Source organism: Primulina tabacum, chromosome 13 (genome assembly GCF_025594145.1).
Source record: "Primulina tabacum isolate GXHZ01 chromosome 13, ASM2559414v2, whole genome shotgun sequence".
In the NCBI taxonomy this organism is placed as follows: Eukaryota; Viridiplantae; Streptophyta; class Magnoliopsida; order Lamiales; family Gesneriaceae; genus Primulina; species Primulina tabacum.
The window spans coordinates 36578762-36718974 of record NC_134562.1 but is presented as its reverse complement, the minus strand read 5'-3'; the positions used below and the strand labels follow the sequence as shown (position 1 = coordinate 36718974).

At 35.7% G+C, this 140213-nt stretch overlaps 18 protein-coding genes, 1 long non-coding RNA gene and 2 pseudogenes across 25 annotated transcripts; 7 read left to right on the top strand and 14 right to left on the bottom strand.

The window, feature by feature from the left end:
* Nucleotides 1-9552: 9552 nt before the first annotated feature.
* LOC142522214 (putative late blight resistance protein homolog R1B-16) lies at nucleotides 9553-12377 on the bottom strand. The gene is made up of 2 exons (XM_075625401.1): nucleotides 10542-12377; nucleotides 9553-10094 (listed from the first exon to the last, which is right to left on the bottom strand). The coding sequence occupies exons 1-2, from the start codon at nucleotides 11759-11761 to the stop codon at nucleotides 9662-9664; spliced, it is 1653 nt and encodes a 550-aa protein (XP_075481516.1). The 5' UTR covers nucleotides 11762-12377; the 3' UTR covers nucleotides 9553-9661.
* A 4468-nt stretch (nucleotides 12378-16845) lies between these two features.
* On the bottom strand, nucleotides 16846-20281 carry LOC142523279 (auxin response factor 8-like). Its single transcript, XM_075627018.1, has 9 exons — nucleotides 19455-20281; nucleotides 19079-19191; nucleotides 18861-18959; nucleotides 18698-18754; nucleotides 18448-18603; nucleotides 18286-18370; nucleotides 17429-17519; nucleotides 17187-17351; nucleotides 16846-17082 (listed from the first exon to the last, which is right to left on the bottom strand). Exons 1-9 carry the CDS (start codon nucleotides 19495-19497, stop codon nucleotides 16905-16907), a joined length of 987 nt encoding a protein of 328 aa, XP_075483133.1. The 5' UTR covers nucleotides 19498-20281; the 3' UTR covers nucleotides 16846-16904.
* Nucleotides 20282-28751: 8470 nt separating this feature from the next.
* On the bottom strand, nucleotides 28752-31627 carry LOC142522095 (uncharacterized). Its single transcript, XM_075625254.1, has 4 exons — nucleotides 31484-31627; nucleotides 30965-31360; nucleotides 30119-30364; nucleotides 28752-29924 (listed from the first exon to the last, which is right to left on the bottom strand). The coding sequence occupies exons 1-4, from the start codon at nucleotides 31625-31627 to the stop codon at nucleotides 28752-28754; spliced, it is 1959 nt and encodes a 652-aa protein (XP_075481369.1).
* A 3790-nt stretch (nucleotides 31628-35417) lies between these two features.
* Nucleotides 35418-42061, bottom strand: LOC142522381 (UTP--glucose-1-phosphate uridylyltransferase-like). The gene is made up of 21 exons (XM_075625740.1): nucleotides 41834-42061; nucleotides 41674-41721; nucleotides 41189-41280; nucleotides 40939-41029; nucleotides 39984-40044; nucleotides 39828-39905; nucleotides 39698-39748; nucleotides 39547-39620; nucleotides 39135-39207; nucleotides 38973-39030; nucleotides 38710-38756; nucleotides 38561-38626; nucleotides 37987-38019; nucleotides 37230-37282; nucleotides 37061-37136; nucleotides 36929-36985; nucleotides 36734-36817; nucleotides 36546-36644; nucleotides 36357-36461; nucleotides 36174-36245; nucleotides 35418-35630 (listed from the first exon to the last, which is right to left on the bottom strand). Exons 1-21 carry the CDS (start codon nucleotides 41914-41916, stop codon nucleotides 35604-35606), a joined length of 1428 nt encoding a protein of 475 aa, XP_075481855.1. The 5' UTR covers nucleotides 41917-42061; the 3' UTR covers nucleotides 35418-35603.
* A 1829-nt stretch (nucleotides 42062-43890) lies between these two features.
* LOC142522762 (protein REVEILLE 1-like) lies at nucleotides 43891-47185 on the bottom strand. Of its 2 annotated transcripts, XM_075626291.1 has the most exons (7): nucleotides 46871-47185; nucleotides 46557-46792; nucleotides 46002-46130; nucleotides 45788-45899; nucleotides 45631-45692; nucleotides 45163-45474; nucleotides 43891-44829 (listed from the first exon to the last, which is right to left on the bottom strand). In XM_075626291.1, the coding sequence occupies exons 2-7, from the start codon at nucleotides 46581-46583 to the stop codon at nucleotides 44137-44139; spliced, it is 1335 nt and encodes a 444-aa protein (XP_075482406.1). In that variant the 5' UTR covers nucleotides 46584-46792; nucleotides 46871-47185; the 3' UTR covers nucleotides 43891-44136. The 2 variants fall into 2 exon arrangements, with proteins under 2 accessions (XP_075482406.1, XP_075482405.1); XM_075626290.1 differs by having other exon boundaries at nucleotides 46557-47185.
* Nucleotides 47186-52355: 5170 nt separating this feature from the next.
* On the top strand, nucleotides 52356-55335 carry LOC142523365 (uncharacterized). Its single transcript, XM_075627140.1, has 11 exons — nucleotides 52356-52810; nucleotides 52888-52990; nucleotides 53086-53099; nucleotides 53189-53407; nucleotides 53632-53703; nucleotides 53783-53872; nucleotides 53958-53996; nucleotides 54275-54379; nucleotides 54522-54690; nucleotides 54795-54908; nucleotides 55040-55335. Exons 1-11 carry the CDS (start codon nucleotides 52556-52558, stop codon nucleotides 55120-55122), a joined length of 1263 nt encoding a protein of 420 aa, XP_075483255.1. The 5' UTR covers nucleotides 52356-52555; the 3' UTR covers nucleotides 55123-55335.
* A 7038-nt stretch (nucleotides 55336-62373) lies between these two features.
* On the top strand, nucleotides 62374-66136 carry LOC142522235 (receptor protein kinase TMK1). The gene is made up of 2 exons (XM_075625455.1): nucleotides 62374-65033; nucleotides 65462-66136. The coding sequence occupies exons 1-2, from the start codon at nucleotides 62711-62713 to the stop codon at nucleotides 65989-65991; spliced, it is 2853 nt and encodes a 950-aa protein (XP_075481570.1). The 5' UTR covers nucleotides 62374-62710; the 3' UTR covers nucleotides 65992-66136.
* Nucleotides 66137-66970: 834 nt separating this feature from the next.
* Nucleotides 66971-67839, bottom strand: LOC142523373 (potassium channel GORK-like; annotated as a pseudogene).
* A 1996-nt stretch (nucleotides 67840-69835) lies between these two features.
* Nucleotides 69836-73149, top strand: LOC142523354 (uncharacterized). The gene is made up of 6 exons (XM_075627127.1): nucleotides 69836-70299; nucleotides 70452-70493; nucleotides 71135-71250; nucleotides 71555-71660; nucleotides 71847-71900; nucleotides 72863-73149. The coding sequence occupies exons 1-6, from the start codon at nucleotides 69973-69975 to the stop codon at nucleotides 73019-73021; spliced, it is 804 nt and encodes a 267-aa protein (XP_075483242.1). The 5' UTR covers nucleotides 69836-69972; the 3' UTR covers nucleotides 73022-73149.
* Nucleotides 73150-73243: 94 nt separating this feature from the next.
* Nucleotides 73244-74581, bottom strand: LOC142523355 (transcription factor bHLH30-like). Its single transcript, XM_075627128.1, has 2 exons — nucleotides 74002-74581; nucleotides 73244-73914 (listed from the first exon to the last, which is right to left on the bottom strand). Exons 1-2 carry the CDS (start codon nucleotides 74254-74256, stop codon nucleotides 73429-73431), a joined length of 741 nt encoding a protein of 246 aa, XP_075483243.1. The 5' UTR covers nucleotides 74257-74581; the 3' UTR covers nucleotides 73244-73428.
* Nucleotides 74582-77625: 3044 nt separating this feature from the next.
* On the top strand, nucleotides 77626-78621 carry LOC142522094 (putative transcription factor At5g28040). The gene has a single exon (XM_075625253.1). The coding sequence runs from the start codon at nucleotides 77626-77628 to the stop codon at nucleotides 78619-78621; it is 996 nt and encodes a 331-aa protein (XP_075481368.1).
* Nucleotides 78622-79204: 583 nt separating this feature from the next.
* On the bottom strand, nucleotides 79205-84977 carry LOC142522630 (uncharacterized). 3 transcript variants are annotated; one of them, XM_075626137.1, is made up of 4 exons: nucleotides 84569-84977; nucleotides 82725-83019; nucleotides 81665-81715; nucleotides 79205-80211 (listed from the first exon to the last, which is right to left on the bottom strand). In XM_075626137.1, the coding sequence occupies exons 1-4, from the start codon at nucleotides 84874-84876 to the stop codon at nucleotides 79810-79812; spliced, it is 1056 nt and encodes a 351-aa protein (XP_075482252.1). In that variant the 5' UTR covers nucleotides 84877-84977; the 3' UTR covers nucleotides 79205-79809. The 3 variants fall into 3 exon arrangements, with proteins under 3 accessions (XP_075482252.1, XP_075482253.1, XP_075482254.1); XM_075626138.1 differs by having other exon boundaries at nucleotides 82725-82983; XM_075626139.1 differs by having other exon boundaries at nucleotides 82725-82988; nucleotides 84574-84977.
* A 512-nt stretch (nucleotides 84978-85489) lies between these two features.
* Nucleotides 85490-88229, top strand: LOC142522632 (ras-related protein Rab11D-like). The gene is made up of 2 exons (XM_075626140.1): nucleotides 85490-85897; nucleotides 87535-88229. The coding sequence occupies exons 1-2, from the start codon at nucleotides 85668-85670 to the stop codon at nucleotides 87980-87982; spliced, it is 678 nt and encodes a 225-aa protein (XP_075482255.1). The 5' UTR covers nucleotides 85490-85667; the 3' UTR covers nucleotides 87983-88229.
* A 166-nt stretch (nucleotides 88230-88395) lies between these two features.
* LOC142522631 (14-3-3-like protein 16R) lies at nucleotides 88396-90240 on the top strand (annotated as a pseudogene).
* A 463-nt stretch (nucleotides 90241-90703) lies between these two features.
* On the bottom strand, nucleotides 90704-92459 carry LOC142523034 (histone H3.3). Its single transcript, XM_075626676.1, has 5 exons — nucleotides 92318-92459; nucleotides 91577-91648; nucleotides 91409-91485; nucleotides 91233-91323; nucleotides 90704-91127 (listed from the first exon to the last, which is right to left on the bottom strand). The coding sequence occupies exons 2-5, from the start codon at nucleotides 91646-91648 to the stop codon at nucleotides 90957-90959; spliced, it is 411 nt and encodes a 136-aa protein (XP_075482791.1). The 5' UTR covers nucleotides 92318-92459; the 3' UTR covers nucleotides 90704-90956.
* Nucleotides 92460-100085: 7626 nt separating this feature from the next.
* Nucleotides 100086-106956, bottom strand: LOC142522460 (uncharacterized). The gene is made up of 9 exons (XM_075625878.1): nucleotides 106220-106956; nucleotides 103788-103994; nucleotides 103221-103463; nucleotides 102957-103023; nucleotides 102684-102872; nucleotides 102444-102535; nucleotides 101165-101347; nucleotides 100954-101090; nucleotides 100086-100681 (listed from the first exon to the last, which is right to left on the bottom strand). The coding sequence occupies exons 1-9, from the start codon at nucleotides 106718-106720 to the stop codon at nucleotides 100501-100503; spliced, it is 1800 nt and encodes a 599-aa protein (XP_075481993.1). The 5' UTR covers nucleotides 106721-106956; the 3' UTR covers nucleotides 100086-100500.
* Nucleotides 106957-111135: 4179 nt separating this feature from the next.
* On the bottom strand, nucleotides 111136-113387 carry LOC142522286 (homeobox-leucine zipper protein ATHB-16-like). The gene is made up of 3 exons (XM_075625567.1): nucleotides 112762-113387; nucleotides 112104-112462; nucleotides 111136-111943 (listed from the first exon to the last, which is right to left on the bottom strand). The coding sequence occupies exons 1-3, from the start codon at nucleotides 112823-112825 to the stop codon at nucleotides 111497-111499; spliced, it is 870 nt and encodes a 289-aa protein (XP_075481682.1). The 5' UTR covers nucleotides 112826-113387; the 3' UTR covers nucleotides 111136-111496.
* A 1761-nt stretch (nucleotides 113388-115148) lies between these two features.
* Nucleotides 115149-118339, bottom strand: LOC142523359 (dicarboxylate transporter 2.1, chloroplastic-like). The gene is made up of 5 exons (XM_075627133.1): nucleotides 117692-118339; nucleotides 116746-117059; nucleotides 115642-116090; nucleotides 115395-115525; nucleotides 115149-115318 (listed from the first exon to the last, which is right to left on the bottom strand). The coding sequence occupies exons 1-4, from the start codon at nucleotides 118328-118330 to the stop codon at nucleotides 115410-115412; spliced, it is 1518 nt and encodes a 505-aa protein (XP_075483248.1). The 5' UTR covers nucleotides 118331-118339; the 3' UTR covers nucleotides 115149-115318; nucleotides 115395-115409.
* Nucleotides 118340-121140: 2801 nt separating this feature from the next.
* Nucleotides 121141-122147, bottom strand: LOC142523361 (uncharacterized). Its single transcript, XR_012814625.1, has 3 exons — nucleotides 121968-122147; nucleotides 121674-121883; nucleotides 121141-121369 (listed from the first exon to the last, which is right to left on the bottom strand). It is a non-coding gene; the product is annotated as an uncharacterized LOC142523361 (long non-coding RNA).
* A 1218-nt stretch (nucleotides 122148-123365) lies between these two features.
* LOC142523360 (uncharacterized) lies at nucleotides 123366-128712 on the top strand. 3 transcript variants are annotated; one of them, XM_075627137.1, is made up of 10 exons: nucleotides 123366-123558; nucleotides 123633-123737; nucleotides 124690-124751; nucleotides 124845-124928; nucleotides 125054-125085; nucleotides 125295-125376; nucleotides 125942-126170; nucleotides 126968-127195; nucleotides 127277-127569; nucleotides 128125-128712. In XM_075627137.1, exons 1-10 carry the CDS (start codon nucleotides 123535-123537, stop codon nucleotides 128423-128425), a joined length of 1440 nt encoding a protein of 479 aa, XP_075483252.1. In that variant the 5' UTR covers nucleotides 123366-123534; the 3' UTR covers nucleotides 128426-128712. The 3 variants fall into 3 exon arrangements, with proteins under 3 accessions (XP_075483252.1, XP_075483249.1, XP_075483251.1); XM_075627134.1 differs by having other exon boundaries at nucleotides 128122-128712; XM_075627136.1 differs by having other exon boundaries at nucleotides 126968-127200; nucleotides 127282-127569; nucleotides 128122-128712.
* An 822-nt stretch (nucleotides 128713-129534) lies between these two features.
* On the bottom strand, nucleotides 129535-137340 carry LOC142522453 (uncharacterized). Of its 2 annotated transcripts, none has more exons than XM_075625868.1 (12): nucleotides 137040-137340; nucleotides 135881-135929; nucleotides 135748-135796; nucleotides 134981-135084; nucleotides 133535-133593; nucleotides 133160-133264; nucleotides 132033-132090; nucleotides 131318-131454; nucleotides 131170-131226; nucleotides 130306-130403; nucleotides 129959-130170; nucleotides 129535-129794 (listed from the first exon to the last, which is right to left on the bottom strand). In XM_075625868.1, exons 4-12 carry the CDS (start codon nucleotides 135036-135038, stop codon nucleotides 129751-129753), a joined length of 828 nt encoding a protein of 275 aa, XP_075481983.1. In that variant the 5' UTR covers nucleotides 135039-135084; nucleotides 135748-135796; nucleotides 135881-135929; nucleotides 137040-137340; the 3' UTR covers nucleotides 129535-129750. The 2 variants fall into 2 exon arrangements, with proteins under 2 accessions (XP_075481983.1, XP_075481982.1); XM_075625867.1 differs by having other exon boundaries at nucleotides 134981-135051.
* Between the last annotated feature and the right edge of the window lie 2873 nt (nucleotides 137341-140213).

The following is a 140213-nucleotide window of genomic DNA, read 5'->3' as shown; positions in this document are numbered from 1 at the left end:
CAAGCCCCCTGGCCGAGCCCCTTCTCCCTGCACAAACTTCTGAAACCTGAGCAGGATGCTTACCAACACTCGGGTGGGAGTCCTTGTCAACAAGGACTCCTCCCAGCCCACTTAGCTCGAGTCCTAGCGTGGCTAGGACTCTTCCCTTGACTCCCTCGTGACCTTGGCTAGCCCTGGACAGAAACCATGACCAAGCCGAGCCATGGAACCCATAACCGAACCCCCTTGTTTCCCTTGACAGCAAGTTACTTACAGATTGTGTCCAGGTTCGTGTGTGGTGTTTAGGTGATGTTTTAGCAGTCTTAGTTCATGTAGAACAATGCTTAATCAATACTTACATCACGGCAGCCCTCAAACCATACCAAAAACATGAATTTGGGAATCAAAACCTTGCTCGAAAGTTCATGGTATATACAAAAACGAAAATACAAATAGATGACACTTGTTTTTCCATGTTTTCATGCATAAAAAAAATAATATGGTGTGATGATGTTTTGAAGGACGGAATAGGCGTGCCTTTGCGTTATCAACGCACGATTAATCGTTGACGAGGACGAAGAACGGACAAGACCTTGGCTTGAATTCTCCTTAGCTTCCTCCGAAAATTTCTTCCAAATAAGGTGCTGTGTGTGTCGTGTATATGGTGTGAAATTTCAGAATTGTGGGCGTGACATTTAATAGGGTTTGGGGGGATTTTTAACATATTACATAGTAAATAATTCACTAATTAAGGCTTAGGCCTATTAAGCATAGTTTAGGCCCATTAGTCTCAATTAGGATTTAATTAGAATATTAAAATAGTTTTGGTAAAAATAGTTTGTGAATTAAATAGCCGGGTTGCCAAAAAGTTCGTATTTTTGTTGAAAAAACCAACCCCGATAAAATATACGTCCCGGCGTATTAAATCACCTCAAAACCCCTCATTTTCAAAAATAAGAAAAACCCACAATCATATTTTAAATAATTAAATACAATTATTTTTGAAAATGAGGGTAAATACAATTATTTAATAAAAACATTTTTCGTTATTCAGTCATTGGTCTCCGTTCTTTGATCGCAACTTGATTAATCCTTAAAAATACAATTTTTATGCATAATGACAATAAAATCCTATTTAACATATAATCATGCATATCACATAATCAATTAAGCAGTTAAAATAATTTAATTAACCATTTTTCAGAATTCCTAGATTTGCATGCCGTTGGATTATGTCGTCTTAATTTTGGACCTTACAGGAGAGATGCTAGATACCTAAACGGACGTGTAGCAATCCCTTGTGACTCATTCTAAAGCCGTGAGGCCCTGGGCCAAAGCATAAAATTTCACAAATGAGATATGCTGTTACATTTGGTATTAGAACTACTCCAAGTGGGTTTGGGATGTTGGGACAAACCTCAGCGAAGATGTCGAGTCCTAAAAGGGGGGCTTAAAGACCCCTAGGTGAAATCTCACATCGTCAAACCACAAGAGAGATGCTGGGCATTTAAATGAACGTGTAGCAACCCATTGTGACGTTTTTTAAAACCGTGAGATCCTTCGACGAATCTGTTTTAAGAAAACTGTACTTGCTACAAGCCTCAGTTTGGTTTTTTTTCTTACATACACAATACTCATTATACTTATTCTGTTTACTGCCTTGTCTTTACTAATGTAATCCAAACTACGTACGACAAGAGAGGTTGGTAGTGGTTGACCAGACATGTAACATTGTAATTTTACACATCCAAACCGAGCACTAGTCAATTTTTTCTAAGCCTCTCATTTTCTTTTCAAGAAAATTTCAAAGTCAAATTTTCAGGCCAAAAGTCACATAAAGCTACTAAATTCGATCGATGAAGTCCGACAGTAATTTATCAACCTTGCGGCTGATGATATTGAAATCCCCAACAACCGGATTGTCCAAATGACAACATTAATTTTCTCTTCATATCATTTTTAATGTGTCTAGGTACATCGACATTAAACTAAAGATTTGACGATTCTCCTCTGAGTCTGTCGACTTAGTTGCAAAATTCGTGAATTTTGTTTCAGCTTAATAATGAGGGAGTTTATTTTACATTTTTCTCACCCTTACTTTCTCTTATCACCATAATCCTAGTAATCCAAAAACTAATCCTGCCAACTGCAGAAATATTCACTAGTAGGTCTATGGGCCAGAAATACTTATATTTCACATGTACTTTTCGACAAATAATTCTATTAGCATATCTGTATACCCATGATCCACGTCATTAAATTGCGTGATCCTTAAAACTATCATTGTCGCGAGATCAATTCCTAGAGATAAGAGACTAGCACGCCCTTTCAAACAGCGAATTAATCTCATGGCACCCACTGTCTTCGATACAAACAATATTATATCCAATACCATTAATGCTACCCTCGATGCAAATCCTTTCCACGAACCACTATATAAACGTCTGTAAAAATTTGTTCTTATATATGTAGGTAAAATAGTATCAAGTAGAGATATTATTGCACGAATTATCAGAAAAAATAATTATATCCATCGCAATAAAAAATTCTTAATTAGGTCGACATACTTGGTCAATGAGAATGTCATCAGCAGTGACATAATGACTTACAAAACAAATTGGACAAAATGAAATATATTATAATTTGGAATATCACATGGGTCAAAGGTTGGTTCATTTCCGTTTTCTGCATAAAAACATAAAATCATTACAAATATCAAGACAAACAAGAAAACGATAAACTAATTTATGAAAATTTTTATAATCCTATCTATATCGCGTTGTCGCACTCCATCACCAAGAACTACACTATCATTGACATTATCATTGTTGTTCTCATCATCATTGACATCGATTTCATCACAATTGACGTTGTTGCGAAGGCTCTTAGGAAAAATCTCACATCGCCAAACCACGGGAGAGATGCTTGACAACTAAACGGACGTGTAGCAACCCTTTGTGACGCGTTTTAAAGCCGTGAGGCCTGGGCTAAAGCATAAATTTTCACAAATGAGATATGCCGTTACATTTGGTATTAGAACTACTACAATTGGGTTTGGGATACTGGGACAAACAACAGCGAAGACGCCGAGTCCTAAAGGGTGGGGGGTTGAAGGCCCCTAGGCGAAATCTCACTTCATCAAACCACAGGAGAGATGCTGGGCATTTAAATGAGCACGTAGCAACCCATTTTGACGTGTTTTAAAGCTGTGAGACCCTTCGACGAATCTGTTTTAAGAAAATTGTACTTGCTACAAGCCTCGATTTTGTTTTTGTTCTTACATACACAATATCATAATGATATACTTATTCCATTTACTGCCTTGTCTTTACTAATGTAATCCAAACTACGTACGACAAGAGATGTTGGTAGTGGTTGACCAAACATGTAACATTGTAATTTTACACATCCAAATCTAGCACCAGACAATTTTTTCTTAGCCTCTCATTTTATTTTCAAGAAAATTTCAAAATCAAATTTTCAGGCCAAAAGTCACATAAAGCTACTAAATTCGATTGATGAAGTCTGACAGTAATTTATCAAACTTGCAGCTGATGATATTGAAATCCCCAACAACCGGATTGTCCATAATAACAACCTTAATTTTCTCTTAATATCATTTTTAATGTGTCTAGGTAAATCGACATTAAACTAAAGATTTGACGATTCTCCTCTGACTCTATCGACTTAGTTGCAAAATTCGTGAATTTTGTTTCAGCTTAATAATGAGGGAGTTTATTTTACATTTTTCTCACCCTTACTTTCTCTTATCACCATAATCCTAGTAATCCAAAAACTAATCCTGCCAACTGCAGAAATATTCACTAGTAGGTCTATGGGCCAGAAATACTTATATTTCACATGTACTTTTCGACAAATAATTCTATTAGCATATTTGTATACCCATGATCCACGTCATTAAATTGCGTGATCCTTAAAACTATCATTGTCGCGAGATCAATTCCTAGAGATAAGAGACTAGCACGCCCTTTCAAACAGCGAATTAATCTCATGGCACCCACTGTCTTCGATACAAACAATATTATATCCAATACCATTAATGCTACCCTCGATGCAAATCCTTTCCACGAACCACTATATAAACGTCTGTAAAAATTTGTTCTTATATATGTAGGTAAAATAGTATCAAGTAGAGATATTATTGCACGAATTATCAGAAAAAATAATTATATCCATCGCAATAAAAAATTCTTAATTAGGTCGACATACTTGGTCAATGAGAATGTCATCAGCAGTGACATAATGACTTACAAAACAAATTAGACAAAATGAAATATATTATAATTTGGAATATCACATGGGTCAAAGGTTGGTTCATTTCCGTTTTCTGCATAAAAACATAAAATCATTACAAATATCATGACAAACAAGAAAACGATAAACTAATTGATGAAAATTTTTAATCCTATCTATATCGCGTTGTCGCACTCCATCACTAAGAACTAAACTATCATTGACATTATCATTGTTGTTCTAATCATCATTGACATCGATTTCATCACAATTGACATTGTTGCGAAGGCTCTAAGGAAAAATCCTATATCGCCAAACCACGGGAGAGATGCTAGAAATCTAAATGGACGTGTAGCAACCCTTTCTGACGCGTTTTAAAGTCGTGAGGCCCTGAGCTAAAGCATAAAATTTCACAAATGAGATATGCCGTTACATTTGGTATTAGAACTACTCCAATTGGGTTTGGGATACTAGGACAAACATTGTAATTTTACACATCCAAACCTAGCACCAGTGAATTTTTCTTAGATTCTCATTTTTCAGTACAAGAAAAGTTCAAAATCAAATTTTCTGGCCAAAAGTCACATAAAGCTACGAAATTCGATCGATGAAGTCTTACAGTAATTTCTAAACTTGCGGCTGATGATATTGAAATCCCCAACAACTGAATTGTCCAAATAACGACCTTAATTTTCTTTTAATGTCATTTTTAATGTGTCTAGGTATATCGACATTAAACTAAAGATTTGACGATTCTCCTCTGACTCTGTCCACTTAGTTGCAAAATTCGTGAATTTTTGTTTCAGCTTAATAATGAGTGATTTTATTTTACATTTTTCTTACCCTTACTTTCTCTCGTCTCCATCATCCTAGTAATCCGAAAACTAATCCTGCCAACTGTAGAAATATTCACTAGTAGGTCTATGGGCCAGAAATATTATATTCCACATCTAATTTTGCGACGAATAATTCTATTAGCATATCCGTAAAACCATGATCCACATCATTAAGTTGCGTGATCCGTAAAACTATCATTGCCGCGAGATCAATTCCTAGAGATAAGAGACTAGCACGTCCTTTCAAACAGCGAATTAATATCACGCCACACACTGTCATCGGTACAAACAATACTATATCCAATACCATTAATGCTACACTCGATGCAAATCCTTTCCACTAACCACTATATAAACGTCTGTGAAAATTTGTTCTTATATATGTAGGTAAAATAGTATCGAGTAGAGATACTATTGCACCAATGATCAGCAAAAAGAAGTTATATCCATCGCAATAAAAAATTCTTAGGTCGACATACTTGGTCAATGAGAATGTCATCAGCAGTGACATAATGACTTACAAAACAAATTGGACAAAATGAAATATATTATAATTTGGAATATCACATGGGCCAAAGGTTGGTTCATTTCCGTTTTCTGCATAAAAACATAAAATCATTACAAATATCATGGCAAACAATAAAACTATAAACTAATTTATGTAATTTTTATAATTCTATCTATATCTCGTTGTCGCACTACATCACTAAGAACTACACTATCCCACATTTAAATGAGAAGGCCCTTAGGCAAAATCCTACATCGCTAAACAACGGGAGAGATCCTGGGCATTTAAATGAGCGTGTAGCAACCTGATGTGACGCGTTTTAAAGCCGTAAGACCTCGGGTCAAAGCGGACAATATCACAAGTGGGCTGGGTCGTGACACTTTGCGTGGGAGAAGGTGGTGCAGTTAAAACAGTACCAAGTAGAGATCTTATTGCATCTATGATCAGCAAAAAAAAGTTATATCCATCGTCATAAAAAATTTTAGGTCGACATACTTGGTCAATGAGAATGTCATTAGCACCGATACAATGAATTACATAACCAATTGGACAAAATGAAATATCTTATAAGTTGACATATCACTTGGCTCAAAGTTTGGTCTGTTGCCGTTTTTTGCATAAAAATATAAAATCATTACAAATATCATGACAAACAAGAAAATGTTAAACTAATTTATGAAATTTTTATAATCTTACCTATATCGTGTTGTCGGACTCCATACTGAGAAACGACTCTATCAAGGACGTTATCATTGTTGTTCTCATCATCATTGACATCGATTTCATCACCATTGACATTGTTGTTCTCATCATCATTGACAATGATTTCATCACCATTGATATTATCATCATTATTCTCATCATCATTGTAACGACTCAAGCCACTTGTGAAATTGTCCGCTTTGGCCCAGGATCTCACGGTTTTAAAACGCGTCACAAGGGTTTCTACATGCCTATTTAAATGTGCAGCATCTCTCCCGTGATTTGATGATGTGGGATTTTTTCTAAGGGCATTCACCCCCTTTTGAGACTCAGTGACCTCGATGAGGTTCGCCCCACTATCCTAAACCCACACGGAGTCGTTCTGATACCAAATTTAATGACCCAATCCATTTGTGAAATTGTCTGCTTTGACCCAGGGTCTCACGGTTTTAAAACACGTTACAAAGGGTTGCTACACGCCCATTTAAATGCCCAACATCTCTCCCGTGGTTTGGAAAAGTGGGATTTCGCTTAAGGGCCTTCGAAACAAAGCGGATAAAGCTGAGTTCGGTATCAGCGGATAAACAAGTGTGTTGGGCTGTTGCATTTGGTATCAGATCGACTTCATGTGAGTTTGGGATGGTAGGGCAAACCTTAACGAGGATGCTGAGTCCTGAAAGGGTCGGTGGAAGCCCTTAGATGTAATTCTACATTGCCAAACTACGAGAGAGATGTTTGGAATTTAAATGGGCGTGTAGCAATTCCTTTCGACGCGTTTTAAAGTTGTGAGGCTCTGGGCCAAAGCGGACAATTTCACATGTGTTGGGCCGTTACATTTGTTATCAGAGCGACTCCATGTGGGTTTAGGATGGTGGGGAAAACATCAGCCAGGACGCTGAGTCCCGAAAGGGGGGGTGTTAAGGCCCTTAGGCAAAATATCACATCGCCAAACCATGGGAAAGATGTTGGGCATTTAAATGGACGTGTAGAAATCCCTTGTAACGCGTTTTAAAGCCGCGAGGTCCTGAGCCAAAGCGGACAATTTTTTCAAGTGGGTTGGGCCATTACATTTGGTATCAGAACGACTCCGTGTGGGTTTGGTATGGTGAGGTAAACCTCAGCGAGGACGCTGAGTCCCGAAAGAGGGGTAAATGCCCTTAGGCGAATTCTCACATCGCCAAACCACGGGGGAGATGCTAGGCATTTAAATGGACGTGTAGCAACCCTTTGTGACGCGTCTTAAAGCCGTGAGGCCCTGGGCCAAAACGGACATTTCACAAGTGGTTTGGGCCATTACATTTGGTAACAAAACGGCTCCTTGTGGGTTTGGGATGGTAGGACAAATAAATGGGTGTGTAACAACCCTTTGTGACGCGTTTTAAAGCCGTGAGATCATAGACCATAGTAGGTTGGGCCGTTACTATCATTGACATCGATTTCATCATCATTGACATTGTTCTCGTTGTTTTCAATATCATTTATATTATCATCGTTGTTTTCAGGAACATTGACAATTTAATCATTGAAGTTCATCCACCGAATGTCAAGGAACACATAAATAACTAGGACAAATCGTACTTGCTCTTCGTCCTCGAGCCCTTGAGTTCTTCGTCCACGAAGCCCAATATCTATGAGATAAAAAAAAACAGAGCAGAATCAATCCAAGACTCGTTAAAAAATAAAAAAATCAATATCTACGACCATACATCTCGTCCCGAATAAAAGAATTAGGTCGCAGCATGAAAATTTAGAAAAAAACATTATTTCTAAAACAAAATGTAGCTACATGAAATGGTCTCTTACTTGCAGCGGTCGTGGTCAGCGGAGCGGTTGTCGTCATGGCTCATTTTCAAGCAACGTCACTTGCAATTGTTGGTAAGTGTGGGAAGGAGGTGGTGGTGCGGGTGATGATGGAAGAGGGCGACGTTCACGTGCCACGTTAGGGTGGTGACGTGTAGGAAGGAGAAGGGCTCGTCGACGTTGTCGTGTGACGTTTGGAGAATGGACGACTGAGGGTTTACGTCCTTGCAATGTATTTGTGAAATAGAATGTGAATTGTTGTTGATTTTGTCATTTTTTTTCGATGCTTTGTGAATATTATTATTTGATTCATCATGTTTTGCTATTTTTGTATTTGTATTATTCGTTAATGAAATTATTGTTATTTCTAAACTAATCATATAACTAATGGTGTGAATCTCCTTGTGTGGACGATTCTTTCTTAGGACAAGCAATGATAATAGAGTAAGTCTTTGTAACGATCTCACATATTTATATTTGTGAGACGGATCAACTTGTTCAATATTTGAAATGAAAAACAATGTTTTTGGCATAAAAAATAATACTTCCGATTGGTCGGTTCGAATTAGAAATTTGTCTCACAAATTGATTTGTGAGAAGATCTTGTAGAAGTTTTGTGACGATTAATATGAAAATTTCACTTTTTAATGGCACAAATATATTACTATTAATTAATAAATATGAATTAAAAATTCTTAGACCGTTGATATCAATATGTGAGTTGATTGCGTATTCATTTTGTTCGTTTGATACATGGCACGCGCCTCTTGATCACTATATTATATGGGTTAATTATACTAGGCCCTGTGAAAAGTTTAAATAACATAAAATTCCTTAAAAAAATATTAATAGGATAAATATTTAATAGCTGTGTAAAAATTCTCAAACAAAATTTTCACATTTACGAGGGGTTTTATTTATGTCTGATTTTTGAAAGCTTAAGCTTTGTAATAGAATTATTTTTACACATGTCGATTTTCAGTATATTCGTATTCTTCCTTGCAATGTGAGTTACTCCTTTATTAAGTGTAGATAATTATGTCTACCAAATGTATATGTTAGCTTATGTTATATCGGAAGTGTTTCTTTCCAAATTTAAATATCATTAGATCATGTGGGTTCTTATATTTTTATGGAAGCTAATATATATATTGATAATCCAAAAACTAACATTTTACAACATCATACATGAGAAATACTTTAGATATAACATAAAATAATCCCAAATACAGTCAAATGTATGGAAGAATTCATCCTCCATTTAGGCAGATGATTTTTCCGCTGATTAATACCGTTAGAGGTTTACTTTTACATTGATACCATTTTCTCACATTTTCTTTGTACACAAATAAAAGTCACAATTGACACTTTACATACACTACTGAACTTACATTTAAAAACTGAAGATTTCTATTATTATTTTCAGTGGATCTTAATTTAGATTCCAACAAAAGTGAAACCAACAAATCCATCGATTAAAATGAGTGCATATCTCATCCTCTACTTTCTTGGATTACAAGTGGAGCAAAAATCTTTATTCCAAACAAACTCAAATTTCTTACAATTTCTTATTTCAAGCGCTTCAATAAAAATGATTCATATGCTCTGGATTGAAGAGACTAACTTGAAAAGCATAATTCCCATTTTCATGTTGTCGCTCCTGGATTCGCATTGCTGAATTCACTAATGATTCACGACACAACAGTAACTCAACAAGTAGAAGTGAATCTATATCTCCTATACCATGCGGAATCTCATCGATCAACCTAACATTCTCGAGAATCAAGGTTTCAAGGCTTGGGAGGTGGTCTTTTTCAACTTCCCACTTCACCAAATAATCTAACGAAGAATAAAAGTGCTTGAGTCGAAGAAATTGGCCTTCCATTGTCGTCCACTCGGAATTTCTTTCGATACCATTTTCTACTATCTTGAGCACTTGAAGATCTGGGAGAGATCCAATTATGTTCATATTTTCCCAAGGAAAAGGGACTTCTCGTAGAGTTAACTTCTTGAGACTGATTGGAAAAGCGTAGTTCCATATCAAAGAGAGATTGTGTAGACGGATAGAGACTTCTAATTCTTCAAGGTTTTGTAGACGAAAAAGATCGTTGAGATTAAAATCATAGTGATTATAATCGTACCCCTTATAAACAACCGTCAATTTCTTTAGATTCACGAGTATTTTGATAACATCTTCAGTAAATATGAAATTGATCACTACGCCAAGTGTTTGCAGATCACTTTTGTTGATGATTCCTATGTTAGAGGGATCCGATAAATAAAAGGGGTGGGTCATTATCAGATGCTTTAACTTCGGCGTCCTCAAAATTTCATAAGGTACTTGCAATTCTTTGAAGTAAAACACATCAGCAATTACAGTCTCGAGATTGGGAAGTTTGGATAGCGAGGCAAGAAACTGGTCGAGGTGTGAGTCAGTGCAGTCTAAGAAAAGAGAAATGTACCTTAGATTGACGAATGCTGAGATTTCTCTTGATAAATCTAACCAAATCACACTGGGTGTATTCAAGACACTGAGGTGCCTAAATTTCGGAGAGGGCGTTGAAAAATTCCATCTCTCCATAATGTTTTCTGTCTGGTAGAAAATTGAACGCACGCTTGAGTCTTGTGTTTCCGATTCGTCTAAAATATGTGCGGAATGTGCACGGAGACGACTCTTTGGGTTTTCTATGTCATCATTCCAGACATTTCTTGTGGACGAGACATGATGAAAAAATCCATCTTCTTCAGCTTTTGTCATACAAATCTTCCTCAAGAGATCATGAATTCCAACGGCTACGAGTTCCCCATCTGGCCCTTTCTTGCTCACTAAGATCAGATTTCTATTCACAAGATCCTCCAAACATCCCTTCCCCACATCTTCCAAGCATTTAGACTGACTACTTGGTTTAAGAAATCCCTCTGCAACCCACAACATGATTAGCTCAGAAACAACAATTTCAGAATCTTCCGGAAAACCTGCGATGTAAAGGAAACATGGCTTTAATCGCAGAGGTAACCAATCATAACTCAAACATAGTATCTTTGAGCATTGCGCCGAGATTGTGGATTCTATTGAGCTTATATTTTCCAAAATGCTTTCCCAAGATTCCTCTTCCATCGTGTTTCCCGAAGAAAGTAGCAGTCCTGCAACGACCACGATCGTGAGCGGAAGTCCCTTGCAGTTTCTTGCAACCTCCTTCCCGAGTTCCACCAGGTGGAGAGGACAGGATTCTTTCCCGAAAATCTTTTCCTCAAGTAGTTTCCAACTTTGATCTTCATTCAAAAACTTCATTTGGTGGATCGGAGTACTGGATGATCCTGCATAAACTGCAACCTCTGATAGTCTCGTAGTTAACAAGATTCGACTTCCATTACCATCATCGGGAAATACCATCTTCAAATCATCCCAAGCCTCGGTAGTCCATATATCATCAATCACGATGAGATATCGCCTACCGATGAGATTTTGGTACACAAGTTTTGCCAATTGGGCTTCGCTCTCACCAGATCGTTCGTTACTATCGGTGGTGTATTTCTTGAAGGATTGAAGAAGCTGTAAAAGAGCATCTCTTCTTCGGTACTCTCCAGACACTGTAGTCCAAGCCAAGATGTCAAAATACTGAGAACGGAGTGAATCCTCGTAAGTTCTTCTTGCTAGAGTCGTCTTCCCGATTCCTCCCATCCCAACATTGGGATAATTTGGAGTTTAGACGAATCTTCATACACACATTCTTTGATAGCATTCAGGTCATCATCAAATTCCACAACCTTGTTCACAGGGAATTCGACCGTGGATGAGGGATCGACGGGAGCAGAAAAAGTTCTGGATCGGAGATCTTCTGCTGTATCTCTGTTCTTCATCTTCGTTGTCTCGTCCCAGATAAAATCAATCCTTTCAAAAGCCATGTTCAAATCTCTATCCAAGCTCACCTCGTGATCACGATGAGCCTCGGAAGAACTCCAATCATCATGAGTTGTTGATACTGAACCCAGATACGAATCCATGAAATCCTGCGCTTCATATGCAGCGTTTCTGATTTCATTTCCCACACGATCATGTCTTCCACGATGCTTCCCCGAATAATCTTCCAAGAAAGTGACAATGGAATCAACTTTTTCATGAAGGGAAATGATTTTTTCTTTGTGAATGGGATCGATATGTTGTTCAAGATCCAAAATCCGGTGGAGTGATCTAACAAGTGAGAGAAGCGCAGCATAAGCTGCCATGGCCGGGGAGACAAAGATGGACCGAAAAGAGAGATACACGTTGTATTGTATCTATAGTAGTCTTTGTTTATCTAATAAATCACGTGGGAAACAGCTATTTATATTTTAAAAAAATATTTTAAATTTCATTACATACGAGGGTCTGTACACCTACCATATTTTATTGATTTTGTTTCTCTGTTTTAATTCATTATTCGAATTTATAATTTAATCCGTCGTTAATTTTCATAATTATAGTATACTAAATATAATCAAATCATATTATAATATATAATAATTTCAAAATGAGTATAATTCATCGCTAATTTGTTATGATATCATTTCTGTATGAATATAAATTAAATTAATTAAAAAATTATATAAACATATAAGCGCGTAAAAAGATGATAATACTTATAATGAGTGTGTATAGATTTTGAGTGTGTTTAGATTTACCCCTACGACAAAAATTTGTGTGAGACGGTCTCACGGGTCGTATTTTGGGAAACAGATCTTTATTTGGATAATCAATGAAAAGATATTACTTTTATGCTAAGAATATTACTTTTTATTGTGAATATTGATAGGATTGATCCGTTTCACATGTTAGGATACGTGCGTGATAGTCACTCTACCCGTATATGAATAGAAGCTTCGTTCCCCACGATGGACAGTCAAATGTATTGACATAAAATAATGGAAACAAAATCAATAATTGTGTCAGCTGTTACCCATTTATATTTAAAAAAATTAAATAAAAATTGTTCAAATTAATATATACAACACATCTCTCATTTTGCGAAAAAATTTATATGAGAGTATCTCACGATACGGATTTTATTTTTTAATTAATATTCACAAAAAAGAAAAAAATTCTTTTAAAAAAAGTAGTCCAAGATATAGAGTTCAAAATGGATCGTGACGTAATATTGTAGAATCAATTGTGGAAGCTTATATTTTATTTTTTAATTAATATTCACCAAAGATAAAAGTTCTTTTAAAAAATTAGTCCAAGATATAGAGCTCAAAAAGGATCGTGACGTAAAAATGTAGTTTTTTTTATCTTTTTATTTTGTCTTCTCTTTTTATTTATCTGATATATGTTAAATCTTAGTTTCTTATCTGTTTTTTGTTCACCATATGTTCAAGTTGGCCAGGCAAGTAAATCTTACAAATTTGGATATCCAAGGATACTTTATTATTCTAGTATTCCCAAGTTTGTTATATTACTTACCAATATCAAATATTGTCATCAAAAGTCCATTTTCATATATGTTTTTCAATCATTTGTGATGTTCATTCAGGAACAGCAATTGCGATATTGACCTTCATAATCTTGATTGACATGTCAGTGATTACGTATCATCTTTCGCAGCTAAATGAGACTACATTTTGATTTTTCAGTTGTCAAACACTTCTTTGGAGAACAAGAGAATTTTGCTGGATGGAACCACAAAACAATGATTTCTTTGATCGAACTTTGATCGAGATAAACATATCTGATGTCACTTATAAGGATCAGCAACAATGTTTAGAGGTGAAAAAACATCTAAAAAAAATTTATCTGAAAACTATTTTATGCTCGACACTGTTGTTAGCAGCAATGAGCTAATTTTGATCTCCTAAATGCAGAAGAAAACTTTTGGAGTAAGTGCGGATCCTAATTTCCAAGATCGTATTCATCAGAATCATTTGCGCAACTTGAAAACCATAGTTTCCATTTTCATGTTGTTGATCCTGAATCCGCTTTGCTGAATTCACCAATGATTCCGGACAATGTTGTAACTCGATGAGTTGAAGTGAATCAATCTCTCCTATTCCACGAGGAATTTCGTCAATCTGTACGTGCCGGAGAATCAAGATTTCAAGGCTTGGGAAATGCTCTTTTTCCACTTCCCATTTCACCAGATAGTCTAACGAAGAACGAAAGTATTTGAGTCGAAGAAATTGGCCTTCCATCGGCGTCCAATCAGAAAATTTAGTGACTTTATCCTCATCATATGGAGCACTTGAAGATTTGGCAGTGACCCAATTATGGTCATATTTTCCCAAGGCAAAGGAACTCCATCCAAATCTAACTTCTTAAGACTTGTTGGAAAAGCATGGTTCCATATCATCGAGGATTTATGCCATTGGCGCACGGAAAACATGTAGTTCTTCAAGATTTTGTAGACGGCAAAGATTGTTGAGATTAAAAGAATAGCATGTACAAAACCACTTCTCAAACACAACTTTCAGTTCTTAGATTCACAAGTATTTCGATGCTCTTTTCGGTAAATATGAAATTGACCACTGTGTCAAGTGTTCGGAGATCACTTCCGCCAATGACTTCCCTATCAGAGGGAGATGATAAACAAAAGGTGGTATTCATGATTAGATGTCTTAACTTCCGCATATGCCAAATTTCATATGGTATTTGCAATGAACTGTTTTGGCTAACGCAAGGTACATGAGCAATTATAGTCTGGAGATTGCCTAGTTTGGATATTGAGGTTGGAAATCACCATTGGATGATGTATGGTTTAAGGTAAAAGCAATATACCTTAAATTGATAAATGTTGATATTACATCTGAGAAATTTGGCAGTGATACTCTAGGTGCATGCAAGATACGGAGGCGCCTACAACTTTTGATATAATCTCAATTCAAAATTTCTTTCGGAGAAAATGAAAACTGAACATGAGCTTGGATCTTGTATTGGCCATGTCCGAAAACTCTGCCCGCAATCAATAGCGAGGCGGCGATTTGGATTCTCTGTGTCGTCTTTTCTGCCACTCCTTTCGATGAGACGTGATGAAGAAACCCCTCTTCTTCAGCTTAGTCATACAAATCTCCCTCAGCATATCATGGATTCCAACAGTTTTGAGTTTCCATCCTGCCATTTCTTGCCCACTAAGATCAAACTTCTATTCACAAGATCCTCCAAATAACATTCTCCCACGTCTTCCAAGCATTTAGACTGATCACCTGGCTTAAGAAATCCCTCAGCAACCCACAACATGATTAACTTAGAAACGTCAATTTCAAAATCTTCTGGATAGCAGCAAAGTAAAGGAAACATGGCTTTAGTCGAAGAGGCAACAGATCATAACTCAAACATAGTATCTTTGAGCAGTGCAACACAATTGTGGGTTCTGTCGAACTTATATTTTCCAAAATATTTTCCCACGATTCTTCTTTTGGCATGCCACCGGTAGAAAGGAGCATCCCTCCAACTACCACAATGGTGAGTGGAAGTCCCCCACAATTCTGGCAATCTTCTTCCCTATTTCCACTAATTGGGAAAGGACAAGATTCTTGTGCAAAAACCCTGTACTGAAGTAGTTTCAACTTTGATCATCATTCAGAAAGTCAATTGGTGAAAAGTACGTTAAAGCCTAATAACCAAAACTTTAACTGATCACTTTAATTTTGAGCTTAACTTATAAACAACACACAACACATAATTATTCAAATATAACCCACATAAATACAAAAATCTCTAACATGAACTAGAAATAATGAGATTGACAATGAATTTTAATTATTATCATTATCATTATAGAGTCCAATCCTTGGGCCTAAATTTTCTCCATCATATACATGATAACTACAATTTCCAGAATTGAAGAGGACAATAATGAGTTCTAAACCATTCTCATGGTATCTATGTGCATACTTTTAAGAATTACCGTTTTTCTATGGGATTAATAAGGCATTCAAGGTACCCTAAATATGCATGCATATACGTAGCATCTGTGTGAAAAATCATTTTTTTTTGTTTTGACTGATAATTAACTGTAACTATCTACAAGTACTATAATTATTATTGTTATTGTTGTTGGTACCAGTTTGGAATTTTGCATTCCTAAAATGCTAATGGCATTCCACCATAATTTACTTTTTTATACAATAAGATATCCCTTTTATGTTTATTTTAGTTTTTAAAAGATAAATAAATTTAATATACCGAATCAAAACTAAAATAGTTTTCCAACATTTTTTTAAAAAATATTGTACCATTCAATCATTGTCACAAACTACTATTAAAATGTTTAAATAATCAATAAAATGAAATCTACATGATTATGAAAAAATAAATAACATATTATTGCTACGAGAGTCCAAAACCAATCATTCCACCTTGTTTATTCCAATGCTTCCTTTTGCAAACGTACAAAATCTACTATGACCGTCCCTACACAAGCATCTCCCTCTCCAATGCTTCCTTTTGTGAACTTACAAAATCTACTGTGATTGTCCCTACACAGGCATCTCCCTCTCTACAAACTTCTTAGATATACAATTTCCCAGCTTGATCTTGCTACACTTCAAATACATATAAACCAAGCTAGTGCGAATTATGTAACTTCCAACCAAACCTGATTGGTATTTTTATATTTACTATCTTAAATTAACACACAAATATTTGGGACTGTGCTGTTTTTTTCTAGATAATAGGAGTTTTCAGTATAATGTTATTTTGAGGTTCATCAATCTTTATTAAATAAACCTAGAATATAATGTAGGGTCTGTCATTCATAGTCATCCTATATGATTTTCTTTTTTTAGCTACTGCTAAATTTAATTTTGTATACCGTTTCTTTTTTACATTAAATTGAGTGCTTATCTAGTGTGTGTCAACATACAGCACATCTGCCATTTGCTAAAAGTAGAAAATGCACATAAAAATACCTTCGAACACTCGATTCTTCAGTTTCGAATAGCATCCGAAAACGCATTCCAACAGAAACACGAGTATGATAAACAGCTTTGACATACTTTGACAAAGGAACGACAAAGTCGGATGGACTAGCCCTGCCGTAACAAGCATTTGATATCAGATTAAATATATGTTTCTATTATTTCATGTATATCTTTATACAAACATAATTAATTACTATGGTTATCATGATTACCACCTTGGGTTATAGAATACTGTGAAGCAGCTATTAGTAGCAGCAGCATGAGCAGCGGCAGCAAGAAGTCCAATGTGCATACTGTCACTTGAAAGGACAGATGATGGCATCACAGTTTGTGGTCGAGTGGCACGACGAATTCCCAAAAGAAGCTGATTTTTTTCGTTCCTGCAAACAAACTAATGGAATAAGACTTTGCTAGAAGAAACTGAAATTGAGATTGAAATCAAGTGGGTACATGGTACCAGATAAAAAGAACAGAATCTCCAGCAACTAGTCTTTTGGCACTGACAAAGACACTCCACCCGGTCGTAAGCAAATGACGCTTGGGTTGACCTGCATGACGGAAAATTATAGAATGCTATAGCAAAATTCAGAAGGTCAAAGCAGACACATGATGCAAGTTATTTTTACACAAATCAAATCTAATATTAGATTTAAGCATGTAAAGTTATCCAGATCGTAAGTCATTATGCATATCAGCCAAGACTACTTAGGTTTCTTGTAGTTTGAGTTGTTTTATTCACAGAAAGAGTTATCTTCATCCCGTAATAATTTATTTCACTGTACAGTATAATCATTAGTCATTTAACATTATAAATAATATGATACATTTCCAATATAACCTCAAAAGGTTGATGATGTGTATTATATACATTTTGTATAAACGAAGCTTGAATCAAGTTGATTTGCATGCATAAAAATTAAAAAACTTTGAAAATTTTCTTATCTTAACTACTTGTCTTTATGTGTCCGAAGGCCGATGATGGACTCTTTGTAGATATTACTCATAAACCTGTAAGATAGCTTATCAAATTGATACGGTTAAAATCCTACACATTTTATATTTATCACTCCACCTGTAAGAAAGGACCAACAGTAAATAGCATGAGCTCAAGACAAGAGCGAAAGGTACTTATTATGCATTATATTATTGGTGTACTTTAACTTTGAATATTCCAAGTAGATGAAGCCTTTAAGTGGCAACAAAAGGAGAAGGTTATTTGAAAAAAAAAATTGACCAAAGTCATTTTGCTAACTAACCCGTATTGGAATATTTGGGAACCATATGAATTTAGGTTAAAAGAAATTGCAATCTTACCTCGAAAAATATGCCTAAACTTCCATTCAACATCATGAAGATCTCTGGCAATAAGTTCTTGTGCAGGTGGTGTCTGTGAGAAATCCTGAGGGAAAACAGATAATTGCAAACAGTTTCAACACCAGTTTTGCATCACAACGATCAGGTTATAAGTATCTTTACCAAAGGTGGGAAAACTTTTTCCGCAGCCCGACGTGGAACAGAGAATCCTCCATGTGTACTAGTATCACTTGCTGTCAGAGTCTTGCAAAAGTAATTAGTTGGTTGCCTGCTAGGAGTTCCCAGCTCCACCGGAAGATAAGTATCCTTTTGTTCTTGCTGTCGTTAAATAAAAATTTAATTCAAACACAAATTCTGATTATTAGAAGAAAGCTAGACAAAGTATCAAGCAATTCTGTGTATTTCAAAATACCGGAGTTGAGGGCTGCAATGTCATCTGAGCATATACTTCATCCGTTTCAACATCTGCCTGAAATTCAACACATGAAAGGAACTCTTTTACAGTCGACAAAGTAATTTCCCAATTGAGTTAACTTGCAAGGCTAAAACAAATATATATAATAAAGAAAACCTACATGCATTGTCACATTGTGAAGTTGGCAAATCAACTGTGGTGGCAAGCTCGGGTAGTTAGGTATGTGCGCATCTATGTCTTTATTAGTTGTGGCAGCAACCTGTCAAACGTTTACCAGTTATAATATAATATTTTAGATGCCACGCATGCAAAGTAATAATGTGAGGGTTTAAAAGGTGCATAAGGCTTTAAAACGTTCTAAAGATACCCCAAACTAACCTGCTCACTATGACCCTGAGGGAAGTAAACCACACGACTCCCCACCGTTGGTAGGGAAACCAGAGGACCAGCACAGGCATGCCATAGCTCAGAATTTAAACACTTCTTCTCCCCTTTCATAACCACAATCAACAAGAAATTACCCATCAGCCATGATATTGTCCAGCTAAATTACTAGTTGGAATTTCTGTTATGGCAAAAGATATTAAAGAATTCTACCAGGAGTGGGTAGGTGTGCAGTTCAGTAAGAAAAGAAATTGACCGGTAACATCAAAAATAGTAGAGAAGAATTAGATTTTAAAACGAAAACAAAAGAAAGAAAGGTCTAAACTAAAACACAGAGTGCATAGAAACAAAGAGAAGACACAATCGGCACCTTCATGAGACTGCTGACCCATCCCTGATGTTGAAGGTTTCATAGTTTTATCCACACTTCACTTAAATATAGAATATATTGTTCTTTATAAATCAGAGTAGCAACGATTCCTCGTATAACAGAATTATTTATTGTAACATCAGCTTCAGCTCATAGAAACCCCCATTGAAGAGATCCTTGATAGCTCGAACCCTAAACACTCAGTCAGTATAAGCTCCAACTGTCCCCTTCTGCCTACCATCTTAGCCTCCCAACTGAAATAGTACTCACCTGCATTTTTCTTCGCCGACAACTACGGCCAAATTCACACAAACCCACGAAAAGAAAGCTCGTACGGACTCCTTAGAGCACCGAATTTCAGCCGATAATTGATAATTGCAAGAAACCCACAAGAAAAAGAAAGCCAAAAAGAAACCAGTCCCTCTCCTTCAGTAAGACACCCATGAATAGTTGATTGGCAAGTTAAAGCCCCATCCTTTTTTCTTGTCTTGCTTCTTATGGGTTTTGTAGTTACAGTAGGCAGAAGCTGGAAACTAAAAACTTTACCAAAACCAATCCTATCACTCCACTCCTATCAGGGAAGAGAACAAGTGAGAGAAAATGAAAGAAAAGGGCCTTCTTTATCTTTTATAGTCCACCCGACCAAAGGTCGACCTGGTAGCAGTCATCCACAGTGGAGAGAGAGAGGAAAAAGTGTAAGTATGTGTGTATATGAGGAGGATGATAATAATAATGATGCAAATGCAAATTCTGTACTGCTGAGACTATGCAAATGGCTCAGCGAGTTTTCCTCTCTCTTTCTGTCTCTCACTCTCTTTCGTGGACTACTGGGCTATCATCAGAGAGAGGTTTTGGGAAAGAGTGGATTTGGACCGTTGATGAAGAGTACGGTGTCATTCTGACCGTGGAATGGAAAAATGATTTGACAGGAAGCATGTGCGACCATCCTTCAGTGGTCATTGTCAGAGTACGGACATCACAATGAAAGAGAGCCCTTCAGATCATCATCCTTTAAGAATTATACCCGCCTACACACAGCCCTTGGTGTATTAACACATAATTGTCACTCCTTCCAGGGAATGTAGATCTCAGTGATGACTTTCCATTGTTTTTTAAAAGATTTAAATTAAAAATGATATAAGTTACGAACAACAAACATCAAATATTACTAATAATCACATCAACATTTTGGAACATCCAAAACATTGTCCGGACTGGAAGTGGATCTCCAACAATTATTAAGAAATTAAAATATTAATTTGAAATAAGAAAAAAAAAGATATTCTAAAATATTATATTGTAGTGTAGATGAGTTGTAAATGATTTACGTAGTATAAATGTAGCGCAGAATGTAGTAAATAGAATGGAGACGACCTAATAGAATATGGTTTTATGTTTGAAACAAAATTTAGTGTTGTTTATCATCATTTTTTATTTTCATTTTTTCAATGAAATCATTTAATTTCATGTGGACATTCATCAATCATTATTTCTTATATAGACCTACTGCCTTATTCATGACTTGAATTATTAACATTTATTTGTCTTGTGCTTGTATTTGAACTTAAGATCAGATAGTTGATTGCTATTTGAATTTTCAAGACCAAGGAGTGGGCTAATGGTATCGTTGGATATTTAATGTGGGAGATCTTGTGATTGAAAAAGCCAAAATCATTGATTCTTGCACATCTTAGTCCTAAAATCTAACTATAATAATGACGGTTTAAGTCGTTAAAAGCTAAAATATGTGTATATAAACCCATGATTGGCTACATGTTTGAAAAAATTTTGTATTTCTGATTTAACTAAAGTGGAGGTGGAATAGAATATAAGATAATGTATGTATATATAGGTATGACTATATATATATATATCTATATGATGTGATCTCGTTAAAATGAGTGAGGCCGGGTAGGGGGCTTCAACGGACCAATCAATAATTTATAATGTTTGGAATTTGAGTGAAGATAATGGCTTGGATCAACACCTGTAACACAAGAAAGTACTCGTGAAATGGGCGTCGAGGAGTATGTCCGGCGTGGCACTCCGATGCTTATAGTCAGGCAGCTTTTTATGAACAGCAACAATATTTGAAGGGAAATATGTAAGTGCTTTTCGTTCAAAGATTTCGAATGTTTAAATGAACACTAAATACCTGCTATTTATAGTAGAAAATGGGGTAGGTACCTCGATTCTTGTGCACCTACTAAGTATGGCAAGTCGGCTGCCCATACTTGTAGCTTCTGATGACTTCTAGGACACTCCAAGCCCAAGGTGGTTCTGACGGATTAGGCTGCCTGATCGATCACACTCGAGTGTGGAGCAATTCTCGAGGGTGGCTGGGTAGTTGGTTTACCTGGTACCTGATGAGAAACCGGGTGGAGAAGAAGGTGTCCGGGCAGCTGTCTTCTGATCCGGGCATTCAACCGATAACCCGGGTCATCACTAACCCGGAAAATGGGTCACCATTATCCCGGACACTTACAGGGGTATCACCACACATCCTAAAAATAGTCGGGCTAGAGCTTGACTCGCTGTCCCGATCAGTCATGCAGGTTTACTCCAAAACATATCCTAGAGTGAATAAGAGCCTTGGGTCTCTAAATATCTGCAGAAGTGATGAGGTGTCAGGCTTCCATATCTCTCAGGTTTTGTACATTCATCATTTAGTATTCTCGGGAAATCCAATGAATGTCATTATGCTGCATGCGTTAACAATGACACCGTCGAAAATTGTTCGTATTCCGAGGTAATAATGAGCCTGTTCCCTCGATACCCGTACACGTCTTTTCATCTGCCTGCTCAATTTCCTAGATTCCCTCTGATCGTCCGATTGGGTTCGAATCGACGATGGAGACTGATTCCTTCCTATATATATATACAGTAACCTGCTTACCTATTCTCCAACATTCCATCAATTCAGTCCTCAAGAAGTGCAATGGCGGGTTCCAGTGGTTCGAAATCTCCCGACATGGCAGCAGAGTTTATGCAAGCGGATTTTGAGAAAGAAAATCTGAATTGGAAGATGAAGTCTTCCAAAGATCCTCCATTACTGGGAGGAGCTGCAAGGACTTCAGCTTCTTCACGAGTGGGAGGAGGCTATCACTCCTGAACTGGTGGCCAAGTTTGCAAAGTATCGGGAACGCTTGCAGATTTCTGATACGGAGGACCTCTTTGAGGACGACTTTATCCTCCAGCTATTGCTTCATAAAGAGAGGAGGACGCTGCAGAAGATTGCCGACTCTGCTAGCTTTATGAAGGCGTTCACTGGTAGCTCTGTAAAGAGTTTGTGATTAAGTGGATAGCCTCTGTAGAAGAGGAATTTTTAATGTAACGGGTAAAGAATTCCCGGAATAATAATAATAATAAAAAAAGTTTATCTAGTTACTCTTATTGTCCGTATTTCATTGACACCGCATGATATATGTACCATAAATGAATCAGAATACATATCCAGAACTGATAAGTGATCAACTGAAAAAAACGGGCCCTAAAATTCCCCAGGCTCAAAATGAAGTACCGGGGCCTTACTTTTCTCGGGATTAAGATAAGATGCCGGGGCCTCAGACCTCCCGGGCTTAAGATGAGATCTTGGGTAACCCACGGGATGCCATGATAACGCGTGCCCTTTCTATCAACGATCAGGAACGTTTCGTATTTCGATGAGCCGATAAGTCTGACATTTTAATTATTGCGTGTGTCCCCTCGTATGCCTGGTACAATTTTCTAGGCAAATCGTGGTCGTCCACGCATGCTTTTTAAATAAACGGCTGAGATCTTCCCCCACCGCCTATATATACTAACTAACAGGTTTTCCAAAAATTACTCTCAAATTCGAAATTGCAGCGAAGCTCTTGCAAATTCTCTTCTCGAGACTCTACTTGTGCGAAATCATTTCCGGCAACCTTCCACCGCATATATCGTCGTAAGTTTTCTTCTTTAAAATGTCTCACTCCACTTCTTCCACCTCAGGAGCGAATGCGCGAGGCTCTCCTAGCGCTGAGCCTTCCGCACTTCGTTCCGATTCTCTCTCCCTCTCCCCCACGTCGCTCCATTACCCAACCTTCTAAAAAACCAGTGGCACTTCCAACCAAACCTCTCTTTTCTAAACCTTTATCTTTTGGCCACTCCCGGGCCCGAGCTCTTGCGAAGAACAAGGGTAAGGGTAAAGCCAAGGTCTCGAGTCCTCGGGCGGTTGAGATCCCGGGAACTCCCTGGTTCTCCTCTATGCGAAGCGCCTTACGCTTGGGGCAGATGAGGAACTCCGAGCGCTGGGCAATATTCCTTTTCCATTTCTATCTTGATACATGGGCCCTCTGATAGGGCCGATAACCCTCCTCCTAGGTACACAACTTTCTTTCGGGACCAGGTTAGGAATGGTCTTCGGTTTCCCGTTCATCCCTTTTATATTGATGTTGCCAAATTTTTTGGTGTACCTGTCAATCAATTTCATCCCAATTCTTTCAGGATTATGGCCTCGGCCTATGTCCTTTTTAAAATGAATAATCTTCTCATCACTACCCCTCATCCTTCACTATTATTTTTCTTGCCATTTCGGGAATAATGCATTTCCCTTAAATCCCGGTTAAACGCCCGATTCCTCGATGACATCCCTTCCTCTCAAAATGGATGGAAAGGAAGATTTTTTTACATCCAACTCCCGGGTCCTTTACCCTGTCTAACCCCGGTTTCTCCTTCCCTTCCCCAACAACCTTCCCTTCCTCCATCCTACAAATTTGAGGAGCCTTTCCTCCTGAGTCAAACCCTCGTGGAGGGACACAAGTACTCCTCTTCCATTCTTATCTCAGAAGAGAACTTAGTGGCCTACGGATTGAGTGCCCGGGCTGAGGACCCCATAGACCGGGTAATTGATGAGGTGGCTGGCTCGGGTTCTCAACTCGGTACATACTTTATCTTCTGTTCTTTCTTATTCCTTATCCTGTTTATTTAATGTATCATAACCCTGTCACTCCTCTATGCAGATAACTATGAGATGCAAGCAGCTTTTGCTAAAAGGCGTGCAGCTGAGAAGGCAGCCCGAGAGAAGAAAATGGCGGCTCGCCGGGCAGCTGCGGAAGAAAAGAAAAAATGGGATGCAGAAGCGGCAGCCTTGAGAGCTGAGGTGTCCCGGGAAGAACCTCCCCAAGATGGCGCTTCCCGGGCGATGACTGAGAACTCGGAGGAATCTGAAGATCTCATTCTCCTCACCTCAGAGAAAACGAAAAGCTACTGAAGAACCCGAGCTGGTTATTCTCGAAGACCCTTCCTAGGGTGACCAAGGCGCCTTCCGAAGCGTTTCAAGAAGGTGGCTCAGCCCTGCTGAGATAGCTATCCTGAAAAGCACTCCTTCTAGTGTGAGGTTTTTGGAGGGGTCCAACCGTCTTCTGTCTGTAAGTTTTATTCTTTATTTCTTTTCCCTCTCTCTCCCTCCCTCCTTTTTCTTTTTTTAAGATTCCTTCTTATCCAGGCTGCCCAGATGCTAGTTTCGGCCTTTGAAGAGGTGGCAGCGGTGGCAACCAAGAAGGGTAAGCAAGCCCGGGCGGCTCAGGATATTCATGACCATCTCCAAGGAGAGATGGCCCGGGCCCAGAAGCTTCACGAGGAGACAACTGCCAGTCTCCAAGCTTCCTTGGAAGCAGCTAATCAAGAGCTGGCCGCGGCTCAACTTTCTCGTGATGAGAGCATAGCCCGGGAGGAGGCTTCTCAAAGGCAAATTGCGTTCCTGGCATCTCGGATTAGCTATCTCAAGGATGAAGCCAGTGCCCAGCAACATCGAGCCGAAGTTGCTGAAGATAAGCTCAGACTTCTTCAGCTGACCCATGAAGAATGGAGGACTACTTTCCTTCAATCGGCGGAATTCCAAGCATCTGTTGAAGATAGGGCCTACAAATACTTTTCGATTGGCTTTGAGAAATGCCAGGAGCAATTTGAGGAGATAGGCCTGATTCCGACAGATAAGGAGGGCTTTCCTGATATTGATAAGGCCATTGCTTCCCTTCCCAAAGATGATGCTGTCGAGAAAGAGGCTGAGAAGACTCCCGGGGAATCCGGAGAACCATCAGGGCAGCAGACTTTAGAATAGGCCTGTAATTTACTCTGTATTTTTTTCCTTTGTATTTCTTGCCTTTGAACTTTGTAAGGAAATGTTGATTTCTTTCCGTCGCTGTGCTTTTTTCAATATGATTTTGACAATTTTTTCGCAACCCGGTAATGCAATAACTTATGAGTATTTTTTAGTAGGAGAAAACGGTAATTTCAATCGAATACCCAGGGTCCCGGTCCATACGTTAAATAAGTAGCTTAATTAATACTCCAGATGTAGAGCCTTGGGCCGGGGATCATGTCCCGGGACTTGGGAATGGTCGAGGTGTGGTGCCCCGAGCCAGGGTGTAGTGCCCTGGGCTTTTTAAGAACCAAGGTACGGAGCCTTGGGCCGGGGATCATGTCCCGGGACTTGGGAATGGTCGAGGTGTGGTGCCCCGAGCCAGGGTGTAGTGCCCTGGGTTTTTTAAGAACCAAGGTACGGAGCCTTGGGCCAGGGATCATGTCCCGGGACTTGGGAATGGTCGAGGTGTGGTGCCCGAGCCAGGGTGTAGTGCCCTAGGCTTTTTAAGAACCAAGGTACGGAGCCTTGGGCCGGGGATCATGTCCCGGGACTTGGGAATGGTCGAGGTGTGGTGCCCCGAGCCAGGGTGTAGTGCCCTGGGCTTTTTAAGAACCAAGGTACGGAGCCTTGGGCCGGGGATCATGTCCCGGGACTTGGGAATGGTCGAGGTGTGGTGCCCGAGCCAGGGTGTAGTGCCCTGGGCTTTTTAAGAACCAAGGTACGGAGCCTTGGGCCGGGGATCATGTCCCGGGACTTGGGAATGGTCGAGGTGTGGTTGCCCCGAGCCAGGGTGTAGTGCCCTGGGCTTTTAAGAACCAAGGTACGGAGCCTTGGCCGAGGATCATGTCCCGGGTCTTGGGAATGGTCGAGGTGTGGTGTCCCGAGCCAGGGTGTAGTGCCCTGGGCTTTTTAAGAACCAAGGTACGGAGCCTTGGGCCGGGGGATCATGTCCCGGGACTTGGGAATGGTCGAGGTGTGGTGCCCCCGAGCCAGGGTGTAGTGCCCTGGGCTTTTTAAGAACCAAGGTACGGAGCCTTGGGCCGGGGATCATGTCCCCTGACTTGGGAATGGTCGAGGTGTGGTGCCCCGATCCAGGGTGTAGTGCCCTGGGCTTTTTAAGAACCAAGGTACGGAGCCTTGGGCCGGTGATCATGTCCCGGGTTCTTGGGAATGGTCGAGGTGTGGTGTCCCGAGCGAGGGTGTAGTGCCCTGGGATTTTTAAAGATTCAAGGTACGGAGCCTTGGGCCGGGGATCATGTCCCGGGACTTGGGAATGGTCGAGGTGTGGTGCCCCGAGCCAGGGTGTAGTGCCCTGGGCTTTTTAAGAACCAAGGTACGGAGCATTGGGCCGGGGATCATGTCCCGGGACTTGGGAATGGTCGAGGTGTGGTGCCCCGAGCCAGGGTGTAGTGCCCTGGCTTTTTAAGAACCAAGGTACGGAGCCTTGGGCCGGGGATCATGTCCCGGGACTTGGGAATGGTCGAGGTGTGGTGCCCCGAGCCAGGGTGTAGTGCCCTGGGCTTTTTAAGAAACCAAGGTACGGAGCCTTGGGCCGGGGATCATGTCCCGGGACTTGGGAATGGTCGAGGTGTGGTGCCCCGAGCCAGGGTGTAGTGCCCTAGGGCTTTTAAGAACCAAAGGTACGGAGCCTTGGGCCGGGGATCATGTCCCGGGACTTGGGAATGGTCGAGGTGTGGTGCCCCGAGCCAGGGTGTAGTGTCCTGGGCTTTTAAGAACCAAGGTACGGAGCCTTGGGCGGGATCATGTCCCGGGACTTGGGAATGGTCGAGGTGTGGTGCCCCGAGCCAGGGTGTAGTGCCCTGGGCTTTTAAGACCAAGGTACGGAGCCTTGGGCCGGGGATCATGTCCCGGGACTTGGGAATGGTCGAGGTGTGGTGCCCCGAGCCAGGGTGTAGTGCCCTGGGCTTTTTAAGAACCAAGGTACGGAGCCTTGGGCCGGGGATCATGTCCCGAGACTTGGAATGGTCGAGGTGTGGTGCCCCGAGCCAGGTGTAGTGCCCTGGGCTTTTTAAGAACCAAGGTACGGAGCCTTGGGCCGAGGATCATGTCCCGGGTCTTGGGAATGGTCGAGATGTGGTGCCCCGAGCCAGGGTTGTAGTGCCCTGGGCTTTTTAAGAACCGGGTCATAGCAGCTCCCAAGATATAATAACAAACGCAATACTCTGAGAAAATATATATTTTTTATTGATTTCTTCCGTCAAACAATTACATCTATTATGCATAGTACTTCTTTAAGTTAAACACATTCCAAGAGGGGACGTCCCTGCCGCATCTTCTAAATAAAAGGATCCCGAGTTGACTCTCCGAGTGATTTTGTAAGGTCCTTCCCATCGGGCTTCCAGCTTCCCAACTTCCCCAGCAGGGTTGATTTTTTTCATGACTAAATCCCCAACTTGGAAGTTTCGAATACGAACCTTCTTGTTATATGATTTCATCACCCGATTTCTGTATGCCTCCATTCGAATAAATGCCATGTTCCTTTTTTCTTCTATTAAGTCCAACTCCATGGCCCTGCTTTGGTCGTTGTCCTCCGGGTAAGATTCTACCCGGGAAGAGGTCTGTCCGATCTCTACTGGAAGAACTGCTTCAGAACCATATACCAAACTGAAGGGAGTTTCTTGAGTAGGTGCCCGGGGAGTAGTTCTGTAAGCCCATATGACACTAGGTAACTCCTCCACCCAATCCTTTTCTTTACCCTGAAGTCTTGCCTTTAATGCTTGCACAATGACTCTGTTGACAACTTCTGTTTGACTATTGGCTTGAGGATATGCAACAGAGGTAAAAGATTGAGTGATTTTCATTTCCTGGCACCATGACGTAATTCCTTTGCCTTGAAATTGTCTTCCATTGTCCGAGATTATTCTCCTGGGCACTCCGAACCGGCACACAATGTTCTTCCATAAAAATTTCAATACTTCCTGCTCGGTGATCTTTGCTAAAGGCTCAGCTTCAACCCACTTAGAAAAGTAGTCAACAGCTACTAGTAAGAATTTTTTCTGAGCCCGGGCAACCGGAAAAGGACTCACAATATTCATGCCCTATTGATCAAAAGGGCAGGATGCCCAAATAGGCTTCATGAGAGTGGCCGGGCTGTAGCTGAAATTCGAATGATGCTGACAGCCCTCACAAATCTGGACCAAATGAGCAGAATCTTGTTTTAAGGTGGGCCATCAGAATCCAGCAAGCATTGTTTTTCGAGTTAAAGACATTCCTCCGAGGTGCTCGGCACAACACCCCTCATGAATTTCTCGGAGAACATAATCCACCTCTTTTTCATTTAAACACTTCAAAAGCGGTCCTTGGAATGATCTTCTGTACAAAATTTTATTTAAGAGAACAAACCTGGGGGCTTGTCTTTTGATCTTCTGAGCTCGGGCTTTATCCTCAGGGAGCTCATGGTTCGTAATATACGCGATCAGTGGTGTCATCCATGAATCTTCAGGCATGGGTGATGCTTCTTCCTCCGTAGAGAGAACCAGCCGAGTAATATGCATCACCTCCCGGGTATTAACTTCTGATAAAGAAGCAGTCATTTTAGCCAAAGCGTCTGCCTCACTGTTTTCTTGTCGGGGTACTTGTTCAATACTCCAATCCATGAAGCTTTCTGCTTGGGCTCGAATGAGCCGTAAATATTTAAGCATCTTGTCATCCTTAGCCTCATAAATGCCCTTTATTTGTTGAGTGATGTACTGTGAATCAGAATATAGAATAATCCGAGAAGCTCCAACTTCCCGGACAGCTCGAATACCTGCAAGAACAGCCTCATAATCAGCTTCATTATTGGTTATCCGGGAATCAATTCTTAATGCTAATTTGACCTTTTCTCCCAAGAGAGACACTAATACCACCCCTACTCCGCACCCCATCAGGCTAGATGCCCCATCCACTGATACTTTCCATACCTCCTCCTCACTGGGCTGGATCATTTCAGATAAGAAATCTGACAAAGCCTGTGCTTTAATGGCCACTCGGGGCTTGTACTCGATGTCATATTCACCCAACTCTACTGTCCATTTTATCATTCGCCCGGATACTTCGGAATGAGTCATGATCCTACCCAGAGGACTATTGGTAAGAACAATAACCTGATGTGACAGAAAGTAAGGTCTTAGCTTCCGGGCGGTCATGACTAGGGCCAAAGCAATTTTCTCCACTTCGCTATACCGGAGCTCGGGCCCCCTCAGAGCATGGCTGACATAATAGACAGGTTTTTGATCAGTTCCTTCCTCTTTTATTAGAACAGAGCTGACAACATACTCTGTAGCGGACAGGTAGACATATAATTTTTCTCCAGGTTCTGGTTTCACCAACACCGGGAGCCCGGCAAGATGAATTTTCAAGTCCTGGAAGGCCTATTCACATTTCTCATCCCATCCGAATTGCTGGGCCTTCCTTAAGATTTGAAAAAAAAGGATAACTCTGGTGTGCTGATCGGGAAATAAATCTGGAAAGGGAAGCAATTCTCCCAGTTAGCTTTCTCTTTGACAGATCGGGGAGATGGCATGCTTAGCACAGATTCGACTTTCTCTTGATTCACCTCGATCCCTCGGTCTGTCACAATGAATCCCAAGAATTTGCCACTCTTCACGCCAAAAATACACTTGGCAGGATTAAGCTTGATTCCATAATGCATGAGAGTCGCAAAAGTTTCTTCTAGATCACTAATAAAGCTGGCACCCTCTCTGGATTTGGATAGAATATCATCCACATAGACTTCCACATTCCGTCCCAGCTGCTTCTCAAAGACTTTATCCATCAGACGCTGGTAAGTAGCCCCTGCATTCTTCAACCCGAAAGGCATTACAATATAACAAAATGTACCTCCCGAGGTGATGAAGCTGGCTTTGTCTTGATCCTTTTTAGCCAGAGGGATTTGATGGTACCCCTGGTATGCGTCCATGAAACTTAGCAATTCATAGCCCGAGGTGGAATCCACCAGCTGATCAATCCTGGGCAGAGGATAATGATCTGTGGGGCACGCCTTGTTGAGATCGCGGAAGTCTACACACATGCGCCACCTCCCGGTAGATTTGGGTACCAAGACCACATTCGAAAGCCATGTGGGGAATTGAATTTCCCTAATGTGGCCAGCTTTCAGAAGCTCTTTAATTTGCGCATCAATTACTTTGTCCTTTTCAGGGCCAAAGTGCCTCTTTTTTTGTTTTACTGGGTGAGATCCCGGGAGGATGTTCAATTGATGTTCTGCTATCAAAGGAGAAATCCATGTCAACTCTTGTTGGGACCAAGCAAACACATGAATATTAGTTTTTAAACAATGAATCAGACTGACCCGAGTGGATATACTGAGATCTCATGCCACCCGGATTTGCTGGTCTGGTCCGATTTCTACTACTTCTTGTTTTTCTTCTGCCACAAAATGCACCTCTCCTCTCCCCATCGTTCTTTCCCCGTCCACCCTTGCCTTCTTCCCTTCCTTCCTTGTTCTACTCTGATCCGCCCGAACTGCCTCCACATAGCATTTCCGAGAGGATGGTTGATCTCCTCGGACTTCTCCCACCCGAGCTCCTACTGGAAATTTTATCTTTTGGTGGTATGTGGATGCTACGGCTCTCAATTCGTTCACAGCCGGTCTCCCCAAAATGATATTATATGATGACGGAGAATCCACTACGGTGAATGAAGTCATCACCGTCCTCTTAAGATCCTGAGAACCCAAGGTTAATGGCAACATGATCTCCCCTTCCGGGTAAACCATATGGCCACCAAAACCAAAGAGGGCAGTCTCCACAGCCTCTAGGTGGTAGCCCTGCAAATCCATCTGTACAAAGGCATCTTTAAAAATTACATTTACAGAGCTGCCTGTGTCCACAAAGACCCGTAGAATATCATAATTCGCCACTCGGGCTTGGATCATCAGGGCGTCGTTGTGGGGCAGACTCACCACTCTCAAATCTTCCGGGCCAAAACTAATGATCGCCTCATTCCTTCTTGCTCCTTCTACCTCCAAACATTCCCTCCTGCTTCTCCCCTTCCTCGCCCGGTCAGAATCTCCATCAGTAGAGCCTCCTAATATCATTTTGATCATTCCTGTGGCAGGGGGCGAATTCTTTTTTCTCTCGGGCTCAGGCTCCCTTCTTCTACTGGGCTCAATCCTCGGGATATTCCTCACACTTCCTCCTCGGGCGCTGGATCCTGGTGGCCGAGATGTCCAAGGTGGCACTCTCGGCCTCTGGCTATTGTTACTAGGTCCCGGGATGGAGGATGAGGCATAATTCCCCTTTAGTGCCTTGCAGTTTTCAGTGTTATTGTGGCATACTTTGTGAAAAGAGCAAAATCCACTTTTTTCTGGCCGGGATAACTGATGATCCGGGGCCAAATCTCTGCTGCACTCCTGCACTTCCCTCTCCCGAGCAATTTTCAGAGGCACGTGGTGAGAAAAGTGCCCTGTATTGCCTCTTTTCTGTCCCCTCTCCTCGGCTTAGACATCCGGTCTCCTTTTTCTTTTCTCACATAGTCCCTCTTTTGTTTCTGGGCTTCCTCCATATTGATATATTTTTCTGCTCGCGACAATAGATCCTCGAAATCTCCCGGCACCTTCTTAGTAAGTGACTTGAAGAACTCACCCTTTCTCAAACCCTGAGTGAATGCAGTAGTCTTCGTTTCAGTGGCACAAGTAGGGACGTCTAGGGCCACTCTGTTGAATCTTCTGATATAGGCCCTTAAACTTTCTTCTGGGTTCTGCTTAACTTCAAAAAGGCTAAAAGCAGTCTTTTTGTACTTTTTACTGCTGCTAAAATGGTGTAAAAACACCTTCTGGAAGTCTTCAAAGGAACTGATACTTTGGGAAGTCAAGCCTTCGAACCACCTCTGAGCTGAATCCACCAGTGTTGTTAGGAACACCTTGCACTTGATTCTATCAGTGTAACAGTGCAACATGGCCATATTTTCAAACCTGGCCATGTGTTCCTCCGGGTCTGCATTGCCATCATAGTCTTTCACCTTCGCAGATTTGAAATTTCCAGGAAGAGGCTCCCGGACGATGATATCAGAAAACGGGCATCCTCTCGGGACTGCCCGGGCAACGCTCCGTCTTTCCAACTGTCCTTCCAAGACCTTCATCTTCTGCCTTAATTCCATCAATTCCTCTGCCACGGTAGGAGATTTGGACCCAGCCCTGGATCCCTCGTCTTCTCCTACCATCTCGTTATCCCTCCTTCCCTGCCCCTGCTCCTGCTCCTGCTCAAGTCCCTGATCACGTCCCTGTTTATCACCGGGTGGTGTGACAGGGTGAGAGACCTCCTTCCTGGCCATAGCCAGCACAACGGCATCGGCCATCATTTTCTTTAACTCTTCAGGGGTCAGGGTAATGAGGTTTGTTCCAATGTTACTAACATCAGGTTGTCTTGAAGTTTGCCCCCCATCACCCTGGGCGTGAGAATTACCCTGGTTGGTTCTTCTCGTACGAGCCATATCAACGTCTCGAACTCAGTGTTTTCCCACAGACGGCGCCAATGATGTGATCTCGTTAAAATAGGTGAGCCGGGTACGGGGCTTCAACGGACCAAATCAATAATTTATAATGTTTGGGAATTTGAGTGAAGATAATGGCTTGGATCAACACCTGTAAACAAGAAAGTAACTCGTGAATGGGCGTCGGAGGGATGTCCGGCGTGGCCACTCCGATGCTTAAGTCAGCAGGCTTTTTTATGAACACAAGCAATATTTGAAGGGAAATATGTAAGTGCTTTTAGTTCAAAGATTTCCGAATGTTTAAATGACACTAATACCTGCTATTTATAGTAGAAAATGGGGTAGGTACCTCGATTCTTGTGCCACCTACTAAGTATGGCAAGTCGGCTGCCCATACTTGTAGCTTCTGATGACTTCTAGGACACTCCAAGCCCAAGTGGTTCTGACGGATTAGGCTGCCTGTATCGATCACACTCGAGTGTGGTGCAATTCTCGAGGTGGCCTGGGTAGTTGGTTACCTGGGTACCTGTATGAGAAACCGGGTGGAGAAGAAGTGCCCGGGCAGCTGTCTTCTGATCCGGGCTATTCAACCGATAACCCGGGTCATCACTAACCCGGAAATGGGTCACCATTATCCCGGACCCTTACAGGGGTATCATATATATATATGTATGTATATAATTCGAATATAAAAAATTGGTACACCCTGTCTCAATTATATATATTTCGTATCATTTTCGATTGTTTGAAATATATAATATATAATCAAGTTTCTATATTTAATGACATGTTTTCATGTGTTTTACTAATATACTCCTATTAACTAAATCTTACAAAACGAGCAACTATTTTTTCAATAAATCAAATAAAGATAAAATAAGAATTTTAAATATAAATTTTATTTTTCAATGATTTTTTTAATATTTATTAAAAAAACAAATTTATACATTTGGACGATCTATACATCTATTATTTAATCTGGATCCGTAAGTACAAAACACTCCATCTTTTTATGCATGGACATCTCCAGTCTCTGAACTTTTTGACCATATCCACTATACATAAATGTATGTGCGTGCACTAATATTTTTACCTGAGATTTTTTTTTTTAAAAAAAAAAAAATCTCGATAGATTGGGAGGATATGTTAAAAGAATCTTTGTGGCCATACCAACAACCTTTTACTCGGGAAATAAATTAATCCGCCTACAAGTAGTAAATTAATGTGGAAATAGATTGTCATATTCAGGACCACTTGATATGTCATCAGTACATATATAATACAGACATCATGTACATATTCTGACCATTATCGTTTTCCATAATTATCCGATAATTATAAACGGAAGATACCAACAAATATGTGGGAGGGGGGTGTGATTTTTTCCAATCGAATCAATTTTATGCACAAGTCAAGTACTGAAATATTTTCCGTTTGCACCATACTTGAGGTATTTATATGGATTTGTTTTGTGGTCGGGGACGAAAAAATTATCGTATTTCAAGAGTATGATGTGATATATTATTATCTTCGTGAATGTTTTCCTTAATTATTAGGATTCTATGATTTGATTTTAATTATTAGGTGATAGTGGAGTAATGTGTGGCAATCAAGAGGGGACTCACTGATGGTAAGTATATACCCGATTGTGCATTTGTAGACATGGACTGCTTTCGAACATATATTTTTTGAGCATGAGATGACACAATTTGGTATTGGTTATAATTAACTTTTCTATGATTTAACTTCTTTCTAGGTTGCTGGTACATTTGGTTTTTGGTTGTATATATGTGCGCATGATTAATTTGTCCTGTCAACAAAGACTATATATAAATAAAATTTTAAGTTTTTCTCTATAAAAAAGTAAGTTTGTTTGTTTGTAATTCTGTGAGTCGAGTACTTGAAGTTTTTGGATTTATGTTGAGTCAATTAGCTTTTAATTATAGTCTTGGCTAAAAGTGCTTCATCGTGAGAACCGTCTGACTATTTAATAGACTTGGTATCATTTGGGCCACGACAAACTGCTTTATTTTAATATATCTTACAGCTTTCAAATTGACAGTCTTGGAATGTACAGAAGAACTGAAAACTTCTGTCGTCAGTTAATTTGAACGTGGCACTCTCATTTAGGCTTGAGCTTGAGAGTTGTGAGAAAGATTTAGACAAGATGTCAGAGTGTCTGACTTTCTGTTATGTTCGAATTTAAAATTCGGAAAACAGTCAACCAACACAATCATTGTTTGTGTTTAGTTAATTTTTAATGTTGACTTAGCGTTGTTGTTAATACTTGAAAATCTATTTTCTTCACTTACAATTTTTATGCGCTTGGGTACGTGTGGAGCTGCTCGTGTGCGTTTGTTTTCTGTTCCTGACTGAATAATAAATAACTCGAAGAAGCTCACAGATTTTGATGACTAATCAGTGCATCACAATTTTTTATTAAAAAAAAGCCCCATTCACTTTTGTCTGTTCAATGGATTTATTCATCTCATACTTCCCTTCTCGATGCTAGTCACAACCAAAAACAAAATTTAAAATAAAAGTCGCTTCTTGTAGAACATTGCTCGAAGTCCGAAGAGACAAGTCTTCTTCTATACATCTCCAGGACCATTAATTTCCTGGAAAAAAAGTTGGTCAAAGGTAAGCCGGTGATATCGATTTCGAAATTTATCATAAATATTGGGGTAAAAGTAAAACAAACTACTCCTCGCACTGCGGGGACATACACGTGTCCAAAACGAAATTTAATATAGAAGTTTTAAAAATACAAATGTATTATTTATTTTTTTTGACAACATATTTGATTCATCAAAATGGTTATTTGTTGGTCCACAGGTCTCGTGTTTAGTCTATATCAATATATCATAGCACGTATACACAGGATAATTGCACTAAAAATTCGTGATATACATATATCCTACACTTATATTTTTCTGTAGATTTGATATTTAGTTTACTTGTTAGAAACAAAGTTATTTCTAGCCAAATAAAGTTTTCATACCAGCATGTAGGTTTTGTTTTGCACACGCATGAATGGTGCATTTCGGTCTCAATTCTGACACTTATTTTGTTTAATTCTACAAAAAAATCTGACCAAATAGACTAGGTAATTTCTCTCATCCATCAAGTCTTATGATATCATGATAGATGTGGCATATTACCTTGTTTTCAATAACAGCTCCATCGGGTATTTCCAGCTTCAGACCAGGTTTCGCAGTAATTGTAACTTTACCCTGAGATAAAGTAACGCATCCACAAAGATGAATCAAAATATCATGAGATATGGGAAGCTTAAAAGCATTCATTCACATTTAAATCGCATGAACAACCGAATTTCACGTTACCTTCAGAATAACACCAGCTCCAAACCATACATCACCCGTTACCTTCAAGCTATCCAGTTCAATAATGCTGGGGATTGACTTAAATCGACTTAAGAAACTGGCAACCTATTATGGAAAGATCTCAGGTTACATGATTTAACAGAGATATTCGCCAATCATATAAAACTAATAGCTGAGATGAATCCGAACCTTCTTGAATTCAGGTCCCAAATCAATAGAAGGATTGGAAGGATTGGCTCTTGCTGGGTTCCGGCTCACAAAGCCATCGGACAAGGTGTATAGATCAGACTGATGATTGAGTCAGAAACCATTATAAACAGCCGGTGACTCACGTCAATAAGGTATTCAATACACAAAGTATTGCATGTGACACTTACTTGGACTAGAAGCAGATCTGAAGTTGCTTTTACCGGAAGGAAACGAGAACGGGGAACGTTGGCACCGATTGCATGATCAAAGAACTGCATTGTGATTACTTGAGAGGTTAATTTAACAAGGTAAAATAATCGGAACCAAATTAAAACTAAACTTGTCAAATTTGACTATTTCAAAGACATTTGAATGTAATGTACCCTTATCGCAGCCCCTGCAGCAGTCTCAAGTTGAAGAACTTTCACCCCATCCACTTCCTATTAAAAGTCATATTGGCTTGATTAGAGAGGTGCTGTTTCCCAGAAAGATTTCTTCTAGAGTAAATATTGTACCTTTGGATTGGGAATAATTTCCATCTTCAGAGCTTCTCCTTCCACAAGTCTTTTGATTGCGTGCAAGTTCACCCACCTGCAAGATATGGTTGTACAAGTTCTTTACATATTTCTCTAGAAGAATGCGGTTATTTAGCCAGAAGTAACCTAGGGTAATTTCCTGACTTACAAATTGTTGGTGTTGAAAATTTTGAACTTCTCTATGGACTTAAATTCACTAACCTGTATCAACAAGAAAACATCCATCAGTTCAACCCCAAGCAGTAGTGGCCCATTATATTTAGTAACAGCAGGAATACAACAAGACACATTATTTGAGGGAGCTTTTGGCTAAATTTGCTTAAAACATCTCATAACCACCTAGATATATTGTTTGTGCCTGAAAAATTTATAAGGTGATAGATCTCATTTGTAAAATAGGTTCCTAGTTTGTGCCGATAACATAACACAAGAAAGATTATAAAATGAATTTTTTGACGTTTTGAATTTTAGTGAAATAATATAACAGATCTTTGACATTTTAAAATGAGTTGGGATTCCCTGATTTCTTGCAAAAGGAACTTACATCTCTGACACCGTATGAAGCAAAACTATAAGAAATAAATGTTAATTGTTTTTTTTTGGTTTTGATCAGTGAACTCAACTTTCACCTTTATATGATTGATAATTATTATAATCATCCCAACATATATGGCTCCAAATTTGTTTTCAATGGTCATCCAATATTACATATAAAAGTTTTGATGCAGTTACAAGAACCTTGAAACGCATCAGAAAAATACATGTTTACTTCTATACCCTAAATGCAATAAACAATGGTACACAATTAGTTGTATGTGGATTAAAATAACCACGGTGACCAGATATATGTGGATTTAATAACAATGGGAAAACCAAAGAGAACAGATTAAAGAATTAGCACTCACGTATTCATCTGGAACTTGTGCTATTTCCAGAAGCTGCAGCACAGACAAGATCAACAATTACCCTAATTAATATCGAACATTAACAGCAGAGAGTTTAAAAAGAAATATTGATCAGCATAAATAGGCGCAAATTGAGTGATAGAGAAGACAGCTGTATTTTATTGCTAATTTGTTGGCAGGTACTGTAAAACAAATAATAGAAATTCATTTTGTCAGAACTGTAATATGCCAGTGTTGCTATCATTACAATCTGAAAGCAAAAGAACATATAGGCTAAATCTTAGAGTTGAGTTCACGTGCACAAAAATAAATTAATATTTCAAAGCTGAAGCATAAATCTCAACATAGGGTGAGAGCTTTTAACACCTCGCCACCTATTTCTCCAAAACGGTGACAACCTGTTTAAACCCTTCTGAGGAAGAATCTATAGCAGAGTACACAAAAACTGAGCCAGCATATTAAATTGTTTTATCACCATCTACTACTTTCTGGAGGTGCATTCATAAGAACCAAAGAATTGTTAAGACTTCAGGATTGAATGTTATATGAGGAGAAATGTACCCACTCAACATACCTGTACTTTCCCTTCATAAGAGATTAGAGTACCACCCTTTACGTCAGCTAGAGTTTTGGGGGTGACCTGCATAAACACGTACCATTGATATCTTGAAACAATTTGTCCTAAAGAGGAATAAAATTTAAGAATAGACCTTTTTCAAATACCTCCATGCAATATTCATTCTTGTTATTGATCAAATGGTTTAAAATCTCTGCAACGGTGAATTAAGGCAGGTGTTTTCAGATAACTTGAATTCACAGATTCTGCCTCAGACTCTCTCTCTCTCTCTCTCTCTCTCTCTCACACACACACACACAAACACACACACACACAAAAGCAAAATTTTAATGTACAACATGACGACAAAACACAAAATGTTAAGTGCTTGAACAATAAGTAAAGCTGAGTTTTCAGTCAACAAGGATACTCAAATCAACAACAGCACCCAAGTTATCAGAATTGGCAACAAAGACGTATTCTTTGCCCTGAGAGAAAAAGAAAGAAGAAAATAAGAATTAGATCTAACCAGGCATCCTTGAGTACTTTTATGCCATAATAAAAAGATTTTGGTGTTTTAACAGAGCTGCACCTGTGATAAAAATAGATCAAGTTTCCCAGTATTCATCAAAGATGGAAAGACATCCCCATGACCAGGGGGGTACCTGTATTTGCAACGTGCATTAATAAGAACTAAAGATGACATGAAAGATTAGATTCAGTTATGTGAATCAGCAAGCACTTGATCCTAACAGAGTAAAGAGGACGCATTGATTCTTTCCCTTCAAAAACAAAGAAAATAAAATATGCATAAAATGTGAAAAGAATGGTAAAATGAAAGATAAAGTTGAAGATTACAATATACATCATGTCCTTAAGAATAAAGTAAACATTTCCTAAGAAATTAACCACAAAACCAGAAGTAGCAGTTAATTAATAACTTGCCAAAATACAAACAAATCTACAGGAATCAGAAGAATAAGTGAATTGGTGACATGAAATACCATGCATCCTTGCCATCATTTCCTTTGCAGGGAAGGGGCGTGAAATCTTCAACAACCAAACGAGGGTACTGACTCTGAAGTTTAAAGGACATGAAGTTTAACCATGCAACTGCCATCACGAAATTATTGCAGAAAACATACATATACAGACCTGGTTAAATGTATGAATCTCGATATTTGTGTTCATATACTTTTCAACAATCTGACATATGAATAGAAAAAATAATTACGTTTAATTTCATTTGTGTATAGTCATCCACTGGATAGAATTGATATCTTACCTTTAGTGTATCATCATGAGTGTTGAATGAATTCATTAAAACCAGGGGCACATTGCATCCATACATAGCATTGAGAGTCTGTCGACAATTGAAAATATCAGTTACATGCACCATGAAAGAAAACAAAACTGGAGAGTATGTGATATAGGATAATACCTCGATTTGGATGACAATTAAGTCAAGAAATGTCAAACCATTTCGAACTTCAATGACAGACCTAAATCATGGAAACAAATACAACTTAAAGCTGATTAGGATAATCAAAGAGTGACACTGACCACAACTATGAAAAGTTTTCAATACGCTGCGTAAATGTGATTAGGTAAGAAAAGCTTTTGCTGTAAGACAATCTCAATTACATTGAGAAGAATGAATTTACTAGCAAGAAAATGGTTGCAATAACTATTCAATAACATTATTGGAATAACGAATCATAGAGAGTTTGCTAGTCGGTACATCCAAACTTCTAATTTGGAATATGGATAGATAAACTTTTTACCTGTAGTACTGGAAATAAATTTAACGAGCATAAATATTGTGCTAGAGTTAAGGAACCGGAACTTATGAACATGGTGAAAATCATGGCACTATGCTGACACATATTGCAGCCAAGGAGATCAACATCTAAACTTGGGCATTCAGGAAACAATATTTGGTCTGATGGAAGACTTCCTGGATCAGTCATAGACTTCCTGGATCAGTCATAGGTTTCCACTCCTATACGACACCTTGGAGAAGAAATAGAAAATGATTTTTACTGGTACACGATACACAGCCCCCATTAATACTTTTATTATTAGAAAATTTGTTGGATTAAAATCTGTAAAAAATAATAAAATGGTAAAGTAACAAAAAAAGTTTTATCTGTAAGAAAATAACAAAGGGGTAAAATAAAAATAATAAGTTTTACTTTTTAATATGACAGCGCATTCAAAGTAAGTTGCATTTTAGACCACCTTACACAAAAAATGGTGGTTTTCAATAACCTACAGAAACTATTGCTTGAGATGCCAATTCAAAATTATAGAAGCATTCCTTCGTTCAACACAGTCGTAAAGTTATCACAAACAGATAAGCTAGACCATAAAAGAGAAATATTGCCAAGGCATACTTGGGGCCAGTACATCCCATTGTTGTTCCCAAGCCTCCATTGAGCTTCAGCACCACAAGTTTGTCCAAAAGTTTCTTTGTCTTCGCAATATCTGCAGTAATATGAACAGGTAACCACACCGGATAAATATATTAACTACGATAGGCTAAAACATATTAATCAAACCCAAATTTTGATGGTTTAAGGAGAAAAGGAGAGATGTTTTCAAATTGACCAGCGAAAAGATAAAGGATTGGAAAAGGAACAACACCTTCAGGCACAGGGGCTAAGGAGTCGTATGGCACCACAACCTCATCGGTTGGGGTCCGAATCTTACTCCACTGTATATGCTGAGCTTCACCACTGTGATTCACAAGTTACAACCAAAAGGAAATCGGTTCAGCAGAAATCTTAAGTAATACAACCCACTACCACTGTATTCAATCAAATTAAATTATACACGAGCAAGAAGTAAGAAGACACTTAGTTTTTTAGATTTTGAGAATAAACTTTTATGAATATCAGAATTAGAGATTCAAAAACATTTATCTTGCGTCTAGTTTCCTCACAGCCCTTAGCATGGAGCTCAAAATACAAACAAAGGTAAATTAAATAAATCTACTCACTTCTGTATATAAATTCCGACAAATGAAAGACGTCAAGCTAATATATACGCAACAAAAAACGGAATTGAAACATTTCCCGACGTTCATAACACGAATAATCAATCAAGGGAGTAAAAAACTCGAACCTCACCTGAGATAGCGAGATACGAGGTTGACGAATCCAGATTTCTCATTTTCGCTGAAATAAAAAATCCAATAAAAATCATTAACTTTTTCAGATCCTCATTGGTTGCAACTTGAAACAAATATGAAAGACAGAAAGACGATCAAAAGGAAAAAGGAAACAAAACCTGATTTGATTGAGCGTGGACACAGCTATCTTGAGGTTGTGGACCTTCTCCTCATCAGCATGGCTCAATTTTCGAGTAGCCATTCCAGATTCAATGTCACTGTGAGCTCGATTACAGATCTAGAAACAGAGAGAAAAGGCAGAAACCGAAAAGACACGTAAATGATGAAGGAAAAAGAAGCTCCACACTGTTTCTAGATTCGTGTATATATATATATATTTAAATGGAGGGGTAGTCCGTGGAAATGAGGAAAGATGAGGGATGCAAAATATAAATAAGTGAAAATCGAGGGACACGTGCGCGTCTAAGGCCAAGGGAATTGTTTTTGGGCCCACCACGTCCCAAAGTAAAACGAGAATATACGGATTAGATCCACCAAATAGAGTTGGGCTTGCGCGGGTTTTTTACGCTACTATTTTATAAAAATTCCTAAATTATGTTGATGAATCACACTCCATCAAAGCACCAAGATTAGACGAAAACTGAGTTTCAGGTCTATAATAACCAAGCGCGGAGCCAACATATTTGTTTTACTCGAACTAATATTAAATTAATGATAAAAACTTATATGAGACGATCTCAGAGATCGTATTTTTTGATACGAGCCTCTTATTTGGGTCCATGAAAAAAATATTAATTTTTATGTTAAAAGTATTACTTTTTATTGTGAATATATCGGTAGGGTTAACTGTCTCACCGTGAGACTGTACTCCAAATTAATTTAAAATTATACAAAATTAACATATAAAATTTAAAAAAAATTATTGGGTCGCCCCCACTTATAGCAACAAATTCATTGTCCAGCTAAAAGAATTTCTTGTTATCATTTTATGTTACTCACTTCATCTCAATTATATACATCATATTTCTTAATATGTGTGAAAAAAAGATGTATATATAATTGGGACGATGGTAGTATTTAACTGTAAGTGCTAATTTTATTGATACTCAAAATATGAAAAATAAATTACTTTATGTTGTAGTTCAATTCAGATCCGAACATAGATTATTTCCTTTGAACTTAACTATCAACTCAACCGAGAAAAAAAAATCTTATAATCACTATACCACTTTCTTAAATTACTTCACAAATATCATATCCAAAAAAAATGGAAAAGAGTTAAGAAAAATAAAATACGGAATTTTTGTAAAGTGTCAATTTTTATTTCAGTCTCTGTTATTTTTATGGGATACCTGCCAACACCCTCTCCTTTTTTCTATTATCTTTCGTCAATATTCCAAAAACCTGAGACCGAGGGTTTGGCCCAATGATCTCACCGGATTTCCTCTTATATTGACTTAAGTTCGAGTTTTTCCCATCAACTAGACTAAGATATCAAATATATATATGTAAATATATTCCCAAAACCTAACTTCGAAAAAGATCGAATAACATTGCACCTATTTTATTCTTTTCGGTCACCCCTTTTTTTCTTGTCACATATAGGGTTGTGTATATATTAGTAAAATTTAGTATTATAATTTTTTAATTGAAAATAACACATAAAAATACATCACCTCTGTCTAGTGATAAACACGACTAATGTTTGTAATTACACGTTTCTTGGTTTTTATATATAATTTCCAAACATTTCGTTAAGTAAAATTTGGAGACACTTAAAATAAACTCTTGCAAATGTTATCATAGTATAAGTTTGATCGTATGATTTCAGTGATGATTTATTATTCAACAGATTTCATTCATGTTATTTATGTCACTAAATTTAACATTTGCTAGCTATAAAATGTATGATGTGATATTTTGTAATCCGGAAATTTCAATATTGATATTACAGATCTTGATGCTTGTGACATAGATTAGCTGTTTAACTTGTACAACTAAAGAATGTATAAATATTATGAAAATCAATGTAATTTTAGAAATCAAATTACAGTCGACTATAAATTTCGATATAACAGTAAATATTCGATATTACTGATATACATTTTCCCAATTGGTGGACAGTTACACCCAGTAGCATATCCAACTATCATTCTACAAGAGGAGCATATGCACTGGAGTAGAATATAAAGCAAATGCAAATAAACAACAAAACTTCGACAATGAACTTCCAAGCTCTTCTTGATGTTATATATATACTACAAATTGTACAAAGAAAGCTCGGAGATGTAAGGGATATGCACAAACACAATTCAACTCCTCGCACATTACAACATTAGAAATTCTAAAAACATAAAACACATCTCAAGATTCAAGAGGTAAACAAAAATTACACTAGAAATGCATTGCTAAATTTTTAATAGACATTGCACCTCGGAAAACGCATAACCTTCACCAGCTTCTATAAGCAGAGGCGAACCCTCTGTTTCTCCCGTTCTTCAGAAGCCTCATTCGAGGTCGAGGTAGATAGGTTTTCGCCAAGGCATCGTTTATAAGGCACAAAACCTTTTCCATGTTTAGTCAATTTAACTGACATGGTCTTGCTAAATTTGGAGGGCAGTGATTTTTGTCCCTTGGATTTCATCTCAAACGAGTGGCAATAGCTATCAGCTCCCCAGTTTTTCTCTCCCCCTGTTGTTGTGCAAACAGATTCTGTATTTGAACCAGTTGAGGACCCCTCCTTTTCTTCATCTTTGCCAGGCATATGACACGAGATTCGACCTTTGATTGGGGTTGGATTATGCACTTCCTGAGCTGTCGGTGATTTGGCGCTGCAGAGTGTCAACCATGGTAAAGAAACCGGACACCGAGTATCCACAGGGTGTGAGTGTTCACGTGCCACTTGCGTGTAATAAATATCGCTATTTGTTGCACCACAATAAAGTGACAAATGGGCAACGCTCCAAGGAAATAAACAAGTCCCCACGTCTTCACCAGAGGACTCGAGCTTGCTAGCCATTAATGCTGCTAGGTTAGCTGGTCCATGAGGATCAGAAATGAGTAGCATTTTACCAAACAGCTTCAAGCACTGAGCAGCTGATTCGTTTGAATCTTCTTTAACAATAAATTCATTTTGAGACAAAAGCTCCAATTCCTGTCCAGTTAAACTGTTGAATTAAAAAGTAGGGTAGAAATATAAAGAAGAGAGAATGAAATGTATTGCAGATTTATATTGTTCAACCATAAACACACATTCTTCTGTTACATAATCGTACTCCCATCATATATGCCAAAATAAACTTTAATAGATACGGTAAAAAAATTCTTTTGCATAACTTAATCACAAGAAATCACACAAAAACTATGCTTGAATCTTAATAATATCAAATCATCTTGTTCCAATATAACATAAACATTTCAAGTGGATCAAGAGTTTGCCATATCACATGCACTGTAGGAAGATGAGTAAAATAAGTAGAGTTAGTACCGGAGAAACTCGTTCATCCGGGCTTGAATATTCATCTTTTGAACCAGAAATTATAGACAAACAATTTGCTCTAGCACATGCATCTGAGCCAACTGCTGATAATACTGATGTAGGAGATTCGTTTTCCGGTTCCGAAATAGACAGAGTAGAAGACGAAGACCTTGTTGGTTTCTCGGGTATTATAAGTCCTGTTTTGACTGGACAAACCAACTTACGAGGATAAGGGTGCATTGGTTTTCTTTTAGGTCTCGGAGGAGGAATTTCAATTGGTTTTTCAGAGTCAGCATCAGCTCCATTTGGATCACGTGCGACCTAATCACCACACAGATATTTAATATCAACGCGATATGAATAGAATAAAGTTTATCAATAGCAAAGTTGGAGCCCAACATCGTAGTTCTCGCCCAAAAAGGCGGAAAACAGATGTAAGTGTAGATATTGCTACTGATATAAGTGCAGCAGTAAAACCTTGGAGAAAAATTTCTGTGCGTGGCTACGAATCTGCACCGCAGTTTTTGTACTCACGTGCTCTGTAAAGATGATGAAATAAAATTTCAAAATTCACCAATACAAGGGAAATACTGAAAGATACATTTACAAAACAGCATCTCAACCAAATAAACACCTTCAATTCTCCTCCAAGCTCGACCGTAAAGTTTCAGTGCCTCGATAAATTTTTTATGCTCTTCTTCCGTCCATCGTTCTCTTTGTTTCGTGATCGTATACGGTTTCCTCGCCTATTTGAACAGAATATTAAAAATAAATAAAATAAGCTGCCAAAATGCAAGATAAGTTGGATATTAGCTCCGAAACCGTTATAGACAAGAGAGGATAAACACCTTGGGAGAAAATTCTTCCCCATCAAGAAACTGCTCCTTCGACAGGGTACCAGCAGCTGTACCCAACTCTAAAAGAGGCTTATTGCTACCACGAGGAAAAGTGCCTGACCCCGTGCCTCCATCTTGTTCCTGTGGTAGGAGGAATATAGAAACAAACCCACTAAATGTCAAGAATGATACTCGAGAAACTGCAGCTATGGCGTGTTTAAATGATTCAAACTACAGCAAAACACCTGGCTGGAATACTACAGCATCAGTGTAACATTGACTTAATATTCGGAACAAACAGATTTGTTGGACAAAAAAATCAAGAACAAGCTACTTGGCTCATCGAATTAAACTACTGTACCTAATTGTCCAGTTTTTCCCGGGTGTTTTTACCCTCTCACCGGTGCAGTATTTTAAAGCATAATTTCATTTCACTGACAGTGGTTAAAAACAAGACATGATTCTTGCTGATACTACTGTAACACCAGAAACCTACAACAAGTCAAACTATGCAAACAAAAAACCTTAAAACCAAAAGAAACAATTTTTCGGTACGAAAATTGTAACCTGTATGGTGCCGGCTGCAGTGACCATCAGTTTTCCAATTTTTGCTTTTTCTTCTCTACAGAAATTTCAAAACCTTCTTAGCTGAACGAAATTAATTTCCTCGATCTCAGTTTTTTGCTGGAGGAAATTCTCATGCACCTCAAGAATTAAGATCTCAATAGATGAACTTTTTACAAATTACCAGGGCCACTTATGGAACCACGAAATAAATATCACTGAATAATCCAATATATCGTCTCAAACCATTAAAAGGGAAGTCAGAACCATGGAAATTTCTTGTTTTCAAAGACGAGTAACAAGAAATTTGAAATCACTCACTGAAATTCTTGATTATGAGGAAAAACTATAAACATGGCAGTTTTATTTTTTAAACAAAACTTTGGCAAAAAGATCAATTTTCTGAGATCTTTCATAATAGAAAAGCGATTGAAAATTGGGCAGAAACACCCCAAAAGACTCGATCTTTAACTGAGAAAATTACTGAAACAGCAGAGCATAAACACAAATAAGAGGAAAGAATCGAAAATTACAGAGAAAGAAGGCAAAGAAAGCGAAAGAAAACGGATATGTGAGAGTACACACTAACAAAAAATAAAATAATACGAAGGGAGAAATAGTTGTGGGATTGGTCCAGGTCCGGTTCGTTCGATCCTGGGTGTGGAGGCAAATGAAGATGAATGGTTGAGATTTCATTTTATGGAAAAAAATAAAAAAATTGGGCCAGAAAAAATTCCGACCCTTGGATGTACCCTGTAGGGATATGATGGAACAATCCGGTCCGGGGGAAGGATAAAGAAGATGTAGAGGTGCCACGTCAGATTGGTGATTTCAGGAAAATTAAGGATAAATGGGGTTGAATCGTGTGGCTCGAATTCGAAAGAGATTGTACGCCACGTGGCACACACCCTTTTTCTTTTTCTTTTTTCGGGACGTGATTCAAGTTTTTGACTTTTTTCTCTCTCAAACCCGACTATGGTTTAGGGGTAATTCAGTTTAAACATAGCCGAATTCTATCGTCTAACAATTTCTCTAGGAGTCATTTCCTGGTCAAGATCCACGGTGACCCGTTGATGCCACACAAATCTCTATCAGTTTAAACATCGTTGAATTCGACTCATTCTACTTCAGATCTAAACATCGAGAATAAAAATTTCTCTGTCGAACTATTTTTCTTTGAATTATTACTCGTCAAGCTCAAAATCAAGGTCAAGATTCACTCCTTGTATGACTCCGACGTTAACTCTCGTGGCGAGTTGAATCCACTTCATTCCCTCTCATTATTTTCATACACATTCAATAATATTTTAAAGTAATCAAAATCAAACGTAATTAGCTATTTTTTAAATTTTTTGTTTTCATGCTCGCTAAAGTCCAAACATGACATGAGAATATAGTGAATCAAGATTGAGGTAAAGTAGTTCATTTGTATTGATCCTCATAGCTTCATTTGTACATGAATGTAGTGAATTAAGATGGAGGTAAAGTAGGGACCATGAAGCATTTCATTAAATATATAGTAAAAAGCAATTTCACCATGCTCATGAAGTAATTGATTTTTGGGTAACAAATAAAATTCATTAATATGTATATATAGATCATTGAAAATGTGTTGAATCTTTGATGGGATTGTAGTTCATGCATATATATGTTTTTATGTGATTGTGTAATTTTGTTTGTTTATTCAGGAATCCATGGGGTTATTTATTGAATAGATTTAACTACTGATATTAAGATATTTTCTATTGTTTTAAGTTTGTTAATCGAAGTCGGCTCATGTAATTTCAAAAACTGTTCACAGAGATGTAATGTTATATGGCATCACTTTGCTTTAAAGGTTAATGCATGTGATACAAAGCTAACTTGTTTGCACTTTTTTATTAGAGTAGGTCTCTTGTGAGATCGTCTTACGAATTTTTATCCGTGAGACGAGTCAACCCTATTGATATTCACAATAAAAAGTAATATTCTTGGCATAAAAAGTAATATTTTTTAATGGATGACCCAAATAAAATATCTGTCTCGCAAAATACGACCAGCAAAATCGTCTCACAAAAGTTTTTTTACCATTTTACTAGTACATGGGATAAATTGTTTTTAATTATCCATTAATCTATCTCGCCAAGTTTATACTTCTGAACAGTAAAGTGACGTTACTTTTGATATACTTCTATTTAGTTAAATGGTGATTCGCTCAAAATTTTGTTATTATGCCAGCTGGAATCCATTTTATTTTTGTAGGCTGAAGTATGACTCGAATTGGATCGAATATTAAATTTAAAATTTAAACTCGATTTGTTTAAATATCGAGTTATTTGTACTCAGAATTGTTAGCATAATTTTAATATTTAAATTTTGTACTTATAAGGACAAAAATACTTTTATATATTTTTCTAAAAAATATATACATGTAGCTATTCAGGTAGAAATAACTAAAACTCGAACCCAACTCGAGTTAATATTCGAACACGATCAAAGTAAAAATCGAGTCGAGTTTTAACTCACCTTTTCTAACTAATATCAGTGCTATAATAAACAGATAAGATCTCAAATTCGAGATATGAGATTAAAAACACCTCACCTCAATCCGGCCGAACCCATATTTTATTTCTACCAAATCTTTAATATATTTTTTAATCAAATATTTGTTTTATCCAGAAAGTGTGCTACCAAATATCCCGAGAATTCGAAGTCGGGAAGTGTATTTTCAGTTGCCACAAATTGCCTGACACGCGTCGCGATCCTACCGGACGCTTTATTTTTCACGGATCGTGACGCACTTTTTGCGCACTTTTCCCACCGATAATGAGTGGGAACACAAATCGAATGGACAGTTGACTACAAAGTAGAGCCTTTGATTTAGTTAATTGTAACATTAAATATGTTATTTTATATAGATACATTCTCGATAACCCATGACGACAGGTTAAATTTTCTATGAAAAAAATTATAATAAACTATTTTATCAATTAATTTAACGAGACGAATCTATTATTTCGATCATCATTATTTTTTATGTCAAAAATATTACTTATTATTATAAATCAAGATAATATCGATATGTCTCACGATTAAAGATACGTGATACCGCCAAACAAAAGATTTACTAAATTATCTAATATGGAATTTCTCACTTGTTGACTATATCAAATTTACAGATTTAGGTGACGAATATCGATTTTATCCACTTTTAACTTGTTGAGAAAGTGTGTGGGGATATTTTTGTGGGCAGATGTAGGGAATTCATAGTAGTCCCGAAATGGTAATCATAAAGGTCCACCCATATTTATTAATTGGTTACCGTCTCTTGTCAAGGGGTATGTATCTCTCTCGCACCCCCCCCCCCCCCCCCCCCCCCCCACACACACACACACACACACACAAATACCTATATCATTTATAGCCATACGATTATCAGATTCCCATCTCAAAATGATAATAATAATATTACCTATATCATTTATAGCCATACGATTATCAAATTCCCATCTCAAAATGATGATAATAATATATATTGAAATTATTTTTATTAAAATATGTGAAATAAAGAATTTCCCATAATCTCAAATACAATACAAAATAAAATTAATAATTTCATGTGTGTTTATTTAGGGCAAAATATGGTGGCGTGTTAAAAAAGGGTAGAGTTGTGGATTGGAAAGAAAGTGGTAGTAGATGAGGATGAAGATGAGATGGCCTACATTTCAGCCACAGCTCACTTTTTTGCACTTTTCAGCCACATCACCACCACTTGCCGCCCCACTTCCATCGACCCACCACGTGTACACACTTGACAGCCCTCTTTCGAAATGTGGTGGTGCTATTTTAAATCTAAATTATGCATGTTTTATTTAAGGGTCGAAATTCGAAATGTGATTTTCTATTTTACAAAAGTCGTTTTTGTAAAATTTTAATACCAAAACCACTTATTTTTCGAATACTTGTCATTTTATATTTTCAGTTTTTCAATTTTATTTTCGTATTTTAGAATTTTTCTCGCTTATGCGTGATATATAAATTTTCTTGACCATAAATATGTGGACCTACTCTTTCTGCCTACAAGTTTATTTTAATTTTTTTAAAATGGGAGTTTGGAGAAGTCTGATGTGGGGATGTATAAATGTGTGTGTGTTAAAGTGCAAGGTGTCGAATGGGTGTGAACTTTCTAGCTCGTCTCTTTGGAAAAAAGCCAACTAAGAAAAGGATAAACAAATAGTAAAAGGACATATATTGTATTATTGTATGTGTTTGCAGCTGAAAATTGGACAAGATCTTTTTTCGGATACGAAAAAATTAAAGCCATGACTGACAAGCATTTCTCCTTTTATTAAAAAAACTATTTTTGAAGAGAGCGAGGTACTCGCTGAGGAGCGACACGACAAAAAAAAATTGGTTAGCTAAAATATTTTCTTTCGTTATTTAATATTTTTTTATAAAATAAAAATAGGTGAGCGACTTGATTTTTAATAATTTGTTATGTTTTTTTTTTATTATTATTAATTTAGCGTGTGATCGTAAAAAATAATTTGGTTAGCTAAAATATTTTCTTTCGTTATCTAATAATGCATGCTTCATTAAACTGATCAACAATGATCTATAAAAGCCTAATTTTAATATTTAAATTTGAATAGACCTCTCGTGAGACAATAATGTATGCTTCATTAAACTGATCAAAAATGATCTATAAAAGCCTAATTTTAATATTTAAATTTGAATAGACCTCTTGTGAGACAGTCTCACGATCGATTCTTTATCTGCGAGACGAGTCAACCCTACCGATATTCACAATAAAAAGTAATACTCTTAGCATAAAAAGTAATATTTTTTCATGGATAACCCAAATAAGATATCTGTCTTGGAAAATACGACCCGTGAGATCGTTTCACACAAGTTTTTGCCTTAATTTAAATATATAAAAGATCAAAGACGTCGAATTTAAGAATTTGGACCGCTGCATCATATTTCCATATTTTTGTTTGGGCCTATTATTTTGATTCATTTTGGGCTCTAACTAATGGTGGGAAACAATTCTCATCCCGCTTCTGTTTTTTTTTCATCCCATTTTTTAATTAATTTATCAGAAACGATCGATTATATTTATTTCTTTGTAATAAGTTTTATCCATTTAGGATGGAGTTAATGAAGTGAATATCTATTTACAACAATTTTTGGAAAACGGTTCAAATGCTGTCATTAATATTTTAAACAGGGAAAAAAAAAATATTTGTATACCTTCTTATTTGTTGTTAGTGTACATGAGAAATTTACAAGTAGTCAGTTTCTTTTTTATTGTATGGATGTGTGAGGTTTTTTCGATATCACTCGGGATCGAACTCAGGCATTTTCTCTATCGAATACATTTATTCAATCAATTTAAATTTAAAAAAAAAAAAAGAATTATTTACAAAAAGTATAAAATGGTCAGTAAAAGTCATGTCTGGTCCGACCCCTTTTCCAATAGGCGTGTCTGTATAAATGGAAAAAAATTATTGTAATAGAATAGAAATTATATATATGTTGTGCAAAAAAACAAAAAACTGGAAGCCGAAATATAAATAGATGGGAAGAAGATGACAACTTTGATTCACGGATCTTCAATCACCTTTGAATTCAAATTATTCACGAACCAAATTCAACTATCTTGCTACTTCTTGTGCCTGCATACATGGACCACAACACGTGACCCAACTATGTAAGTTCAAATTTATTTTCTTGGATATTTCCGAGCAATTGGATCTCACATCAATCCTTGACAAATTTTCCGATATCGAATTTATTTGAAATTCATTAATCACCAAATATAATCTCAAATTAAGTATCCGCAATATCCCATTCCTAAAGCTGCAACTTGCACGCAAAAGGGTTCACGTGGCCGGCCTTTGTAAATTGTAAATATAGAGATGATAAATTATTGTGAGAAACTTCATACTTCAATCAGCTAACAGAGAGAGTCTAAAGATGGGAATTTAGTTTCTTTTTCGATTTCTAACTACAAATAAAAAATGTCTGAAATATCACCAGCTAGTACTTCTTGGCAGCTTAATTTCAAATCTTTGATTCATGTTTTGATGTTCATATTGACATGGTATTGTGTGGTTGGAGGTGATGAAATAGTGAGCATCAATGCAGCTAATCCCAGAGTGCAAGTTGGGAACATTTCACAAGTGGAAGATGCTGCGTATCTGCGCATATACTATGGCCAAACTTTCAAAGTTATCAAGAACGGACTTGATGGCAGGAGTTACCTCCTCATCCAGGTACCATGATTCACGTTTTGATGGCGATATTCGATACTAAAACCGAACATTTTGATGTTATTTATGGTTTTGTGTAGAATAATTCGAGAATGGCTGGTAAAACAAAATTTTGCACGTCACGGATAAACTCATTCGTCATTCCATTAGCTAACTTTTCAGTTGATACGCTAAATTTTCCAGGTATGCCGATTTGATAATTAATTAATGGCATATATATCTTCCTTGATTACTAATTGTTTTTCTCTTCTTCTTTTTTTTCCCTGCTATACGAGCAGTTTCTTTTTTCGAGGTGAGATTTTGCTATGCTGTTAAAGTAATTTTATATTTTTTTTGGGAAATTATTTTAGTTAACTTGGTTTATATTTGACACTGATTCAGCTGCTAGGCTTACTTGGAATTTTGAAGGGAATCACATCAGAATCTGTGGCTTCTGAATGCGTGCTGAAACTATACAACAATGGTCAACTTCAAATGATCAACAAAACCCAACCTCTATCACTCACCAAGTTTGTGGCTCACTTCATCAGCAACACCGATCAATCGCAATCCTGCAACTTTGCAACTTTTCTTCCAATGGGTGAGGAAACCCCTTTGCAGGTATATGTGTGTGTGTGTGTATATATTATATTGGATGCTTGATAGAGCGATCGAACCATGGTGCTTGAGCTGTTATTTGGTTTAAAAGATTTGAGTTGCACCGTTACCACCAGCTATAACTTTTGGTAAAGCGACAAGCGCTCGGTCATACATATTATGACCTTTATTTACATACACCATTTGATCAAGAAACACAGAAAACTTTCACTTAATGAAATGTGCAGCAAGCTGAGTGGATCAAGTACTTGGGAGTCTTTGCGAATTTAGAAACCAGGGCGAACCAAGTCTATGATGCGGTAATATATAAGACTTGAATTTAATTTCCTGCAGGACTTGAAGAATATTTATCATCAAAATCTTTAATTAATTATCCAGATCAAAAGCAATTACATGTGCCTGAGCAAAGCAGCAATGAACAAAAAAGCCTCGTTCAAACCCATAGTCGCTTGGATGGACTACAACAACGTGAGCTCGTTCAATATATATGTTTTAATTATTTTTCTGTGAATTGGGTGTTATGTTTTATTTAATACTTGTTGGATTGGTGCAGGGCCTGTGGTCTTTTACAAAAGATAAATACAAGCTGAAGGTATATATATACATATACATATATTCATCAATTGCTTTGAGATCATAATCGAGTATCCTCTCGTTTGTAATTTTGATGATACATACGTGTCGTCAAATTTCAATTTTAACTTTTTCCTAACACAATACTTATATGTATGGTGACAGACATCAGACTGTATAAAAAAAGAAGACTAAAATTGGACAATAAAATTGATATCTATTGTATACTTTATGCATATTTTCATTTTATATACTTAAATTTTCAACTTCTTTTATTACTAATCTTGATGCATGCAGTATGTGGAGGATTCAGGAGGGGAGAATGTCGACGATTCGATCAATAAAGTTACATATAACGTCTCTGTACCTGACGACTTAGATGTATTCAATGCCATCCTATGTGTCAGTAACTACATCAATGTCCTTGATTCTCATTTATTTTACTCAAATTACATATACTGGGAAATTTAAAAAAAAAAAATGCATATTATTTTGGATTTTTTTTCAAATGAAAATTTAATTTTCTCTTAAAATAATTGATTAGACTATAGATGTGGTGATAGATGAAACCAGGACGTCTGAAGCAGTGTCCTACACTGCCTCCACCTTTCTGCAAAATTTGAATGTGGAGGATCAATCTTGCTTCGCTTTCATGGCTTCACAAAGCCTGTGGAGATATGACAAAAGATATTATCAAAATTCAGTCGCGCTCGGTATTACCTTCGACGACATTTTTTTTAGTATTTAAACGTCTCAATATATATGTAATAGTTGTTGATAGTGATACTTCAAATTTTCTACACGCACGATGACGAAGATTGGTACGACGGAGCTATCTCTCAACCTCATCTAGTCTTGGCCGATCTCGTTGAAGCTCTGTTTCCGACAGGAAATTACACTAGCACTTATTTCAGAAATATTGCCAAGGCAAGTGTTTCGGATGAGTCTTGGGTGAACATAGTAACCTTAACTAGGAGGGAAATTAATTTTTGTATTTTAGAGCGTGTAGTATTTGATGTACACCGAGGCTCATGAAAATGGAAACATTTTTTCTGCAGGGAGGAGGAGTTGTTGACGTTGGCCCTGAAATTTGCAACAGAGAGAGCGATGTTGCGATGGAACCTGTGATTATAGATTGCGAATAGAAAAATAACGTTGATTCAAACTCGTGGATTCATCCTTCTTCAAACGACGTCCTCCGACTTCTCCAAGTGTATCAGTTTCTTAAATATGTGATACATACATATTTGTAGAGTTTCCGACTATTTATTTTGTTCTTAAATGGTTTTTCAGTTTTCATAACCATGAATTATGATTCCTAAGAAAATATACTTATGATTAAAAGTACATATAATCAATATATTCTTCAACGATATCACTAATGAATAATGTCACAACTTCTTCAAACATCGTGATATTTGTGATATCATTTTTATATACTTTGTATCAATATTATCAACATATAGCTAGCTATAAGGTAAATAATTTTTTAGCAATTATTTTTCAATCACTACGGAGAAAAATACTTGAAAATCTCTTCAAATGAAAATATCTTAGAACTATGTCATCATTTAATTTGACGTCATTCATGAAATTCGTCTTTTTTGTCATTTTTTGAAGCTTTGGAACAATAATTGTGTGCATCATACTATAAGGATGATATTTTTTAATCTCATTTGTTGTGTCTCATGCATATATTACTATATTATTAATTGAAACAAAACATATTTTATTCTATCGAGTTTATATTTTGTTTTATAATATTTTAGATCTTGTGGAATGACATACAAAATTAAATATTATTAAATATTGAATTTTAAAAATCTCGAGAATAGACAATGAATAACATAATTAAGGTATGGATATGAGATATCATTCAAATATATATCAAAGTATTTGTCTTGTCCAATAGCTCGTCTAATAATACAAATGTTTAGATTTCACGAGCATTATATGATAGTCAAAAGTAATTTGATGAAATATTATATAATTTTATTTGAATTTCACTATTTGACTAAGTGAATTTATTTGGCGATTAGTTATCTAAGCTACCATAATATATATTATGAATTAGCTAGTTAGTCATTTTGACTATAAAAAAGGACAAAGCAACCTCTTAGCCACCTAGAAATGTAACAAAATAATATTAGAGAAAATAAAGTGCAACTGACTCATTGTATCAAATTATTAAAAAAATGCAAAAAATAGATTTATTGTGTTCACAAAAATTTAAAATCGTTATCGTGAAATTATAAATAAAATAAGAATTATGCACACATTGTTTTTTCATATATTTCATATAACTAGAAAAATGCACGTGCGTTGCACGTAAAAACCTAAACTGTTGAAAATATATGTACGAAATTTTGATAATATTTAAATGAATTAAAACATGGCTAGTAACATTTATCAACTGAAACAAACTAAGCCATAAAAAATAAAAAATCATGACCATAGACGGTATATGAATAAGAGAAATTATCTTATCCACTCGAAACACTTTCCAATATGCTTCTTGGTTGATTTTGAGAACTCAACAACTCTTTGTCGTAGTTTGTTATAATATGCATATAACTATTTTGGTATGCTCAGTAAGTATCTGATCGTCTTTAACATATATTATGTTATTTACAATCCTTATCCGGGATCTGACATGCTCATAGTTTGCTTCTTTATCACGACATTTTTTCGGTTTTCTACATTGTTTTTATCTGATAATCTTATTTTTCCGACTATCTTTTTTGTTGTTAAATGATTTTTCAGCTTTTGACAATCATCAACTATAAATCCTAAGAAAAAATGCTTTTACTCGCGATAAGTTTTCACTGTGACTAAAAGTATATATAACTTATATATTCTTCAACAACAAAATCAATGAATGGTGTTGCACCTTCTTCAAATATTGTGATATTTGTGATATCATTTTTATATATTTAGTATCAATATTATTAACATATAGCTATAAGGTTAATAAATTTTTAACAACTATTTCTCAATCATTGTGAGAAAAATACTTGAAATATCTTCAAATGGCTATATTTTAAAATTGTGTCCTCATTTAATTTGACGCAATTCAAGAAAGTCATATTGATCGTCATTTTTTGAAAGCTTTGAAATAATGATTGCGTGCATCTTGTCATAAAGATGATATAGTTTCAATCTCATTTGTTGCGTTTAGAACATAATATTGTATTATTTATTGAAACAAAACAAATTTTCTTCTATCGAGTTTATATTTTGTTTTATAATATTTTATATCTTGTGGAACGATATACAAAATTAATTATTGTATTTTAAAAATCTTGAGAAGAGATACGAATAATGTAATTAAGATATGCATATGAGATATCATTCAAATATATGTCAAAGTATTTGTCTTATTCTAATAATATAACCATTTAGATTTCATGAGCATTTTATGATAGTCAAAATTAATTTGATGAAATATTGTAGAATTTTATTTGAATTTCAATAGTTGGCTAAGTGAATTTATTTGACGAGGAGTTTTCTATGCTACCATCATATATGTTATGAATTAGCTGGTTAGACACTTTGACTAAAAAAAGAGACAAAAACAATCTCGTAGTCACATCGAAATATATCGAGATAATATTGGAGGAAATAAAGTGAAACTGACTTAATGTCTCAATAAAATACACAAAATTGATCTATTATATTGTGTCAACAAAGCTTTAGAATTGTTCTCATACCATTATAAATAGAATGAGAATTATGCACAATTTGTTTTTTATGTATTTCTTTTTCTGAATGAAGAATTTTTTCTTTTTGAAAACTATTTTATTGAGAAATATTGATATTTTATATGACATCCATATGTCGCACAACCATGAAGTAACAACATAATCAATATATAACACTTAACGTACACATACAATTCTTCAATTTCTTCTTCATTGTGCTTCGTTTAAATTTAAATCTGAATCATTCTTGATCTTAATATTTCGCTTTAAATATGATTTAATATATATGTATATGTTTCATGTTACTTAGTTAGATTTAATTTCAAATATCTATAAAAAAATGTGCTTGAATTATATCATACAGAAATTAGGACATAATATATAGGACCGCGCTTGCCGCTTTACCAAAATCTATAGATAGTAGTAATGGTGCAACTCAAATCTTTTAAACCGCACAGCAGCTCAAGCACCACGGTTCGGCCGCTCTACCAAGCAGGGACAATTATTGCACCCGACAATATCCCTCCCAATAATTGCACTCCTTGCAATCAATGAGAATCGAACCCGTGACCTTGACTCTGATACCAATTGTAGGGCCGAGCGCTTGCCTCTTTACCAAAGCTATAGCTAGTAGTAATGGTGCAACTCAAATCTTTTAAACCGCACAGCAGCTCAAGCACCACGGTTCGACGGCTCTACCAAGCAGGGACAATTATTCCACCCAACATAGTAATACACAACATTATTTTTTTTATTTAACATGTCTTTTTTTTTTATCCACTATGTTTGTCTTAACTTTTTTTTTTTCAAAATTTGACGCATTTCGTAGACTATATGTATGAAAAACCAAGAAATTATATAATTTACAGAAACCATTTATTATTCTCTTCGTAGAACAGAAGACCCAAAATACGTGGCTTTGATTGGTATACTTTCATACTTATTTTTATATAAACAACAAGGCACATCATATAATATCAGAAAAATCAATTACCGCCAACAATACTAACCAAAACGAATAAAAAAATCATAACACAAACAACCTCGATAAAAAAAAATGATAACTCAAAGTTTAAAAATAATTTATTTAGTACAATAACAAAGAAATTGAAGTATATACGAGCAATAAAAAGCATAAATCACTCTCAAATTAAATATTAACTCATATTATTCACAATTTGTATAAATTTTCCAATATTTTTTTCAAATAAAGAGAAGACACCTTATTAATGTCATCGTTTTATAGATATTCATTCCACTTCTTTAAAAAAACACAAATGAAAAATGGTGCCTTGAAATCATAATAAAACCATTTAGAAAAACAGTCGTAAAAATATAATTTAAAGTCACACAATATTTCTTAAACCATAGAAAAATATTATACTATTGACAAAATATATATAGCAACAACAAAGCATGCGTTAACTTGTGATATAATTAAAATTTAGAATCATGCATAATCATTGAATTAGAACAAAATCGCATGCCAAAAATCTATTGGATATTATATATTTTAATAATTTATCCATATTTTTCGTTCATCAGATGACTCTTAGACCTACCAAATTTTGTAGTTCACCTATTATTTTCATAATAAATAATATTACAAAAATAATATAAGCAAGAAAATAAAAACTCAAATTAAAATGACTTATATCAATCTAAGTAAAAAAATTGATTAGAGAATATAATAATGTCGTAAAAAAATTAAATATTGATTTATAGACAGAAGTTTGGAAATACATTTGCCCCAATAAATAAAAAATATTATCTCTTGATATTCTGAGACATAAGTTAAAAACGAAGAAATATTTCAATTTTTTTAATATTTTGTAAGTCACTTCAAACTAAGTAATCTAAGCAAACAGAAAACATGCATTATGTGTTTAAAAATTAACAAAATATCTCAACAATAAAAAATTGAAAAATAACCATTTTTGTTGGATATTTGATTTTGTTTCTCTTTTCTTTGTGCAAACAAACAAATCACATAAACAATCCAAACACAATTACATGATCAATACAAATGACATATAACAATCAAACATGTTAACGCTAGGGTAAAAAAACTTCTCTCATTGCAAGAACAAAAAATGATCAAATGGAGCATATTATTTAGTAATATTTATTTAGCAGTATTTATATAAAAATTGACTAAATAACTTAAAAACAGTGTTTGAAATCACTTACAGACAAACATTTCTCTCAATCACATATCTCTATTGACACATAAAGAGCCTGAAAATATTTTTATTCTAAATGGGAGAAAGAAATTTTGTATGACATTAATATTTATTAATAATTTATTTTTATTCAGTCCGACTCATCTCCCTTTGTCTTCATATTATTATTTGACGACAATATATAAATTTAAGTAATTAAAATTAAATTTAAAAGTAAATTAAAATAATAATTAGTTTGATTGAGTTAAATACACTATTAATGATCTTATTAAACTAAGATAAAAAAATGACTTAAATAACATCATTAACATGACAAATTGTAAAACAAAAAAAAAAAATAATAGTAAGATCACAAATGAAAGTCATATATTTAATAAATTAATTAATAGATAATATATTATTTAGTAATATGTATTTAGCATAATATATTGAAAATTGATTAAATAACTTAAATGTTTGCAATGAAATCACTTACATATAAACATTTTCTCTCAATCACGTATTTTTGTTGATACATAAGTAATCTATATATATCTACCTTCTAAATGGTAAAAAAATGTTTTATATGACCTTAATATTTATTAATAATTTAATTTTATTTAATCACACTCATCTCTATTCGTTTTCCCATTATTAGCTTAATGTTCGTAATATTAACAATTTATTTAAATTTATAACATTATGATATTGATTTTCTGTGAATTTGATGTCAATGTAAATATTAAAGTAAATAATTTTAAATTTAAAAATAAAAATATATTAATGATTATTATTAAATGAACAGATGAAAAAAACAAAAAAATAAATATGTATTTATGATAGTGATCTATGTGAATTTGATGCCAATGTAAATATTAAAGTAATTAATTTTAAATTTAAAAATAAAAATATATTAATGATTATTATTAAATGAATAGATGAAAAACAAACAAAAAATAAACTTGTATTTATGATAGTGATTTTATGTGAATTTGATGTCAATGTAAATATTAAAGTAATTAATTTTAAATTTAAAAATAAAAATGTATTAATGATTATTATTAAAAGAATATATGAAAAAGAAAACATGTAGTAATTAATTTTAAATTTAAAAATAAAAATATATTAATGATTATTATTAAACGAGTAGATGAAAAACAAAAAAAAAAATAAACATGTATTTATGATAGTGATTTCCTGTGAATTTGGTGTCAATGTAAATATTAAAGTAATTAATTTTAAATTTAAAAATATATAGATTATTAGTATATAAATATAGATATAGATATAGATTAAACCTATACATATAAATTTATAATTTCTTATTTTCTGTTTTCTTAAATATAAATTTTTTGTATTATTTATTTTAATAAAAGAATGTTTCTGTTTTGTTAAATATAAATTTTTTGTATTATTTATTTTAATAAAAGAATGTATAACACTATTACTATTATTTGTAAGGTATTTTCACAAAACCAATTAATTTTATAAATAATATTATTATATATTGAAATTTTTTGTATTATTTATTTTAATAAAAGAATGTTTCTATTTTGTTAAATATAAATTTTTTGTATTATTTATTTTAATAAAAGAATGTTTCTATTTTGTTAAATATAAATTTTTTGTATTATTTATTTTAATAAAAGAATGTATAACACTATTACTATTATTTGTAAAGTATTTTCACAAAACCAATTAATTTTATAAATAATATTATTATATATTGAAATTTTTTGTATTATTTATTTTAATAAAAGAATGTTTCTGTTTTGTTAAATATAAATTTTTTGTATTATTTATTTTAATAAAAGAATGTATAACACTATTACTATTATTTGTAAGATATTTTCACAAAACCAATTAATTTTATAAATAATATTATTGCATATTGATTATTTTAATAAAAGAATGTATAACACTATTACTATTATTTGTAAGGTATTTTCACAAAACAAATTAAATTTATAAATAATATTATTACATATTGATTCGAATCATTAGTTGTTGAATAAATACTTTGATATTATTTGTAGTCGTGCCATGAAATTGAGTGAAAGATTAATAAATAATAATTAGTGAATGAATTAATAATAATTAATTAATTACATAAAAGGAAGACAAAGTGTCATTAGAGTACAATTTTAATGAGTATAATAAAAAAAATTCACAATTCAATCTATATATTTATATAGATATAGATATAGATATAGATAGATAGATTATTGTCGCTCTGCAACTTAACTATATCAATTTCCAAAATAAAACATCACGTCAGGGGACATATGTTCTCTTGACCCTTGAGTCAATGATGACAGTTTCAGCTTAAGTTTATTAATTATTATCTATGCACATGGATTCGATGGCTATGTATGCACAAGCTTTTGGGCAAAAAAACAAATAAAAATTCATTTTCATACTACGTTCTTCACACAAATTGTTTTCTACTGTTTCCCGCACATTTCTGAACATGGCGAGTAAGGTGACCCAAGTTGGCATGTGGCCCATGGTGCCACTCCACTCATTATCCAGCCTTTTACCACTGTCATTTCTTTGTTCCAAGCGCATCGTCTTTCTGAAACTTTTCTGGTGTTGTGGGTCCATCGCTCCATGTGCTCCAGCTCCATTCTCAATGTATATTTCCTTCTATCACGAGTTTTAATTCACTTGTATTCCCCTCCCTTACCCTACCTTCCACTAGAAGAATCCAATGCTCGTCTAAAATCTGCCAACTTTTGAAGCCTCCTCAGATTCTGCTTTTGTAGTGACAGAGTCGAGCGTCTGTGTCCTAAAGAAGCCCAGAAAAGGCTCTCTCGTTCCTGTGTCCTTTAGTTCTCTCGAACGGAAAACAAAAGCCTGGATCTTTCAGAATGAAGAGCCTTTCTTGGCTAAAGATTCAAGGCTTTTCGTCAGTTCTGTTTCTTGGGTTGCTTTCGTTTTCAGCATTTCTATGTACCGAGTCTCAAACCATTCCAGAAGAAGCCTCAGCAATGTTGGCCCTCAAGAAAAGCCTCAACCCGCCCGATACACTCGGGTGGTCCGATCCGAATTACTGCAAGTGGAAACACGTCGTGTGCTCTGAGAACCGGGTCACCCGGATTCAAATTGGGCACCAGAATCTCCAAGGTACACTACCTCCGGAGCTTTCTTCTCTAACTCATCTCGAACGCCTGGAGCTCCAGTGGAATAACATTTCTGGTCCTTTACCAAGCTTAAAAGGTTTGAGTTTACTGCAAGTCTTGATGCTTAGTAACAACCACTTCAGTTTCATGCCTACGGAATTTTTCTCTGGCATGTCTTCTTTGCAGTCTGTTGAGATTGATGGCAATCCTTTTCTTGCTTGGGAAATCCCACAGACTCTTAGAAATGCCTCAACTCTTCAGAATTTCTCGGCTAATTCTGCTAATATTACTGGAAGGATTCCAGATTTTCTTGGCCCGGATGTGTTTCCGGGCTTGACAAACTTACATTTGGCTCTCAATAATTTGGAGGGTGAACTGCCGGTGGGTTTTAGCGGGTCCCAGATCGAGTCTTTGTGGGTAAATGGGCAGAAACTCAGTGGACAAATCGATGTTATACAGAACATGACATTCTTGAAGGAGCTTTGGTTGCATTCTAATGTATTTTCCGGCCCCCTGCCTGATTTTTCGGGTTTGAAGAATCTGGAAACGTTGAGCTTGAGGGACAATTTGTTCACGGGGCCAGTTCCAATATCTTTGTTGAATCTTGAGTCATTAAAGGTTGTTAATTTGACAAATAACTTTCTGCAAGGGCCAACTCCAAACTTTAACGAGTCTGTTTCTGTTGATATGTCGAATGATACTAATAGTTTTTGCTTACCAAAGCCCGGTGATTGTGATCCTAGAGTTGATTTGTTGCTCTCTATAGTGAAATCGATGGGTTACCCTGGAAAGTTTTCTGAGAATTGGAAAGGAAATAATCCATGCGCTGATTGGTTGGGTATCACTTGTAAAAAAGGGAACATCACCGTCATAAATTTTGAGAATATGGGGCTTACAGGTACCATTTCTCCAGATTATGCCGCGCTTAAATCGCTGCAGAGATTGGTTCTTGCTAAAAATAATCTTACTGGCGGTATCCCGGAACAGCTTGCCACTCTAACCGGGCTTATGGAATTTGACGTGTCTAATAATGAGCTTTCAGGCAAAATACCAGGTTTCAGAAGTAACGTGATTGTCAAAACTGATGGAAATCCAGATATCGGGAAGGATGAGAGAGATTTGAATTTAAATGGCTCAAGTTCCCCTGGTTCAGCTGGTTCATCAAATTCTGGATCTGACGGTGGGGGTAATTTGGAAAAGGGTCGTGAGAGATCTCGAAATTGGATTGGAGTAGTTGTGTTTTCAGTGATTGGGGGAGTCTTTGTCATTTGTTTGGTTTGGTTAGCCACTTTCTGTCTGTACAAGAACAAACAGAAGCGATTCAGCAGAGTGCAAAGTCCAAATGCTACGGTAATACATCCTTGCCATTCAGGTTTGGATAACGAGAGTGTGAAGATCACAGTTGCTGGATCAAGTGTTGGTGACGGTGTTAGTGAAATTCATACAGTTTCTGCCAGTGAAACGAGTGAGGTTCAAATGGTTGAAGTAGGAAACATGGTAATTTCCATTCAAGTACTGAAAAATGTGACAAACAATTTCAGTTCTGATAATATATTGGGTCAAGGAGGATTCGGAACCGTCTACAAAGGAGAACTACACGACGGGACAAAGATTGCAGTGAAAAGAATGGAGCATGGAGCGATCACTGGAAAAGGGTCTGCTGAGTTTAAGTCCGAAATTTCTGTTTTGTCTAAGGTTCGACACCGGCATCTTGTTGCCCTTCTTGGATACTGTCTTGATGGAAATGAAAAGCTTCTTGTTTATGAATACATGCCACAAGGCACACTAAGTGGGCATCTATTCAACTGGGTTTGTGAAGGGTTGCAACCATTGGATTGGACGAGGAGATTGATTATTGCCTTAGATGTTGCTAGAGGTGTCGAATACCTCCATGGATTAGCCCATCAAAGCTTCATACACAGGGATCTGAAGCCTTCTAACATATTACTAGGGGATGATATGAGAGCTAAAGTTGCAGACTTTGGGCTTGTGCGTCTTGCTCCGGAAGGGAAGGCTTCCATTGAAACAAAAGTAGCTGGAACTTTCGGATACCTGGCACCAGAATATGCAGGTAAACTTTTATCCATGAAATTTCTCACTCTGCGAAAATGTCGTCAGAATGTTTGACATGTGGACGATGGGATATTTTGAATCGACCTTGCATGTTACTCAGTGATACATTGCATAAATCTCTAGATTTTAGTATTACCTTTGCCAGAATGTTTTCAAGAAGCTTAATCCCAATGAAATGGACCTAACGCCAAATCAAGCACTCTGTGCTTGCTCTCTGGCATTGTGAGTAGCAACCCAATCTTACTGTATATATCTTGTTTTTCTGTTGCATATCATTATTCTTACAATACAGGGTACTTTTTATCCCTACCAGATAATGAAATCCATCCATCCTTCCTGTCTTTCAAGAACTTAATTCGTAGACATTTTTTCAAATATTCAAGCACAAGCCAAATGATTTCCTCTTGATATTTTCACGTGTAACAGTGACGGGTAGGGTGACAACCAAAGTGGATGTATATAGTTTTGGTGTGATCTTGATGGAACTTATCTCGGGAAGGAAGGCACTAGACGAAAGCCAACCTGAAGAGAGCATGCATCTCGTAACATGGTTCCGCAGAATGCAACTCAACAAGGATATATTTCATAAAGCCGTTGACCCCACAATCGACCTCACAGAGGAAACTCTAGCAAGCATCAGCACTGTCGCTGAGCTAGCTCGCCACTGCTGCGCAAGAGAGCCGTACCAGAGACCTGACATGGGCCATGCTGTAAATGTTCTTTCTCCTCTGGTTGAACTCTGGAAACCGTCGGATCAAAGCTCTGATGATATACATGGTATCGACCTTGATATGTCACTTCCACAAGCTCTTAAGAAATGGCAGGCATTTGAGGGTAGAAGCCATATGGACTCCTCTTCTTCGTCCCATCTTCCGAGCTTGGATAACACGCAGACAAGCATACCTACGAGGCCGTATGGATTTGCCGAGTCGTTCACATCGGCTGATGGCAGGTGAAAATGTTAAAAACAATGTTGGCTGCCTTTATCTCTGTTCTTTCTTGTGCAGTTCTTTGATGTAATTTAATTCTTGCCGACTCTTTGTGCCTTCATTCTTTTTGTTGCTCTAACTAATCGATCATGGAGTCTGCACTTTCTTTCAACTACTAGATGCAGATCAATGCTTGCAAAGGTTTCTTAAATCTTGATTATGTGATATTAGTAGCTGCCATGAATGTACATTGTGATGTTGATCGGTTTCCAAATCTTGATTATGTGATATTAGTGTCAAATATATAAAGTAGCGTAGAAATAAATGCAAAAAAACCCCGAAAAACAAATTTAGGCGACAATACATTTAAGACTTATCTGTGTTGAGAATCAATTTATGATATCTCAATGGAGTCGATAATTTTGGAAATTTATGATTTTCAACAATGTGGCTAAGATCGTGCTAGTTAACAAGAGATTAATTTTGAAATTTTATATAATATTTTTTGAAATTTGAAGCTACGAAATTATTTGGTGTCACTAAATAGGAAAAAAAACATAAAAAATGGGTTTTTAAAACTGTTTAGGATTAAATCCCCCTATTTTCAAAGTAGTGTATCGCATTCCTGAGTGATACAACTGTATCAAAACCACATGTATAGCCTGATGTTGAATCACAAAATATAACACAGCAGGCCTGAAGGACTGGGTTAAACTCATGTACGAACTGTAGAACTGTTCGGTCCTTCCGCTAGTCATCAGAAGTGTGACGCTAACACACACTCGGTTATGATGTCTAAATAACTCATCCAAGAGTAAACAAAAATCTTGGAAAGAGCACAGTCATGACTCGATATAAATGCGTGCTCAATTATACATATAATCAACATATTATGCCAATATGTTTAAAAACCATGTTTTATTTTATGAAATGAGGAATAATCTTAAAATGCTGCATTTCAGTAACATAAAGAGCACATAATTACATGATTCATAGAATCAGTCAATTCACATCGTTAAATTATATCCTTGGGACGAAGCTATATGAAGTGGGGTTGGATGATCATATTCTTTAGTGTTCGGATCTATGCCGTATGATAACACCTTGCTGAGCAAATCTGAATCACCTCTCGCAACCATAGAGCACAAGCAACTACCAGCATTAACTACTGCAATAACGCCCCCTTCTCTGGAAAGCAAAGAAGCAACTCTGTCATGCCCGTTCTTGAAGGCTTCAAGTATTGGTGCACTTCAAAATTATCTGTTCAGAAACACACAAAAAATTAGTGTCTCTGCAGCATTTTGAGTACGAGTTTTACAAATATAATGCATCTAAAAAATATCATTTCCGTAGTTTACCTGCAGAATTGATGTCCACACCTTCTTGCACGATGAATCTCTCAAGGAAAGCCTTATAAATTATTTCAGCAGTCAATAATGATCCGGAAAGAGATAAAGAACACAACTCAAAATCCTACCAATGAGAAACAGGAAACAAGTTATTCTAAACATATTGTTTTTCTTTCAGCAATGAAAATCTTTAGGTTCATTAACTATTGGAATGAGAGTTTAATCTACCTTGTGACACAAGAATTTGCTGTTGACTAAGCATTATACATTGGCGAACCAAATCGAGTAACTTACTCTAGAGAGTAACTAAATCACAACAAATAATTTCCTTACCAAGGCTAATCTTCCATCATAATCTCTCTTGTTGGGATTAGCTCCAGCTCGTATCAGACTTTGTAGTTGATTCAGATCACCGAAATAAGCTGCACCATTGACTCAAAGCTAGCCCCGCCTCGTGTTTTCCAATATGGAATGTAATATCGGACTCCAGTTGCTTCACGCGAATATTTGATTCTTTAAGCTGCATTAAAAAAAATATCTTGTTGGACATTTTGGCTAAGTTCAAGCTTCCAAAGATATTTCTTCCCTCGACATAAATGACAACAAAATGGAGAAAACATGTGTTGCTAGTGGGCAAGTTGACCAAGTTTAACTACCTCCAGCAAGTTCGTTAATATTTTTCGGCCATCATGAAATTATATCTAAAGAACACTCGAAAAAGATTGTTTATCAACACGCAGGAGTCTACACAGCTCACAAACTCGAACGGTATATGGCTGGGGGATGTTACAAAGAATGGAAATCTCTCCGAACAAGCTGTCGGGCTTCAGAAGAGAGACTGAACCTCCTAACCCATCTGCTCCAATGCCAACTTCTACAGAGGAAATTGGGTATAGGGAAAAATTGGGAGGATTTCAAGAAATGTAGCTGAACACCATCAAAACAAGATATAGTTGATCAACAACAACATTTCCCTGCCCCATTATCACGTCAAAACACGCGACTAAATTTATATATTTAACCCTCTTACTTCAACTGAGTAATGAAATTATTATTATTATTATTATTATTTTTGAAAAAACTATTTGTAAAGGGAAAAAACTTATCCTCTCTTCAAATCTGTTTTTCTGGAAAAAAAAAACAAATTACACAACACATGTATCACGCGTGTTTGCTAATATATATAGTATTAAACTTGTGGCATTTATACTAAAGAAACTTGGTGTCAAGATCCATCTTCTTATTCAATATCAAAGTTACTCTTATTTTATTTAAATTGTTATTAAAAATGAGTAGATCTATTGTGAGATGGTCTCACGAATCTTTATATGTGAGACGAGTCAACCATATCGATATTCATAAAAAAAGTAATACTCTTAGGCTGCGTTTGGTTTGGAGGATAGGATAATGAAATGATTAAGAGAGAAATGATAAAAAAAACTATTGAAGTAGAAATATAATATATAATGATAAAATAATATTATGTTTGGTATGATAAATAAGAATGTTATAATTAATAATTTTTTGATGATTTGACAAAATTGCCCTTCTATTTGTGTGTCGGCGGGGGCGGTGCGGGGGCGGTGGTCGGCCGGTGGTGGCGGCCGGTCAGTCGGAAGCGGCGGCGGCGGTCGGCCGAACGCAGCGGCGGCGGTCGGCTGGAAGCGGTGGGGGCGGTCGGCCGGAAGTGGTGGCGGCGGTGGTCGGCCGGAGGAGGAGGCGGCGGTCGGCGGCGGTGGGCGATCGGCCGGCGGCAAGGGTTGGTGGACGGTCGGTGGAAGGAAGTGGTGGTAAGTTTGGATTTAGGAGAAGGGTAAAATTGAAAAAATATGATGGATTAAGAGTGAGATAAATAATCCTAGGGAGTGAGGATGTATTATTTTAACCTACCTAATATAACCTAATCATTTATAGGAGGAGAGATTGAGTTGGTTAAATAAAAATCATACCAAACGCTTGATTAGGTGGGTTTAATAATCATAAACCCACCTAATCCCATGAACCAAACACAGCCTTAACATAAAAAATAAGGCAAAAACTTGTGTGAGACGGTCTCATGAGTCATATTTTGTGAGACACATATCTTATTTGGATCATCCGTGAAAAAAGTATTAATTTTTATGCTAAGAGTATTACTTTTTTATTGTGAATATCGGTAGGATTGACTCGTCTCAAATATAAAGATTCGTGATACCGTCTCACAAGAGACCTACTCAAAAATTAATATTTTTCATGGATTACCCAAATAAGAGATCTGTCTCACAAAATACGATCCATGTGATCGTCTCACACAAGTTTTTGCCATTAAAATTATATATTATTGTAAATTTATATACATACAAACCTATTTGAATCTTATACAAGTCTTATCCAAATTCAAATTAGATGTCATATATTATTTAATTATATATATAGTGTGAGCCTCGTTGATGAAAAATGATATTTTTTCGAGAATAAAAAAATAATATTATTTACCTTCAATGATATTTTTGATATAAAACCTACTATTTTTTACTGGTTCAAGAGCACCACGAGAGATTCTCGAATTTGAGGGGAAAAAGAAAAAAGAAGGCCATCCGTGCATCATCCTCTGAATAGAAACGCTTCTCTTTTCCACCTCCCTGCACCGGCGTCAGCGATTCCAAGCATCACCACTCCTATGCAGGTGGCGCAATTCTATTCCTCCCTGTTGTTACCTCGTTTAAATCCCAACAATTTCCGCCACGACTTTCATCTCCACCACCTTACTTCGTCCTCCGCAATCATATTGTCAGTGCACATATTTTCGATTAACAGACAAATGACCACAACTAGTCGTGCTGCTACTACTTATTCCTCCTCTAAACCTACCAATAACCCTGTTGGAGGTGCATTCACGACCCTTAAAGAGAGAGTCACATTCGAGAGAGAAATCAAGAAAAGCAAATTCATTGCCATTGCCGGGCCAGTTTCCGATGAACGATCCTCTTTCTCTTTTCTGTCCGAGGTAACTTCCCTTGTCTCTGGGTTTGGAGCCTTCCCCCTTTTATGAGTAGGAGTGTAGGACGCTTAAATTTGATCTGTGGTATTTGATACGTCTCCTGAAACTTGCTTAATCATTCTTCCCCCGTTTCTCTTTGATGGGATATTTCTGTGTAGGTTCGCGATCCACGTGCTACTCATAATTGTTGGGCTTACCAGGTATTTAATTTCTTTGTATCTATATACATGGATAATAATTTCCAACACCTTTTGTGTAATTAGTGTAGTTGTGGAGCTTTTGCTTGTTAAAGCCCTTCAGTGCAACCCCAATGTGAATTATTCAAATAGTCTAATCTAGATTCACAATAAAGGAGGAAAGATCAAGACTTGAGACAGAATTTGGTCGTGAGTAATGAGAAGTGCGGAATGTGGTGGTTCACTCTTGGCAAAATTAGCTCACTCCTTTAATTTGATCGTCCTACTTTGCATCGGAATAAATTTTATGACTGGTTTCGCATCTTTTAGTGACTGCAATGGAAGATATATATTCTCATCAAAATGCAGAGATTTAATTGCAACACGAGAATTCTTCTTTGATTAATCATATTTTCATGCCTAGTTGTTCTCTCTCAATTTTTTTTTTGTTTTTGGGTCTACAATTCCATTTTGCTAGATAATTGCTAGATAACTTATCATCATTTTTATTTTCATGTACTTAAATTTTGTTAACTTGTTTGTGGAAAGCATAAAGTCTACTGAATCTTTACGTGAAGGGTAGATAATAGGGATATTAGCTGATGACTGACGTTTATTGTTATCTTTCTTTTCTCGATTGACAATTCTTATGGTCTTAATTCTAGATTGGAGATCAATTTCGGAGTAATGATGATGGTGAACCATCTGGTACTGCTGGAAAGCCAATACAGTCTGCAATTGCCTCTTCCGGGATAGATAGAATTATGGTTGTTGTCATCAGGTATGAAATTATGTTTTACTCTGTCATTTTCTTTTCTATTTGAGTTCCATTTTTTAAAAGATGTCCTGGAACTGCGATTGCATGTTTTGCCTGGCATTTAGACCCTATTTAAACTTCTTCTTGTTTTTTTAAAAATATATATAAACAACTGGCACTTCTACTTTGTCAGTTATTGATTCCATAAAATCCTCTGGGATATAGGAGGAAGTCTGTCATATTGAATTTTTTTTCAAAAAATTGAATATTGTTCTGATGGAGTATCTGCTAATTCTTGATTCTGATCATTTTCTCTCTGTACATTTAGGTATTTTGGAGGAATCAAACTAGGAATTGGAGGACTAGTTAGAGCTTATGGAGGGGTTGCTTCAGAATGCTTGAGAAATGCCCCAACTTGTGCAGTAAAATGCAAAGTATTTAACTATCCCTGGATAACTAATCTTTTTTTTACTTTTGCACCTGAAATTTTCTGAAAAGTTATTGATGTTAGTATAATTTGCACATATCCATGCTCGTGGTTCAGTTTTTCAAGGATTCTTAAGAGGGTTGCATGTGCATGCAAAATCAAACTTCTTTTTCTTTTTTTAATCTTTCTGTAGGTTCCAATGGGATTGGAGGTTTCGTTTGATCTTTTGGGAGTTCTGTACCATCAAGTAAGACCAGATCCATTGACTACTTTTTATAACTTGTTTTGCATTGTTTAGTTTTATTTTCCATCCCTGTAAATCAAATCAAACATTGCATCTCATTTCTACTCTTTTTCCTCCAAAACATATTTTCATCTTATTTTCACATCATGCAACATAATTTTAATTTGTAATTTAGCTTTTTCATCATGCCAAGAATGTTATATTAGATTCTAACTTAAATCTCCATGGTGTAAAAGTTTTAAAGAGACCCACTATTAAAATAACCGTGTTTATGATGTGATATTACTTACTCATTAAATTCTTCAATGAGATAACATTTACATTAAAAATATCTATTTTAGGAAAACAACACCTAACATATATCCATTATATAATACAATATCTTGAAGAATACTTTTGAAAATAATGTTCAGATATGCTGGATATGAAACCCAACCTTACCACAAGGAGATTTTGTAGTTTTGCAATAGTTAAAAAGGAAATGAAAGCACTAACTTCGCTTGAATAGCTGAGGCATGGACAAGAAGAAAATGTCATCTTTTACTGAGTAGATTTTCAATTTTTTTCATTTGTCCAGTTTTCTGATACTTTTGAACTTCTATGCGCTTACCTCTCTCTGTATGACTTTTAAAAATCTTCTTTAATTTGACTTGACGATGCATGAGTGTGATATATGCCATCTCATCTGTGTTCTTCCAAGAAAAAGCAATTGTCTTGTTTCTGTGGGAGAATCAGCAACAGTGCCCATCATCCCTTGCTTTGAATTTGACTTTTGATTACCTTTTTTGAATAAGAGGTTGATTCAAAATCTTTTAATTTTTCTAAAACCAACCTTCCATTAAGTTGTCCTGTGCCTGTGCCTGTGCCTGTGCCTGTGCCTGTGCCTGCATTTTATGATTCCCTGCGAAAGTTAGCCTTTAGATTTATCGACAAACTTATGAACATTCCGCTCCCTTCCCTTGCAGCTTCAGTCATTTCAAGTTGAGGACATCACGCAGGATTACGATACTGGAAAAGATAACATTACGATGGTAAATTTCAAGGTGGATTTTGACCGTGTACACAGTTTGGAAGAAGCTATAAAGTCCAGTTGTAGCCGTGACATTGTGTTCTACAAGAATTGAAATTTGAATCATACATGGCATACTAACATTTATATGGTACAGACAAAAGCTAATGCTATTTGTATTGTATATTGAGAAAGTAATCCTTTTATTTATTAAAAAAGTTCAGTCCATATGACATAAGATGATTGCTATTTGCAAATGATGTATGAAAATAGCACATTTATTTTCTCTGAACACGCAACAAAATTATATAATTAATAATATATAAAATCCTACAAGTTTTAAAATTTTTCTATATATCAATACAGCCAAAACATACTGTATAAATCACCAGGATTTATATTCTCGAATCTTCTTCTCTCACTGTTTTTTATTCTATCACGACTATTACAATATTGCTGTCATGAAAATAACTAATCATTCAAATGCATATCAATATCCATACGCAAGAAGGAAAGAGATCATCAGAAGTGATAGAAACGAGGTCTTTTATTCCCCGGCAGTATCTGATCCGAACCCGCCAACAAAGTGGACTTCTCAACCACCATTTTCAGCACTTGTCTTAATTTTCGCAAGCCTAAATCCCTTTCACTTCCGACATTTGATGAAACCAATTCCACCCACAAAATACTTTTGGTTCTACCTCCAATAGTGCACATTTCTGCTCGCATTACCTTCGCTTTGACCGAGTTCAGGGCCTGGATCAAGTCAAGTATCATCTCGGGCCTGTCTTCGCAGCATAATGTTGCCTTTATCAAGCCCGAGGCGTCCTCGCAGGAACATATTTTGAGCTCGTCTGTTTCAGTGGGGAACAAGGCGAAATCTACGGTTGTTTTGTGTTTGGACTTAATGTCGTCGTTTGTGCGATCCATGGCCGTTAATTCTGCCGTTGCTTGTCTCAACTCCTTCAAGCGACGGACTGCTTCTCCAAGCAAAGAAGCCTTGTCTGTCTACAATAAAAAGATTGGAAAAAGATTAAAGATGCATAGATACAATGCAGGCTTAATTTTATTTCATGAACTGATAATTCATATCACCTTGTGAACATTTGGAAGAATGGCTTTGAGGGTGGCGATGTGGCCATTGATCCGCTTTCTTCTTCTTCTTTCAGCTTCCTTGTGGCTATTGCTTGCTGCAACTGCTTTCGCCTCGGCCATGGATTTTGGGCTAAGATTTTCATTCAGGTGATTGCCTTCTGTTAATGGTGTCGAAATACACAATGGTCTTTGAAGAATGTCATAGGAATCCGAACAGTTTCCCAGTTCATAAAGACTTGGACTAACAGAAAACATCTCTACCCTTACAGGTTCAAGAAAATAGAATAAAACACGTACATTCACACACACTAACAAGAAACTAGCACCAATCACAAGAGGAAGAGATCATCGAGGGAGGACTTGTGTGTGCGCAAATTGCAATATATGCCGAATCTTGGGTTTTAAGAATATTTATATGGGGCATTTAATGGATCAATAACTTCAAGGAATATGAAATACATGGGTGAAGTTAAGGAGGATTGGTTTGCTGATATGTTTGCATTATTTCTTAATTCTGAGCTTCTTGGGATTGTGTGTGACCAGCAAAATCAATTCACAGACGAGGAATCACTCAGATAAAGTCTTTCCTTTTATTTAACCATTTGCATACTGGGCTGCATGCCCTTTTATAGTACTGGCATGTATCCCTTGTTTATTTTCTAATACTGGTAGGACCTTTTTTAATAAAGTTAATGTATACATACACACACATATATATACCAAATGTCATCTTGCATGTAAGGGAAGAAATTCTACGAATCTTGGTGTACATAATAAGCAGGACTGTTGGTTATTGTTGATGATACATATGGGTTTTTAGAATATGTTAAAAATATTTATCTAAGGTTCTGATTAACTTTTTATCACTGCTTACTAGAATCATACGTACCATTTTGATTTCACCCTTTTATTTCATAGAGTCGATTACCTTGTTAAATTTTTAGAAAACCTTAGCTTTTAAACTGAACAAGAAGCAATTAAATCAAGGATATATAAAGAACAGAATCTATGTCTGTTTGACAAGAAAGAAGGAAAGCTTTTGGCAGTTGAATTTTAGTGGAGAAATTCAAAAGAGCAATCATTTTCCGGCTGGTGGACAAGACACCATAATTTGTTTTAATAACAAGCACGGTTTGTTTTTCGGTTGTTTCTTCAGGATTCAGGGTAGATTGAATCAGATAAACAATGGTTACATGCAATTAGATTTTTTATGCTAGCCTAGCTAGATGTTCAAGCTTGTTCGATTCGACGGTCGTCGCTTGGTTAACCCCTACGTGCAAATTGTCACAATCCTGTGTGTAGGCGCGTTAAAGGAGCATGCAATCCTGAAAAATTAACGTCGCAGCGACTGTCTCACCTCATTTTGGTTCAACACAAAACAGACCCCCGGCCTCATTCGTGCATCGAAAGTAGCACATAACTGCATACATAATCATTATTGTAAAAGCGCATCACTCTGCCTTGAAATTTGCATGCAGAAACAAGCCCAAGGTCCCATGCCAAGAGTTGTGGCATGCAAGGCCGTCGAATTGATTCTCAACATAAAATTGGGAACAAAAATCTGACATATTCACGAAGTTTGTGAGTTGTTTCTATATGTAGAAACACAATCAATACAAAATTCATCACATATCATTCAAATAATAGTCACGAAGTTTGGAGATGAACGATCGCACCTCATACTGTTAATTAAATCCCATAAACAAAAATGTTATATGAAAATTAGCACCTTTCGAATACTATTACCTATAGCAAATACAGTTAGACTCGTCCCTATCTAATGACAGATTATGGGTAAAACGGTACTAACCACTAGCGGAGCAAGGAACTAGAATTTTAAACTCTATAATTTTTTAATATTTTAAATTGATTTATTCGGACTAATATCAAATTTAATCCAAATTTTACATATAATTTTTTGTAAAAAATATTGGGCCACCCGGGCTTCGGGTGTGATATAATGTGGCTCCGCCACTGGTACTAACCATAAAATATCAAGACTCCTGCGTCAAACGTTAGCTGCTAATTAAGTGAAATCTCAATCTCAAATGGTTAAATTACACGAAATTCAAAAAGAAAGAAGGTTATTTAGATGAATATACACAGGTACTGCTGGCGTTCCATGTTCTTTTGTTTGACCGAAAAATTCGAGTGTGTCGCATCCATCCGCCGGAAAATGATTGCGCCTTTTGAATTTCTCCACTAAAATTCTACTGCCAAAAGCTTCAACTCCTTGTATTCAAACACACACAGATTCCTTTCTCTCACCTTTACTGTCCCCTCCTTCAGTTTGGGTTCCACTCTCCAGTATTCGTCAGGCTCTTTTAAATAAAATAAAATTAAAATTGTATATGATTATAGTGTTTACACTTTCAGCCATGACTACAGGGAACATGATAGAGCTTTCATTTTTTGTGTTTTCCATGCAATATTTACACGTTTTTCCATTTTTTGTCATGTTAGCGTTCAATATTCACGTACTCTTGATCAACTAATGTGCATTTATTTTTCTCTAATTTCAATCATTTCTCATCGACATGTTTATTTGATGTCGTAAAATGATGACATGATATCGAAAATTGCTAACATGTCTCTATATATTGTTGACGTAATACTTCGATGAGAGAAACCTAAGTTTGAAAACGAAATCAAATTTGATGACTAAATTGATGAAAAACAACAAAGTTATAAGATTAAAAATACGATCATCCCATCGACGATGCACCATAGAAAAGTTTCATTTAACTAGTCATTGCTATCTTGCAGAGTTATGTTAGATAATATATTTTCCTTTAATTGTGTACATGGTGATCATGGTGCTGGTGCACCTGAGTGATTCCTCATCTGTGAATTTATCATTTGGTTGATTTGTCGCCCACAATCCCAAGAAGCTCAGAAAGAAAATAGTTTTCATGAAACATATCTGCAAATAAAGAAGAGTAGGTTTCTTGTGAGACGGTCTCACGAATCTTTATCTGTGAGACAGGTCAACCCTACCGATATTCACAATAAAATACTCTTAGTATAAAAAGTAATATTTTTCATGACTCAAATAAGAGATCTGTCTCGCAAAATACGATTCGTAATACCGTCTCGCACAAGTTTTTGTCAATAAAAAAAACATACGTGAGAATTAATTAATTAATGCTCCTTAATTTCGTCTCATTTGTCTTATATTCTTTTAGAGTTGCTGATAAATGCCCATATATTTTCCCTTTGTTAGGTAAAAAGAAACATTTTTCTCCTCTTTATATACATATAATTGAATTTATGGCCCTTATGTTTGATCTTACTATTGTAACACTATATGAGTATTTTTTGTATAACGTTTACCTATTGAATGCATAATTTTATGTTAATGTCACATATAATTTGTCAAAAACGATTTACTTGATTATGATGATCTGCAGTTAGTATGTTACTCTGGAGTTTTATTCTATGTATACCAAATAGTAACGATTTCATTGTCTTAGGAAAAACAATATTAAACAAATTTGACGATTCTCAACTTATTAGTTTAAAAAACTAATGCTTTTTTCCAGACCACAAATTTACATGAATTACCTTAATTAAACCAACAAAAAGCAGTGGGCTAGCTTAGCTCGAATTTGGGGAACCCTAGCCATGGACTCCACCACGATCCATTCCTCCGCTTCAAAACTTCCCATCAAACGCAAAACCCCACTCGACCCTAATCCAACGCTACTCCACCCCAATGAAAGCAGGGTGCCGCCGTACAAATTCCACCGCATTTGGACCGAACCGGATGAGATCCGGTTCTTGAAGGGCCTCGTAGACTGCTCCTCCCACAACTTAGCCTTTCCCAGAGACCTTGAGATCTTTTACTCCCGCTTCTCCAACACCATGTCGCAGCCTTACACCAAGTCCCAGCTTTCCGAGAAGCTCCGCCGGCTACGGAAGAAGTTTCGGGTCATCTCCACCAGGCTGTCTAAAGGTCTCCACCAATCGCAGTTGTCTCCCCACGATCGGTCTATTTACGACTTGTCCAAGCAGTTATGGCATCAGGATTTTGCCTCCATTTCACCCTTCAACGGATCAAGGGATTTGGGCTTGAATGATAGTGGCAGTAATAAGAATGACGACGGGATGGTTAAAAAATCCAATCTTGTTGGCGTTAAAGTCGGCTTTTCACCTAATTTACCCGTCATTTCTCCCAGTGTCAATTATCAAGAGTTTGATTATAATCTGGAATTGGAGAGTTACGATGATGAGAATGTGGACGAAGACAAACGTGGGGATGCTTTTCTTGGTAGTGAGAATGGCGAGGAGGTTAAATTAAGTGAGGTGAATGTGAAGTTCGAAGGGGAAGATGGGGTAATGGACAATAATGAGATGCACTGGCGCAACGTCGAGCTCGGGCATGTGAACTTTGGGCGTGAGGATACATTAGGTGAAGTGGTGGTGAAGGTGGTGCTGAATGTGTTTGATGAGTGTTGCAATGACTTGAGGACGATGTTCCTTGCTGGTGGGAGTGACGAAGTGCGGAATACGAGTTATCAGAGTTTACAATCACGTTGGCAGAAGCAAAGGATTGCTGAATTGGATGTGTTGGGACGCCGATTGAGGTTGGTTCTTGAGCATTCTCTTCAAAAGCAATAAATAAAAGTTTTAAGTTTTGCAGGTGGTTAACTAGTAGAGTAGATAGTTTGCAGTGTTACTTGGACAATGTACAATTGAGAACGAAATATAAAGAATTTTTTGGTCTCTCGTCTATATTTTTTTCTAGTTTCTCTTTTATGTCGAGGGTCCTGGATTAAAGTTACATAGTATTGAATATTTCTTTTCTTCGTTGCTTGTTTGATCTTTTGGCCTTATGGGAGTGCATGGGAAGCGCAGTTTGTATATATTTTTGGTTTTGAGGATACATTTTATGCGGTCAACCTGTCTGTCATATACATGTGTTGCTGGAGATATATAATGGTTTCCAGATCAATTACCAGAAGGCGGGCTTGGTCAATTGAAATGTGGTAGCAAACAAGTTTTGATGAAAACCCGAAAAACAGTTCATAGAATATGGCTGCAGCGTGATGTTACATTTAGCAGTAGTAGAGAGCCTATAAAGAAACGAAACAACGAAGATTTGAAGATCTCCTGTTATCATATTTATTTTGAAAATGCATTAAATGTACCAAAACTTAAAGAGTACACAGTGCCCGCTCAACGAATATGTTTAGAGGTGAAATATGCCAATGATGCAATATTATATTTTCAATTCAACTAAACTCCGTCGCACCCCCGTAATACAAAGTACGAATTACAAATGACAAAGCATTAACATGGTAACCTCAGATGATAGAATCCAATCATTTCTCTAATAAAGAAGAAGAAAATGGCTGCAAATAAGCCTTGATAACTGAATACCTGCCCCTACAAGTCGTTACCATTAGCCTGAGAAAGAGACGTCATCTAAGGTAAAACTAGACAGATATCTCTTGTCCAGTATGAAACAAATGAGGGTAAAGGCGAACTAGACCCAAAAAGGCAAGTTCATCATTGACAAAAATCACATGAAGAGTAAGAAATTGTAACTCCTACCGCTGTGACATCCTTTTTGGTTCATGTTTAGATATAGCAGGTTCTAGGCTTCTCTGGAGCTCAACAAGATTATAAGTAACATTTTCCTGGTATAAATACCATTTGAGAACCAAAATGCTCGATGATCTCCATGGTAAATCCTCCGCATATCCTTCTCATTTTGGTATATGGGTGGTACCAGAACCAAATTCTCGATTTTAACATATCTTCTCAGTACCATTTACCAACAAAAAGAATCATCTTGCTCGGAAGTCAAACAACTACATGGTTCTCAGGTTGCAACATATACATGAAGATGCCACCAGCTACTGAAACATTCAGAGACTCGAATTCTCCAGCCATAGGAATGCTCACAAGCTCACACGAACTCTTACTGGTTTCAGAAAGGCCAGTTCCTTCACTGCCTAACACCAGGCAAAGAGGCAATTCTGCTAAAGAATCTGCCAACTCTTTGGAAAGTTTAAGCACTGGACTCAGTTTATCACCAATTGAAGGATGGCCAGCCAACATTTTCATTTGAAATTCTTTTCTTAGAGTTTCTATGTGTGTCCAATTACCAGTAATAATTTGAATATGAAAGCAGGCTCCTCGACTGGCTCGAAGTGCTTTCTCGTTGAATGGATCACAACAACCAGTAAGCAGCAACACACCACCCTGTTGAAATTATGAATTTGTAAGGAGGTCAAGGAGGCAAAGAGTATGAACTGAAAATGAAGAAAATATTTAACCCAGCAAATGTGATATTAACATTGGAAATGAAACCAACCAAAGCATTAATATGTGACCACAAGCTCGAGTTCCAAATTTCCAATAATATTAGGCATCACTTTTTTATCATAACAGAAGCGTGAAATGTTTGCAATTCACTTTTATCATAATAGAAACGACAAATATTTTTCCTCGGGTAAACTGGTACCTAGGAAAAACCAAAAATGAAATTCTGCAGTTTTTTCTCAAAGTCCCAACATAACAAACCTTGCTTTATAACAGCCTAAATTACTCTTGAAACACCTCTCATCTTGGATAATCTACGACTTTTAAGCTTGTGAAAAATCATAGCTTCATCAAAAGTAAGATGATCCTTCGGCATGCCAATACCAATATCTGCCTCTAGTATTCATCCAACATAATCATTAGATACAGCAAGTCCACAAATTCTTTCTTAACTGTAGTTGCATCTCTTGAGCTACACATTGTGCCCTTTGTGAATGAATGATAGTGCTACTTGAGCAAAATTTCCTAAAACCTCGAACTAGAGGGAAGTCGGCCCACAACACTTTCTAATTTTTATATGAACACTCCCTTCATGTGCAGGTCAGATACTTAGCTGGTTATTCTTTGTCGGTTAAATATATGTCCCGCTCCTATTGAGTGACATAAATGAAAAGGTATGTTGCTGCCATTTTGAAAGTATTAAGAAGCACCGAAGGAATGTCTAAACACAATGATTTAAACTTGAACGTTGTGCCATGTCGTAATACCGCCATCTATACTTCTATTGGATTTCCGGAGAAATCTTAAATGCTAAAGACAGCCATAAATTTGAATTTGAGAAATTAAGGGTTTCATGTTACGAAAATAGTACGATTAATTTCTGATATAATGATTGCCAGGAAAAAAAAGGCGCTGCAATAATTGGCTTCTCCAACTTCTTCAAATTCCTTTAACCGAAAAATTAACAGTTGAATTCAATTATTCCAAGAAATAATACTTTCCATAAGGATATGCAACAAGACTATTCTTTATACGAGGAACCATCCTCCGGATAACAGATGTAACCACCCATTCCAGAACAAGAAATTTGGGATCTAAAAGCTAGACACATGGATCCACCAAGGATGAAGTTTTAAATGTTATCATTTAAATAATTTTAAACCAATAAAATTTCTAATCGAAAAGGAAAATGAAATCTAGCTCAAGCGTTCACAGATGGCTAAAAAATGCTATCAATCACTGCAAAGAAGTAAATGAAAAGAGGCTACTCAAACATTATCCGTAACTCCACTTAGTTCTTCAAAAAGGGGGTCGGGCAAGAATAAAAAACCAAAAATTTCAAACTAGAAGCATGAAAAACCATTGCAGATATACATGGAAATTAATTTCTCACCCATCTAAAAGCTGTAGCAGATCTAAGTAGTGTACCAAGGTTGCCAGGGTCCTGAAATAAACAGTCATATTTGTTCAGAGACGCTGCTCGAAAACAGAAATGCAGTCATTTAATGGCTAAATTCTCCCCAGTATTCTTTGCATAGATACTTTATTCAAAACTAATTGAATGTCAAGGTTAGACTTTGCCAAAGTTTAAGCAAGAATAGAATAAAAAATGTGGATTTCCAAAATGTTGCTGCATAAAATAGCATTCGATGTCAGTTCATTTTATCTTCAAAAACACTAACATAAAATCAACGAGCTAAACATTTCTGACATGATGCAACAAGGAACTTGATATTCTACTAAAGTAACCCTATTTATGACATCAGCATCCATCTGAAATACAGAAGTAGATAGAACTATTCTAATCTTCATGGGGTGTGTTTGGTTGAGTGGATTAAATAAGGATAGATTAATAGTCAAATATTTATCGTTAAAATTTTAAGTTGTTTTAATAATCATTTTGACCCGGTTTAAGATCCAATTTTATGGATAACTATTTGATTAATAAAATTGGATCTTAAATCGGGTCAAAATGATTATTAAAACATCTTAAAATTTTAACGATAAATATTTGACTATTAATCTATCCTTATTTAATCCACTCAACCAAACACACCCCATGAGGTATTATTTCTTATTGCATGAGAACCTTCAAAGAATTTTCCTAGCAGCAACCTCTTGCTTAGCCTTTTAAGACATGATGTACAATCTGGTAATGGCACAAATAAGCAACTATGGAAGTAAAAATCATCAAGAGTTCATTCAAGTAAAAAACATATGCCTATAAATTATAATCAACAAGTTTAGGGGGTCAAATCAAGAAAATTAGATGAAATGTTTTTGCCCAAAATTTTCAAATTTAACAGTAACTTAACAGTGCCAGTTAGTTTGGGACTAAGTTTTGTGTTGAGATGATGACATCACTCAGCTATCATTTACCTGAGTCTTAAATCATGGGGAAGTAGCTGAGGCATATAAACCAACAATTATGAATAAGAAAGATATAAGGGTACCTGTATCCCATCAAGAACCAGTATTCTATGTGGAAAAGAAAACCATTTCCGGCAATCTTCTTCATGTAGGTTGTTGCTGGCAACATGAAATGTTGTAGGAAATCTCACCAAGGCAATGAAATCAACAGAATCAGTCGACTGAACACCGGAAAGTTTACTCATAACCACCGAGTTGACTCGGATTATATGAACAGAAGGATCATCAATTTCTTCAGGAATACGAGAGTTATCAAGTACCAGCAAGCACTCTATTATAGGCCTATCCTGCAACATTTTATAAAAGCCGTAAATTTCCCTGCGAGAAGGAAACTTCATATTATGTTTTGGCAGTCAATAACCAAATCAACTGATAATTACATATGATCAAAATTATAAAATTTTGCAGAAATTCAACATATGATGCATTAAAAATTATATAGACAAGAAGACTAACGAAGTAAACAAATCTTGGACAAGATACGGAAATGAGCCATCAGGCAGCTATGAACACAATCCTATCAAACAATGGGCAAATCCTGATTAGAATCCTAATTACATTCAAAATATATTGTGGTAATAAAGTTCAAGTTAAGCATCAAATATCATATGCTTCCAGTTTTGATAAAAGTATGAAAAAAACCGATAAATAGTAATGTTGACATACTTGGGCGGATTGGCCAAAACTAAGACACAAGATGTGTCTTTAACGCCAAAATTGTGGAACAAGTCATTATAGCAAGTAAAATAAATGATAGGGGGTAGGACGGTCAAACGCAAACCCTGAAAATAATGTTTCAATTGCGGACAATGGTATGAATGTAAACATCAGTGAATTAGTTTATGATGTAATATAGTGTCAGGGTGAGATGTCTTTCTATGATGATAGGGAACTCCACTTTATTCTGGTTGATACATATTTCATTCACATGTTCCGGCCTTCAATCCATGCTCATTCAATGTCCAATAGGTAATGTTTCTAAACATCAATTGACCATATCACTATGGCGCCTTCTTTCAAGGTTTCAAACTAATTATTAGTAATTATTCTAAATTATCACTGGACATATCTAAAATCAATATTGCTAAAGACAGCGGTCATTAATTATATGAATCTCTCTCATACAAAATTCACGGCTGAAAAGATCGTTCAAATCCGTACATTATTTTGCTGTTCCATTGTGATAACAACAGATAGACTCAATTGATGCAAAATAGGTGGACCATTACAAACCCAACGCATTTTAGAATTCTCAATTGATGCAAAATAGCATGTGGACCATTACAAACCCAACTCATTTTAGAATTCTTTTGGTTAGTGCTGTGTCTTTAAATAAAAAAGAGCGTGACTGCGGCTCCAAGAGAAACCATCACAAAAGGCTACTTCGAGACTTCTCTATACATCTATAGATGTAAAAAGGTCTGCAACAAAAACTTAAGTCAGTAGTTCCTCACTCGCTTTGATCAAGTTTTCAGATATAACGTTTAATCCACCACTACAACCAATAAATCTCCATCCCCACTGATATATTCATAAAACCAAAAGGTAGCAAAATAAGAACCACGGTCAAAACTATGTGTAGTTTAGTTGCATAACATCATCAGAAAGTGAATACATGTCATTTCCAATTTCGCAAAAAAACAAAGAAAAGGAAAGGCTCTAAAACACCGACTCAGAAGTTTAATCCTTTCAACAAACACGTAGGCATCTTTATTCCAATACAAGATGGGGATCATTTTGTTACGTTAAACAACCAAAAAGCAGATTCTTATATTCATTCGTGATGAGCAAGTGCACCATTTTCTCACAAAAAAGTTATAAAGTAAAGCCCAAATAGAAACTAAGAAGGCAGGAAGAGAAGAAACACCTTACTAGAATAGCACCAACAACAAGAACTGAGCCGTGCAAGTGGCGATAGGAAGAACTGAGCCGAAGCTTGACACAGTGTTTCACAAAAGAGTTCGATGTGCTCGTTATATTTTTCACTTTTGGAGGAAAAGATGGCATCTTTTCGGATGCATTTTTACCGCAAAAGCTGTGATTGGCTTTTGGGCCACGATGAATTTTCTGGGTTCTATTCCAGGGACAAAAAGATGAAGACTTGGTTTGAAAATCAGGAAAATTCATCAGTGAATAAGGGGTTGCCGACATCAGGAATTTGTTTGGGCATTGCATGGTTGAACAATCTAATTATCCTCCGTCCGTCATAGGACCGTGTGAGTGTAAAAAGTTTACGTGCCCTCGCAATCTTCATTCATCCGTGCTAGTTATCTGCTCCCGTCTGTGCGTGCGGTATATTTATTTTATTTTTATGAAAAATATGTTAATTTTAAGATTTACCTTAATAAGATTTGATTTGCTCTCCTTAAAAAAAATTTGATTTACAAAGAAAATTATACAGAATAAGGAGTATATAATATAGGAATTCAATATGAAAAATAAAGTTAAATTGAAATAAATAATTTTATTTTCTACGACATCATTTGTTACCAGAGTAGATCTCTTATGATATGATCTCACGACTCTTTATCTGCGAGACGGGTCAATCTTATCGATATATCATATTCATAATAAAAAGTAATACTATTAGCATAAAAACTAATATTTTCTCATAGATAACTCAAATAAGTTATCTATCTCACAAAATATATCCGTGAGACTGTCTCACACAATTTTTGTCTTTGTTACAATTGTAATATACACAAACATCACACGATAGTATAAATTATATATTCTTCGAAGGATATTTGAATTTAGAAATAAAGTGTTTTTTCATAAAATATTATAAGATATTTCATATAAAAATAGTTCATCGTTTTACCTACCAAGACCTCCACTGGACTACTTTGTTACAGAGGAAAAATATAATCTCCTCCCTCCGTTGCTTCCGTTTACTTGTCTCGATTCCCATTTAGATTTTTCACGCAAAACAGGGGCCGGAAGATCGACTGAGAGCAGAAGTGGGAATGGCTAGTGGTGCATATGGCGATGCGAGCCAGAAAATTGATTACGTTTTCAAGGTGGTGCTGATCGGTGATTCCGCGGTGGGCAAGTCTCAAATACTGTCACGTTTTGCTCGAAATGAGTTCAGTTTGGATTCGAAGGCTACAATCGGCGTCGAATTTCAGACGCGAACTCTCGTCATCCAGCATAAGTCTGTTAAAGCTCAGATCTGGGACACAGCTGGCCAGGAAAGGTAAAACTTTATATGTCTACCGAATGCTCGTGTGTGTCGAATGAAAATTATTTCTCGTACAGTTGATTACTTGCATGTCTGTTACACATGATGTAACTGATCTTGGCTGGGTCTTTTTTTTTACTCTTGATATAATCCTTTTACTTTCCAAAATAAAACAATATTTGACTTTCATTTTATGTGTTGTTTCCTACTTTTTGATGTGCAGATTTTTAAAAAAACTATCATTCAAAGGGTAGCTATATTATGATAACACTTCATTCAATTTGTAGATTTTGATTGCAGCTGTAATAGGAAGTCTACAAGATTATTTTGGAGTTCACTTACTTGTTCAATAACAATATGTTTTACTTATTTTGGCTTCTATATAACCTTTAGTTTGTTGAATTAGCTAAAACCATGTGCTGGGAATGTTTATTTTTTGGTGATTAGTGATTAACAGTTACAGAGAATGTACAACTGCTAACATGTATAACTTATGGTGTATAGAATCAAAAAGTAAATATCTAGTCCATTGACCAAAAATCTAGTCCATTGACCCATTTAGCTTTATGTGACTTTTCATATTTTTTGACCCGTCCAGATTGCTACAGGGTTGGTCAGGCTTTGGTCCATTAAATAATTCATCAGAAACAATTATACGGTTTCCTTATTTCATGTAGAATAATTGCTCATCGAAGCTACTTCCATTCTAATTTCTCATAATGTACTTCATTTTGATCATGACATCTATCTTTTTCTTCAATCTATTCTTTGTGGCTGCTTTTGTAGTATCCAAACTACCTTCTCTGTTATTTGTCATCATAATACCGACTGCAAGACTGTAACAACACCCTAAATGATCTTGCTTATCTATGATATATCAAACAATCCATTTCGCTGAAAGATGCTTGCAATTTAAGCTATGAATCCATTTGGATTCTATCTTAAGATTATATGTATAGATTTAATTCTGGATGTTTTCTATTCCGGCAAATGAAATCAAGTTATGGATGATTCTTGTCCAGTTATGATTGCCATTTGTTGCATTCCTTCTTGTGGACATGTCTGCAAATTATATGATTCATGCTTGTACCCATTGGGTAGGTTCTGACGTTTTTGCAACTTTTTGACATCACCCACTGACATAATCCTTTCATCATCTTCCTTTGTATTGTGAATTTCATGGCAAATACCAAAAGCACGCAGACTTCGAGATCAAATAGAGAGCAAATACCAAGAGCTTCTTTGATGTTGACTCTGACATAACTAAATTGCTGGTTATTGGATTATTATCTTGGAGTTTGTAACAATACCGTAATGCAGAATATATGCACCCAATAAATGGTTTATTAATTCTAGCTATCATTTTTGGCCCTTTTTCCAAAAAAATTGGGTTGTGTTGAGTTAATGCAAATAAGTAAATAAAACCCCGATGCCAAAGCTTAAATTTTTCTTTTGTGAAGAATCTATTACCCCGGCGCCAAAGCTCTAGGTTTCCGTCTTGTGTTGCATTCTATTTCAAGTGGTGTTACCCAAACTTGTAGGATCATCTTCTTAGATGACTATTATTAAAATTGTTCACAAGAAAGATGAAATGAATTAGCAAGAACTTTACTGTGGCACATAATATTGTCTTTCTTGATAATTGTGAACAGATATCGAGCAGTCACAAGTGCATATTACAGAGGTGCCATGGGGGCTATGTTGGTGTATGACATAACAAAAAGACAGACCTTTGACCACATACCACGTTGGCTAGAAGAGTTGCGTGCTCATGCTGACAAGAGTATCGTAATAATTCTGATCGGAAATAAATCTGATCTGGAAGACCAGCGAGCGGTGCCGACCGAGGATGCCAAGGAGTTTGCTCAAAAGGAAGAACTATTCTTCTTGGAAACATCAGCGCTTGGAGCAACAAACGTGGAGGAAGCATTCATGACTGTGTTGAGCGAGATATTTAACATTGTGACTAAGAAAACTCTTGCTGCTGGTGAAGATCGAGGTAGTGACAATTCTTCGTCTTTGGCTGGGAAAAAGATCATCATCCCTGGACCTGCGCAGATAATCCCAGAAAGGAACAGGATGTGCTGTAGATCATCTTGATTTATTCGAAGCTAGTTTTGGATCCTGGTTCTTTCGCTCTAAAGCCCTCGGTGGTAATTTTTGAACATTTGGTGGTATATTCAGAGTTGTATTTCTTACATTTTAATGGTACATGGTCGTGATATTGATGTCAAGAAAAAGATGAATGAACATAGTCATTGTTGCTATGAATTCTGTTGCCCCTTTCTGTTAGTTGAATATCTATCGGTTCTTGTAATTTGTAATGAAATCATCATTCTTGGTTTGAGGTTAATGTTCCAAAACTACACTTAATTCTGGAACAATGGTTCAATACCCGAGTAATAATAAACAAAAGATTGGAATACATTCTTAAAAGGGATTACCCAAAATCATTTGATAAAGAAATCAAAATTGGGTTAGTTTCTTACCTGTCATCGTCGCACACAAACAAACAAGTACCCCATATTTCTTATCTTAGGAATGACTATATTTCCTACCATGCTACGAAAATCAGGAAGCCTTGTAAAGTAGGAAAATCAGTCGGTCCAAAATCGTTCTCGTTCGTATTTTCTCTCAACAATTCCATCTCCATCCCCAAATCTAGATGGCGTCTCCACGCGAGGAGAACGTGTACATGGCCAAGCTGGCGGAGCAGGCTGAGCGCTACGAGGAGATTGTTGATTTCATGGAGAAGGTCGTCGACGACGCAGAGGAGCTGTCCGTTGAGGAGAGCAACCTCCTCTCCGTCTCATACAAGAATGTTATCGCGCGCCTCCTGGCGGATCATTTCCTCTATCGAGTAGGAGGAGGAGAGCCACGGTAATGAGAGCCACGTCTCAACCATCAAAGGCCGTTTGGGACGGCATTCTCAAGCTCCTAGACACCAAGCTCATCGGATCTGCATCCTCTGGTGAATCTAAAGTGTTTAACTTGAAGATGAAGGATGATTATCATCGCTACCTGGCTGAATTCAAGACTGGTGCCAGGCGCAAGGAAGCGGCCGAGAACACCCTCTATGCATACAAGTCAGCTCAGGTTTGGTTTCATTTTTTCCTTTTCCGTTGGTGGTTTGGATGTTTTGTGATCTGTCTTTCTAGATTCTAGGATACAAACTTGGAAGAGGTTTTGTAAGAATCACAAAAATTTATGTTCCGCTGTTTGGTTATTTCAGTGGTTGGAATCCATCCAAATTTTCAAGTTCCTGATGCTTAAGCTGTTAAATGGGGAATGTGCTGAGAAATGTTGGTGTGTTGAATGATTTTTAACATTTCTATAGTTCCGTTGGTGGTCAATAATTTTGATAATCTGCGGTCTCGCGTGGCTTCTATTACGTGTTATACACTATCGAACTCTTTGATATGCTTGGTTTCGATTGGATGTATCACTGAGGTCTGAGGTAGAAATCAATGTTTCTTTTGTCATGAATATGATTGAGAGAAGCGTGGAAGAATATTGATGTCAAGGCATCATGGTACTTGGGATTTCATTCTTTTAATTGGGATTTCTTGGGGAAATGATTGTCTTTTGATGCCTTCAGGACATTGCTAATGCTGAACTGGCTCCAACTTATCCGATCCGCCTCGGCCTGGCTCAACTTCTGTGTTCTACTATGAGATTTTGAATTCCCCTGATCGAGCTTGTAATCTAACAAAACAGGTGCGCGTGAGCGTGAAAGCCAACCAATAAACCTTAAATTTTATTTTTCTTAAAAGTAAAACATATCTACTCCTTGTTTCAGAGGTTTATTTCATTTTACCTTGGCATGGAGATGGGCGCCATTAATTTTCCTTTAACCAATTTAGGCATTCGATGAGGCTATTGCTGAGTTAGATACACTCGGTGAGGAATCATACAAGGATAGTACCTCGGTCATGCAGCTTCTCCGCGACAACCTCACTTTGTGGACTTCGGACATGCAGGTAGATTCATATGGTTAATTTTTGGTGAACATCTAATACTGTCAAGACATGAGACTCTGCCCAACGGACTGTGCCCAAGTGACTGATCAAAATGATTATTCGTCTCATGTAGGATGATAATCCTGAGGAGATCAAGGAAGCCCCAAAGCCCGATAACGAGCAACTGGTTTACCATTCTGGTGGTCTGCTATTCTCTATACAGCAGTTTGCTGCTTGTACCAATTGTTTAGCTCTATAGTTTTCATTCTCTACTCGGGTAACCTTCCAATATGAGATGTCTTATCACCTTTCTCGTCTCATTAAATATCTGGGAAACTATTTGTTTTGAGTTTGGCCATAAAAGCAATTATTTATCTTCGTTCATCCTCCTACAATGTTTCGACTCCATTTCTGCCTGCACTTTGAATGATTTTGACAATTATCGCGCATAAATGATTAACACGATGAGTGCTAGGTTGGGAAGTATGATCCAGGCAAATGTAACACCCTAGTGTTTCGACCAGAGATCCTAAATAGAAAAATGTAACGGATGCAACAAAAATCTTTCAATGTAGACAAATATTTTATTAAAATATTGTTTTTATATGCAATTCACTTATTTATTTGAACGAAATCTTTAAAAAAATTTCATAATACCTACGCTTGAATCAATTTAAAAAAATTAAGAATCGATTTAATCAAATTACTTAAATTACACTTCATCATCAACCATACAAGACTGCATCCAACACAAGGCAAAAGGCATCGTGAAATTTTCAAAAGTTATCCATAGAAACTTGTCTGAAAAGATTTTCTTAAAATGTCCATTTCAAATGCACTAAATTTATATACCGAAACCCGATTGACTAGGCATGTGAAAGTATTCATCAACGGAGGTGTTAACAAAACAAGATTCAACCAAAACAGTTGCCCCGACTCCCAACACAGAACAATTATAATGACATTTAATGCACATATGCCCAACGGACCGGAACTATAACTAATACTAGAGTTTTAAAAGTATCTTACTTCCACAACATTTCTTAACAGAACGCAAACAAAAGAACACCACCATCCCACACCAACATTACCACTGTAAAGAAAACAGAGGAAGATTATGCACGTTCGCCCCTAATCCTGCGAGCAAGCTGGATATCCTTTGGCATGATTGTCACTCTCTTCGCATGAATGGCACACAAGTTAGTGTCCTCAAATAGACCAACAAGGTAGGCCTCGGCAGCTTCCTGAAGCGCCAAAACAGCATGGCTCTGAAACCGCAGATCAGTCTGCAACCACAGAAACAAATACCAATCAACAACATTCATACAATGCGTCATCACTTCAATTATTCAACATAGAAACACAAAATAACAGGTGGTGGAAAAACTAACCTTGAAATCCTGGGCAATTTCACGAACAAGCCTCTGGAAAGGAAGCTTCCTGATTAAGAGCTCAGTACTCTTTTGGTACTTGCGGATCTCACTGCATGAAATATCAGTTTGATTGTCAAACATTACCCTCACACAACAGATACTGCTGAATTACCCGGAAGGAAGGGATGACTCACCGAAGAGCAACAGTACCAGGACGGTATCGATGTGGCTTCTTCACTCCACCTGTGGTTGGAGCAGACTTACGGGCAGCCTGGGCCAGAAAATTAACCAAATCAAAACACAAAGATCCACATATGAAACAATGCATCACTAATACAGAGCAATGGATGAGGAACAGAAACCTTTGTAGCGAGTTGCTTCCTAGGAGCCTTTCCTCCAGTAGACTTACGAGCAGTTTGCTTAGTACGCGCCATCTACAGATATTAGGAAACAAATTACCGTCAGATCAGTGAGATCACATAATTAACTATTCATAAAGTTGGGTAAATATCAGCAGGCATGTACACGTACAAATGCTGCTAAAATGCAATGCATGCATCTAATATCCCACAAGCTCGGGCAACAAACTTGCCCAAACCGAACAAAAATATAGGCAGAAATAAAATCGATTCGTGAAATGTCTTCTTCCAAATGGGTATCTGTAAACAACTCTGACCTGACTTTCAAAATATGAAAAATCCCAAATTTAATTAGAACAAGGAACGGTGAGGTAAAAGCAGCAAATAACAACATTAAAAAAACCCACAACACATACAAAAATTAATAAATTGTCAATATAAACATAATTTAATGAGCCAAGAGTAACAAGAACTTCTGAAGAAAACCCAGTTTCCCGAATTGAAAGAAAAAAAACTATAAAAAACAGAGCATTTAAACATGGTTCTTTCTCAATATAGAATACAAAAACGAACAGTCAAGGATAAACCTCATCCTAGAATCCAAACCCTAATTTCGTAAGTAATCATAAATCAACATCAATCAAAATAAATATACAAATTGTAGCCAGATTTCATAGATGAACACGAAAAAACACAATCAACAAACAAATAGTAACTGAAAAGAGAGAAAGACGGAAACATAACCTATCGCTAGAAAACCTCTACTCTGATATTCTTCCTCTGCGCAGCAAATGCAGCAAACTCTCGAAGCGCAGTCGGTTGACGTTTATTTATGGGCGTGGAAATTTTGGGATTTTACTGACTATTCATCCAACGGTCAAGAAATTTAGATCAAATCTTTCATCGGACGGCAAGCAATGAGGTGAATTGTGTTTTCTCCTGTCAAATGGACGGCTATTATGTGAAGTTGAATATATGGCACGGATCGAGAGACCATAATTTCTCTTTCCCTATTGGTTGTAATTGGCAACGCCCAGCCCAAGCCCAACACAATAATATCTGTTTCTTAAATAAATAATTAAAAATATATATATAAATATAATAAATAAAATTAAAAAGTGTAAATTTGATAAAAATTTTACAAAGCAAAAACTTGTGTGAGACAGTCTTACGAGTCGTATTTTATGAGACGAATATTTTATTTGGGTCATTCATGAAAAGTTATTATTTTTTATGTTAAGAGTATTACTTTTTATTGTGAATATCGATAGGGTTGACACATATCACAGATAAAGATTCTTACACTTAGAATATGTATACATAATTTTTTTATAATTATGATAGAAGTATATGTAATTAACTCAATTAAAAGAGATTACTTCTAACCAATCCCATTCAAGTCTTATCGATTTTTTCAATTTTTATTTAAATATCTCATGAAATTTTAAATTTTTTTAAATTCTATTATTAATTTATACACGTTAGTAATAAATCAATTAAATTATAAATATTAATAAAAATAAAATAATAATATTCATATTAATAGTACAAATATGACAATAAAAATGTATAATAAATCAACAATATTACTAGAAGTATTAAAACTATTTAAAGAATATATTTTGTTTTAATTTAAAAAAATTAATTTAAAGAAAATTTAAAAGGGGCGGGGGTCCACTTAAACGAAAGTAGGTTAAATCGCCGCTGGAGGGCGAATTTCGTAATCATCAATGGAGATAGATACATATAATTAAAGCAATTGTATTGCATATTACCTAGTAAACGAGTCAAATTACTCCTGAATTCTCAAATCAAAACTCGAAGTTTTGATTTGATCGAGCTCGAGTTACTCGTCTATTTACTCAAATCAAGTTTAACTTTTAATTGTTTTTAATTGTGTGACTCACGAACTGAAATGTTATTTTATTTTTTAAAATTGATATATAGTTTAAAAATATATTTGTCCGTAAAAATATACAAATTAAAACTCTTATTAATACTTTCAAGCTCGATATAGAGTAACTCGATATTTTTACGAGTCGAGCTTGAATTTTAATATCCAATCAAGTTCGAGCCTACAAAATTGAAGTCATACCACTCAAGTTCGACTCGTGTACACTCGTATTATGGACTACTTACACACAGTCCTTTCCGAAAAAAGGTAGGATTCCCTTTGTATTTCATCTCATAAAAACTAATAAGCGAGTTTTATGATAAAACACGAAGTTGTTGAAAAATATATTTAAAATATGAGTATTGAATATTTGAATGTTGAATATTTGAATGTTGAAAATAAGAGTTGTAAATATTGAAAATTAGTGTGTGATGATGTAGGTAATGATGTATTTTATTTTTGGATTATTTGTAAAGATTTCCTATAAATAGATCTCTCATTTGTGAAGAAAATCACAATTGAGTAGAGAGAAAAATATTATAAAGTGTGTAATTTGGTAAATTTTGAGAGTTTGAGATTTTTACTTTTTACCATAAATTTTTACTTTTTCACAACACGTTATCAGCACGAAGCTCTAAAAGTCCTACATACTTTTCCAAGCTCCAAACAGAAGAAAAAGGTAACAAAAATAATTATATTTATTTTACTGTTATTTATTTATTGTGTATTTATTTAATATACAATATAATGTTATTATTAGAAATAATAAAAATAAATTTTTCATAAACTTGTTATAAATCCTGGGAGGATGTTAAGACGACATCCCACACTCCCGATAAGGGATACGACAAGTATAAAAGCCTATAAGGTTTTTAAACAAAATAAATTATGACACTCATTATAATATTATGATATGATATACATAATTATTTAAACATGTCTAATATTATATATATCATATTATTACCATAAAATTATACAAATACATACCTTTATTTTTTTTGTACCCCAACGGTCATAAATGGTAAAAAACGGCTAGTTTTTGCCCTATAAATATGATCTCACAAACACATTCCATCACTCCAACTTTCTCTTCTTCTCTAAAAATTATTCATCATCAAATTTTTCGAAGAAAAAAGAAGATGGCTTTCTCAAGGATATTTTTAATTATTTTGGTTATCATACTCACGAGTCTTTTATTTATCGGAGAATATCCTCCTCGTGCGTTTTCTTTATTTTTACAAATACTTGTACTTGTTGTTTATCCGTTACTTTGTATTGCAATAATTATCAACTAATAAAATGCATCGTAATTTTTTTTAGTACCACCATGTCAAATTTAACAAAGCTCGAATTTGTTGCGCTCGACATCACGGGAAAGAATTATATGCCATGGACTCTAGATGTAGAAATGCATCTTGAGTCATTGGGTCTAAGCGAGATCATTAAAGAAAATGGCATATGCACGTCACAAGAAAAGGCAAGAGCCATGATATTTTTGCGTCGACATCTCGACGATGGATTGAAATGTGAATATCTGACTGAAAAAAATCCCATGGCTTTGTGGAAGGGATTAAAAGAAAGATTCGAACATATAAGAGAAGTTATACTTCCGACCGCCCGGGATGAATGGAATACATTGAGATTCCAAGACTTTAAAAAAGTCAGTGATTACAATTCGGCGATGTATAGAATAATCTCGCAATTAAAATTTTGTGGACATGAGGTCACAGAATCTGATATGCTTGAAAAAACATTTTCCACGTTTCATGCATCAAATATTACTCTACAGCAACAATATAGAGTACGTGGATTCGCGAGATATTCTGAACTCATCGCCTGTCTTCTTGTGGCGGAAAAAAACAACGAGCTATTAATGAGAAATCATCAGTCCCGACCCACTGGATCAACAGCAGTTCCAGAAGTAAATGCTGTAAGTAAAAATGAATTTAAACCTGGAAACCAAAATCAAATTCAAAGACAAGGTTTTGGTCGAGGTCGAGGTCGTGGACGTGGACGTGGACGTGGAATTGGCCGTGGTCGTGGTCAAGGCCGTGGTTTTGAAAATAATCGAGATAGTTATTTTTATAACTCATCTCAAAAGAACGTCCCAAACCATCCACAGAAAAGGCATCATGAGAATACAAGTGTTAATGAGAAGCACTCAAAAAGATATGAAAGTTCTTGTTACAGATGTGGTACTCCAGGACATTGGTCCAAAGTTTGTCGAGCCCCTGAGCACCTTTGTAAACTTTATAAAGAATCATTAAAGGGGAAAGAAAAGGAGACCAACTTCACTGAACGTAGTGACCGTTTGAGTGATTCAACTCATTTTGATGCTGGTGATTTTATGAATGATTTCTCTGGAAATGATCAATATGTTGGTGGGATAGAAATGAACAATATTAATGCTGCAGATTTTCTCAACGATTTCTCTGAAAATGAACAATATAATGGTAGAATATAAATGTACAATAATCTATTTTTCATAGAATAATGTTTTATTGTATAATTATGATTTGTGTTATATTTAAATATATATTACAAGTAATTTATTTCATTGCATATTTTTTTGAAGTTCAAATATGGAAAATGCTATGAGCAAAGCTGAAGTTTGCATACCCGATAGTGGTACTACGCACACTATCCTCCGAGATAAAAGATATTTCTTGGAACTAAAACCAACAAAAACAACGGTGAATACAATATCAGGTCCTGTAGACTTGATTAAAGGATGTGGTAAAGCACAATTTTTGTTACCTAATGGTACAAAATTTTTGATCAATGCTGCTTTATATTCACCACAATCGAAAAGAAATTTGTTGAGTTTTAATGATATATATTCCCATGGGTATGATACTCAAACAATGAATGAAGGGAATGAGAAATATATGTGTCTTATCACATATAAATCAGGAAAGAAATATGTGATTGAAAAACTACCAATGCTCCCTACTGGATTGCATTATACACATATAAGTCCCATTGAATCAAACATGGTAGTTGATAATTCTTCGATATTAACCAATTGGCATGATCGATTGGGACATCCTGGTTCAACAATGATGCGAAGAATTATAGAAAATACACATGGTCATCCACTGAAAGACCAGAAGATCTTTCAGAATAATAAGTTTCAATGTAAAGCATGTTCTCTTGGAAAACTTATTATAAGACCATCACCAGTCAAAATCCAAACTGAATCACCAATGTTTCTTGAACGTATTCAGGGTGATATTTGTGGACCAATCCATCCACCATGTGGACCATTCAGATACTTTATGGTATTGATTGATGCCTCCAGCAGATGGTCACATGTATGTTTATTATCAACTCGAAATGTTGCATTTGCAAGATTACTTGCTCAAATAATAAAATTGAGGAATCAATTTCCCGATTATACAATCAAGAAAATTAGACTTGATAATGCTGGTGAATTTACTTCCCAAACTTTCAATGATTATTGTATGTCTATGGGAATCATTGTTGAGCATCCTGTTGCTCATGTACATACACAGAATGGATTGGCTGAATCATTGATTAAACGTCTGCAAATGATTGCTAGACCAATGATTATGAAAACAAAGCTCCCTATTTCTATATGGGGACATGCAATTTTACACGCTGCTTCATTAATTCGCATCAGACCAAGTGCATATCATAAATACTCCCCATTGCAGCTTGCATTTGGTAAAGAACCAAACATTTCTCATCTGAGAATTTTTGGATGTATGGTGTATGTGCCTATTGCACCACCGCAACGAAAGAAAATGGGACCTCAAAGAAAGGTTGGAATTTATATTGGTTATGATAGTCCATCAATCATTCGATATCTTGAACCTCAGACAGGCGACGTGTTCACAGCACGTTTTGCTGATTGTCATTTTAATGAGGAAATCTTCCTAATGTTAGGGGGAGAACAGAAACATACCGAAAAAGAAATTACATGGTATGTATCATCATTGTTACATCTGGATCCAAGAACAAAACAATGTGAAAAAGATGTACAACAAATTGTACACTTGCAAAGAATAGCAAATCAAATACCAGATGCATTTGCAGACACAAAAGGGGTAACTAAATCATATATACATGCTGCAAATGCCCCTGCTCGAATTGAAATTCCAAAGAAACAAATGGAAGATACTCATGATGTCATTAAACGCCTGAAGCGTGGAAGGCCAGTCGGTTCCAAGGATAAAAATCCTCGAAAAAGAAAATTCATAGAGAAACACGATGATCACAAAATAAAGAATGACGTTTCTGAAGAAACACATGATGATCACAAAATAGAGAATGGTGTTCCTGAAGAAACACATGATGATGAAAATGTTCTGTCAGAACCACAAACTGACGAGAATCATGAAATCTCTATCAATTATATTAATACTGGAAAAATATGGAACCGAAAAGATATAGATGAAATTGATGATATATTTTCTTATAATGTGGCAATCGACATCATAAATGATAACGAAGATCATGAACCAAAATCTTTTGGTGAATGTAAAAATCGGCAGGATTGGATAAAATGGAAAGATGCCATCCAGGTTGAATTAAATTCGCTAAATAAACGTAATGTTTTTGGACCTATAGTCCTTACACCTGAAGGTGTAAAACCTGTTGGATACAAATGGGTTTTTATTCGAAAGCGAAATGAGAAAAATGAAATAGTAAGATATAAAGCTCGACTTGTTGCACAAGGTTTTTCTCAAAGGCCTGGAATTGATTATGAAGAAACATATTCTCCTGTGATGGATGCAATTACGTTTCGGTATTTGATTAGCTTGGCGGTATCTGAAAATTTAGAAATGCGTCTTATGGATGTTGTTACAGCTTACTTATATGGATCACTTGATAGTAATATATATATGAAAATCCCTGAAGGATTTAAGATGCCTGAAGCACAAAGTTCAAAACCCAGGGAATGTTATTCTGTGAAATTACAAAGATCATTATATGGGTTAAAGCAATCAGGTCGAATGTGGTATAATCGACTAAGTGATCACTTGATGAAAAAGGGATATGTAAATAATTCAATATGCCCTTGTGTTTTCATTAAGAAAACAACATCCGGATGCGTAATTATTGCTGTATATGTTGATGATTTAAACATCATTGGAACGAATAAGGAAATTCAAGAAGTTGTGTCATACTTGAAGGAAGAATTTGAAATGAAGGATCTTGGAAAAACCAAGTATTGTCTGGGTTTACAAATTGAACAAAAATAATGTGGAATGTTTGTTCACCAGACAAATTATACAGAAAAGATCCTTAAACGTTTTAATATGGATAAAGCAAATCCTTTAAGTACTCCAATGGTTGTTAGATCATTAAACATAGAAAAGGATCCATTCCGTCCATGTGAAGATGATGAAGATATTCTTGGTCCAGAAGTACCATATCTAAGTGCCATCGGTCCCCTTATGTACCTTACAAATTGTACAAGGCCTGATATATCTTTTGCCGTGAATCTGTTGGCAAGATTTAGCACATATCCAACAAAGAGACACTGGAACGGAATTAAACATATATTCCGTTATCTACGAGGAACGACAGACTTGGGACTTTTGTATTCAAAAGATGCTAATCCAAGTATAATTGGTTATGCTGATGCTGGATACTTATCTGATCCACACAAGGCACGTTCCCAAACTGGATATGTATTTACTCGTGGAGGCACTGCAATATCTTGGCGTTCTCAGAAACAAACGCTCGTAACAACTTCATCAAATCATGCCGAGATTATTGCACTACATGAAGCAAGTCGTGAATGTGTGTGGTTAAAATCAATGACCCAACATATCCAAATTTCATGCGGATTATCATCTGATGAGAAGCCTGTGATACTATATGAAGATAATGCTGCATGTGTTGCTCAAATGAAAGAAGGATACATAAAAAGCGACAGAACTAAACATATTCCTCCTAAGTTCTTCGCATTCACCAAGGAGCTTGAGAAGAATAGATGTATTGATGTTCGTCACATTCAATCAAGTGAAAACTCATCAGATCTCTTCACAAAGGCACTTCCTACGTCAATATTCAGAAAGCACATATATAATATTGGGATGCGCAATCTACGAAATTTGTGAAGAATTGTTCGTGTCAACATGAGGGGGAGTTTACGTGACTGCACTCTTTTTCCCTTACTATGGTTTTTATCCCAATGGGTTTTTCCTAGTAAGGTTTTTAACGAGGCAGTATAAAAACACGTAATGAAGACAATCATTATGATCATCATCACAAGGGGGAGTGTTGAAAAATATATTTAAAATGTGAGTATTGAATATTTGAATGTTGAATATTTGAATGTTGAAAATAAGAGTTGTAAATATTGAAAATTAGTGTGTGATGATGTAGGTAATGATGTATTTTATTTTTGGATTATTTGTAAAGATTTCCTATAAATAGATCTCTCATTTGTGAAGAAAATCACAATTGAGTAGAGAGAAAAATATTATAAAGTGTGTAGTTTGGTAAATTTTGAGAGTTTGAGATTTTTACTTTTTACCATAAATTTTTACTTTTTCACAACAGAAGTTAAATTCATTCTGCACCTAACATAAAAAGCAAGCAACTTTCAAATGTCTATGCAGAGCAATTGACATATAAATATCAAGTGTAACATAAATGGACAAAAAAACATAGATACAAAGGAGGGAAATACATCATCTTTCTCTCGGTTCTAATATACAAAAGGTATGAATTCTATAACATCCTACAAAACCATCCCCAGCATGCGACTAAACCCAACTAACCTAGATGCATTGGAATTATGAACAAAAAACCCAGTATCAGAATAGTCGAATAAGCAGCCGTAAAAAAAGCCGAATTTTGTACACCGAACCATACACGCAGCCGATTCTTAAACTGGAAGAAAGCCATTCCAACTATCACCATAGTCCATAATGTTTGTGATCTGATACTACTGCTTCTGAAAATCTTCTGTCTCTGCTGAAATGTTAGGCATGCACATCGGGACAGACTCTAAATTTCATTAATAAATTTCCCAGTCGCCTTCCCACGATATTTATGAAAAGCTAAAACAATCTGCAACCTTGAAATGATCTGCAAGTCGGTTTAATGCAGGTTGGACGGCTTTTGAATTGACAGCCACGGCATCAGGAAGTTCAGGTATGCAAACTGGTAAATATTGTTCACCATTTTCTCGTAAACAAAATAGAGATAGAACAGCACGGCAGAAAATGAATCTGGAGACAACCAAACATAGCTCAATCATCAGCTAAAGCCGGCATTATTAAGTACTTTTCAGTGGTAATGAATAAATCGTTTTAGCCCCCAATAGATATATGGAACCATATGCATAGACCATGAAAATCTCAACAATTTCTCGTCTTAGACTAGTCAACTGGTTTTCAAGAACCGTTCTCAAAGGCTGCAAGCCGAGGGTTTTCATATTGTTTTCCAGATTCTATTTCAAATATTGATAATTTGGATAATTAAATCAAACTCAAGTGCATACCTAATAATAAGCCGTCGCAAAAATGGATCAGTCAGAAGTTGTGCCCAAACCAGATCGAGGCTAGTCGACGTACAGAGGATCTCCTCCCATTCGGAGAAAGCTGAGATGAGAATGCTTTCTGCGCTGTTGTACATGTCCTAAATGAAAATCAGTCAAAAGAAGTTAAGCTAATTATGTTCCCAAGAGCTTGATTAGGCTACATTTTACGCACCATGCTGTCGGTAGCTAAGTTATAATTAACTAATTGACAGAAAGACTGCAAAGGAGCTGTGAGGAACAAGGTGAATTGACTTCCATTCTGTGCCATACTAAAGCCACTCGAATCCCTGAATGAAGGCCGCAGAGGCGACAGAAATAAAGCAGCAGGTTCACCCCTTTCTGCTCCGTGCAAAACCTGAAAAGAGTTCACGGATCAGAAAATTCAACAGGAAAAAATCACCTAACTTAATTTCCATGCAACCGTAAACTGCCCTCAGATATACGTAGGTAATTAAAAGAAACTAAAACAAGGCTATTCCGGGGAAAGACAATCATCATAATGAGGACTAAAAAAATCCGATTCTTTCTGGTTCTATTTAATGTGCTGGAACTCGTGTACAAGATTAAGTATTATTCAAGGTATATAGATTTTTTTTAAGTAATTATCCTAGTAACAACATACTACAAATGGAAAACCAAATAGACAGCCTTTAGGTATCAGAAACATCTGTAGAGTCACCGAGGGGTTTTCCATTGTGAGATACACTAGTAAACGCCTAGAATTCCGTGGAGAAGACTGAAAAAGAAGGACCAGGAGAGACACCAAGGACACAAATACAAATGCATGCCTCAACGACCAACCCCACAATCAAGCAAATCTAGGCAGCTCAAAAGCCTAAAACTTCTATTTTCAATTTTGTTCAAGAAGTTCCACCAGTGATCATCCTTTCATATTTTAAATCAACAATTATAAGAACAATTATTGCAAAAGCATAATTTTTCTAACAATTCTTTTTAACCAGTCATTGCACTATTTCATCTTTAGTTTTGATTATAGATAATATCAACCCAATCACTATTCTGTAAACTCTCCCTAAATTTAGTTCAAAGTAGGTAAAAGCTCACCAGAACTGACCAAGTTATTGCCTTATTGGTAGTTTCACAAGTTAATGATCTTTAACGCAGATATACAAACACCAATTAAAAACAAGAACAATCTAGTGGTAATTGGACTTTCGAACAACTATCTTTCTCATACGGCCGTATCTACCGCACATTTGTTAGAACTTTAATTGTTTAAAGCACTACACATCTGACTATCACAAACAAGGTACATAAACTGTGAGAATAAGAGTCAAACTATGGACTGCATAAAATCAAGTTCAATTGAAATTCTGATACAAAATTAACATCATCAAAAGTACTGGAGTTCAACTCCTCCAACAGTAACAACTGACCAATGAACCTGACATGCTCGAATAACTAACTCTACAAAGTTTTGACAAACCTGCCTTGAATGCATCGCTGTTGTCACTATCGATTATCAAAAAAAGTGGTCTTCTAGTGAAAGGAATTATATCACCAGGGAAGAGAATATTTGAACCTGCAAATAATATGTAGCTCATAAGCAAGCAGTAGAGAACCGAACCAGCTTGTATTTCTTGGTGGTATCAAAATAAGTAAATGTTTTCGTGCGTGATATATCTCACAGTATGGAGCCAAACTACAAGAAGTTTATTTACTATTCCTACCTCCGTTTCTGCTTGGTCCCAACAACAAATAATTCTCAAAGTAACTGGTGTCCCCCTTTGCACTAATATGATTTTCACACAACCCATTCATCTGCCAATGATTATTATAGGATGAGACACTCTTCATGGAATATTTTCCTGATATTCCAGAGTTTTCCATTTGCGAAGTGCTACAATGACCAGAATTTCCTGCATCCGGAACATGATCTGAGTTGAAAGGATGACGTAGAATATCCAGCTCATGTAAGCAATCAATTTTATCTGAAAGCTAACCTGGGGCTGACATGTATATTAACACAACACTATCTGGAGGAAGTTCCTCGCAAACTTTTGCAATCACCTGCCAGTAAGTGTGAAGCACTTGTAAATATGTGTGGTTAGAACTCCGTATGGAATTACGTGCCAATTCGCATGTTAATAATTATCATGATTAAACTTTTTTTAGTGATCAGATGCACAGTAGCTTTTAGAACATGCTTGAAACTTCCTAATGCAATTATATAACAGTAAATGATACATCAAGATCCAACAACTCACAGCTATCAATTGTGGCACAGATGGACGATAGAGAACAGCTTTTTTGGGATTTGGAGGTAACGTTGGATCTGTCATATCTGCAACCAAATTTATATCTATCAATCCTGAAGAGGCAGAATGATCAGCCAGTAAACCATTTTGTCTTGATTCAAGAGTATGCTTCTGATAAAAAGAACCACTAGGTTCCCATTCCAAACATTGCAGCATCCTGAAAGTATCTAAAGTGAGTTCTGCAAATTTCACCTGCAGAAAAGTCGAAGCATAATTGGAAGCATTAGTTAGATTATTGTGGAAAGATATATATTAATTTGTAATTTATTGTGTGATTCATAACAGAAATCAGGAAGATTGTGATTTTTTTTTATTTTGTTACGATATCCTATAAGTAATGGGATTTGACAGATTTGATAGACTCGTTTAATTCTAGGACTTTATCTAAGATTTCTACAAAACCATGAAGTCGTATCTTTTCTGAATAATAAAAAATATATATATAATTTATATTTTGCACGATTATAATATATCAAGAGCTAACAATATTCAATTTCAAATACATAAATCTATAACCTCATTTTTGTGATAGCTTGTCAACACTGCATCTCTAAACTTCAGAAGTCTCTTTGCATGAAATTTAGCCACGAATGGGAGAGACACTGGATGTGAATCAAACAGGGCAGTATAACGAAAAGGCCTAGCACTCAGGATTGCTGAATCAGCCTTTGTGAACCGAACAGTTTCTTTCACCACCAGGTTCCATTCTTTGAAGTTAGTATCCTGAAGGAAAAGCTTGCGCAGTGTTAGCTATACTTAACAGCAAAAAAGGTAATCTGTTTACAAGAGAAACCATATGGCTAATCAATGGATAGAGATATAAAAACTCAAAAAACGAGAGATTAAAAATAACTTAAGGAATGATAAGATATGAGTATCTATCATGAGATAGGTGATCATTGTTTGCAAAGAAATGCCACTTACAAAACAAACAACATAGTCAAACTATTTCTCATAGGACGAGAAGTACCTGAACTAAATATCGTTGTGTTTCTCAAAATGATAAATATTGTTTCGACAATTTATTCTTAAGTGCAACTAAAAAAACGTCTTGGAACATTAATATAACTAATTTTACAGAACCATAAGAGAAAAATTCAAACAACTTAATTTATACATTGGACTAAGGGGAAGCTCTGATATGAGAACAAGATTAGCATGCAAAAGGAAGTTATCTCCATTCCATTCTCATCGCCACCTCTTTTATCTAACTTCTTCCATCATTTTACATTTTCTTTTTCAATTTTTATGAGCACTCGCTTTTTTGAAGAGTAGATTATCTATACAATCTTTCAATCCCTACAACTATCCACAAAGATCCAACAATAGCTGCTCTCGTTGACCAAGATGTAATAAATGCAAATGAAGTAACAAAGGTTCTCAAAGCTATGAAATGCAAATTCTACACGATACAACAAAATCTGTAACAATTTATGCAATCAATTGATGCCAAGAAGGAAGATCTAATATGCCAGTTGCCAATCTTATAAAAATCAGATTACAACAGGGGGTTCACATAAGATATCACAGTTTCAAAATGACAGAATCCAACATCAATATGGTGGCGGCATTTGTTGTTTGGGAAGAAGGTTTGACCGAATATTTGCAATTTTGCTATCCGATGCACTAGATTGTTAAGTAGTAAATTGCGAATGAATTTTAGTGTTACTCCCAGAAAAACTAATTACCTAACTGCCAAAACCGATTTAACTCTACCAAGTAAGACAAATCAAAAGTAGATGATCTTTTACCATAACTAACTTATTAGAGACTCGATATGGGTTTCGAAGGAAATGAACAACTCAACGCCATAAAATATAAAATCAATTATTGTAAAAACAACTAGGATACATGTAGATACCTAACTGAGTAGATCACGTAATTACAAATAATCAAATTCAAGCTTTGCATCAATTCACATTCTCTGAGTCACCCCTCTCTAAAATCTTCTGGAGGCTACATGCATCTAGTTCTGCCTAAGACTTCAATACTAGTTCGATCTATTCAAGATTTAGCACTGTTATGAGCATTAATGTATTGAGTGCTTCCTAGTAAAGTCTGAAATTTTGAAAAATATTACACGCTTATTGGAGACACTTTTTATGGTTGTATGGAGCTGAACGGACATGGTGCTTAAATACCATCAATCATTTGCTCGATGTCCAGTTAAAAAACCAAAATTCCTGCCATGTAGTAGTAGTAAATAAAAAAAATGCAACCAATTTCATGCAAGACTAGTGAACATTATGTCTGAAATCCATATTGATTTTCTCATGCCGACCTAAAGTAACAATGCCATACAGACTGAACAAACAATAATAGATAAAAATTCAGGCTTTCGTGCAAATGAATTTATAATAAGGATATGAAATGAAGGGAAGAAATCTTGAGACACCATATCGTTTGCATAGGTGTCTCTGTCAAGCCTGGTAATTTCTCTGGTAAAACGAGCTACTAAAGTCTAGATAACGTAATGGATCAGTACTCATGTTTAACATTATCATATATGTATCTCAACAATCATTATCTTTTTCAACCAATCCAAAAACTAATAATAACCGATCAAAAAATTCATTATCTCTTGCATAGTTAGCACAAGATTTTGACCAACGGGAATTTTCTTATTCCAACCCGCCAATTAAGTTCAATGTCATCGAAAAATCTATTGTTGTAATTGGAAATAAAAGGCACACACACACACACACACACACACACACACACACACACACACACTTTTAGAAACTTAACACATCCTCAACAATAAGCATGTAATCTCAGGCGGAAATATTAAAAGAAAAAACCTTTGAATCCCTGAACAAAAAGAATCAATTCAAACAAGTAAACGATGAACTCGAGATGTACACAGCAGAACAAAAAACACTACACGTAAGTAAACAACCGCAACAAGATCCAGGAATTCAAGAGAAAAGTAAAAAAGAAAAACATACCTGAAAATTAAACTTACTCTCATCAACAAGGTCCTTCAACTTTTCGACGAGCAACTTCACCATATCAACGCGATTCAAAATTAAAGAAACCATGAAAAACCTTGCGTAAAACCTCAGCTCCTTGAACCTAACCCCACGATCCTTCCTTGAACCCTCAAAATAGTTCCTATTAAAAATGGCTTCGTAAAATATATACGCCTCGAGAAGAAACCTGGCCTCGCTGGTTCTCAAGTACTGGTTGAAATAGAGCTGCCCAATCCTGGAAGCGATCTCCCCAATCTCCCATCTCTGTAGCCCGCACTCCACCAACTTTGCCCGATTTTCCTGCTGATACTTCCACAGGCGCATGTAAGCTTTGAAAACTTTGTGGAAAAACTGACCGTGGTGCAGCCCAATCCCGCCGTAGGGATGCAGCGGCGCGTCTCGCACACTCGCGAATTTCCGCTCGGCCCTCTCCACCAAATCGCGAAACGTCCTCGGAACTAAATCCTCCCTCGACATCAGGAGTCAAAGCGGAAAGAAAAATCGAAATACAAGTTTCTTGAGCTTTATTTATATGATTTTCCTCGACGTTTCCTCAACTCACCTGGGTTTGAATCACCAAAAATCGAATGATTCAACAACGATTAGGCCTTCTGCGCTTGCATTAATCAATGAATTAGGTAGCAGAGAAGATGTGTGCGTGCGACTTGCGTCAAAATATTCTATTTTTGTTTTTGTTTTTTTCTTTTTTTACTTTTGTTGTTATTTGTTTACTAATTCTCAAGGATATTCACTACCATCGCATTACGTAAATTTCTAATTAAGAGAGGGTAGTTCTCATGTTAAACGATATCACGAATTTTTATTTGTGAGACGGGTCAATTTTAACGATATTTATAATAAAATGTAATACTCTTAGCATAAAAAGTAATATTTTTTCATGAATGATACAAATAAGAGATTTGTCTCACAAAATAACACTCGTGAGATCGTATCAAACAAATTTTTACCATTGTATTCAAAGGGTTATTTGCCCATTATTGTTTTGATTTCTCCATCAATTTTAATAATATAACGTATCAAAATCAAAAAAAAAAAACAAACAAACAAACAAACTTTCTCTATTTCTTACGGGACACTTCAAAATTGATTATAGCCATAAAATAAAACAAGATAATCACACAACCATGTCTCTGTCTAATATCGAACTCCAAATTATGACTCAACAATGGAAAAATCAAGAATTTATTTCATCGTCAGCATGGATTCTATAAATTTTGTTCATAAAAATTTCGATCTATAGTACTTTATTTCATGCAAATGAAAGCACATTTTGCATTTCAATAGTTGACTTTTAAACTACATATCTTGATTTTCTTTTTGGTAATGATTATGGCTAAATATGTATAATGGGTCCTACACCCATGATTTATTCATACTCGAATGCTTTTTTTGAGATCAATGCTTATCATTTTATTTATGACATGCATGCATGGATTATGTTTGAAGGAATTTTACAAATGTATAAAAAATTGTATACGATTCCTTAATCTCGAGTTTATATGAGAGAAAAAAACGAGCTTTTTCTCTCATAAAATTGAGGGATATCACACATGATTTATTAATTATTAATTTATGAGTTGAAATTTTATTTTCTTCGCCCAAATTTTTTTTTTGGGGGGGGGCAAAGTTATGTATGTGAATTGTGTCTTTTTTTGGTGAAACAAGTAATGAGCGATCCAAAAATATATTATATTAAAAATCGTCAAATTGTCAAAACGACGTCATTTCGACAAGGTTGTGGCGTTTAAATATTCCAAATAAAATCAAGCAATGTATGATACTTTTTTGCTCGTGTGCAGCTCGCTGCAAGAGGCAGATATGATAACGAGCCAGGTTTAAATTTGTCTGGCTGGATGCATATTAGACTTGGTGAGGTGGGTTTATAAGCGGGTCCGAGGAGTTGACTCATGGAGCCATTATATACTTATATATATATATTATTCATAATATACTTTTATATTTTTTTATATGAATGAAGAATGTCTTAATCTATAATTTTAATTTTTAATATTTTAAAATTAAAATAATTTTATTCTATAATGATATGTTTAATATTAAAATATTATAATTATAATTTTTTTTAGAGAGTGACATCTTGAGAAATTCTCGTATGCCAAGTTGCTGACATCGTAACGCTTGATCTAGTTGGCTAAATGAACTTTAAAAGAGTTATGTCATATCTTAACGGGTAATAATGTCTCTGTTGGGGACAAAACCGATAGTGGGAAAATTGCAAGACTAATATCTAAGAATATGAAATAACACCAGCATATGAATACGAACCTCCCCGAACTCACGTGCCTACCAGCCCGACCTATTACCACTCAAATAGGTGTAATCTATGGTGTAATAATTATATGAAAATAAAATTACTTCTTGACTAATAATTATAGATTTTTAACTCAATGATAAGCTTTGATAATAAGAATTAACTTTCATATGCACTGTGGTTTTGCAAGGTAGCAAAATCTGTGTGGCATCTCTCGACCCTTTGGCCTTTAATTTTCAAGTTTCCACGGTCATACATTTATGGATTTAATGTGTTGGATTGTTGACGATGGACGAGGCGATGCTCTTGGGAGTTTGGCTATGATATCATGGAGCCCGTGCGTGTCAGGAAATAAATGTTTTTGAACATCAACAGACAGAGGCAGTCGATCTGTTTGCCCGAGCTAACCGTTAATGGGGTGATTTTTTGTTATGTCGATCATCACCTACTGTTCGAATGACGTCGCAGCAGCATGATCTTTGATGGGTGCCTCCAAATCCCGGCATGAAAATCAATGTCCACGCATCGGTGAAATCTGATCAACATTTCTTTGGGTAATTGGCGTAGCAGGTCAAGATGAAAATAGTGTGGTGTGACTTGTGCGGATCAGGTGTTTCCCAGGAATATTTTTCACCACACATGGCTGAAGTGCTTGCGGTTAGAGATATAGTCCGAATAGCATTTCTTCACCAACTTCGGACGATTGAAACAGATGCTGTCAATGATTTTAACCATATTTCTCCGTTAACGATGGCTGCTCCAGTTATTGATGAAACTCGGATGGCATGCAACCACATTCCGGCCTCTGTTATTCAACAGTTTCCACGCCAATCTAATAAATTGACACAATTTCTCGCAACCGAAGGACTACAGTCTACATTTGAGCTCTTACTCAGAGTATGTTGACTCTATTCCTTATGACTTACATTCTGTTTTAAAGAAGACCTTGTGAGGCAATGAATAAAAATGTTCTTCAAAAAAAAAAAAACATTCGATACCATTTATATTTTTTCTTTTATCATTATCTATACAATATATAAAGTTTGACACTCTTACTGACCCGACTTTGTCGCACCAATCTATTTTTACGAAAATATCTTATTCATTTAGATAAGTAATATAACTATAATATTTAATTCATTTTACAAATTCTAAAATATGCAGATTATCTCTATAAATTATATATTGAATATAATTTTATTATCCTTGTACAAATAAAGATTTAAAAAATAAAAATAAATCAACTCGATCTATTAATGATCATGATCATTATTTATATACGTAATAGTAATTATTTTACACATATTCATTAATATGATATAATAATCTTAGGTGTAGAATAAATCACCTCGATGGTATGCTATGATCTAAATAAACAAATAAATATATAAAATACCATAAAATTTAAAAGTAACAAAAAAACTTTCTACTTATCTTAATCAGTTATCAATAAATATTATAAAAAAATAGCGTATTAAAATTATATTTTTTTCATAAAAATTCGATGATGTATCAGAAGATATCGTACATAAAAAATAATATATTTACATATAATGCTTGCAGGACTTGTGATTATATGATGGATATATACGTAGCATGCGTCGATGCATATAAAAATGTGAACCAAACTCACAATAAAGGAAGCAAAAGCAGTCAAAAAAAATGGGGGAGGATTTATGAAGTACATGTGAATATTTAATTTTTTTAAGTAAATCATCACATATTAAATATCCATGTTAATTATGTTGAGACAGAAATTTTAGATTTTTGAAAAATTCTATATATAATATTAAAATATTTTTGCTTATTAAAATATTTTTGCGCCGTTGAGGATAATATAATATCAAATATAGCACATGATAAAACCTATAGAAAGATTAATTTGAAGTAACTTTAATTAATTTACTAACACATACTTAGTTCCAAAAAAAAAAAAAGAGGTGCAAGTTTTCAAGTAGGGTATGATTTGTAAGTTAAATACTGTAAACCTTTGACATGCCTTTAAGCTAAAAGTATTAGCATTAAACTTTAAATATGAATTGAATTGATCCGTCTGATAGAGATAAACTCGTGAGATCGTCTCACAAAAAATCTGCTCTTATTTTATATATGTTATTTAGTATTTGTAATTTTTTTTTATAATTTAGTGGACAAATGTAGATATTATTTTAGACCAGTACCGCATAGAAAATCATGAACTATGGATGCAAGGTGACAAAGTATCAAAGTTCTTATGAATATCGAAACTAGATCAAAGCTAAATGTGTGCGACTGATCAACTCTGTTATAAATATATTCATGAGACGGATCAACTCTATTCATATTTATAATAAAAAATAATATTTTTTCAAAGACGGTCTAATAAAATATTGTCTGACAAAACTGACCATAAAACCGTCTCAGAAGAGTCTTCACGTGATGCATTTCCATGTCCTAGCAGTACTCAAATGGAACGAAAGTTTCATTCATTTTATCGATTTTTATACAACAATCTAATACTAGCTAGCCTTAAATTTGATAATGGAAAATAAATACCTAGTAAAATTTTGCAATCTGAAAAAACATTCATCATCAACTCAAAGATCAAGAGAAGTAGCAATGGTAAAGACATAAAACATACATATATATTAGCCACTCTTTTAAACTTGCACCATGTGGAGTGGATTTCTTGAAACCGAATAATTAAAGCATGATAGTGAAATATTATTCCCTTGCCATACCTACACGCTTATGCCTCTCCCTTGTTCCCCACACCCCACGTGAACTCTGAGCACCATCCTCTGGACCTCTACAATTTCCGACAGTGCTTAAAATTACATGTGCTAAGTCCAAGAATCATATCACTATACAAAATTGTCTTGGCTTTGGGTGACTATGGCCTGATCTTGTTTGATATACATCTTCTTTTTCAACTTTTGCCTTATTATGAGCTTCTTCTTTTTTTTTCCCTGACGAAATGATTTTCAATTCCATTCATCAGGGCAGTACCAATGGAGGGTTGGAGCTTGAGCATCAGAAAACAGAGAACCGCAAGATTCCTCGTCAAGAAAATTGTGTTCTACGATCTTGACAAACTGTGGTTGGGATTGGGGATTGTGAGCATCTCCAAGAACGCTTGCACTCGCTTTAAAATCAGAAAAGTTGAAACTTAGATCCATAGAAGAGGTGGATCCATTTCGAGAATCTAAGAATTGATGTGGGCTATTGTCCTCGTTCAAGATTGCACTCGAATCTGTACTATCAGAGCATCCGATGTTTCCATTATGATTCACATGGTTATGCTCACAAGGGACTGTTTCATGTCCAAGTTTACCTTTTTCTGCGTCAGAAACCATTGTTGCCTCTACTTTCCCAGAAACTTTGCTCTCACTTTTACCATCTTCATCATCCTTCGAGTTTACTTCTTGGATCTACAAAAGGATATAAGAAGATTAAAGAAAAATGGAATCAAGAGGTCATGCTAATCGACATAGTTTCATAACGTTGAAAATTACATATTTTTCTCTCAAGAGAAGAGAGGCAAGAAATAATCAAGATTCCGCTTTTTTGCTCTTTCTAATAAATTATTACCTCCTTGGTCAAAATATCATTATCACGCTGCAGAGTTTCATAGTCGTGCTTGAGGGCGTCATAACTGGCTTTGAGGATGCCATAATCTCTTTCCAGTTGCTTGGTTTTCCACCGTGCACGGCGGTTTTGGAACCAAATAGCCACCTGTCTTGGCTGCAAGCCAAGTTCTTGTGCAAGCTTCACTTTCCTGTCAGGTTCAAGTTTGTTTTCAACTTCAAAATTCTTCTCCAATGCCTTCACTTGTTCAACCCTCAATCTTCTTTTCTTCTCCATAACATGCTTACATTCTTCAACTAACCCTTCAACAAAGGTCCCAAACTCCCCCGAGTACATGGGATTGTTCTCTTGATCACGTTCATCTGCACAAGTCGGAAAATCAGCACCACCGGAAGTAAACTTCATGTAATTATTATATTGTCCCACGGGAAGAAAGAAGAGATCCCGAAATGGTTAAAACAAGGGAAACGAAAATTCTTACCAATTAAAGGAAACAAAAGATTGAACCTTTGATAAGAAAACCTCACAAATCATGAATGGAAATAGTGCAGGGACAAGAAAACATAATGAGGGAATGTTGGAATTTATTGGATAACAAATCAGATCCATTAAAACTTAAACCAAGAGTAAAAAAAAGAAAGGAATATTTGATGCTAATCACCTGTAGACTCTGGACAGATGGACATCAAATCACCCAAGGAATCAGAACTATTTGGTCTCTTCATGCTCGATGATCGATCAAACTGGAAAATGGCATTCTATATCTACAAGTAGTTAGCAGTATTTTGTTGTAAACAAACAACTCAAGGATGAATTTATAAGTTTAATTTCATTCGTTTCAGCAGCAAATCTTTTCATTTGGAATGAGGGGACATGGTAGTCAATATCCCATCACCCCAAACTTTCCCAAAAGGTGCAGTTTCGTATGCACGTAAATTCAATACGCGTCTCTTGTTCTTTGATACTCATCCTTTCTTTTTCATCACTTCCTCTAACTCTGCACCCATCGGAAAGAAGGAAAAAAAAAAGCAACGACAACCTAAAACCCAAGAAAGAAAAAAAAAAGATCTCGAAGACAATTACAATCCACCAAAAGCAAAACAAACTAAAAGATGGAAATATTCCCAATCTTCATTTACACGATTACTCAATAAAATTCGAGAGGCATTTAATGTTCAGGGGCTAGAAAAGTTCGACAGAAGAAGTTGAGGGGTGGTCGGGAGAAGATCGGTGGCAGCATCAGATCAGCTGAGATCACTGCTGGACTAGTCTTACAAGTTGCAACCTTGCTGTATCTATAAATAAAACCAACTACGGTTACACATGTGGTCAGAATCTGACTGGGGTTAGGTGCATTTTGCAACTTTGGGTCAGATGAAATGAACTCCAAATTCAAGGCAAATGAAAAATGCTTGGCCCACCACAAGAAATTTTCAACTATTCGATGACATTTTTAAATATTTTAAATATAATATAGTATATAAGACAATCAATACATTAATTATAGCGTATTATAATTTGATATTAAAATTAATCATTATATGAGACCGGGCTTGTAGCCCAATCATCTCACCTCCTATCGGATTAGCTGGTTTCTGGGGTTCTATCCTCCCTCCTCGCGTGTGTTGTAATAAAAAAAAAATTAATCATTATATTGGAAGGAGAAAAATATGATGGAACGAGCTAGTTATAAAGGTAAATATTTATTTCTTCCGCTATGATATGATTAAATATTATTCCCTGTATCATCAATATAAATACTAATTTTATAAAAATATAAAAATTCACATAATCTAATAATATAAAAATTGTAAAAACACTCTCGATCCAACATACAATATCATTTAGCAGTGGGACAAGTTCCAACACTTGCAATTAAAAAAAAATTGGTTGGTACGCATCAAATTCAAAGGATACGTACGTGTGAAAAATATCTCCTTGTTATTCGAACATTTCTAATCTACAAAAATGGAACTAAATCGAGAGGTTGGTGATTGATAACAAGTAACCATCGGGCATTTGTGCGTGGACACACGGTAAATGTTTGAATCGAGTGTGATGTTCTCTAAAACAATCGTTGATACGTTGTATGAATGTATCAAAATACATTATCGCATAATCATATTTTTATTATTCATTTTACGGATGACTCGATATCCACGCATCTAACACACCTTGTGTCAACTAAAAAGATCGATCGATTATCGTTTTATCAAAAATTATAATTGTATAACAGTTCAAATGTCATGTATCTATCGTTTTCTTAAGTAGCGAATATTATCGTACCCCAACAATCGTACTCATCGCGATTTATGATAATCGAATATATGAAATTGACTCTGATATCAATTATAATATATATCGTATTGTATCATACGAGCACTTATTTACTTCACTCTCCTCCACATTTTGCACACTCCACACTCTATCTGATCTAGCATCAGACGAGTCGCCCCGAACCAAATTGTCTATTGTTTTCTGCCGATTTTGGAAGAGTTGGACTATCAAGAACTGACATCCACGGATATAGAGGTGGCACGGTAGGACCTCTCTAGTAATCCTTCTACTCAATTTTCGTCTCGACAAGAAATGCGAATTTTTTTTCTATCTAATACACGACGAGTGTTTGGATCCGAATGTTCGAGATCCCGAATGTTCGAGATCGTTATAAACTAGAACATTTACTTGATTAATCCAACAAAATTCTAAACAATACTGAATCACCTCTCATTAGACCACAACACGTTTAGCTGAAGGAGAGAAAATGATGATAAAACTTTATTTTATTTTGCATAAATTTATTTGTTGTATAATTATAATATTTACTTATATAAATTTCTTTATTTATATTAATTAGTTAACCATTTAATTTAAGCCCTAAACTTGTCATCAGTGGGCTAACCCTTTTAAATGTGTTGGCTAATTTTTATCTAGGCTTCGCCTCAATAATATTCTATTTAATTAATAATAGTCAATCTAATGTGTTAATAATATAATAATATGTTTTGAAAAAAAAAAAGTATTATTAATATAATCGGGTCGGAACGAAAATATATTCAGAAATATATTATATACCTCGATCCCTCTCCTGACGTTGATCACGATGGGATATATACCAATCACAAATTATAGCTCACACTAAGTTGGCAACATTTGATTTGATAAATTCAGACTGCACAATTATCCACTTCACTCCACAGTCGAATTATTAGCATCCCCTGTCATATTATTAACGAGAAAAAACAATAAGTGCAGAAAAAAGAGCATAAGAAAAAATGTAACGAGAATGCTAACCTGCTAGTTGAGAACTCAATACAGGCCTATGATTTTCCACCAAGCAGCTCCGAACAATGCCCATATCACAATATTGATCAGAGCTATTGCTAAACCCAATCTAAACACGTCTCGAAGATCGACGTAACCGCCTGTGAACCGAGAAAATAAAGAACAATGAATCAAATATATTCAAGATCATAATTCTCAAAGATTCAAATGTTTCAAGGTTGATGTAAAAGAAACATCAAAATTCACTCCAAAGTACCTCCATAGTAGACAGCGGCCTGACCACTGCTATAATGTGTAATTGCACCGAAAAGATTGGTGTTGTATGCCAAAGCAAGCGCAGACAACAAACCGGGAACTTTAGATGCCAAATGCATCGAAAGAAACGCAGAGTACAAAGCTCCAACGTGTGCGGTTTGACTTGCGAATAAATAATGGATGAAGAAGTACGTCGTCTGAAGTATACAAAACGCACCAAACCAGCCAACTGAGAGAGATTTAAGAAAATCTGCCACACAGCTAGACATCCAAGGTATGACACCGAGAGTATTTAACTGTCCCGCCATTCCGACTAGTACACCAAACCAAGCCAATGTATCCCATGCTTGTTTCTCGCTTAAGCAGTCGTCCCAATCGAGGACTCCAAACAGCAGAAGTAATGATAAACCGAGCATAGCGGCGATGACGCTTGTCATTTTGAGAGCTTCTCTGTACAACATATTGTGTTGCGTTAATATACTTCACCGACCAGAGAATAAGAGGGTAATTAGCTAAATGGAAGCAATAATCAGGACTAATTATTATGTCAACCAATAAAAGGCATCCAAATGCTCCTCACGTTTATGCAGTGATCGAATACTAATTTAGAGGAACATTTTAAGTCAGCAAAATCACACACAGAAATGTCTAAAACCAACCGGAAAAATAAGTTAAACAGAAGTAAAATAGCCTCAAAAGATACTGAAATCCAACTGTGAAGCTCTCAGGTTTACATAGTGCCATATGAAGCAAATGAAGTTTGTTAACTCAACTAATTTCGTAGGTAAAGTATGGTTTTTAAACTGTACCTTACAGTTACAACCAGCTTTGGTTAAAATTGATGCTTCTTGCTCATTTCAAATAATAAACTTCAATCAATGACGTCGACTGTTCTATTTATCCGCGGACATAGCTAATTTTTATCAAGTCACGATGGGATAAATATATGTACATGTGGGTATTCGTTCATCTAGAGCAAGATGATGGAACCACTAGTTCTAGATGTTATTGTGATCATATCATGCGTAATAAGAAACCAACGCTTCTTCAAGATTTCCAAAGAATATACTCTCTGGATTTGTTAAAGCTTAGTATGTAGACATACCCCGCAATCCACAAAGCAACTGTGAGAAGCATTATTCCCATCAACACCCATTCATCACTCTTGATGCGACCCATCTGCTCCAACTTCCGTCTGGCCAGAGCAGGAGCATCTGGGGTGGCCTTTATTTCTGGAGGATATATCTTATACACAATGATCGGAGTCGATAAAAGAGATATCAGAGCAGGTATGACAGCCGCCTTAAGCCAGGTGATCCATCGATTTGGAACGATAACGCCAAGACTCTCGGCTAGTTTGATACACAACAGGTTTTGAGCTGCAGCCGTCAGGAAAAGAGCACTTGAGCTACTACTGCACTGTCACATATCAAAAACTAAAAATGCTCAATCTCTTAGTCACCCATTAAACAGAAAAGCAGAAGCCCATAAACACCCAGTGATCCGATTAACATTTCCGGAGAAATGCACCCAGTTTTGTTTAGTGAGAAATTTTTTGCCAGGTTTAAGCTATCTTAAAAAAAGCATGCGCACGCACACAAAATTTTCATCATATTTCTTTTCAAGTTTTAATATTTTTTCTTTAATTTCATATATAATTTATAGTTACCACGTAAAAAATATAACGGACATCGCCTAGGCCTACTCCACTAATTCTTGAACCCTTTCTCTCTCTACGGTTCATGATTCGAACCTTGATTGTTCCGCACAAGGGATAATTATTTAACCAAGTGAACTCGTCAAACTATACGCAAAGTCAAATTTGAACGTAACCGAATGATCTAAGACGGTGGGCACTTGTGCTCGTGCTATGTATTCGGCATGAAAACATGAAGAAAGGAAGGAAAGAATTCTTCTCATCAAATTGGATTGATTCGGTTTGTCTTATTCAGGAAAAAAAATTATTCGAACGAAATAAACTAAACTCAGCAGATATTTTTTATGAATCAGTTATTGGTCTACACAAAACGACATATTTACTTCATTCTTACCTGAATCTGAGATTGAACGAGATACGCACCAAGCTTCCTGGACGAGACATCCTTGGGATTACTATCGGCGGCCATGGCCAAAGACTTTATGATGGGCAAGAAAATCCCGCCAGCTCTAGCAGTAGTGCTCGGCATTGCGGGGCTAATCGCCGCCTCACCCAGAATCAGTCCATAAGACAAACCCAGTGTGCTCCTTCCTAGCCATCTCACGAAGATCATGGCTATCCTATCCCCCAAACCAGTCTTCACGAACCCTCTCGAGAAAAAATAAGAGACGACGATCAGCCATATGACCTCATTCGTGAAGGCAGTGAACGCGGCGGAGAAAGTTAGTGTTTTGGTGACGACGGTGGCGGTGAGGCAGACAAACGCCCAGGCGCCGACTGGCAATGGGCTTAGTATGAGTCCGGAGATGGTGGTGGTGAATATGGCTAGGAGAGACCAAGCTTTATGGGTGACGGCGTGAGGTTTGGGAACGGCGAAGCGTATGATAAGTCCGAGGGTGATGGAGATTAGGAAGGGCAGTGGCCTTACGCCTTTCCAGCTGAGTTTGAGAATTCTGCGGCGTAGGGTGGTGGTGACGACGGCGGAGGTGGTTATGGGGAGGTGGTGGTGGGAGGGGGAGGCTGATGCTGACATTGGAATATTTGTTGAGAAGAATGAATGGAGAGGTGTGTGTGTATATATATATATTGGTGGATATTTGAATTAGCATGCAATCAGGCATGTTGACCTGTGGTGGAGACAATCGGTTGACTTATGTTTTTATAAAAATAATTAAAAAAGTATTTTTCAAAATTTGAATCAATTCTATATAAACTATAATGTAATTATATTCTAATATGAAATTGAATGATCATACCGGTCGTATAAAAACTTTAAAAATACTTTTTATTAGGATATTTGATTTCAAATTCATTGAGACATATTATTTCATGATCCGGATGGCACGCTTGATTATCAGTATTTTACTTTGCAAAAATGTTGTTTTAATATTATATTTTTGGAAAGATACAACTAACCAAAATCAATACATATACGTTTGAGTGCCATACATTTAAAACGATATATATATATGTATGTGTGTATGTATGTATGTATATATAGGATGAATTAACTACATATCTTTTTAAAATATGCTTAAAAATCATTTAACAAAACTGCGGGATTTAATCGACAAAATAGGAAATTACGAGTTCACGTACACCGTTTCGAGCAAGATCCACGATATTTATGGACTTTGATGTGGTGAAATTCAATCTCTTTCTACCATCTTTTTTAAAATTGTGATCTACGTTATCCCAAAATATTATGTAATAATTCATTTTGATTTTTTTATTTTTTTTTGGGTGGGGTTCTCCATCCAATATTAACTAATGGAATGAGCTATAAATAATTGTTTGCATACAAACTAGGGTAAAAAAATATATATGAAAAACTCATTTTCTTGCGATTACGAGATTTATTCGAATATTATAAATACAACATCCCGCTTTTTTTACTACACAAGCCTTCGATACATTTGCCATTAAGTCGCCATCTATGATTTTTAGTGAATCAAATAAATAATATAATCGGAAAACCATTTAATTAAGTATCTTGCTTTAAAGAAATCGAATGAAATGTATTTAAATATAGGGGTAGTAGAGGGGAAGAATCATAGTGGAAGGACCGAAACAAGAAATTCGAAAAAGTTTAGGAACTCCGAATCATAATTTTGTGTCACATTTAAAGTAAAATTAGTCGTACATTTTATAATTCATCTAACATTAATATTTCAAATTTGAGACGAACTATCGGATTTCCGGATTCGAGACTGAGTGGTAGAGGATTACTTGACTCCATCTGTTGTTAAGCATTTACAACCAATCACATCGTTACTACGTTAAAAACGGGACAACTTCACTACTGGAAATCTTATTTGTCTCATTTTAATGTGGCAGAAGCAACGCTTATTTAATTTGATGATTTGTACGAGTGTAAAAAAAATTCTAAAACCTTTAAATTTGTCTCCTAGTGTAATAAAAAAAACACCCATTACCCATTACCCATTGCTTTTAATACAGAAATTTATATGACTCGAAAAAATATTTGATTGATTTTTGACATTGAATCATAAATTATAAATGGTAATGCCATGCAATTCAAATAGTTTAAAATACAAATTGACTCCGATTTATATGATAGTCAACTAAAATTTTTAATATGAAAAAATTATATTGCAAATTCACATTCAATATAAGATTTTGATCAGAAGAGTTTTTGGCTCTAAAATTCGGTGGATTGAGTTTTTGAAACAAGAGGTTGTTTCATAGAAATATGCAAAAGAAAATCTACTCATGTTCTACACAAGATGTTTGTGCGAACATCTGAATAGAAAAAAATACAAAATCAATTAGTATTTTTTTTACAAAATATTTCTGCGAACATCCGGATAAAAAACACACTGAAAGTAGCATAAAATCATCCATGCTTTTGACATTTTGATTAATCGAATCTAGTGGTTAGCATAGCCTAGTTGCATAATCTCGTAGAGCACTTGGTCAAAAAGAGAAGAAAGTGGATAATCTCGTAGTGGCACTCATTTTCACAAGTTGTACAGATGCGATGGGCATCAATTTCGTTCACTTTTAATTTCACTACTTATATTATTTTTTTTTCTTTTTTATGTTTCTGCGTATCTTGTAGGAGGTCATGGAATACGACGACACGAAAATTATGATTAACAAATACTATTTCAAAAAAAGTTGCGTGTTACGTTCCGAATTCATCACATGAGTTATATTTGGTCCATTGTTCGTCGTAGGAAGTAAACGCCAAAATCAGAACACGAGAGCCATCGATAATGAAGAAGACGACTGATCATAAAATAGGCTAAGAAGACAAAGGGAAAACAGGTCCTACGTTCATTTCCCCTTTTCATATTCAGGTCTGTGAATGAGCTATCCTAAAACAAATCACACAATGTGTACCATTCCGAAGATATCGTAAAACTATTTACAATTTATATACAAAAATAGTAATAACACTAAAGTCTAAAACCAATCAAAATTTACTTTTAATAATACATAGCAATGTTGCCTTTATGCATCCATAAGTTGGCATGAAGCACAGAGAGCAACCGCCGTTGAATGAAAAGATTTTGTAAATATTCCTACTGATCTGAAAGCTCGTTTGGGTCTTAAATTAACGCCAATACTGTGCCCAGCGATGGATGGTTTGGAATAACGCACTGACATTATTATCATATCATACGTCAGATAAATAACTAAAATTGCCAAAAAAATAAAGCTAACGGACGAACTCAATTTGACAACGTACAAGACTCAAATCACAGGGAAGAAACATGAAAGACAAAAATACAATTTTCCAAAAACATAAATGCTGTTCAGTTCGTAAGCATAAAATTTATGAAAAAGAAAATATCACCTTATGATTATGAATGCAATTTCGACAGATAAAAAGAGATGCAAACAAACCCTGGGCCAAGGGTATATTTCGAAAGATCAAACAGGACTCCCGCATTTGAGATGTTAGACACGAGCACATAGGCTTTCTTGTTTGAGTAGCTAGAAATGATGGTACAGTTTTCAAGAAATCTTGCTCTTTTAATTCCTCAACAGTTTTGTGTTGTCTTGTTTATAGTTACACATTAGCTCCAACATTTTGGTCTGGCTTCTGTTGTGAAACTTTATCGGCTATGATAGAATGAAGGGCCTTAACAAAGACTGGATATTTAACTAGCACGCCACAGCTTTTTAAAGACTGGCTATCGTGCATTTTATTATATTAATAAATTTTGGTTCTGATATAAAGAACAAGTAAAAAAAGAGTCCATGCCATAAACCCAACCTTTAGACACAAGTTTTATTTGTTTTTAAAAAGAACATTATGAAGAGTCGCTCTATTGCACTTGTAATTCAAGGACATCATATATAGAGCAACAAAAGATTCAAGAAAAATTCACGAATACAGAAATTACCTGGAAAACCACTCGATGTTCAGAGATGCAAAATTGGACAACAACATATAAACGAGAACTCCCGTTTTTACTATTTTCATGGTCCTTAATTTTCTCCATGGATTTGAATGCAAGGCGGTCCAGCCAATCAACTCTTTGAATTTGACCTCTCTCGTACTTATTTACAAGCTTTTCCAAGCGCTCTAATTCTCCTCTCTCATCTTTTGGAACCTATCATCCTCCCAAACAAGGCAACTAACAAAAACAACTCACGAAAAATATTACATAATCACGATGACTTGTAAAAGGTGAAACCTTTCCAGGAGTAGTTGTGTTTCAGGAGGAGCCATTTGCTTCAATTCCCGACCAAAGCCTGAGTTTATCCTTCCCGGTCTTGAACTGTTTCTTCAGGTTAAACAGCCTAGTGGTTGCTCCACCGACCACTTCCTCTTTTTCATTACACTAAACATCAAAGACCTACAAATGAAATATCATGGATTGTTTAAAGAAGTTTTAAAAAGGCAACATGCAAAAAAAGCCCAATTGGGTGGGGAGCCCAAAAAAAAAATATCAAAATGTTACACGCAGGATACGAACCTCGTCCTCATGGGGAGCCCAAAAGGACGTACAACATGCACTCAACGTATAACTCCGGTTTCCTCTCTTCTACCGTACAAGAACCGTCAGCTGTATAATTCAATTTATCCTATTACAATCAGTACCTCAAATTAAAGTTCACTAAAATCGAAGATGTCCCGAATAGAACTAGTAATACCACATTCCAATATACAGCACAACCTGCAGCCAGTAGCCAGCCCATTTAATTTACTATTAACAAAAACCTCACTTCCATACTCACACAGAGGAGGAAAAGGAACACTAAACATCATTCTATACTAACACTTCAAATCCATACTCACCAAATAGATTAAACCTTTTGAATATATATATATATATATATATAAATTCGAATTTTGGATAATTATCCGAATCAGCAGGCTTAAGAGGATGTAGTTTCCCTTCCAAACGTTCGATTTTGAAAGTGAGAGGAAGATTAATGTCGCGTGACAAGAAGAATCGGAATTCGTTTGCACCCATCGCCCTACTTCACTGCGATGATTCACGGAAAAATGCACGAACTCAGAAAGGAACTCTTCACACTCCCCACGTAACCCGAACCGAATACCTGACATTAATTCCTCTGACCTCTATTGGGCCTACATATATCAGTCCACTTCAAATTATTTTAAGGCCCAAACTAAAATGGGTTAAAAATAATGTGTGGTTCATTTATTGTTTACATATACAGATAATATAATCCAATATTCCCAAAAAAAAAACCATTAAAATAATTATCATTTGATCCAGAAAAAAAATCTCTACATACAAAATATTTAATTGGATTTTTTTTTAGGAATATTGGATTGAGAAAGAATTGTGTGAGACGATCTCACGGATCGTATTTTATGAGACGTTTCTCTTATTTGGGTCATCCATGAAAATGTATTACATTTTATACTAATTGTATTACTTTTTATTGTGAACATTGGTAGGGTTGACCCGTCTCACAGATAAAAATTCGTGAGATCGTCTCAAAAAAGACTATAGTTTAAAAAATGAAAAAAAAAAATTAAAATTAGATGGTGTTTGAAAACAGAAGTAAAAAAAAAAATTAAAAAAAAAAAGAAAAGAAAGAAAGAGGGTAAAAAAATAATCCGTTCCTTCCACCTGCAAATCCAAGACAGTGAAATAGTCCAACAGACGAGAGGAAACTGTTCTCTCTCTATATTTATATACCCTAACTAGAAACCCTCACCTGATTGGCGATCACGCATCGATTTTGGAGTTCCCGTTCAACAGATAAATATAGTAATCGATCACCATGAGTTCGAATGGAGCTTCTCATGTGAGTTCACTATCCCTTGGATTTTCTTGTTTGTAGGCTGTTTGATGTGGTCGGATCTTCAATTCTGTATTCAGGGAGATGCGGATACAAAGACGAGTTTGGAGAAGATCAAAAGACAGCTGGCGAACAGCTCAGGCAGAAATTTACTGCAAGGGCCTCTCCTTAAACGATCCGAAACGGTACTTTTCATTTATTTGTTGTAGTTTGCTTGTAAGGGAATGCTACTTACTTTTTAATATAGTTTCATGGTTGACGGTATTTTATGCCCAATCATAAACTTTTGTTTTGTATAATTTTTAAAAATTTGGCTGATTGTGTTCTAAAATTGAAGGAAACATTTATATAGTTTTTGTCGACTGATTTGATCTTTTTAATTTTTCAATCATGGGCTGGGCCGTTAGCGATTTACAATGGCCGACCTGGCATTTTAGTTAGGTTTCATTTCGTTCTTGGTGAGACACGATAAGGAGCATTTTTAGGTGAATATGGTGTTGGGCTCAAAGGAACAATATTTGAGCATGGTTGTTGGGTAAGGTGCGTGGACATCGAAAAACATTGTCAATTAACGTTAAATGCTTGTCATCTTTCGTTATTTTGGCTATCATTTGATTTAGTCATTATGTTCTTGTTTGATTGATGTTTATTCATGTCAATGTAAGAGCAAGCTTTCAGCATGAGGTCAGTTCAATCAGACTAGGGATGTTTTAAATGTCTTCTAGTACTATAACCACTAGTTGTCGCCGACACCTCTCATGATGTCATCCTCATCCATATGGTAATATTAAAGGTAGATTTCCTATGGTTTACCATTTTTTTTTTTGCTAGTACAATGTGGCTTCTAGAGCAGTCAGCATCTGTATCTTTAATCATTAGAGAAATACATTAAACGAGGAACAAAGGATTTTCAATCTGTCCGCATGGATACAGGGAACGGGAATGTTAATTGATAGTTTGAGATAGTGTGTGGCTAAGCAACAGAGAGGCTCCATAAAATTGAAAATTTGTGGCTGTTGATGTAGTTTATGGAGAAAAGCAAACTTTTTTTGTATAAAAAAAATCTTTGATTTCGATTGGAATCTGTACTATTTCTCGTCAAATTAATGGACATGATTAAATTATGCCGTTTAACAGCTGAGGAAATGGAATGAGAGGTGGGTGACTTTAGATCCAACAACTGGGAAAATGGAGTACAAGTAAGACACTGCAGATAAATCTCTATCTGTTATCAGTTTTTCTAAAGTAAAGATGTACTGCTTACTTAAGTTTCTCTTGGTTTGCATGTACAGGGTGAGAAGAAATGAGCCAACAGTCAAAGGAAGCATAAAATTTGATGCAAACAGCACTATAACAGTATCTCCTGTGAATTTCCAGTAATATTCTTATTTTTGTTAAGTTTTAAACTTTTTGACATGTTGTTTTAAATTTTGAGAAGATATGTGTTCTTCATTTGGTGAATGGTCTTACTAACACCGTTCTCCTTTTTTCCTCGTTTCAGAGGACTACCAAAGTATGATGGATGCTGTTTCTGTATCCATACTAATATGATGAATGTTTTCTTTTCTTTACCTGGTTTCTTTGTTATTTTCTGGGAGTTGAATAAATTAAGTTATTTGTGGTGGTGATGGTGAGTGTTGGAATTCAGAATTTCTGAATATAATCGTGTTACATTTGTATTCCATTTTTTTTGCCTTAGTGATTGAACTTCATAGCACTTGCATTCTTAACTTGCTTATCAGATATTGGCACACCACAGAAAAACGATTATTTTCTTTGTGCAGAAACGCCTGCGGCTGCTAAAGCTTGGGTGTATACTTTACAGTGAGTGTTGAGTTCTTTGTCCTATCGGATGCAGGTGTAGATCGTACCTTTAATGCGAGGAGCATGCAACATGTATGCTATAATGTGAGGGATGTTGGTTACATTGAGATACAAAACACCCCATCTAGCACAAATAATCCTCCGCTAAAAGTTTATACTAGGGGAACCCAATGGGAGAAATGGTGAGATTTTACTTTTGTAATGGGGAGGAGTTAGCTATTTTGTCAGGCAATTCTTGAGTGGGTATCGTAGCACTGTTAGGGAGAGGGGATTGTGTTATGGGTACGTCCTGTGGCTCTCTGAGGATAAATGGTAGTGCTCATGATGGGAGTAGCCTTAATAGGGGAAGTAATTTTGGACTTTTCGATTGTCATCTTATTCTCTCTCATTTAATACTTTTTCCCCCGAATTAATCTCATGTTTAATGTACCTTCAATTCTTTTGCTGATTTTGTTTCCACTCGCTCTCTTGATGATTCAAGTTGATCTATATTTTTTATTTAAAAAAATCAACTATACTGTGATGTTGTTCTCTTTTGAATTTGGTTTTGTCTTTGAAAATACAGAGCAACCCAATTGGTCTTAAGGGCTCATAAAGAAGCGGTGAATACCTTGAGTGGAAATGGGTCCGCAAAGTTGGGAACAGTTGCTGCTGTAGTTGCGGCTGCCAATTCCACAGCCTTGGAGGCTTCTAAAGAAATAGAAGCTGCAATGCAAATTGCCATGAAGAATGCTTTGGGAGCTATGTTAAATAGAACAACTGAGTTACCTATGGATGATTTATCGATCATGAAGGTACAATCATCCAAAAACTCTCTCTGTGTGCACGCAAATGTGTGTATGTATATATGTTTTTTCACATACTTCTCAATTGCACAAAACCTCGAGTCTCCAAGATTCAAAATGCTAAATTGTGAAATACACATTTTTATAAAATCACAAAGGCAAAACTAGCACATCCTCACGTCTCTCCAAAACTTCTTGTTTTGACCTTTGCTGCTGCAGATTTTGAAGCCTCTTATGCATGCTGCTTCTGTATCTTCATCACTGATTTTGTGGTGCTGAATTATATTTTCCTTGTCCTTTTCCTTCTGTTTGTTTGCTGGTTGGAACTTGTTGGACTGAAATTTCTCGGTTGTATTGTGCTAGTTACGACTTTATTTCTCCTCTTGATTTTAATTGGTGTTCTATTGGAAGGTGGTGATAGTTAATGTGGAGACATTTTTATTTTGTAAAACTTAGGTGATTCATGTCTGACAGCTGGATAATTGTCTGAAATGCAAGCAGTAGCGAGGTGAAGGGAAGCTGTCATTTATTGTGTGTGTATCATTGAGCTTTATATTTTCTTTAAGATATTAAACAATGATTCCATGAGCCCTTATTGGTGCTGTATCCTTGAGATGTACTGCTTTGATGTCCTAAATAGTAAATTCGATCTCTCTAACATCCCATAAAAATAATAAAAATGGCAGCCCAGACCACAGGCATTTATTACATGGAATCATGTTCTTAAGTAGCATGAACCATGGGCATTCCCTGCCTTAAACTCCGTATTCAATTACATTATTTTCTCAAGCTGTAGCGTGTTGCAGGAAACACTGAGGGTGAAGGATGAAGAGCTGCAAAATCTGGCAAGGGACATACGTGCTAGGGACTCAACAATAAAAGAAATAGCTGAGAAACTATCTGAAACGGCTGAAGCTGCTGAAGCTGCAGCATCTGCTGCTCGTACCATGGATGAGCAACGGAGAATCGCATTTGCAGAGGTTGAGCGCCTAGCAAGAGATTCAGACAAACAACTGGAATCATTTAAACTGAAGGTGCTGTATTAATTTTCATTTTTAGATGCCGGTGTTTCCTGTTTTTGTTCATTTGTCAATGTTCTACCTTCGACAATACAGGTGAGAGAATTGGAAGAGCAAGTTCAGAATCTGAGCAAAGAAAAAGATCAGTTAGTAAAACATAGGGACTCTGCCATTGAAGAGGCACATTTGTGGCGTTCTGAGCTTGCAAAAGCTAGAGAGCGTGCTGTGATATTAGAAGGTGCTGTTGTTCGAGCAGAAGAGAAGGTCCGAATTTCTGAGGGTGATGCTGAATCTAGAATAAAAGAAATAATGGAAAAGGAGGCAAAAGCAGCTAATGAGAAACAAGAACTGCATGCATATATAAATATATTGCAAGAGCAACTGAGAAGGTTTGATATAAGATCCATTTTGATGAGTGAAATAATTTATATTCATTTTTCACCTGTCTTTTAAACAAAATGGTTTTACCTTCCTTGTTACTCTATCTTTATTTATTTCTTATGATGCTTTCTTTGCTTGCTCTATTGTTTAGTTGAATTAGACCTGGAAGACCATTTTGGTGCTTTTTCCATAAAAAATGAAAAATTCATTTACATACTCGGTGTGACTCAAACTCCAAATTTATGTATGAATTGACCACGCCATTTTTTTATGTTGACCAATAACACGGGTTATAAGGGACGGCCAACAGGAATATACAATACATATGAGAGTAGTTAATGTGTGATATTACAGGACTCATTTTGATTGAGAAATTCCATACTTAGTTTGACCTTTTTTCTTGATATGCTTTTTGCTGAAGTGCTTTGTTCGACACGTCCCACCCTGAGGAATGAAAATGAAAAAACCTAAACGAATTTGGTCAAGGACTAATTAACCAATACTAGCTTGGTTTTCTTGATGTACATCCTGAATTAACGTGAATATCTGTCTCCTGTTAGCAGGCAGCAGGTTGAGACACGGCAAGTCTTTGCAGAGAAGACGGAGTCTTGCTCAAGTTCAGCTGCCGATTTACCACTAACAAAGCATGTTGATCCTTCACAAGAGAATGTGGATAAAGCATGTCTAAGCGTATCAAAACCAACACTTGTGCCTGCAAAAAGTGAATGGAGTGATATTCAAACCACAGATGCCAGAGTTGCTGATGTTAGGGAGGTCACCCTTGATGCAGAAACGAACAGCCATGACATACCTGTGGTAACTTTCGCTGGACATCAGGAGCATGGCTCTTCCAGTCAACCATAAGGATCATTTACCTTTCATTCGAAGGGCATAATTATCACATAGGATAAAACGATGGTGTTCACGAGGGAGTGCCGTTTTTCTTTGTGCATCTTACTCATTTGTGCTTTTTTGTGTTTGACTAATCTTATTTGGATTGGTAAATATATTGACGAGGGCTTGTGGATAAAATGTTTTATTTTTCCTGTCGAGTGAAAATATTCACGATAAAAAATGTAAAATCTTCTCAGCTTTTGGCCATAGAGTAGATTACCTTAATTACTCTATTGAATGCAGATTTTAGATAGGTATACCTCTGTTTTAACCTTTTAGGATTTAGGATTTGGGAACCGATTCTCCACTGTGGGACAGACTATTTCCCCCAAGGGTCTAAAAATGCGAAATGAGGATGGAATCTTCAATTTTTTCGGATTCAAAGACTCTTTAAAATCTCCGAAATAATTCGTGACGAAAATCAGATGTCTCTTAAAATAATATTAATAATAAAAATAATAATATTTATTATTTTTAAAATATTAGATATTAATATTAATATTATGACTAATAATAATAGATAATAATAAATTTTCATATCTATCTCTATCACGTCTCATTAATATTTTGAGACAGAGATGAGGATTTGATCATCACGACGTCTTATCTCATTAACATTTTAAAACATAGATGATGATTTGATTTCCACGATTTCGAGTTCGGGGATTTATCAAATCCAAAAAAATGGAGATCGAGACAACAGATATGGAGATATAAATGCAATTCGAGAACGGAGATGACAAACCCACCGACGGCTCATTGTAATCCCTATGGGACACGTTTTGATTATTTCTCCCATTGAAAAATACTCCACCAATAAAACTTAGTATAAAAAATAGTACTTTCCAACAACCCGCAATGTATTTACAACCTAGTTGTTCATGCAACAACTATTCGCTTATCCTCACTATTCACCAACACTTTTCACAACTATCAATTCCATGCATAACAATACTGAGTGGGCTTTGTTTCTTTGAAAGAAATTGGTAATGCGAGTCCAAAATCAAAATCTAACATGCCAAACTCTGGTGATAACCAAGGATGTAAATGCATCAGAAAATAAACGCGCCTCAAGCCACTGTTCGGAACTGATATAAATGCGATGCTATTTCCATTCGGAGTTTGAAGGAACCCTTTCCTAACCAGTTAATATATACACTCATAATGTGCTGTTCAAACAAATATAACAACTTCTCGATATAATACCATCGAAATTCACAACTTTCAGTTACAGTTTCTGCTACATCTGGCAGGGATAACTCGAGCACTAAGCATATTTCTTCTCCTGGAAATACTCATTTGAGAGCTTTGGGCATGTTCAAGACAATCTCTGCAAATGCTGAAATACAAGGTGATGTTAGTTGACACTAAAGGTGTACGGTTTATATATTTCTTCATGTGTGAGATATTATCTTCGCGTGTGAGATATGATATCAGGAAGAAATACAAATAAACAGAAAGACGACGGTAATAAATAGTCTACTATCACAAATATAGTGCAACCTTCAGGTAAACTCATTGAACGTAATGCATCCTCGGCATATTGCAAACGGGCTGGAATAGATTGAGTTCCTTGGGCTCCATTTTCCTTCCTGTTGATTGGAGCTGCACCAGTCAAGAATTTTTTATGTTGCTGAATCGGCCATGCAAGAACACTGACTGCTGATGGAAGTGTAGAGACAAGATCGGCGTATCTGAGACTCACTGTAACCTTGCTGTGAAAGAGTTTACGAAAGAAAAACTCAAACGTTTAAACTTCTCAATAGAATAAAGACGGAGACAGATGATGAGTAATTTCTCAATGATCAGATCAAACAATAGCACAAGCACATCAAGCAAGCTACACCTACCAACCAAAATCTGCAAGCGCAAATTCAGTCATATGATATGGAAGACTAAAATAAAGTTCCCCAATTTGATTTCCGTACAGCTCCTTTATAAGGCGAACCTGAAATAGAACAAGAGAAGCGGCATAAAATAAAGGTTCATCATCAAGAACTTCATTTAGAAAAAAACATAATGGAAATAGGAACGGGTCTACATCCATCCCTGAATGTCGTCGGGTACTGTTAACTTCCCCGCCATTCTTGTAACAAATCCTTATGTTGTACCATCAAGAACTTCATTTAGAAAAAATACATAATGGAAATAGGAACAAAAAGTAGTCACAATTGTAGAAGATAAAATGAACCCATTTGAGAAATAGTCTCTTTAACAGTATTCATACTGTACGAGATAGTTTCTCTTAAAAAAATTGGGAGACTGTCTCGCTCAGTAAAAAAAAAAAAAGAACTATAGTAAGCAAAGGAGCAACTATGCAAATTGCATACACCTCTAGTAATTCGAGTAATGTTCAGACATGGTGATTCTTGAAACTGCATAAACATAATACTGAAAGTCTGTGCAAAAGATTTTACAAAAACTAGCTTCCAGATAAAGTAGTCCAAACCTTAAGAAAAAAAATGAAAACCACTTAATTTGAACATTTCTTTTAAATTGATGAAATTAATACCTTCGATAATATTTTTAACTACATCTGTATTAAAGAAAAAATATATTAAAATAGAGGATCATATCCATGATATCATGACATGTCCGATGTCACAAACAAAGAAAAAATTAAATTAATGAGAGAGAGAGAGAATGATCCATTCTCAGCCTATGCTTTGAAAATTATGCCGAACACCTAAAAAACAATTCCATAACTGGCATACCTGCTCTCGTCTATCGACATAAGCCTGCAACAAATCTCCTATATGATCAATGAATTTCTGGAACCAAAGCAGGAAAATGACCGTGTTCAGAAATGCATCATCAGCAAATTAAATAAAATACACATGCAGCTAATCTCATGGTACTCACCATTGCATTAGATGAGAGAAAATCGTTTTCTGCCTCACGTACCGGCAAGAAAAAAGGAATTGTATGCTCAAGAACAGTCAATTTCTCAAGGAAAGACTTGCTTTCAAGAATACAGTGGAACATCTCGCACGGTTCTCCTGTAAAGTAAAAATATTGGATTTATAGTCGAACAAAATTTGGATTCTTATAGTTCGCAACTTGAAATTAATTCTATTTCATAACATTCCACAACACAACTAAGGCAGCTTCACTTATTTCAATTTACAAAAATATTAAAAAAAAACCCCTTGAAAAAATAAACCTTTATCGAGATAACAATGTTAAGGAATGTATTGCAAAATAAATATAACTTGACACCCCCAAAAGTTTTAACCTGATCAATGCAGAGACACTGAACCATTTCCTACTGGGTAGAGTAGATAAACCAAGAGCTAGATATAGAAAATTGATAATGCCACAAAATATATTGACGTCGAGAGAAAAATTAAACAATCCAAGGACAATAAGTCCACTGAACAAAGACAGTTTTGACGGTATTTTCAGTTGTTTTATATCCGGCATCCACTAATAAAGTTTGTCCAAAAATAGATGAGAATTAATCATCTTAGACGCATCCTTTAAGTTTGGCATAGATTAGCTTGCCAAAAGCACCAAGTATGGATGACATTAGTGGCACCAGATGAGTTGCACAATATATTTTTAAATCAGTAAGTACCTGCAAATGATGTCTCATATTGGATGCCAATTCTTGCTCCTTCCAAACAACAGATTATCTGTACATAAGAAAATGTAATAAATTGATATTAAACAAGTGAAGAACTTTGATCTTTCAGAAATGTGGCCCACAAGAGGCCAATGAGAAAAGAAAAAGGAGTGTGGGATAATGTGTTTAACCCTTTGAATAAAATTCTTCACTGGCATAGTGGTGCTGCCTGTATAAAACAATAATATTAAGAAAATGCAAAAAATTACACGATTGAAGCAGATTTTCGGAACACAAGAATCCTCGGCTTTAATATGGTATTTTTACATGCTGCCAAATATTATTGTTGATAGTTAATAAACAGCAGTACGTAATTCATCTGGATCAGACCTGTTCAAAACTTTTGCTGCTTTCAGTTATCAATAATAAAGTTATCGTTTGAATGAGATTTTTCTAAGAATTTTGCATATAATAGGGTGAATCTAAAACAGACCCTAAGCATACCAACAAGACAATTAGCCTCTCTCATTGTTCACTTGTATACGACACTTGCCTGGTCTTGAATTTTGTTCCTAGAAAACACAATCCCATATTTACTAGATAAACAGGGAAATGTTTAATAATTCCTGCAATATTAAACACTTATGAATGAGTAGGTTTGTGCCATATTTCATTTTTTATGTCCATGATTACTGCATTCAAACTGGCAAACAGAAATCAGACCTAACATCTTACACCACCACTGCAACAGAAAATAAAGAAAATGAAATAAAATGCATACGCCTGAGGAAATGGCGGCAAATGCAGAATTAAGTAGCAACAATTACCAGACCTCAAGGAGTACTCTAAAGAAGTTAGAAACCAGTAAGTACCATTATGTTACAAATTGATCTCAATACAGAAAGTCAAAGATTAAATAATTGTCATTATCTCTTACCCTATCTACAGGCTTTCACCATTCAATTGCATAATCCCTTTCTTATGAGGTAAAATTATGTTTCCACAAACAATATGGGGACCCAGCATTTTCCTTCTCCTTTGCAAGGAGATTGCTCTCATCAGGTTTAGGAGAAGGAATCCAGAGTACACTACTAATTACCAAATCCCAGGAGTAACAAAAATTTTCATTCAATAATTACTTTATTTCCAACTTTGTAAGTTATTTTTTCTTGCACGAGAAGATTTGGCATTGCAGCGCCATCTCCAGACAACTGAATTGCTTTTCTGTCAGCCTCCATGTGAACCTGTCGTAAATAACAAGCCATCAGCATGTAATACCAAAATGGGAAACCAGATATTCAAACTTCATCCTATATTATAAATAAGAAGGAGAATTTCAGCATGATGACAATGAAAACATGACAACCTCCAGTTCAAATGAAGCACGAATCAAAAAAAAAATATAAAGACAAACAAAAAACACACTTCAATCAGAAATGTGAGTTCGGTTTAATCCACGGACAACAAAAAGACACATCACAAAAAAAAAATTTACCAAACTTATTAAGACATACCCGCTCCCTAATTGTGGCTAATAATCCATCATTCCATTGCTCACCATCCAAACATATTTCTACACAACAATAAAAATGTAGTATGAGTATCAGAAGATAAAGTAATATGTTTCAGTAAAAGGAGAATAAGGATAAGGAAAGAAGATACATAATATAACCAAGAACATATATACCTAGTAACCGATGAAGAAAAATACGTTAAGTAAAAGAAAAACATATTTTCTCAAGTGGTAAGCCATAAATGTACTTCCACTATAACATAAAATTAAAAGACACTCCAGAGGTTGGGACTAAGATGTTGGGGGTGCAGACACAACGTTTTTCCATTATTCTGGTAACATAAGATAATCATAAATAAAAGTATCAGTGCTGTATAAGAACTGAAATCAGATTATGTATCTGCTTATCCCCTTGAGATCCTCAAGTGTAAAGGAATTCATCGTAGTGAAATAAATAGCTAATAGCTCCCATTTTGGGAATTCAAAATATTATTAAATTCAAATATGATTACATTCCATGGTCATTCATCCTGGTAACTATTATATTCAGTATTCATCTTTTCCCACCGACATTGTTTGCCAGTTTTATCCGGAAAAGCAAATCCTAATAAAATCTTACTTTCTACAAACTATCGGGGCCCCAAAAACACTTGAACTGAAAGTAAAATTGAGTGAGAATTGTCCCAACAACTTCTAATAGACAAAGGCTGAAGCCCCGCTGTTACAGAATATATCAAAGTTCACAGATCCCGAAACTGCATCAATTTTTTTAGCAGTGACCAGCCAGAGAAAGCAGAGACAAGATACGCAGAAATAATTCAACAAACGAAAAGGATGGAAACCTGATGATCTAATGTCGAAAGCTACATTAAAAGCTTTCAGATGAAAAAGATCACAAACTCTCAAATATTGCATCTAATGTTCAAAATTTATACAATCAATTCACAATTTACACTTTTTCAAAGTTCTCTTGACATTTAACGACTGTTCAATTTCACACGGCGTCACAACCAAAATCCAAAAGTATGATAGATTACCTCCAACCCAACCACTGTTTAAAGGGTTATAAATACCAGACATTCAAAATCAAACTTCTCAATTTCATCTAAAACCACAGAGCATATAAACCAATGTATCTTCAGAGTGAGATGGAGAGAATGATCAATTTCTTTTGACAACTTTTGGCTCTTGCTAAATTTATTATTACTAAATTAAGGTGGGGCTGAACTCTAGCAATTTGCAAAACAAAGACAGATGGATCCCATGATCAACTGAATTTGTTTATGGTTCCTTACCAAGTTTCAAGAAACGTATAGTTGACATTTAGAACAAAGGATCCAACAATTTATGAATACATATTAATATGTAAAAATTGCAACTACCAACAATTTTTGGAAGCATGAGACAAATAACGGAATATAACATCAAATATGACATATAAAACTACCTTGGGTTTGAGATGCACGGGCAGATTCAAATTCCCTTTGCAAACGCTCAAACACCATCTTGTCCGAGTCCCTAATTCAATCAAGCAACTTTCAGAACATACACCTGATATAATAGCGCCAAGAACACTCAGAAAACATAGGGACGAGTATGCAAACAAGAATAGACACAAAATTTTACACTATATTGCAACTTAATAAATAGATCATTCATCATTATATTGGGACAATGTGATGATACTGGTCGTATTTTTGGACTATATCACAACGTAATAAATAGATCATTATATCGGGGCAATGTGATGATATTGATTGGATCTTTTTATACTACATCGCAACTTAATTAATATATCACTATATTGGGGTAATGTGATGGTATTGCTACGTCTCAAATAGCAACGATTCTTGTCTTATACACATTGGCAATGGCCAACCACACTCATATGCATGTAAACAGTTGTTCCATGTAAATTGGGACCAAATAGGTCAAAACAAGGCAGCATGTGGCTGGACAGGATTTGTATTTCAATCAAAACTATGTCCTACTCCGTCTTACGTCAAACACAGTACTTAATTTAACATTGTAACAATAAATGATATGAAGGAAACCAAGCAGTGGTCTCATTTGAAAATTTTAATTACCAATTCTTAGTACCCTGTTAAATATTGAAAAGATCGTTAATCAAAATGCACAGTATTCTACAAAAGTAGACCATATGAACCACCAAACATGTCAGCATAATAGAAACAAAAAACAAAGAATGCATACCTAGAAAGACGCTCTGTAAGTTCTCCGTGTTTTTTAAGGACATTAGAAACTGAAAAGAAAACACTTTGATTCTCAAATATTTGAAGTATGCTACTTCTAAGACATAGCTTGAAAAATATAAAAGGGGTAATACATCTTGCACGGGTAGTCTCCAGCTGTACATCTGCTGATTGGGAAAAAATCTGAAAAGAACAGGAAAAGTGAGTAACTTTGCCAACAAATTAACAGATAACAAAGGAACTTATCAACAGTATGTTTGTTTATCTTTCATCGGAAATGTTTCCATTTGCTTAAAACTTAACCAAAACGTACTCAAATTCTTTCCCAAAAATAAATCTTCACATCGCCTTTTCATTTCCCTATACAATTGGTATTTTTATTCAAATCTTCATCACTCCAAATTCCAAAAAATAATTCTATTAGCGTATTGTATTCTGATAAAATAAATAATATCTTCGAATTAATAAATAGGAGCATGATAAAAAATTAAATAACTAAACATATTATACCATAGCATGACATTTGCAATAGAAAGGGCATCTTACAGGAAAAAAAATCTAAAGATACATCCCTTTCCTCAATATGTTTCAGTAAATACACTCCAGGAAACATTTTTTTAGAAATACTAAAGACATAAGTCATAACTGACGTAACAGAAGCCTACCTTCTACACTTTCCGGATCCCCTTGACAACCTGCCCGCCATAATTGAAGGGGATGGAAAAAACACTCTCTTTATCACGTTACCTAATGACAAACATCCATCTTTGAAGCACTATTCCAAATCCATTCTTCCGAACAATTTCAGGGCTTCCAATTTCCATTATACACAAACTATCATTACCGTTACAAAATAACTCTCGTAAATGAGCAGGACCAAAAATATAACATACTGGTTTCTAGGAATGGAAATGGAGTGGAGCACAAAAAATATTTATTGGAAACATAAACAGACAAAGCCTAAGCTTTTTACACTCCAACAAAAAAAAAAGAATGTCAAAGCAAAGGTTAAATCATTATTATTAGACAGCAACACATTGAGAACAGATTCATGATACCCTCTTTACTTCCATATACGCCTAGTGACACTGAAATGTTGTGAAAATGACAGATATTAGTCGGAAAACTTTCTTCGGATACACCCCAAAAAATAATCACTGAAAGATTGGTCAAACGAGACGTACGGAAATTCGAACGACGAACTTTCTTCAGCTATGCTCCAAATAATAATCATTCAATAAGAAACTCGACGGAAAAAGAAAAAAAAGAAAAAAGCAGGTCTGGAGATAATACCCCTTCTCCCATTTTCACCGGGAAAGGTCTCTCCTTGACTTGTGCAAGTTGCTGCATCTGATTCCAATTCGTCAATATACCAATGCGCTAAAAACAACTCACGAATGGCTTCGAAAGATCAGATAACTAAGATGCATGCAAAAATCCATCAAAGAAAGGAAGCATTGAAACAATAGGAGAAATCAATCGCTAAAATTCGCAAAAATTGAAACTAATTCGTAATATAAGGAGTTCTTATCAAAGATGTATCGATATCCATCAAGTGACCTCAATGGGGAAACCCTAATTCAATCGAGTTGGGCATGGGACTGACGAGTCGATTGATCCTAGCACATGGGTTATATATATATGGGCCAATTGTAAATTTTTTGGTGTGGGCCTAAATGGATTTGCTCTTGCAGCCCAAACCACTATGCTGGTTTGGAGGTAAAATGGCATATTAATAACCCTTGCATGACATTGTTTTATATATCAATTTTTTGACAAATTTTCGATCTAACACGGTTCGTGAAAAATTATTATTTTATATATAACTTATTTTTTCACTCCAAATATTAATTGCATCAAATTATGTCACGAATATAGATAAGTGAGATCGTCTTACAAAAACCTACTCAAAAAATAAAAAATTCATAACAGAGCTTGTGATATAAAATAAGAAATATATTAACAAAAAAATTACTTGGAGCAACACGAGGTCTTTTTTTTTTTAGCAAGTCGTGTCGTATGAGCTGGTTCTTAAATTTGATCGAAAAGGGTAAAGATTTTCATTTCAACTTAATCGTTCGAACTGAACCGAATTCGCCAAAAATCCGAATTGAATTGAACGGATCGATTAAAAACAAATTAATTTCGATACGGTTTTTTGGTTAACTGGTTTTTTTTAATACTATTTAAAATTTATTTACCTATTCTAAATGCATAAACGATTGTTACAATATTTATTATATCACGATGATTTAATTAATAAATTAAAAAGCTAGCACCTGATCAAGTGAATATCCGAATTGAATTTTTTCATATATTTAATATAAAATATATGTGTAGTTGTATACACCTACTACGGTGACAAATTGCAATTAAAATTCGCAACATATGAACATACAAATTTTTTAAAAAAATGGTATTCATATTGGAAAATGGTAATAAAAAAGTTGAATTTTTAAAATTTTTTGTTGATATTTTCAAATTTTATAGTATAATATACTCAAAACGTAAATTAAGCGTAAATATGTTAAAATATAATATCTAACTCGATATATTTAAATATAACATCTAGTTCAAATCGTAAATTAAAATAAAAGTCAAAGACAAAGTGTATTACTATCTTTGAGTACAAAACATATAAAACGAATGTATATAAATTAGATAATTGACATAATATCCAAGTACATAAATTGAACATGCAAGGAGCCTTCTTGGGAAAGGCAAATATGTCTGCATGGCAATTGACAACCCGAATCTTCGAGGCGTCGCAGTAGCCTCTCCCACTTTAGCCGTTGCCTAACGTAGAGCAGTCGAAAATTAAGAAACGTCATTAATGTCAACAAATGAAAAGGGAGAGAGACCTTAATGATATCGTTGTTGTTCGTATTATTAGGGTAGTTTGAACTGATCAGCCGTCGTATTTCATGAATTAATTTCATGATTCGGAATCAGCCGTAGTATCTTCGCATCCATTAATAAACCAGACCAAGATGACTCTAATGTCTATGACACCGAAGAAGTAAATGACGATCAGAGCGTTTGATTAGAATTTGATTCGATTTTATATCAAAATTCGAACTAAATCAAACCACTGTTTTCGATTCGATTATATATATGTTTTGCTGATTTGAATGATTCAATGATTTGATTAAAACAAGATAAATGATTGATTGATGTATAAATAACATGGTATACCAAACATGATATTAGATTGTATAAAAACATAAATAAATAATATAGCGAACCAATGCTAATCGCTGAAAGATTTCTTAATTTATTTAGATATATTTAATTTTTTATTTGATTTTTTTGTCTGACATAAACAAATTTCAGTTGTACGCTCAAATCTCGTCAATAATACAGACAATTACATTATGTCGCAGTAGTCTGAAATAATATCATACATGTACTTTCGATAATGTACAGGAGTACCCAACAATAAATGCAAAAAATAAAACCATCCGGCAATGACTCTAATGCCCCAACACGGCAATACCGAAACCCGAAAGGACGACCACACACACACACACACACACACAATCACGGAACACAACCCAAGGACAAATGAGATACTGTAATTAAACTGGTGCTCCTTGCTTGTATTTTTATATAGAATACACACACACATATATAATATCACACGTTTTTATTGAACACACATTATTATTATTAGATAAAAACTTGTGTGAGACAGTCTTACGGATCGTATTTTGTGAGACTGATATCTTATTTGGGTCATTCATGAAAAAATATTACTTTTTATGCTAAGAATATTACTTTTTATTGTGAATATCGTTAGGGTTAACCCGTCTCACAGATAAAAATTAGCGAGACCGTCTCATAAGATACTTACTCTTGTTATTATTGTTGTTGTTGTTGTTGTTTATACACTAATAATTTTTATTTTTTTAAGAGTAAAAAAAAACAGCACATTTTACATTTTAAGACAAAATTATCTATAATTTTGACTCATAAAGAATAAAATAAACTTAAGAAATAAAAATATTTATCTAGTTTAATTTAATAATATTTTTTCAAAAAATTAACATTAAAATATATTTTTTAGGTACGTTATATGTCAATTAGGTCATTTACAACAATTGATATATTAAGGAAGTGTTTGCAGATAAAAATGACAATGAACCAAGTCTAAATTTGGCCTCGTATTAATTCAGTCTTGTTTGGTGCTGAGTTAAGATTAGTTAAGCGAGTCCGAGCGGGTCTTAAGATTTAGTAAATATATTTAGTCATATTATATATATATATATATATATATATATATATACGTGAGTATTATTAATAATCTATTTATATTTTGTTGTTATTATATTGAATAATAAATATCATGTTCTATAATCATAGCTTATAATATTTTATGATTGAAACAATTTTATTTTATTATGATATGTTCAATATAAAAATATATAATTATGATTTTTTTTTGTCATGAGTTGAATATAAATTAAT

Bases quoted from the DNA above. Each gene is read 5' to 3' on its own strand.
- LOC142522214 (XM_075625401.1), bottom strand. From the start codon at position 11,761: ATGGGAGGAATCGGGAAGACGACTCTAGCAAGAAGAACTTACGAGGAT. The intron at 10,095-10,541 runs GTACATTTCTCT...TTTTCCAATCAG, and splicing joins TCAGCATTCGTCAATCTAAG to TCTCAAGAAGTTAACTCTAC.
- LOC142523279 (XM_075627018.1), bottom strand. From the start codon at position 19,497: ATGAAACCTTCAACATCAGGGATGGGTCAGCAGTCTCATGAAG. The intron at 18,960-19,078 runs GTTAGTTTGGGG...AACGTTTGACAG, and splicing joins CTCAGGGTCATAGTGAGCAG to GTTGCTGCCACAACTAATAA. The intron at 17,520-18,285 runs GTAAGATTGCAA...TCCGTCATGCAG, and splicing joins GTTTAGGCATATTTTTCGAG to GTCAACCCAAGCGTCATTTG.
- LOC142522095 (XM_075625254.1), bottom strand. From the start codon at position 31,627: ATGATCAAAATGATATTAGGAGGCTCTACTGATGGAGATTCTGACCGG. The intron at 31,361-31,483 runs GTGAGTCTGCCC...GCCTTTGTACAG, and splicing joins GCCCGGAAGATTTGAGAGTG to ATGGATTTGCAGGGCTACCA. The intron at 30,365-30,964 runs GTGCATTTTGTG...TTCGGGTTGAAG, and splicing joins GAACGATGGGGAGAGGAGAG to AATGCAGGGGCTACTTACCA.
- LOC142522381 (XM_075625740.1), bottom strand. From the start codon at position 41,916: ATGGCTACTCGAAAATTGAGCCATGCTGATGAGGAGAAGGTCCACAAC. The intron at 41,722-41,833 runs GTTTTGTTTCCT...TTTTTATTTCAG, and splicing joins TCCACGCTCAATCAAATCAG to CGAAAATGAGAAATCTGGAT. The intron at 38,020-38,560 runs GTATGTTGAGTG...TCTGTGCTGCAG, and splicing joins CTTATGAAGGGAAAGTACAG to CTTCTGGAAATAGCACAAGT.
- LOC142522762 (XM_075626290.1), bottom strand. From the start codon at position 46,583: ATGGTCACTGCAGCCGGCACCATACAG. The intron at 46,131-46,556 runs GTTACAATTTTC...CTCCTACCACAG, and splicing joins CTGCAGCCGGCACCATACAG to GAACAAGATGGAGGCACGGG. The intron at 45,475-45,630 runs GTTTTACTGCTG...TGTGGTGATTAG, and splicing joins CACAGAAATTTTTCTCCAAG to GTCGCACGTGATCCAAATGG.
- LOC142523365 (XM_075627140.1), top strand. From the start codon at position 52,556: ATGTCTGAAATATCACCAGCTAGTACTTCTTGGCAGCTTAATTTCAAA. The intron at 52,811-52,887 runs GTACCATGATTC...GGTTTTGTGTAG, and splicing joins GGAGTTACCTCCTCATCCAG to AATAATTCGAGAATGGCTGG. The intron at 54,380-54,521 runs GTCAGTAACTAC...ATAATTGATTAG, and splicing joins TATTCAATGCCATCCTATGT to ACTATAGATGTGGTGATAGA.
- LOC142522235 (XM_075625455.1), top strand. From the start codon at position 62,711: ATGAAGAGCCTTTCTTGGCTAAAGATTCAAGGCTTTTCGTCAGTTCTG. The intron at 65,034-65,461 runs GTAAACTTTTAT...CACGTGTAACAG, and splicing joins CCTGGCACCAGAATATGCAG to TGACGGGTAGGGTGACAACC.
- LOC142523354 (XM_075627127.1), top strand. From the start codon at position 69,973: ATGCAGGTGGCGCAATTCTATTCCTCCCTGTTGTTACCTCGTTTAAAT. The intron at 71,251-71,554 runs GTATGAAATTAT...CTGTACATTTAG, and splicing joins ATTATGGTTGTTGTCATCAG to GTATTTTGGAGGAATCAAAC. The intron at 71,901-72,862 runs GTAAGACCAGAT...CTTCCCTTGCAG, and splicing joins TGGGAGTTCTGTACCATCAA to CTTCAGTCATTTCAAGTTGA.
- LOC142523355 (XM_075627128.1), bottom strand. From the start codon at position 74,256: ATGTTTTCTGTTAGTCCAAGTCTTTATGAACTGGGAAACTGTTCGGAT. The intron at 73,915-74,001 runs GTGATATGAATT...TTTTTATTGTAG, and splicing joins TTCTTCCAAATGTTCACAAG to ACAGACAAGGCTTCTTTGCT.
- LOC142522094 (XM_075625253.1), top strand. From the start codon at position 77,626: ATGGACTCCACCACGATCCATTCCTCCGCTTCAAAACTTCCCATCAAA.
- LOC142522630 (XM_075626137.1), bottom strand. From the start codon at position 84,876: ATGCAATGCCCAAACAAATTCCTGATGTCGGCAACCCCTTATTCACTG. The intron at 81,716-82,724 runs GTACCCTTATAT...TGTTTATTTCAG, and splicing joins TGGTTCTTGATGGGATACAG to GACCCTGGCAACCTTGGTAC. The intron at 80,212-81,664 runs GTGAGAAATTAA...TAATTTCAACAG, and splicing joins CTGCTACAGCTTTTAGATGG to GGTGGTGTGTTGCTGCTTAC.
- LOC142522632 (XM_075626140.1), top strand. From the start codon at position 85,668: ATGGCTAGTGGTGCATATGGCGATGCGAGCCAGAAAATTGATTACGTT. The intron at 85,898-87,534 runs GTAAAACTTTAT...AATTGTGAACAG, and splicing joins GACACAGCTGGCCAGGAAAG to ATATCGAGCAGTCACAAGTG.
- LOC142523034 (XM_075626676.1), bottom strand. From the start codon at position 91,648: ATGGCGCGTACTAAGCAAACTGCTCGTAAGTCTACTGGAGGAAAGGCT. The intron at 91,324-91,408 runs GTGAGTCATCCC...TATTTCATGCAG, and splicing joins CCTGGTACTGTTGCTCTTCG to TGAGATCCGCAAGTACCAAA. The intron at 91,128-91,232 runs GTTAGTTTTTCC...CTGTGGTTGCAG, and splicing joins AAATTGCCCAGGATTTCAAG to ACTGATCTGCGGTTTCAGAG.
- LOC142522460 (XM_075625878.1), bottom strand. From the start codon at position 106,720: ATGTCGAGGGAGGATTTAGTTCCGAGGACGTTTCGCGATTTGGTGGAG. The intron at 102,873-102,956 runs GTTAGCTTTCAG...TTCCGGATGCAG, and splicing joins AATATACATGTCAGCCCCAG to GAAATTCTGGTCATTGTAGC. The intron at 100,682-100,953 runs GTATGCACTTGA...GGTTGTCTCCAG, and splicing joins TTGCGACGGCTTATTATTAG to ATTCATTTTCTGCCGTGCTG.
- LOC142522286 (XM_075625567.1), bottom strand. From the start codon at position 112,825: ATGAAGAGACCAAATAGTTCTGATTCCTTGGGTGATTTGATGTCCATC. The intron at 112,463-112,761 runs GTGATTAGCATC...CGACTTGTGCAG, and splicing joins CATCTGTCCAGAGTCTACAG to ATGAACGTGATCAAGAGAAC. The intron at 111,944-112,103 runs GTAATAATTTAT...ATCCTTTTGTAG, and splicing joins ATGATATTTTGACCAAGGAG to ATCCAAGAAGTAAACTCGAA.
- LOC142523359 (XM_075627133.1), bottom strand. From the start codon at position 118,330: ATGTCAGCATCAGCCTCCCCCTCCCACCACCACCTCCCCATAACCACC. The intron at 117,060-117,691 runs GTAAGAATGAAG...GATATGTGACAG, and splicing joins TCGTTCAATCTCAGATTCAG to TGCAGTAGTAGCTCAAGTGC. The intron at 116,091-116,745 runs GTATGTCTACAT...TATGTTGTACAG, and splicing joins GTTGCTTTGTGGATTGCGGG to AGAAGCTCTCAAAATGACAA.
- LOC142523360 (XM_075627134.1), top strand. From the start codon at position 123,535: ATGAGTTCGAATGGAGCTTCTCAT. The intron at 123,559-123,632 runs GTGAGTTCACTA...TTCTGTATTCAG, and splicing joins GTTCGAATGGAGCTTCTCAT to GGAGATGCGGATACAAAGAC. The intron at 123,738-124,689 runs GTACTTTTCATT...GCCGTTTAACAG, and splicing joins TCCTTAAACGATCCGAAACG to CTGAGGAAATGGAATGAGAG.
- LOC142522453 (XM_075625867.1), bottom strand. From the start codon at position 137,096: ATGCAGCAACTTGCACAAGTCAAGGAGAGACCTTTCCCGGTGAAAATG. The intron at 132,091-133,159 runs GTAATTATTGAA...TCTTATGTACAG, and splicing joins CTTACAAAGTTGGAAATAAA to ATAATCTGTTGTTTGGAAGG. The intron at 131,227-131,317 runs GTGAGTACCATG...CTTTGGTTCCAG, and splicing joins TTCTCTCATCTAATGCAATG to AAATTCATTGATCATATAGG.